Here is a 142,366-nt window from a genome sequence, read left to right as displayed (position 1 = left end):
TGGCGGTGGCGGTGTCTCTCACTAGGTTGGACGGTTGCCTTCTGTCGGGACTTGACTGTTTGGAAACCCAGGAGGTCCCCTTCACTAACGGATTCGGCAAATTCACGGCGACTCCTAGCCTTGCCGGGGTCTGAAAAACCACTGGTGCTGGCTTCTCTTTGTGTACCGGTCCGGTACCGCCGGGCCACCACCCGTCCACGGTCCTTACGGTAGACTCCAATCGGCCACTCCTGCAGACGGTCACCACCGTCTGCCAACCTTGCTGTCTCGCCCGGGCCACACACCCGGACGCTCTTCAGACTGTTTGTTTGCTCTAGTCCCACTTCACTTCCTCAGTCCTCCAACTCCTGAACTAATCTGACTCTTTTCCCGCCTCCAGGGCTGTGAACTCCTCGGTGGGCGGAGCCAACCGCCTGGCTCCACCCCCTGGTGCGGACATCAGCCCCTGGAGGAAGGCAACAAGGGTTTTGTGTCTGACCTTGATGTGCCTGCTGGGAGTGTGGGGTGTGTTGGTGTTCTCTGTGGCCCCTGGCTTGTCCACGGCGCCACAGAATTGCAGCGGATTTTGTCCTATGACCTGCATGCTCAATACTATAAGGAACTTGCTGAGTATTTTATATATTGATTTGGCTATAAAACGCCCCAATAATCTCATCTACATGGAACACATCTAACCGAAAATCCCCAGTAAATCAAGTTTTTAATTGAAATTCATGCAAAGGGTTGAATTTGCAGCAAAACTATCATGTAACATGCAGAATTTACTGCAAGTAAACTATTGCAGTAAATCTACTTGGGAACATATATACGGTAGTATTAAGTGGCTACGTTCCCACTAGGTCAATAATTCATAACATTTTCAGAGCGGATTTGGATGCAGAAAATCCATATCTGAGATCAGAAATCAGTCATGTCAAATTTATGTAACAGACATCAAGGCAGATTTCATCCTTTGCGAGGCAAGGCGTGAAATGTGCATGAGATCCCTGCCTTTCCTGGTAACGAGATCTGTCGTGGTATTCATCACATCTGACTTTGCAGCAGTTTTTATGCTATGGAAATTCCCCAGTGGATGAACCAAGTTGCACATTTTCTGGAGATTTTCTGTGCAGATTTTTTTGTAGAAAATCTGCATCGTAATACAATCAAAGTAGAATCTCTTCTTTATGTTGCTGCAAAGATTTTCTCCCCACAGTATATCTTGTGTCACATTGTGACGCAAAGAATGACATTTAAATTAAGGATGCGCGAGACTGAACTGTAGCGTTAAGGGTTCGTACTTTCACAGAAGTCCATGTTCAAGTGCTGAATAGTTTATTGTAAAGCTGCAGCGGCATGGGGAAGATTTGTGTACGCTGCTATGAACAAAATACATTTTAATATATAAAAATTACTTCGGGTCCCCCCTATGTTTGATAACCAGGGCAGGTAAAGCAGACAACTGCGGGCTGCAGCCCTCAGCTTTCTGCTTTATCTGGGCTGGTTATCCAATATAGAGTTTTTTTTAACTTATTTAAATAATTTAAACAGCGTGGGGTCCCCCTATTTTTGATAGCAAGCCAAGGAAAAGCTTAAAGCTGAAGGTTGCAGCCACCAGCTGTCTGCTTTACCTGCGCTGGTTATCAAAAATAGAGGGCACCCCACATATTTTTTTTTTTAAATTTATTCCCTATCCTCGTTTCTTTGCAGAAGAACTGTCCTGCTCTAAACCCCATTTTGCTTCCTTTTGCAGCCTCCTAGCCCTTACTATAGTCATTTTACTGCACCAAATTTTAGGTCCAAATTGACTTCTATGGGGTTCAGGGTTCGGGTACCGAACTGAACGTTTTAGAGTCCGGAAAAACCCAGTGACCACATACCTCTACAGATGTGCTCATCCCTGCTCATTTTGGGTTGTTCATTTGGGGTTTTGTCTGTGAAATAGCTATGGTATGAACAAGCTCCTATCACACACATACCAACTTATGCAGCATGCGTCCCTCCACTCCAGCGCCATTCCCTGAAGAAGCGAGGCGAAACGACATTGGGGGTGGAGGGATGCTGCTGTAGAGCCCTGGTGACAGCCAACCATATCTACGTATATAACATATTGTTATGGTCAATAATATGCTGTCTATTTTATCACTAGACTGGGTATATTTAGTTGACCACTACTGGTACATTGAGGATTATAAACCGTGAACTATTTGATATAAGTAGCACTTGTTTGTTAATTAATTTCCACTCCACTTTCCACTCGTGGCTCTGCTATATTAATATCCTGTGATCCCTTTTCAGATGTTCCCTGCAATTTGTTAATTCAAATTGATTATTTTATTCTATCTCAATAAAATGACTAATATGATGTATTTGGCATACGTCTGTTTACTCTGAGATTATATCTTACACTTAGTTACTGTTTAAATATATTTAGTTGAAGTTGAATACATTTATTATATCTAGGACTTGTGGATAAATTAATGGATGAAAAATGTATCAATGATTGGGACCAGCTGCTGAGCCTGCACTGATCATGGGAACAGGGGCCCATAGTCCAGTGTATGAATGGAGCGGTACTGTGTGCGACCACCACTCCTATAGACGGTGAATGGAGCGGTACTGAGCATGTGCGACCACCACTCCTCTAGACCGTAAATGGAGCAATACTGAGCGTGTGCAACCACCACTCCTATAGACGGTGAATGGAGCAGTACTGAGCGTGCGTGTGCGACCACCACTCCTATAGACGGTGAATGGAGCAGTACTGAGCGTGTGCGACCACCACTCCTATAGACTGTGAATGGAGCGGTAGTGAGCGTGTGCGACCACCACTCCTATAGATGGTGAATGGAGCGGTAGTGAGTGTGTGCGACCACCACTCCTATAGACGGTGAATGGTGCGGTAGTGAGTGTGTGCGACCACCACTCCTATAGATGGTGAATGGAGCGGTAGTGAGTGTGTGCGACCACCACTCCTATAGATGGTGAATGGAGCGGTACTGAGCATCTATGACCACCACTCCCATAGACTGTGAATGGAGCAGTACTGAGCATCTGCGACCACCACTCCTATAAATGGTGAGTGGAGCAGTACTGAGCGTGTGCGACCACCACTCCTATAGACAGTGAATGGAGCGGTACTGAGTGTGTACATGGCGTACACGTAATAACTATAAAACACGTCTTTTATTGCAGTAAAGCCTTTCCTAATATCCGTGGGGTTTGGCCGCACAGCAGTATAAGTCAGTCACACAGCCGGGCAGGACCAGTATACCGACTGACTGTGAGTAATGGTCTGAATCCTCCCTATGCAACTGGAAATTGTGCCATAAAACGAATGCAGCTGATGAGGCTGTGAAATTCCTCAGGCATCTGACAACAATCTATTAATTGCTGTTATCAGCCATTTCTGCTACAGAGTATAAAGCAGCTCATCCAAATTCTTAGGCTAGAGTTCTAGACTGGCAGGGCAAATTCCATCGATTCATGGGTATAGCCCTAGTCTAAATCATTTCCAAATAGGCTTGTCATGGCCCTTTGTAGCATTGTATATATAGGGGGTAGGTCCACCATAGGACCCCCTGCTATGCTGGTTGGACAGACTGATCCTGTGGACGTTGACATATCCATAAATATCCAATAGGTCGGTTAATGAATGTATCTCAAGAACATGTAAAATTATGTACAGTCAGGAAAGGAGAAGTGGCTGAGCTTTCACGGCTCTCTCCATTGACTAGCATGGGAGTTGTATAAATGTGTTTGCTCATGAATTTTTATAACTCCCATAGCAATGAATTCGGAACATTTTGCATGCACAGGCACCTCTCTATTCCTGGTGGCACTTGTCATGGCTCCATTCCCAAAATAGATGTCCCGTTCTACTGGACATTTTGTAAAAATGCCATAGATATCCTGCAAAATCAGCTTGATATCCAGTGCCAGATATTAGAAGTACCAATCTATAAGTCAATATCAACCCTTTACCCAGTCCTGCCACATCACTTAAGATAAAATGCCAAATCTCTATTTGCAAAAACATGTTTCGGGATGTTGCCCCTTCTCAGTGCAAAGCATGAGATCTGGATTTCCTGTATGAGAGACTGACTGAGGTCTAAAGAGTTAAGTTTCTCTTTGTGGGAAGTGAAATGCCAGTATAAAGAGACTTACAGGCCATGTAATGCTCCTGTGGGAAATTAATGAAAAATGCCTCTTCAGAGGTAGGGGATTTGATCTTTAGTGCCATCCAAATGTAAATCGCATTCCTAAAAGTCAATATCAACCTTTCAACAAGCCATAAATTAGGATATAAAGCCAAAACAGAATCTCTATTTGTAGACACGTGTTTCGGGGTGTTGCTCCCTCCTTAGTGCAAAGCATGAGTTCTTGTATGAGAGTTTGACTGAGGTCTAATAAGTAAAGTTTCTCCTTGGAGAGTGACATGCCAATATAAAGAGATTTATAGGCCATGTAATGCTCTAGTGGGAAATTAATTAATTTATTCATTTATATAGCGCTATTAATTCCACAGCGCTTTACATACATTGGCAATTAATGAAAAATGCCTCTTCACAGAGGTAGAGGACTTGATCTTTAATACCACCCAATGCAAGTAACATTCCTAAAAGTCAATATCAACCCTTTAACGAGCCATAAATTAGGATAAAAAGCCAAACCAGAATCTGTAATTGCAAACACATGTTTCGGGATGTTGCCCCTCCTCAGTGCAAAGCAAAAGATCTGGATTTCCTGTATGAAAGTCTGAGGTCTAAGGAGTAAAGTTTCTCCTTGTGGGAAGTGAAATGCCAGTATAAAGAGACTTACAGGCCATGCAATGCTTATGTGGGAAATGAAATAATGAAAGTCTCTTCACAGAGGTAGAGGACTTGGTCTTTAATGCCACCTATTGGAAATAACATTCCTAAAAGTCAATATCGACCCTTTAACGAGCCATATCTTAGGATAAAAAGACAAATCAGAATCTCTATTTGCAAACACATGTTTCGGGGTGCTTTCCCTTCTCAGTGCAAAGCAAGAGATCTGGATTGGCTGGGTGCGAGGCCTCTAGATCACAAAGCCACTTGCATAATTTTTGGCAATTTGCCTTTTTGAATTCCTTTCTGAATTTTTGCGTGCCCCCCCCCCCCACACCCCACCCCTCCCCCACAAGGTTTTCAATCCGTAATATGTCAGTACTCTTTGCATATTTTTGGTGGAATATCTGCAGGAAGTTTCCATTGGCATGAATAGTAAAATTGGAATCCATAGGAGAATCGCATTAGTACTGTGGTTTTTTGGATTTGAGGGATTTGATGTTCTCTTGCCAATGTCCTGATGAAGGGAGCTGTGTCTCCAGAAACGCGTAGACTTGTGCATGTTATTAAAGAAGCATTAATCTCTTCCTGGATCCATTGAGTCCTTGGCGCGGAATTAAGACCCTTCTTCTATCACTCTCTGTTATCAGCCTACTTTGGGACTGCTGCCTGGACCTGGATCTTATATATGCCTGTATAGTGGTTGTGACTGGCACAACCATTATAGGTGAGTGTGTTTTTATTACATATCTTCCTCCCCTTTTTGGGGTAAGACCCTATTGCGCTTTTCTTTCACAGTTTCTCATCTTATATTAATTGCTGGAGGAAGGTTGAACCAGATGGACCTAGGTCTTTTTTCAACCTACGTAACTAGTATTTTTCTCTATTAGGTTGTTTCCCTTCACAGACAATGCTCGCACTATAACCCAGATAGTGGCATTTCAAGTTAGGTTCCCGGTATACAGAGATCACCTTGCCGTGGTTGCCGGGCTCACATGCATTGGCTGGTACATGCACTGGATATCTTTTTTTCAAATATTCCTATAGCAGTAATGCAATATCAGAGTTCACTTATTCATTGTTAGCATTTTAGTGTGCAGCTGTATGTGTTTTGTAGTTATATTGTGTTTTCAGCTAGCAGCTGTTCACACCTCCACCCTATAACCAGGCTGTCTTCATTCCTCTTTATAGCAGGAGTCTAGCTGCCCAGACATGGAGGTTTTTACCCAGATAGTAGCGTTTCAAGTTAGGTTCTCGATATAAAGAGATCACCTTGCCGCGGTTACCGGGCTCACATGCATTGGCCAATTCAAAAGCTAATTTTTTTTTTTCCCCAAAATATTCCTATAGCAGTAATGCAATACCAGAGTTCCCTTATTCATTGTTAGCATTTCAGTGTGCAGCTGTATGTGTTTTGTAGTTGTGTTTTCAGCTAGCACCTGTTCACACCTGTTGGATGCGCGGGTCAGTCTTTTTGATATATTTATAATGCCCGTGCTATTCGGACATGGCCAGATTATATACAGTAGGGGCCGGCCATTTTAATATGGTGAAATGTTAACACCCAGATATCTATTTATTCACACATTCACAAGAGGAATAACTGAGGAATTGCACAATAAGATTGATGAATAACAATGCTCTAGAATTAACATTTTATAGAGAGAATAGGAAATGACTAAAACAGACCGGTCCGGTGAACAGACGGGTTATCTTTAGGGTTTGAAAAAAGATGTACGGTAGTAAAATGTCTAATCTAGACATTGCTGAGAGTTATAGGATAGATCCTCTCCCTTAATTTCCTTTTAGTAAGTTTGTGTTTACTAAATGTAGTATCCGGCATTGCCTGGGATAGTAACTGTCTCTGTCTCTCTCCCAGTCTCTGATGTCTGTATCAGTCTCTCTCTGCCTCGGTTTCCCCGTCTGCCTCTGTCTGTCTCGGTATCCCCGTCTGCCTCTGTCTGCCTCGGTTTCCCCGTCTGCCTCTGTCTGCCTCGGTTTCCCCGCCTGCCTCTGTCTGCCTCGGTTTCCCCGTCTGCCTCTGTCTGCCTCGGTTTCCCCGTCTGCCTCTGTCTGCCTCGGTTTCCCCGTCTGCCTCTGTCTGCCTCGGTTTCCCCGTCTGCCTCTGTCTGCCTCGGTTTCCCCGTCTGCCTCTGTCTGCCTCGGTTTCCCCGTCTGCCTCTGTCTGCCTCGGTTTCCCCGTCTGCCTCTGTCTGCCTCGGTTTCCCCGTCTGCCTCGATCAGTCTCCCCACCGACATCATATTACCTCACACATAAGCTTCTTATACTATGAACTTCCTTTGTTCCTATAGCAACTAATCACAGCTGCTATTAATAACCTAATAGCTCACAGCTCCATTGACTTTAATGGAGGCAAGTTTTTTGGAGCATAACTGTAAAGCGTGGGGTTAAATTTTCCCATCAAAACAGTCTGACGTTCCCTGGGTCACATGAGGCATCTGTGCAAAATTTCGTGATTGTAAATGCGACGGTGCGGAATCCTTTAGCCGACATAGATACACACACCCATACAAATATATATAAATAATATAAATAAATATATATACATGCACTCAGTTTTATATATTAGATTGTCTGATATATTTATTTCTGTAGTCGATAGTTATGTTTTGTGTATGTTATATATTATCAAATATATCATAGTACAGTGACCAGGGCTGACAGTTAACTTTACTTGCCAACTTTTTGAACTCCTCATTTGGGAGATGACTGAAATTTTTTTAACCTCAGCTATGCCCTTTTTTTGAGGCCGTGTCCCTCCATACAGCTCGCCACCTCTGTAAATTCAGCAAGTTTCCAGAATCGCCCTAATTCGGGAGCCTTCCACTTGTTCCAGGAGAATTGGCAAGAGTACAGCTACCAAGAAAACAATAAAAAGCCCAAAAAAGCAAAAGTTACAACCTCTGATTTGCTTTTATGTTTGCATTCTTTTTTTCCGCTTTTTCTAATGTGTTTTTTGGTGCAGTTTGGTGCAAGTTTAGACTAAGGGTAAGTTCACACAGTGCGTTTTTCATGGCGTTTTTCGGGTACGTTTTTGGCCTCAAAACTGCATGACTTTGCTTCCCCAGCAAAGTCTGAGTTTTCATTTTTGCTGTCCGCACACAACTTTTTTTTTAAGCTGCATTTTTGATCTTAAAAAAAAAATGGACATGTCAATTCTTTTCTGCGTTTTTCTGCGTTTCCCCCCCCATGCAATGCATTGGAAAAATGCATGCGTTTTTTGCCGCAAGTGCGTTTTTGTGCGTTTTTAGCGGGCAAAAACGCACAAAAAGCAGCGTAAAAAAAAACCGCAGCGTGTGCACATAGCCTTATACCAGCAAAGTCAATGACCGTTCTGAAATGCTGTGCGCACGTTGCTTCTTTTTTCCTTGCAGTTTTGGGTGCAGAAAAGTCTGCAGCATGTCAATTGATGTTTTTTTTGTTTTTCATTCCTCGGGGGGGGGGGGCGGGGGTTGCCCTTTCAGCCATTAATTTCACACAAAAAAAAGGGCACAAAAAATGTAAAAAAACAACCACAAGCAATTTTCTTGATGCGCTTTTCTGCCATAAGGTGCGTTTTTTGGTGCAGAAATTTTTTGCAGCAAAAATTCAGCGTGCACACATTCCCTTAGGGGGTATATGTACCGTATATGGAGTCTGCTGAACAGTTTTTGGAGCAGAAACTGGGTGTCAACTTTAAAAACCCTCCCCTGGATTTTGGCGTTCTGCTCCAAAAACTTAGCAATAAGACTTTGCCTATATGACCGTACACCGCTGGAGCTTGTAACAACTGCTCTGTTTTTGTTGTCGAGGGTCTCACATGAAGACCGAGGATATGTGCCAACTCAAGGATGAAAATGGGGATAGTGTCATCCGGTGATGTCTGGTACCGCAGCTCAGGTCTATTGAAGTGAATGGAGTTGTGCTGCAATACCACACACAACCTGAGGATGAGGGTGGCGCTGTTTGAGAAAAATTTTGGATAATCCCTTTAAATTGCATTACTGTGAAATTACAGATCTAGACACAATTTTTATAATCGAATGTGTAAACATTTTCGGTCATTTAACCTTATCATTCAGAGCCGATAACGACATGAGTAAAGTCCATAAGGATTTGCTATTGTCCTCACCGAGGGCCATAAAATCACATTATTGCTTAACGATTCCCGAGGTGAATGGCCAGAGACTGAGATTGTAAATCTGCTGTCTGGAATACGAGAGGAGCCGGACCGGAGAATAGGAATTTAATCACATGCTAAAAGGATTTGTCCAAAGGTTCATGCTGCCCGAACTGGAAATGGAGCAGAGGGGCCTCCACATTTTTCGGAGACTCCACAAAGAGATTTGGTATATAGGACTCTCAAATATTTCGATTTCAAGTGTTTACAGCATGTAAATGTAGAGATTATGTGGATCCCACCAGCCGGACCCTTGTCTATCTCAAGAACGGGGCTGTGTTTTGTGCCGTTTTCAGTAAATAGGAGAATGGAATTCCCATATAAATGAATAGAAATTCCCGCCACCTCTTAAATAACAGTAGCGTTTTCCATTCTCAAAATACACTGAGGAGCAAAAGGGTAACAATGTTCAGAGCTTGTGATTTTCAGGCTCCATATCTCACCATCCTGTACAGTTTTGGGCGTGAAACGGCCTTCATTTTATAGACCATCATCTTGGCGATCTCATACAGAAATGTGACTTGCAGCTATTTAGCATATGATTAGTTATTCAGATTCTTGTGAGGTCACTGCATTGTTACTGTTTTGCTCCTAAAAAAAAATCAAATTTTTGGGTGGAAATGGATGTGGAAGAAACAAGGGAAAAAGAGGCTAACTGATCGAGAAACAGAAGGAACTGTGAAGTTCGGTGGAGGAAGCCTGATGATATAGGGGTGTTTACAGCCAAAGGTGTTGGATACTTGACCAGGATGGATGCCGGTCTCAGTGCTGAGCTATATGTGAGTGTTATACAAGATGAGTTACTTCATACACTCGAGTACTATGGGTATGAGAAGGACAACATAGTGTTCCAGGAGGACAACAACACGAAGCATACGGGGAGATTGGAGAAGAAATGGGTCAATGACAATGAAGTAGAGGAGCTGGATTGTCCCCACAGTCCCCAGACCACAACCCAATCCAACACTTGTGGGAAGAGATGAAGAAAAAAAATTGTATACATCACCAAGAGAGCAGCCAGTTTACACCAACACTCAGACCATGGAGAAGAGACTTGACCAGTATACACCAACACTGGGAACGTGGAGAAGAGACCTGACCAGTATACACCAACACTGGGAACGTGGAGAAGAGACCTGACCAGTATACACCAACACTGGGAACATGGAGAAGAGACCTGACCAGTATACACCAACACTGGGAACGTGGAGAAGAGACCTGACCAGTATACACCAACACTGGAAACGTGGAGAAGAGACCTGACCAGTATACACCAACACTGGAAACGTGGAGAAGAGACCTGACCAGTATACACCAACACTGGAAACGTGGAGAAGAGACCTGACCAGTATACACCAACACTGGGAACGTGGAGAAGAGACCTGACCAGTATACACCAACACTGGAAACGTGGAGAAGAGACCTGACCAGTATACACCAACACTGGGAACGTGGAGAAGAGACCTGACCAGTATACACCAACACTGGGAATGTGGAGAAGAGACCTGACCAGTATACACCAACACTGGGCACTTGGAGGAGAGAGCTGACCAGTATACACCGACACTGGGAACGTGGAGAAGAGACCTGACCAGTATACACCAACACTGGGAACGTGGAGAAGAGACCTGACCAGTATACACCAACACTGGGAACGTGGAGAAGAGACCTAACCAGTATACACCAACACTGGGAACATGGAGAAGAGACCTGACCAGTATACACCAACACTGGAAACGTGAAGAAGAGACCTGACCAGTATACACCAATACTGGGAACATGGAGAAGAGACCTGACCAGTATACACCAACACTGGGAACATGGAGAAGAGACCTGACCAGTATACACCAATACTGGGAACATGGAGAAGAGACCTGACCAGTATACACCAACACTGGGAATGTGGAGAAGAGACCTGACCAGTATACACCAACACTGGGAACATGGAGAAGAGACCTGACCAGTATACACCAACACTGGAAACGTGGAGAAGAGACCTGACCAGTATACACCAACACTGGGAATGTGGAGAAGAGACCTGACCTGTATACACCAACACTGGGAACGTATAAAGGACACCTGACCAGTATACACCAACACTGGGAAGGTGGAGAAGAGACCTGACCAGTATACACCAACACTGGGAACGTGGAGAAGAGACCTGACTAGTATACACCAACACTGGGAACATGGAGAAGAGACCTGGCCAGTATACACCAACACTGGGAACATGGAGAAGAGACCTGACCAGTATATACCAACACTGGGAACATGGAGAAGAGACCTGACCTGTATACACCAACACTGGGAACGTATAAAAGACACCTGACCAGTATACACCAACACTGGGAACATGGAGAAGAGACCTGACCAGTATAGACCAACACTGGGAACGTGGAGAAGAGACCTGACCAGTATACACCAACACTGGGAACATGGAGAAGAGACCTGCCCAGTATACACCAACACTGGGAACATGGAGAAGAGACCTGACCAGTATACACCAACACTGGGAACATGGAGAAGAGACCTGACCAGTATATACCAACACTGGGAACGTGGAGAAGAGACCTGACCAGTATAGACCAACACTGGGAACGTGGAGAAGAGACCTGACCAGTATACACCAACACTGGGAACATGGAGAAGAGACCTGACCAGTATATACCAACACTGGGAACGTGGAGAAGAGACCTGACCAGTATACACCAACACTGGGAACGTGGAGAAGAGACCTGACCAGTATACACCAACACTGGGAACGTGGAGAAGAGACCTGACCAGTATACACCAACACTGGGAACATGGAGAAGAGATCTGACCAGTATACACCAACACTGGGAACATGGAGAAGAGACCTGACCAGTATACACCAACACTGGGAATGTGGAGAAGAGACCTGACCAGTATACACCAACACTGGGAACGTGGAGAAGAGACCTGACCAGTATACACCAACACTGGGAACATGGAGAAGAGACCTGGGATCAGATTTCGGTGGAGACATGCTGGAATCTGATGGAGCGCAGAAGAATTCAGGCAGAAATGAAAACCAAAAGGGTTTACAAAATACTAACAAAATAATAAAAAGTTAAATTTTTAGGATCAAAACAGTAACAATGCAGAGACATGACCAGAATCTGCATACCTAATTATATGGTAAATGGCTGCAAGTCACACTTATGTATGAGATAGTCAAGATGATTGTCTATAAAATCACACTCAAAGCTGTAGAGGACGGTGCGATATGGAGTCTGAAGTGCAAAAGTTCAAAGCATTGCTACAGTTTTCATAAACAGGAAGTGGGGCGTATCTTTGTCTCTTTCCAGGAAGTGGGGTCAAGTCCTTGTCTCTTTACAGGAAGTGGGGTCAAGTCCTTGTCTCTTTCCAGGAAGTGGGGTCAAGTCCTTGTCTCTTTACAGGAAGTGGGGTCAGGTCCTTGTCTCTTTACAGGAAGTGGGGTCAGGTCCTTGTCTCTTTACAGGAAGTGGGGTCAGGTCCTTGTCTCTTTACAGGAAGTGGGGTCAGGTCCTTGTCTCTTTACAGGAAGTGGGGTCAGGTCCTTTTCTCTTTACAGGAAGTGGGGTCAGGTCCTTGTCTCTTTACAGGAAGTGGGGTCAAGTCCTTGTCTCTTTATAGGTAGTGGGTTCAGGGATTTGCCTCCAAAGTAAGTCGGGCCGGGTCTATTACTCTATATGACGGGGGGCGGTGAATTATGGTCTCCATAAGTAGGGCTAGTCCTTTGTGTCTCTGCTTCTGCTTTTCTGTCTGTCAACCTCATACAGGCCTAAGAGAGTCAGGCTTTCAGTTCAGGTCAGTCAGGTCATTGGACAATGGCATGAGCAATGTGAGCTGAGAAGTGGAGGAAATTACCGTAAGTTCTAGTACCTATAGTGTTGGCAAAATGCTAATGTAGAGGAACTACCCACTGAAAGAGTGGACCACAAATAGAGCATGAGAATCAGGACAAGCCACTGGATATTTTGGATTACCAATATTGGATTACCAAGGTTCACGTGAAACAAAGGAGGTCCGGGTCCTGAAGCCACCATAGATGCTAAATTTCAACTATTTAATGGCCACTGAACAAGGTGTAAATGCAGCTGCCTTCTTGTAATAGTTGTGGCTATTCCTGACTACCTTTTTATTTGGTTCGGCTGAGTGTAATTGTGTTTTCAATGGGGAGAGAGGAGCAAGTTACTGCTTATCGCCCTTTAAAACAAAGGATCAGGCATGTTGGAATGCAACATGCCTGATCCTTTGTTCAGCCACACCAAGTTGATCGAACATCTACCAAATATTGTTATACACATCTGGCCTCTTATCAAAACTGGGATAAACTACAACTAGAAACAATCACAGAGCAGAGATTATCTCTTAAAGGGCCCTGGTAATATGCAATCTGCGCTGTGAGGAGCAACAAAGACAATTCTGATAAATCTTCACCATCAATGCTCAGCCAGGGCTGCCGAAACTGGCTGCTGGGTCTGATGTAATTCTATGTGTTTGACAATATTCAGAAAGCTGCACTAACACCCTGAGAATTCGAGCACATTTGTTAATTATTCCCCATGGGCTGGGCCATAACACGAGCCCTTCCCAGAGCAGAGCAGTGATTAAAATTGGATTTGATTTGTGGGACTTTTATAGAGCTTTTAATTAAGACGTTTGTTTTATGTCTCCGGTTCCAGATTCTCGTGTGTGGCGCATCATCTGAGGCCGGTACATTAAATGAATGAGAAATCCAAACCTACAAGGCCCTGTGTGAAAAAGTGTTTACCCCCTAAACTTAATAACTGGTTGGGCCACCTTTGCCGCAACAACTGCAATCAAGTGTTTGCAATAACTGGCAATGAGACTTTACACCGCTCTGGAGGAATTTTGACCACTAATCTTTGCAGAACTGTTGTAATTCAGCCACACTGGGGGTTTCTGAGCATGAACCGCCTTCTTACAGTCCGGCCACAGCATCTCAATCGGATTAAGGTCAGGACTATGACTAGGCCACGCCATAGTCTTGACTTTGTTTTTCTTCAGCCATTTAGAGGTGGACTTGCTGATGTGGTTTGGATCTATGTCCTGCTGCATAACCCAAGTGCGCTTCAGCAATAGATGGCCAGATGTTCTCCTTTTGGTAGATAGAATTCATGGTTCCATTTACCACAGCATGTCTCCCAGGTCCTGAAGCAGCAAAACAGCCCCAGATCATCACACCACCACCACCACGTTTTACTGTGGGTATGATGTTCCCTTCTGAAATGCTGTGTTACTTGTACACCAGATGTAAATGGGACATAAACCTTCCAAAAAGTTGAACTTTTGTCTCAACAATCCAGAGTGTTATCCCAAAAGTCTTGGGAATCATCAAGATGTTTTTTGACAAAACTGAAAAGAGCCTGTATGTTCTTTTGCTCAACAGTAAATTTCATCTTGGAACTCGGCCATTTTTGCCCAGTGTATATCTTATTGTAGAGTCAAGGAAAAAAAAAATGCACGGTTTCGCTGCGCTGCTCAGAAAGGTAGTGATAAGGTTATTTGGGATGTAGATTTATTAATTATTTACATGCCACTATGCGTTTCGGGGGTACAACCTCCCCCTTCCTCAGGTAGCCTTTTTTTTATTATTGTAGAGTCATGAACAGTAACCTTACTGAGGCAAGTGAGGCCTGCAGTTCTTTGGATGTTGTGGGGTCTTTTGTGACCTCTTTTGTTGAGTTGTTGCTGCGTTCTTGGGGTAATTTTGGTCGGCCGGCCACTCCTGGAAGGTTCACCACTGTTGCATGTTTTCACCATTTGTTGATAATGGCTCTCTCTGCCGTTCGCTGGAGCCCCAAAGCTTTAGAAATTGCTTTATAACCTTTTCCAGACTGATATCTCAATTATTTTGTTTCTGATTTGTTCTGGAATTTCTATGGCTGATTTTAAACACACTGCAAAGGTCAGTTTATGCTGTTTAATCAGCAGCAGATTATCATTACAGGACTACTTGGTCTCTGCAGGTAGTCCAGCATATTCATAAGCTCTGTATAACTGCTAGATCTGCACAGAGAAAACAATGATTTTATCAAAATGACAGCAAACAGCTCAGTAAGTGACACATCGCTGGAATCAGGGTCCCTGTCTCTACATTATGCTGCTCTCAGATGGGGGAGCAAAAACCCGGTGACAGATTCCCTTTAAATATATTTGCTTGAAAGCTCAATATTGTGGATTCCTTTTCCCGCACTTTGCGGCTTAGGTTCCTCAAGCCAATGTCTCAGGTATCACATGGCAGAAGCTCCTGCAGAATTCAATTTAGGATTGATGGTGGAATTGATTGGGAAATCTTTGTCGACCGATTACATTTCAGCTGTGAAGACAGGGTTTTTTTTGGCCCAGGTAGACTGGATTTGGCTTTGTTGTTGGGTTGATGAAGGCTTTGGACAAAAAAATGTAAAATAACTTAAAAAAAAAAATATTTATAATTGTATTTTTTTGCATATATTCTGGTGGGTTTTTTTCTTCTTCAATTGACAGTCAGCAAATTAATTTTTTTCACTTTTGTGGTTTGTTTCAAGCAACATATATGTGCAACGTGTCAAATTTTGAAGACGAAGACACACACACACACACACACACACACACTTTCCCCATTAAAATTAGTAGGAAGTTTATTGAAGCAGTTTTTGATGTGGATATCACCAGAATCCTCAGCAAAAAAATCTGTGTGAACATTCCCTGACAGCTGATAATTTAGGATGTGTAGTCAACAGTACAGAAGCCAGATAATTTGCGGTAGTATTGCCCCATCTAGTGTTGGAAAATGTGAACTATTCAAAGAAATTAAAGTAATAATAAAAAAAAAATCTGATTGTGGTTTCAAATAGCAAAGTGGAAATAAACCCTGTAAGAAAAAAAAACAAAAAAAAAAAACACCTTATCTCTAACCATCAAGCGCATGGTCCCACACAGCATTATTATTATAGCGCCATTTATTCCATGGCACTTTGAATGTGGAAAGGGGTATACGTAGACAAGTGCAATAATCAGACAATAAAAGACAGAGGAGGAGAGGAGAGGAGAGAGGACCCTGCCCGCAAGGGCTCACATTCTACAGGAGGAGAGAGAGAGGACCCTGCCCGCGAGGGCTCACATTCTACAGGAGGAGAGAGAGAGGACCCTGCCCGCGAGGGCTCACAGTCTACAGGAGGAGAGAGGACCCTGCCCGCGAGGGCTCACAGTCTACAGGAGGAGAGAGGACCCTGCCCACGAGGGCTCACATTCTACAGGAGGAGAGAGGACCCTGCCCACGAGGGCTTACAGTCTACAGGAGGAGAGAGGACCCTGCCCGCAAGGGCTCACAGTCTACAGGAGGAGAGAGGACTCTGCCCGCGAGGGCTCACAGTCTACAGGAGGAGAGAGGACACTGCCCACGAGGGCTCAGTCTACAGGAGGAGAGAGGACCCTGGCCGCGAGGGCTCACAGTCTACAGGAGGAGAGAGGACCCTGGCCGTGAGGGCTCACAGTCTACAGGAGGAGAGAGGACCCTGCCCGCGAGGGCTCACAGTCTACAGGAGGAGAGAGGACCCTGCCCGCGAGGGCTCACAGTCTACAGGAGGAGAGAGGACCCTGCCCACGAGGGCTCACATTCTACAGGAGGAGAGAGGACTCTGCCCGCGAGGGCTCACAGTCTACAGGAGGAGAGAGGACCCTGGCCGCGAGGGCTCACAGTCTACAGGAGGAGAGAGGACCCTGCCCGCGAGGGCTCACAGTCTACAGGAGGAGAGAGGACCCTGCCCGCGAGGGCTCACAGTCTACAGGAGGAGAGAGGACCCTGCCCACGAGGGCTCACATTCTACAGGAGGAGAGAGGACTCTGCCCGCGAGGGCTCACAGTCTACAGGAGGAGAGAGGACCCTGCCCGCGAGGGCTCACAGTCTACAGGAGGAGAGAGGACCCTACCCACGAGGGCTTACAGTCTACAGGAGGAGAGCGGACACTGCCCGCGAGGGCTCACATTCTACAGGAGGATAAACTAGAAAAGAGAAGCGCTGATAGGGTTTTACCAGATAAAACACACGGTTAGCAAATGGTAAATGCACTCACCGATTGAGGTTGTGAGAGGTCACAACCACCACAGATAGCATGAGATAATGGCAGCTGCAGCGGCCCCACCTCTGTACATGCAGTGTTGATTTACTGGCCCTGAAGAAGAGGTCTTAGACCTTGAAACGCGTAGACCCATGGAATAAAAGATTGTTTAATTTATCAACATCTCCTTCTGGATTACTGGCGGATTGCGCGGGTTTAACCCCTTCTCCCTCTCCACTTTGAATTCTACAGGAGGAGAGAGGACCCTGCCCGTGAGGGCTCACAGTCTACAGGAGGAGAGAGAGAGGACCCTGCCCGCGAGGGCTCACATTCTACAGGAGGAGAGAGAGAGGACCCTGCCCGCGAGGGCTCACATTCTACAGGAGGAGAGAGAGAGGACCCTGCCCGCAAGGGCTCACATTCTACAGGAGGAGAGAGAGAGGACCCTGCCCGCGAGGGCTCACATTCTACAGGAGGAGAGAGAGAGGACCCTGCCCGCGAGGGCTTACATTCTACAGGAGGAGAGAGGACCCTGCCCGCGAGGGCTCACAGTCTACAGGAGGAGAGAGGACCCTGCCCGCGAGGGCTCACATTCTACAGGAGGAGAGAGAGAGGACCCTGCCCGCGAGGGCTTACATTCTACAGGAGGAGAGAGGACCCTGCCCACGAGGGCTCACAGACTACAGGAGGAGAGGAGACCCTGCTCGCGAGGGCTCACAGTCTACACGAGGAGAGGGGACCCTGCCCGCGAGGGCTCACAGTCTACACGAGGAGAGAGGACCCTGCCCGCGAGGGCTCACAGTCTACACGAGGAGAGAGGACCCTGCCCGCGAGGGCTCACAGTCTACACGAGGAGAGAGGACCCTGCCCGCGAGGGCTCACAGTCTACACGAGGAGAGAGGACCCTGCCCGCGAGGGCTCACAGTCTACACGAGGAGAGGGGACCCTGCCCGCGAGGGCTCACAGTCTACACGAGGAGAGAGGACCCTGCCCGTGAGGGTTCACAGTCTACAGGGGATGGGTGAGGATACTGGAAGAGAGAAGATCCTGCCAGCGAGGACTCAGTCTAAAAGGAAGGGTTGAGGATAAAGGAAGGGAGGACCCTGCCTGCGAGGGCTCACAGTCTATGGGGGATAAGTGAGGAAAGAGATGGTCGTGCGGCGCTATAGTGGACTGAGGGTTACTTAATACAGATTGTTGGGTTTTTTTTTCTTTTCCTCTTGATCCATTTTGTGAATTTGGGATTTCTAGGCCCTAATAATGATCAGCGAGTAGATGCTAAAAATATGGCAAAATATTAGAGAATAAAAAAAAAAATTGTATTGAAAGCCTAAATGATCAAAACTGTCAGAAGGAAAAACTGGCATTGTTGCCTGTAGCAACCAATCACAGCGCAGCTTTCATATTCTAAACAGCTGTGGTTCAATGAAAGCTGTGCTGTGATTGGTTGCTATGGGTGACACGGCCAGCAGCTTTGTTTTCAGTTGCCATAAATCTGCCCCACTTACTTGATGGTGATTTTGACTATTCGAGTTGGAATGTTTGTTTTTTTTCTTTGGGAGGACTGAACAGCGAAGTTGATCATGCAATTTAATCTTCCATAGAAAATCATTAGCTCGGCCTATATCGATAGAAACAAAAAACCTGGCGCATGATACACATCAAAGATGGCGCATGTACAAAAAAAAGTGTAGAAACTAAACGTGTCCTCAGTCTTTGACAGCGGTATATAAGAGGCATAGGCACAGTGAGGCGTCAGTATGGGCGTCCATTGCTACTACCCTAGGAAGGCGCTGACTAGTTGCCATGGCAGCAGAGCTCCAGCTTCAGGCCCCCTTGGAGGCCATTTTGGTGTTTTAGGACGACCAGCGCTAGGCCCGGCCTCTCGAGAGATCGGCATATTCTTAACATCTAGTGAATTATTTAATACAAATGATCAATGATTCTAGGATCAACTTCCCTAGGGGAACGAGGAAAATACTTTTTTTTTTAAAAGTTAAAGAAAACAAAACAAAAAAAAACCCAAAACATTTAGTGTTGCCAGGAAGAAAAATAAATAAATATATAATTTAAAAAATAAAAAAAAAAAACACATTAAGTATCACCACAACTGTAAAAGACCTTGAAAATATAAAATTAACCAATGGCAAACCACTTATAAAATAAAAATAAAAAAAAACCAAGAAACAGAATTGCCGTGTTTCAGTGGTAAAAAAACAAAACAAAAAAAAACAAACCTTCAGTGTCCCCCAAAGTGCTGACAATAAAAACATTGGCTGTGCGCAAAAAAAACCCAACACTAGACCCTCGCACGGCTGCATCAAAGGAAAAAAAAAAAGTTACAAAATTTCAGAAACCCGGTGACTTTTTTTTACATTTTTTTTAACAAACATAAAAAAAAAAAAAAAGACCCCACTTTTGGAAGTTGGTATCTACAGACTTCTACTGACCTGAATAATCAAGTTGCCAGTTCACTATTACCGCACAATGGGCGCCATGAAAATAAGTGTCAGTTTGTTTTTCTTCATTATCTTACAGCACTTTTTATTTTTTTTTCCTGTTTTTCTAGGGTATGTGCGCACACTGCAGTTTTGATTCTCCGGCAAAAAACGCATCCTCTGGCCGGAATAAAAAAAAAAAAAAGCCTCCCTCTGGCCGGAAAAAAAACCCCCCGCAATGTCAAAACGCAGAAAGAAGTGACATGCTGCTGCTGTTATCTGCAACCAAAACTGCAAGGAAAAAAGAAGCAACGTGCGCGCAGCCTTTCTGAAATCTCAGACTTTGCTGGGGAAGGAAATGTATGCAGTTTAAGGCTAGGTTCACACAATGCGTTTTTTTTTTATGCTGCGTTTTTTGCGGCAAAAAACGTGGCAAAAAACGCGATTGGGTGTGTTTTTTTTGCTGCGTTTTGCTGCGTTTTTGCTCACTGCGTCTTTATGCGTTTATCAGTGAACAATGCCATTAAAGATTGTTGAAAAAAAAAGGTCTCATGTCATTTCCTTCTTCAATATGTTCTTCATTCTCCACTAGTGTACTAGTGTATGCAATAGAGCAGACAGCTGCAGAACTACAAGGCTCAGCATGCTCCATACAGGACTGTATGCTGGAGGGAGAGGCAGAGGGAGCAGAATTACAAGGCTCAGCATACTCCATCCAATAGTGTATGCAGGAGAGCAGACAGCAGCTGCAGAACTACAAGTCTCAGCATCCTCCATCCAGGACTGAATGCAGGAGTTTTTTGCCCCCCAAAAAAATGACGTGGGCTTCGCCATATTTTTGTATGCTAGCCAGGTACAGCAGGCAGGTACAGGCTGCCCCCAACCCCAGCTGCCTATTTGTACCCGGCTGGGAACCAAAAATATAGGGAAGCCCTTTTTTTATATTTCATGAATTTCATGAAATAATTAAAAAAAAGACGTGAGCTTCGCCTAATTTTTGTGTCCAGCCAGGTACAACTAGGCAACTGGGGATTGGAATCCGCAGTGCAGGGTGCCCATGCTTTCTGGGCACCCCCGCTGTGAATTGCAGTCCGCAGCCACCCCAGAAAATGGCGCTTTCATAGAAGCGCCATCTTCTGGCGCTGTATCCAACTCTTCCAGCTGCCCTGGTGACGGTGGCTTGCTGGGTAATAATGGGGTTAGGGTTAGCTGTATATTATCAGCTGGCCTTAAGCCCGAAATTCATGGTGTCACGCCAATATTAGACATGGCCACCATGAATTTCTAGTAAAGATAAAGAAAACCACAACACACAGAAAAATATTTTTATTAGAAATGAAACAACACAATTAGTGACTCCATCTTTATTGAAAAAGAGCCCCCCTCGCAGTAATCCTGGGTCAAGGGTCCCGCGCTGTCCAATCCGGATCCAATATCATCTGATCGGTTTGCTGGAAGGCAAAGCGATCAGATGATGTGTCAGGTTCCAGGATGTGAATCACATGACACAGCAGCTGGTTGTATAAAAGCCGTTTATACAATCAGCAGATGCATCAGTGCAAAAAAAAAACAAAAAAAAAACAACTCACTTATGTGCTGATTACCGGTAGCTCCTGGAGCGAGTCTGATCCTATCCGATCGCTGCAGGAGCTGCCGGTAATCAGGGAAGAAGTCTCCCGACGGCATCCGCTGACAGGTTAAGCCGGCCGGGCGCTGGCATCACCCCGAGACTTACGATCAGCTGACGCGTGACGTGACTGCATCAGGTGATCAATCGCCAGGTCCTGCATCCATCGCACATACCCGGGAGACTGCACACAGCCGGAGCGGCGGTACCGGGAAGAGGAGCTGGGAGCGGGCATGGCACCGGGACCCTGCAGACAGGTGAGTATGACATTTTTTTTTCTACTGTTCACTTTTGTTTTCGCAGCCGCTTCCACCTCCCGCCCGGCAATGGCGCCGTACGGCAGCATACATGCACAGGACGGGAGGTGGAAGCGGCGGTGACGGTACCGGGAGGATTCACGCTTCTGTATTTACTGACCAGAAGGAATCCTCTTCCTGTACACGTCACTTTACTACCCACCTCCTGCGTTTATAGCTGCGTTTTTGGTCTTAGAAACGCAACAAAACGCAGCTATAATAACAATTTGCGTTTCTCATTGCGTCTTTCAACATCCCATTGAACTCAATGGATGAAAAACGCGGGAATAATTGACATGCTGCGTTTTTGTGGTCACCACAAAAACGCAGCTGAAAAAAAAACGCTGTGTGCAGACAGCAAAAATGAAAACTCAAACTTTGCTGGGGAAGCAAAGTCATGCAGTTTTCTGGGCAAAAACGCACCCGAAAACTGCGCAAAAACGTTGCGAAAAACGCACTGTGTGAACTGCACTAAAACCTGCACCAAAACACTGCAAAAGAAAAAAATCAGCGTGTGCACAGGGCCTAATACAGTAAACTTAATGTCAACATTTAAAACAACTATTCCTGAAAATAAAAAACACCGTTGTACAGATATAATCTATGGAAAAATTAAAATAAAAAAAATGGTTTTAAAAATGAAAAATCCAGAAAATTAACTGATTTAACAATTTAAAAAAACACTCCCCCCACCCCAAAAAATAAATAAATAAACCCCCCCAATAAACTTTCCAATTTTTTATTTTTTTTTAATATCAGATCTATTAAAGCGCTATAATAAATAAAATGATAATTAACATAAATACTATGTTTTGGCTATTGTCAGACTCCACTCTTTGTATGAGGTCATTAGAGTTCATCACCATAACAACCAAGGTATTTTCTGGCCGCCATGTTTGTTTCTGGCAACCCGCACATTCTATGGCAACAGACAGAACAGGGCGTGCACCACCAACGCGTGACGTCACCACTCAGCTGTGCTGGAGCTTATCCTATTCCAAGATGGCCGCCGGAGCCTGGCTGCAGCTGGGAACGACCGAGTGCGTGTAATGGGCGCGGAGAGCCGGGGAGACTGCGCCATGGCTTCACCGTGAGATCCTCGGCCCCAGGTGAGGGGAGGCGGAAGCCGCTATTAAGCTGTTCCTTTTATACCGGTGCTGTAGGCCTTTAGGAGGAGGGGGTGTGGCATGTCCTCAGGTCTCCTCCCATTGGCCTTTACATCTCCTCCCCCTCTCTCTTAATAGGTCACTTGCAGCCGTGCGCTGCACTGTAGTCATACTACAAATCCCATCATCCCTTGTCATTGACGCCGTTCTGAGGCATGCTGGGACTTGTAGTTCTTTTTTTATCTGACGTCTTCCAGTGTCATTAGGACATTTATTTTTCCCCTATAGTCTATTAGTCATCTAATGAGATAAAATAAGAACATTTTTGGGATTAGAGCGGCTAATTTATTTGGTGACTGCGGCATTTTGATAAAAGGCAATTCATTTATGTTTTGGGATTTTCCTTTAACGTGTAGGAGAACTGTCGGCTGCTGATTTGAAGCCTTCTAATTGATTCTGGCACAGGCTTGACAGCGGCATTTAAAAGGTTAAATTGCTGGCTTGTTACTGGAGTGTCGGCTGTATAACACAGCCTGCGCCCGCTCCACCCGCGCCGTGCGTCCTCTCCACCCGCGCCGTGCGTCCTCTCCACCCGCGCCGTACGTCCTCTCCACCCGCGCCGTGCGTCCTCTCCACCCGCGCCGTGCGTCCTCTCCACCCGCGCCGTGCGTCCGCTCCACCCGCGCCGTGCGTCCTCTCCACCCGCGCCGTGCGTCCTCTCCACCCGCGCCGTGCGTCCTCTCCACCCGCGCCGTGCGTCCTCTCCACCCGCGCCGTGCGTCCGTCCGCCATACAGGTATATGGCACTTGGCGCTTAGGGGGTTAACCTGGCACCGGCGCCATGAGTTTGGATCACACTGGGATGACATTGTATATTATTCGCAGTGCCGGATCATCGATATTCTGGATTATCGGACTTTCGTGTAATTTCTCTGTATGCGGCGGAGGATGAGGATCGCTGTCTGCCGGGACGAGTCTCGTTCGCTCAGCGCAGGCTATTTCCAGCTCCCTTTGTTGTTCCTCCGCCCGGCAGCTGTTGAATAATCCGCGCCCCACATTCAGCTGTCACTGCGGGGGGAGATGAGAGCTGGGATTAGACTCGTCTGAGGAGGGGCCGTGCGTCTGTACAGCAGCACGTGGGCCCCTTAAGGCTGCGTTCACATGTACAGTTTTTTAGGGTGCGGATTTGATTTGGATTTCACCCAATACCTTACATAAAGTGAAATCTGTGACGCAATAAACTCTTCCCAACTCCGCTTACACGGCGGCTGCCGGCTGTGACCTGGTGCCCCTTCCGCCGCGACAATAGTCCGGGTCCGAACGATGCCCCCGACTCCTCCACCTTGGTGCTATACACAAAGCCATATAGAAAGTACTGAAGTGCATCAAACAATTGCAGGTTCCAGTCGCCGAGGGACTAAAAAATATGTAAAAAGTTGTTCAAAAAAAAAAAATAAATAAATGAGAAAACCTAAAATCAAGTTTCATTCTGCGCGCGCATGGAGCAGAGGAGCGGACACCCGGCATCACTGATCATTACCAGGGAGTCGGAGCAAAATTTGCTATAACGTTGATGTTTTAAGTCAAATTAATTGCGCACAGAGGGGGCATCCGTACAAGACGGGAGTCAGGACTTGTCCTAAGTAGTGATGAGCGGGCACTACCATGCTCGGGTGCTCAGTACTGGTAACTAGTGATGAGCAGGCACTACCATGCTCAGTACTGGTAACTAGTGATGAGCAGGCACTACCATGCTCAGTACTGGTAACTAGTGATGAGCGGGCACTACCATGCTCAGTACTGGTAACTAGTGATGAGCAGGCACTACCATGCTCGGGTGCTCTGTACTGGTAACTAGTGATAAGCGGGCACTACCATGCTCGGGTGCTCAGTACTGGTAACTAGTGATGAGCGGGCACTACCATGCTCGGGTGCTCAGTACTGGTAACTAGTGATGAGCGGGCACTACCATGCTCGGGTGCTCAGTACTGGTAACTAGTGATGAGTGGGCACTACCATGCTCGGGTGCTCAGTACTGGTAACTAGTGATGAGCGGGCACTACCATGCTCGGGTGCTCAGTACTGGTAACTAGTGATGAGCAGGCACTACCATGCTCGGGTGCTCTGTACTGGTAACTAGTGATAAGCGGGCACTACCATGCTCGGGTGCTCAGTACTGGTAACTAGTGATGAGCGGGCACTACCATGCTCGGGTGCTCAGTACTGGTAACTAGTGATGAGCGGGCACTACCATGCTCGGGTGCTCAGTACTGGTAACTAGTGATGAGTGGGCACTACCATGCTCGGGTGCTCAGTACTGGTAACTAGTGATGAGCGGGCACTACCATGCTCGGGTGCTCAGTACTGGTAACTAGTGATGAGTGAGCACTACCATGCTCGGGTGCTCAGTACTGGTAACTAGTGATGAGTGGGCACTACCATACTCGGGTGCTCAGTACTGGTAACTAGTGATGAGCGGGCACTACCATGCTCGGGTGCTCAGTACTGGTAACTAGTGATGAGTGAGCACTACCATGCTCGGGTGCTCAGTACTGGTAACTAGTGATGAGTGGGCACTACCATGCTCGGGTGGTCAGTACTGGTAACTAGTGATGAGTGGGCACTACCATGCTCGGGTGCTCAGTACTGGTAACTAGTGATGAGCGGGCACTACCATGCTCGGGTGCTCAGTATTGGTAACTAGTGATGAGCGGGCACTACCATGCTCAGGTGCTCAGTACTGGTAACTAGTGATGAGCGGGCACTACCATGCTCGGGTGCTCAGTACTGGTAACTAGTGATGAGCGGGCACTACCATGCTCGGGTGCTCAGTACTGGTAACTAGTGATGAGCGGGCACTACCATGCTCGGGTGCTCAGTACTGGTAACTAGTGATGAGCGGGCACTACCATGCTCGGGTGCTCAGTACTGGTAACTAGTGATGAGCGGGCACTACCATGCTCGGGTGCTCAGTACTGGTAACTAGTGATGAGCGGGCACTACCATGCTCGGGTGCTCAGTACTGGTAACTAGTGATGAGTGGGCACTACCATGCTCTGGTGCTCAGTACTGGTAACTAGTTATGAGCGGGCACTACCATGCTCGGGTGCTCAGTACTGGTAACTAGTGATAAGTGAGCACTACCATGCTCGGGTGGTCAGTACTGGTAACTAGTGATGAGCGGGCACTACCATGCTCGGGTGCTCAGTACTGGTAACTAGTGATGAGCGGGCACTACCATGCTCGGGTGCTCAGTACTGGTAACTAGTGATGAGCGGGCACTACCATGCTCAGGTGCTCAGTACTGGTAACTAGTGATGAGCGGGCACTACCATGCTCAGGTGCTCAGTACTGGTAACTAGTGATGAGCGGGCACTACCATGCTCAGGTGCTCAGTACTGGTAACTAGTGATGAGCGGGCACTACCATGCTCAGGTGCTCAGTACTGGTAACTAGTGATGAGCGGGCACTACCATGCTCAGGTGCTCTGTACTGGTAACTAGTGATGAGCGGGCACTACCATGCTCGGGTGCTCAGTACTGGTAACTAGTGATGAGCGGGCACTACCATGCTCGGGTGCTCAGTACTGGTAACTAGTGATGAGCGGGCACTACCATGCTCGGGTGCTCAGTACTCGTAACTAGTGATGAGCGGGCACTACCATGCTCGGGTGCTCAGTACTCGTAACTAGTGATGAGCGGGCACTACCATGCTCGGGTGCTCAGTACTCGTAACTACTGATGAGCGGGCACTACCATGCTCGGGTGCTCAGTACTGGTAACTAGTGATGAGCGGGCACTACCATGCTCGGGTGCTCAGTACTGGTAACTAGTGATGAGCGGGCACTACCATGCTCGGGTGCTCAGTACTGGTAACTAGTGATGAGCGGGCACTACCATGCTCGGGTGCTCAGTACTGGTAACTAGTGATGAGTGGGCACTACCATGCTCTGGTGCTCAGTACTGGTAACTAGTGATGAGCGGGCACTACCATGCTCGGGTGCTCAGTACTGGTAACTAGTGATGAGCGGGCACTACCATGCTCGGGTGCTCAGTACTGGTAACTAGTGATGAGCGGGCACTACCATGCTCGGGTGCTCAGTACTCGTAACTAGTGATGAGCGGGCACTACCATGCTCGGGTGCTCAGTACTGGTAACTAGTGATGAGCGGGCACTACCATGCTCGGGTGCTCGGTACTCATAACTAGTGATGAGCGGGCACTACCATGCTCGGGTGCTCAGTACTGGTAACTAGTGATGAGCGGGCACTACCATGCTCGGGTGCTCAGTACTGGTAACTAGTGATGAGCGGGCACTACCATGCTCAGGTGCTCAGTACTGGTAACTAGTGATGAGCGGGCACTACCATGCTCGGGTGCTCAGTACTGGTAACTAGTGATGAGTGGGCACTACCATGCTCTGGTGCTCAGTACTGGTAACTAGTTATGAGCGGGCACTACCATGCTCGGGTGCTCAGTACTGGTAACTAGTGATAAGTGAGCACTACCATGCTCGGGTGGTCAGTACTGGTAACTAGTGATGAGCGGGCACTACCATGCTCGGGTGCTCAGTACTGGTAACTAGTGATGAGCGGGCACTACCATGCTCGGGTGGTCAATACTGGTAACTAGTGATGAGCGGGCACTGCCATGCTCAGGTGCTCAGTACTGGTAACTAGTGATGAGCGGGCACTACCATGCTCGGGTGCTCAGTACTGGTAACTAGTGATGAGCGGGCACTACCATGCTCGGGTGCTTGGTACTCATAACTAGTGATGAGCGGGCACTACCATGCTCAGGTGCTCAGTACTGGTAACTAGTGATGAGCGGGCACTACCATGCTCAGGTGCTCAGTACTGGTAACTAGTGATGAGCGGGCACTACCATGCTCAGGTGCTCAGTACTGGTAACTAGTGATGAGCGGGCACTACCATGCTCAGGTGCTCTGTACTCGTAACTAGTGATGAGCGGGCACTACCATGCTCGGGTGCTCAGTACTGGTAACTAGTGATGAGCGGGCACTACCATGCTCGGGTGCTCAGTACTGGTAACTAGTGATGAGCGGGCACTACCATGCTCGGGTGCTCAGTACTGGTAACTAGTGATCAGCGGGCACTACCATGCTCGGGTGCTCAGTACTGGTAACTAGTGATGAGCGGGCACTACCATGCTCGGGTGCTCAGTACTCGTAACTAGTGATGAGCGGGCACTACCATGCTCGGGTGCTCAGTACTCGTAACTACTGATGAGCGGGCACTACCATGCTCGGGTGCTCAGTACTGGTAACTAGTGATGAGCGGGCACTACCATGCTCGGGTGCTCAGTACTGGTAACTAGTGATGAGCGGGCACTACCATGCTCGGGTGCTCAGTACTGGTAACTAGTGATGAGCGGGCACTACCATGCTCGGGTGCTCAGTACTGGTAACTAGTGATGAGCGGGCACTACCATGCTCTGGTGCTCAGTACTGGTAACTAGTGATGAGTGGGCACTACCATGCTCGGGTGCTCAGTACTGGTAACTAGTGATGAGCGGGCACTACCATGCTCGGGTGCTCAGTACTGGTAACTAGTGATGAGCGGGCACTACCATGCTCGGGTGCTCAGTACTGGTAACTAGTGATGAGCGGGCACTACCATGCTCGGGTGCTCAGTACTCGTAACTAGTGATGAGCGGGCACTACCATGCTCGGGTGCTCAGTACTGGTAACTAGTGATGAGCGGGCACTACCATGCTCGGGTGCTCGGTACTCATAACTAGTGATGAGCGGGCACTACCATGCTCGGGTGCTCAGTACTCGTAACTAGTGATGAGCGGGCACTACCATGCTCGGGTGCTCTGTACTGGTAACTAGTGATGAGCGGGCACTACCATGCTCGGGTGCTCTGTACTGGTAACTAGTGATGAGCGGGCACTACCATGCTCAGGTGCTCGGTACTGGTAACTAGTGATAAGCGGGGCACTACCATGCTCAGGTGCTCAGTACTGATAACTAGTGATGAGCAGGCACTACCATGCTCAGGTGCTCAGTACTGGTAACTAGTGATAAGCGGGGCACTACCATGCTCGGGTGCTCAGTACTGGTAACTAGTGATGAGCGGGCACTACCATGCTCGGGTGCTCAGTACTGGTAACTAGTGATGAGCAGGCACTACCATGCTCAGGTGCTCAGTACTGGTAACTAGTGATAAGCGGGGCACTACCATGCTCGGGTGCTCAGTACTGGTAACTAGTGATGAGTGGGCACTACCATGCTCAGGTGCTCGGTACTGGTAACTAGTGATGAGCGGGCACTACCATGCTCAGGTGCTCAGTACTGATAACTAGTGATGAGCAGGCACTACCATGCTCGGGTGCTCAGTACTGGTAACTAGTGATAAGCGGGGCACTACCATGCTCGGGTGCTCAGTACTGGTAACTAGTGATGAGCGGGCACTACCATGCTCGGGTGCTCAGTACTGGTAACTAGTGATGAGCGGGCACTACCATGCTCGGGTGCTCGGTACTCATAACTAGTGATGAGTGGGCACTACCATGCTCGGGTGCTCGGTACTCATAACTAGTGATGAGTGGGCACTACCATGCTCGGGTGCTCGGTACTCATAACTAGTCCTGGCTGCACATCTCGGCAGGAAATACAAGTATAGATGATGATGATGGTGATGATACGTCTTTACACACTTGTACAGGAGTGGAGATATTGGCGTCCTGGAAGTTGCGGTGCGGCTCCGGCAGATGTGATATAACCGGTCTGGTAACTTTCCTGCAGGGATTTTCTGCCACATTCCAGTCTGATCTTCCCGGTGATGGCGGTGATCATGGTGATGGCGGTGATCATGGTGATGGCGGTGATCATGGTGATGGCGGTGATCATGGTGATGGCGGTGAACGTCGGGGCCCTTCTTGTTGTTGATACTTGTGAATGCCTCAGAGCCGAGGTCATTAGGTGCATTTCATCCAAGGTCTCATATTGTGTCTTAATGGACTGTGAAGGTCAAAAAAAGCAAAAAAATAAATTCAGTATTAGGGAGTTAGACGTTACCCGGCACCGCCCAGAGCCGCTCACTTCTGCACGGACAACGGAGCGACCAGGACAGCGGCAGAGACGCCGAGCGCAGAATGTCAGGTCCTAGTCACATCAGCACCAGAAGTGAGCGGCTCTGGACGGATCCGCATCTCCCCCTTTTATAGGGGTTGTACGGGAGTAACAGTCTAATTAGGAGAGGTGCCACCACGGAGACCCCGCAATCATGAGCCTGGTAGCCCACAAAACCTATGGGATTGATGCAGAGTGCAGCAGTCGCATATCCCCATCAGCACCATCAATTAAAATTGGACTCTTGTTCTTGGGATCAGCTTTTGGCAACTGAAGGATCAGACATTGATCACCTGTCCTCATCTATCCTGTACATGGGTGACAAACCGTGCGGCTGTGCTGTGACTACTGGGGACAGGGGCGACTGCTGTGACTACTGGGGACAGGGGCGACTGCTGTGACTACTGGGGAAAGGGGCGACTGCTGTAACTACTGGGGAAAGGGGCGACTGCTGTAACTACTGGGGAAAGGGGCGACTGCTGTAACTACTGGGGAAAGGGGCGACTGCTGTGACTACTGGGGAAAGGGGCGACTGCTGTGACTACTGGGGAAAGGGGCGACTGCTGTGACTACTGGGGAAAGGGGCGACTGCTGTGACTACTGGGGAAAGGGGCGACTGCTGTAACTACTGGGGAAAGGGGCGACTGCTGTGACTACTGGGGAAAGGGGCGGCTGCTGTAACTACTGGGGAAAGGGGCGACTGCTGTGACTACTGGGGAAAGGGGCGGCTGCTGTGACTACTGGGGAAAGGGGCGACTGCTGTGACTACTGGGGAAAGGGGCGACTGCTGTGACTACTGGGGAAAGGGGCGACTGCTGTAACTACTGGGGAAAGGGGCGACTGCTGTGACTACTGGGGAAAGGGGCGACTGCTGTAACTACTGGGGACAGGGGCGACTGCTGTGACTACTGGGGAAAGGGGCGACTGCTGTGACTACTGGGGAAAGGGGCGACTGCTGTGACTACTGGGGAAAGGGGCAGCTGCTGTGACTACTGGGGAGAGGGGCGACTGCTGTAACTACTGGGGAAAGGGGCGACTGCTGTGACTACTGGGGAAAGGGGCGACTGCTGTGACTACTGGGGAAAGGGGCGACTGCTGTGACTACTGGGGAAAGGGGCAGCTGCTGTGACTACTGGGGAAAGGGGCGACTGCTGTAACTACTGGGGAAAGGGGCGACTGCTGTGACTACTGGGGAAAGGGGCAGCTGCTGTGACTACTGGGGAAAGGGGCGACTGCTGTAACTACTGGGGAAAGGGGCGACTGCTGTGACTACTGGGGAAAGGGGCAGCTGCTGTGACTACTGGGGAAAGGGGCGACTGCTGTGACTACTGGGGAAAGGGGCGACTGCTGTGACTACTGGGGACAGGGGCGACTGCTGTAACTACTGGGGAAAGGGGCGACTGCTGTGACTACTGGGGAAAGGGGCGACTGCTGTGACTACTGGGGAAAGGGGCGACTGCTGGGGAAAGGGGCGACTGCTGTGACTACTGGGGAAAGGGGCGACTGCTGTGACTACTGGGGAAAGGGGCGACTGCTGTGACTACTGGGGAAAGGGGCGGCTGCTGTAACTACTGGGGAAAGGGGCGACTGCTGTGACTACTGGGGACAGGGGCGACTGCTGTAACTACTGGGGAAAGGGGCGACTGCTGTAACTACTGGGGAAAGGGGCGACTGCTGTGACTACTGGGGAAAGGGGCGACTGCTGTGACTACTGGGGAAAGGGGCAGCTGCTGTGACTACTGGGGACAGGGGCGACTGCTGTAACTACTGGGGAAAGGGGCGACTGCTGTAACTACTGGGGAAAGGGGCGACTGCTGTGACTACTGGGGAAAGGGGCGACTGCTGTGACTACTGGGGAAAGGGGCGACTGCTGTGACTACTGGGGAAAGGGGCAGCTGCTGTGACTACTGGGGACAGGGGCGACTGCTGTAACTACTGGGGAAAGGGGCGACTGCTGTAACTACTGGGGAAAGGGGCGACTGCTGTAACTACTGGGGAAAGGGGCGACTGCTGTGACTACTGGGGAAAGGGGCAGCTGCTGTGACTACTGGGGACAGGGGCGACTGCTGTGACTACTGGGGAAAGGGGCAGCTGCTGTGACTACTGGGGAAAGGGGCAGCTGCTGTGACTACTGGGGACAGGGGCGACTGCTGTGACTACTGGGGAAAGGGGCGACTGCTGTGACTACTGGGGAAAGGGGCGGCTGCTGTGACTACTGGGGACAGGGGCGACTGCTGTGACTACTGGGGACAGGGGCGACTGCTGTGACTACTGGGGAAAGGGGCGACTGCTGTAACTACTGGGGAAAGGGGCGACTGCTGTGACTACTGGGGAAAGGGGCGACTGCTGTGACTACTGGGGAAAGGGGCGGCTGCTGTGACTACTGGGGACAGGGGCGACTGCTGTGACTACTGGGGACAGGGGCGACTGCTGTGACTACTGGGGACAGGGGCGACTGCTGTGACTACTGGGGACAGGGGCGACTGCTGTGACTACTGGGGAAAGGGGCGACTGCTGTGACTACTGGGGAAAGGGGCAGCTGCTGTGACTACTGGGGACAGGGGCGACTGCTGTGACTACTGGGGACAGGGGCGACTGCTGTGACTACTGGGGAAAGGGGCGACTGCTGTGACTACTGGGGACAGGGGCGACTGCTGTGACTACTGGGGAAAGGGGCGACTGCTGTGACTACTGGGGAAAGGGGCGACTGCGGTGACTACTGGGGACGGGCGACTGCTGTGACTACTGGGGACAGGGGCGACTGCTGTGACTACTGGGGAAAGGGGCGACTGCTGTGACTACTGGGGACAGGGGCGACTGCTGTGACTACTGGGGACAGGGGCGACTGCTGTGACTACTGGGGAAAGGGGCGACTGCTGTGACTACTGGGGACAGGGGCGACTGCTGTGACTACTGGGGACAGGGGCGACTGCTGTGACTACTGAGGAAAGGGGCGACTGCTGTGACTACTGGGGACAGGGGCGACTGCTGTGACTACTGGGGAAAGGGGCGACTGCTGTAACCACTGGGGAAAGGGGCGGCTGCTGTGACTACTGGGGAAAGGGGCAGCTGCTGTGACCACTGGGGAAAGGGGCGACTGCTGTGACTACTGGGGAAAGGGGCGGCTGCTGTGACTACTGGGGAAAGGGGCGACTGCTGTGACTACTGGGGACAGGGGCGACTGCTGTGACCACTGGGGAAAGGGGCGACTGCTGTGACTACTGGGGAAAGGGGCGACTGCTGTGACTACTGGGGACAGGGGCGACTGCTGTGACTACTGAGGAAAGGGGCGACTGCTGTGACTACTGGGGAAAGGGGCGACTGCTGTGACTACTGGGGACAGGGGCGACTGCTGTAACTACTGGGGAAAGGGGCGACTGCTGTGATTACTGGGGAAAGGGGCGACTGCTGTGACCACTGGGGAAAGGGGCGACTGCTGTGACCACTGGGGAAAGGGGCGACTGCTGTGACTACTGGGGTAAGGGGCGACTGCTGTGACTACTGGGGAAAGGGGCGGCTGCTGTGACTACTGGGGAAAGGGGCGACTGCGGTGACTACTGGGGAAAGGGGCGACTGCGGTGATTATTGGGGAGAGGGGCGACTGCTGTGACTACTGGGGAGAGGGGCAGCTGGTTAGACAGAGTAGATAGATGTTGAGATTAGCGCTCCTTCTCTCTTCACATGAACATGTTCTCTAGCGGAGGAGATGTTCTCTAGCGGAGGAGATGTTCTCTAGCGGAGGAGATGTTCTCTAGCGGAGGAGATGTTCTCTAGCGGAGGAGATGTTCTCTAGCGGAGGAGATGTTCTCTAGCGGAGGAGATGTTCTCTAGCGGAGGAGATGTTCTCTAGCGGAGGGGAGTTTCTCTAGCGGAGGGGAGTTTCTCTAGCGGAGGGGAGTTTCTCTAGCGGAGGAGATGTTCTCTAGCGGAGGAGATGTTCTCTAGCGGAGGAGGTGTTCCCTAGCGGAGGGGAGTTTCTCTAGCGGAGGAGATGTTCTCTAGCGGAGGAGATGTTCTCTAACGGAGGAGATGTTCCCTAGCGGAGGAGGTGTTCCCTAGCGGAGGAGATGCTCTCTAGCGGAGGAGATGCTCTCTAGCGGAGGAGATGCTCTCTAGCGGAGGAGATGCTCTCTAGCGGAGGAGGTGTTCCCTAGCGGAGGAGGTGTTCCCTAGCGGAGGAGGTGTTCTCTAGCGGAGGAGGTGTTCCCTAGCGGAGGAGGTGTTCCCTAGCGGAGGAGATGTTCTCTAGCGGAGGAGGTGTTCTCTAGCGGAGGAGGTGTTCTCTAGCGGAGGAGGTGTTCTCTAGCGGAGGAGGTGTTCCCTAGCGGAGGAGGTGTTCCCTAGCGGAGGAACTGCAGCCATACACATCTGACCGCAGATCCCTGGATTGGGGTGATGGAGGTGCAGCAGGGTGATATCTGTTTTGGGGGACGGTCAGGCCACCCCCTACCCATAGACAGACCCTAGCGTTGATACCAAGCTGATAGCTGTGACCTGACGTGCCCTCTGCTTCCTTTCCAGCCGCCCGTCTGACACCATGTGGAACTGGTATTCTGGGGACGATCCCCAGTCGTCGGGCGCGGTAAGTCCTTGAAGTGTATTTTATGTCAAACTTATATGATTTGGGCTTCCGATCTCTAACATTGTGATTCGGTTTTCCCTCCGCAGTCACCGGCAGACCCGCGTGCCGGCACCATGTCGGTGGTAGACCTGACGGAGCAGCTGGCGCACACTCAGCAGCTGGTGGCACAACTGAAGGATCTGATCCGGGAGAAGGACAATGAACTGCGCAAGAAAGATCAGGACCTGAAGGTGCGTGCAGGAGACTATAGACCGGGCGGCACATTGCATATAAAGGTGCAGGAGACTATAGACAGGGCTGCACATTGCATATAAAGGTGCAGGAGACTATAGACAGGGCGGCACATTGCATAGAAAGGTGCAGGAGACTATAGACAGGGCTGCACATTGCATATAAAGGTGCAGGAGACTATAGACAGGGCTGCACATTGCATATAAAGGTGCAGGAGACTATAGACAGGGCTGCACATTGCATATAAAGGTGCAGGAGACTATAGACAGGGTGGCACATTGCATATAAAGGTGCAGGAGACTATAGACAGGGTGGCACATTGCATATAAAGGTGCAGGAGACTATAGACAGGGCAGCACATTGCATATGAAGGTGCAGGAGACTATAGAGTGTGCGGCACATTGCATATAAAGGTGCAGGAGACTATAGACAGGGTGGCACATTGCATAGAAAGGTGCAGGAGACTATAGACAGGGTGGCACATTGCATATAAAGGTGCAGGAGACTATAGACAGGGCGGCACATTGCATATGAAGGTGCAGGAGACTATAGAGCGTGCGGCACATTGCATATAAAGGTGCAGGAGACTATAGATAGGGCAGCACATTGCATATAAAGGTGCAGGAGACTATAGACAGGGCAGCACATTGCATATAAAGGTGCAGGAGACTATAGACAGGGTGGCACATTGCATATAAAGGTGCAGGAGACTATAGACAGGGCGGCACATTGCATATGAAGGTGCAGGAGACTATAGAGCGTGCGGCACATTGCATATAAAGGTGCAGGAGACTATAGACAGGGCGGCACATTGCATATAAAGGTGCAGGAGACTATAGACAGGGCAGCACATTGCATATAAAGGTGCAGGAGACTATAGACAGGGCTGCACATTACATATAAAGGTGCAGGAGACTATAGACAGGGTGGCACATTGCATATAAAGGTGCAGGAGACTATAAACAGGGCAGCACATTGCATATAAAGGTGCAGGAGACTATAGACAGGGCTGCACATTACATATAAAGGTGCAGGAGACTATAGACAGGGCTGCACATTGCATATAAAGGTGCAGGAGACTATAGACAGGGCTGCACATTGCATATAAAGGTGCAGGAGACTATAGACAGGGCTGCACATTGCATATAAAGGTGCAGGAGACTATAGACAGGGCTGCACATTGCATATAAAGGTGCAGGAGACTATAGACAGGGCGGCACATTGCATAGAAAGGTGCAGGAGACTATAGACAGGGCAGCACATTGCATAGAAAGGTGCAGGAGACTATAGACAGGGCGGCACATTGCATAGAAAGGTGCAGGAAACTATAGACAGGGCTGCACATTGCATAGAAAGGTGCAGGAGACTGTAGACAGGGCAGCACATTGCATATAAAGGTGCAGGAGACTATAGACAGGGCAGCACATTGCATAGAAAGGTGCAGGAGACTATAGACAGGGCTGCACATTGCATAGAAAGGTGCAGGAGACTATAGACAGGGCTGCACATTGCATAGAAAGGTGCAGGAGACTATAGACAGGGCTGCACATTGCATAGAAAGGTGCAGGAGACTATAGACAGGGCAGCACATTGCATAGAAAGGTGCAGGAGACTATAGACAGGGCAGCACATTGCATAGAAAGGTGCAGGAGACTATAGACGGGGCTGCACATTGCATAGAAAGGTGCAGGAGACTATAGACGGGGCTGCACATTGCATAGAAAGGTGCAGGAGAGGTGTAGATTCTGTGCCCGTTAGGACACTCAGGGTGGTAGCAACTTTTTTGGTTTCGTGCCGCTGCATGAGCAAATGGTGGAAAGGAAAAGTGGAGCAATCGCACAGCCAGTTGGAAGGATTTTGCTTTTTGCTGATGTCGCTATCTTGGAAAATCCTTGTCCCCAGGCCGCACTTTTATATATAAAGTGCTCTACTCACTCTCCCCAGGTCACGCCTTGAGTCTCTACCGCTGCTCCCGTGGTCTTTTATTGTCTACAGCGCTGCAGCCAATCACTGAGACCTCTTGAGTTGTTCATGCCTTCAGCTTGGGTAAAGCCACTGAGCTTACTGATTGGCTGCAGCTCCTTCGAAGTGACATCAGCGCTGTAGACAGGAGCAGGGGCGGTGACACAGAGCTGGACCTGGGGAGGGTGAGTAAAGCACAGTTTCTTTAAATCAAGCATTAGTCAGGGGGCAATGGTTTTCCAAAACCACGTCTGGAGGACTCACTATGAGGAAGGTCCTCCAACCCGAGCTTGTAAGGGAAGGCTCACTCCGCTGCACAGGTACATGCAGCTTATTTTCCCTATGTGTAAAGCTGTGTCTGCGGAGTGTGAGCGCCGTGTGCACGTCCAGCATTGTGCAGTGACTGCATGCTTGTGCCATCGCAGGAAGAAAAGGAATCTGCGGAATCCAAGGTGTCGAAAGCAAAGCTGCAAAACAAGGCCAAGATCGCATCACTGACGTCTCAGCTGGAGGAGCTGAAGAAGCAGCTGGGGTCATCCGGGGCTCAGCTCAAGAAATCCGAGAGCAGGAAGGTAAAGGTTTGCTCCGGGCTCTTTATGTGCCGCGCGGACTGGAGTTATCCTTCATGCCATGTCATTGTTTCCTGGCGGGAGCACGACTTGCAGACGTGACCGCGTCCAGGTGCAGGTCCATAGCCTTGTCCGTGTTATCGACGGGCACCTGATCGATGGCCTCTTATCACATACAGCCCTAGCGCTGCTCCGTCTGCAAAACCGACAACACCTAGTGCGTGATGCAAGGTTTCTTTCCCATCATTTAGACCATTTCTGTAAAATTGCCCATGTCACCATTCACCGGTCCCAAGGACAAAAGACTGACCCGAATTACAGCCCCTAAGAATCATGCGCTGACGCCTACGGCCATGGCTTTGTTCTAAAGTCGGGGAAGGGGGGGGTCATGTGCGGCCGAGCGACGGCTCAGAATCCACACGCAGCAACACTCAGTGCTGTGGAGAGCAGAGGGGGAGAGGGAAAGAGGGAAGAGATTTTTGGAAAGACACATACCGGATTTTTCGGTGTATGAGACGCACCGGATTATAAAATCTATCGGATTATAAACGCACCAGATTATAAGACGCACCTCAAATTTACAGAAAAGAAAAGGTGGAAAAAAATTGGGGTTCATCTTATAATCTGGTGGGATCTTACCAGGGGGCAGCAGCGGTGGTGGCACGAGGTCACAAGAGGCGGGGGTGGTGGTGGAGCAGGGCAATGCTGCAGGCGGTGCGGCGGGTGTCCCAGATGCTGTCCCAGAAACTGTTGGCAGTGCGGGCTCCAAAGAAATGGCGCCTGGAGTTGGCAGTTGCACAGATTGAAGTATTGGCTCAATGACCAGCCAAGAGCTCCATCTGCACACGCGCCAACTCCAGGCGCCATTATTTTATGCCCTTGCAGCACAGCAGCCTCAGCACAGGCGCCACAACCCCAGCATAGATCCAGCAGCCCCAGCATAGTGGCCGAAACCCCAGCACAGTGGTCTCAGCCCCAGCACAGCCACCGCCGCCCCAGCACAGCCACCGCAGCCCCAGCACCGGCGCCAAGCAAAGCCGCCCCAGCACAGGCGCCAAGCAAAGCCGCCCCAGCACAGCTGCCGCAGCCCCAACACAGGCGCCAAGCAAAGCCGCCAGCACAGCTGCCGCAGCCCCAACACAGGCGCCAAGCAAAGCCACCCCAGCACAGCCGCCGCAGCCCCAGCACAGGCGCCAAGCAAAGCCACCCCAGCACAGCTGCCGCAGCCCCAACACAGGCGCCAAGCAAAGCCGCCCCAGCACAGCCGCCGCAGCCCCAGCACAGGCGCCAAGCAAAGCTGCCGCAGCCCCAGGACAGCCGTCTCAGCCCCAGCACAGTGGTCTCAGTCCCAGCACAGTGGTTTCAGCCCCGCACAGCCACCGCAGCCCCAGCACAGGCACCAAGCATAGCCGCCCCAGCACAGCCGCCGCAGCCCCAGCACAGCCGCCGCAGTCCCAGCACAGCCACTGCTGCCGCAGCCCCAGCACAGCCGCCGCAGCCCCAACACAGGCGCCAAGCAAAGCCACCCCAGCACAGCCGCCGCAGCCCCAGCACAGACGCCAAGCAAAGCCGTCTCAGCCCCAGCACAGTGGTCTCAGCCCCAGCACAGTGGTCTCAGCCCCAGCACAGTGGTCTCAGCCCCGCACAGCCACCGCAACCCCAGCACAGGCACCAAGCATAGCCGCCCCAGCACAGCCGCCGCAGCCCCAGCACAGCCGCAGCAGCCCCAGCACAGCCGCCGCAGTCCCAGCACAGCCACTGCTGCCGCAGCCCCAGCACAGCCGCCGCAGCCCCAGCACAGCCACTGCTGCCGCAGCCCCAGCGCAGCCGCCTCAGCACAGCCACCGCAGGCCGCCTCAGCTCCAGCACAGTGCCTGCAGCATTGCCCCTGCCTCCTGCGACCTCTCACCACCACCTCCCAGTAATCTACATTTGGATTATAAGACGCACCCCTCACTATCCTCCCAAATTTTTGGGAGGAAAAGTGCATCTTATAATCCGAAAAATACAGTATCTCAAAAGTTCATTATTGCCATAGAATAATGATATCTGTGAACACTTAATGACCCTGCTTTATGTCGTTTTAGGGATCGGGGGAGGCCGACCAAGAAAATGCTTCTGCAAACCGAGGCAAAATCCTGGTTCTGCGGAAACGAGTGGAGGAGCTGGAGGCACAGCTGGCTCTGAAGAATGGGGAACTCAAGAGAAAGGTACCGAGAAGCAGTGAGGATGGAGGGCGTCACCGGGGCTGATGACTGCGGGGACCACACATCACACCGCACTGTGCACCCTGGGAGGGTTAATCCCAGGCTCCGCAGACATAAGCGCCCCATTGTCTTGTAAGGAATGTGTCCGCAGATGATCAGAACCTTTCCAGACGTCGGCTCGTTCTCTGGTGCACATTTGCTTTAGTTTAGGTTCATACATGAGCGGGGTTGTGTGTGCACCGCTTGCACGGATATGTACAGACCCCTCTCATATACATGATACAGTCTGCGCAGGCGGTCGCTCCCTGCAGAGGTCATCCGGCTGCTTGTTTTTCCAGGAGGAGCTGCTGGAGGGTCAGCGACTGCGCGGCTCCGAGCTGGACGCCATGCTCGCAGAGAAAGAGGAGAGGCTGGCGAAAAAAGAGGCTTATATTAAAGATCTGCAAATGGCGACCGCATCCAATGCTCCAGTAGAGGCCCCCAGGGCTGACCCGGAGGCGAAGGTATTACTGGGATCTGCTATGTCAGGATAAGAGATCCACAACACAAAGCTATCCAGAGGGTGGTCTCAACACTGTAAGGGGGTGATCCCATACACAACACACGTCTTATCATATCAACAGGGCAGGATAACTGTATGATTTCTGGGGGTCTGACCACTGGGACCCCCACTGATTACAAGACCAGGGGTTCCAAAGGCCATTCACTGTCTATAGAACACACACGCTCAGTACCGTTCCATTCACCGTCTATAGGAGTGGTGGTCGCACACGCTCAGTACCGTTCCATTTACCGTCTATAGGAGTGGTGGTCGCACACGCTCAGTACCATTCCATTCACCGTCTATAGGAGTGGTGGTCACACACACTCACTGCCGCTCCATTCTCTGTCTATAGGAGTGGTGGTCTCACACACTCACTACCGCTCCATTCTCTGTCTATAGGAGTGGTGGTCTCACACACTCAGATCTTCTCCATTCACTGTCTATAGGAGTGGTGGTCGCACACGCTCAGTACTGCTCTATTCACTGTATATAGGAGTGGTGGTCGCACACAATCACTACCGCTCCATTCACCGTCTATAGGAGTGGTGGTCACACACACTCACTGCCGCTCCATTCACCATCTATAGGAGTGGTGGTCACACACGCTCAGTACCGCTCCATTCACCGTCTATAGGAGTGGTGGTCGCACACGCTCAGTACCGTTCCATTCACCGTCTATAGGAGTGGTGGTCACACACACTCACTGCCGCTCCATTCACCATCTATAGGAGTGGTGGTCGCACACGCTCACTACCTCTCCATTCACTGTCTATAGGAGTGGTGGTCGCACACGCTCAGTACCGTTCCATTCACCGTCTATAGGAGTGGTGGTCGCACACGCTCACTGCCGCTCCATTCTCTGTCTATAGCAGTGGTGGTCGCACACAATCACTACCGCTCCATTCACTGTATATAGGAGTGGTGGTCTCACACACTCAGATCTTCTCCGTTCACGGTCTATAGGAGTGGTGGTCGCACACACTAACTGCTTCTCCATTCACCGTCTATAGGAGTGGTGGTCGCACACGCTCAGTACCGTTCCATTCACTGTCTATAGGAGTGGTGGTCTCACACGCTCACTGATGCTCCATTCACTGTCTATAGGAGTGGTGGTTGCACACGCTCACTACCGCTCCATTCACTATCTATGGGAGTGGTGGTCACACACGCTCACTGCCGCTCCATTCTCTGTCTATAGGAGTGGTGGTCGCACACGCTCACTACCGCTCCATTCACTGTCTATAGGAGTGGTGGTCGCACACGCTCACTGCCGCTCCATTCTCTGTCTATAGGAGTGGTGGTTGCACACGCTCACTACCGCTCCATTCACTGTCTATAGGAGTGGTGGTTGCACACGCTCACTACCGCTCCATTCACTGTATATAGGAGTGGTGGTCGCACACGCTCAGTACCGCTCCATTCACTGTATATAGGAGTGGTGGTCGCACACGCTCACTACCGCTCCATTCACTGTATATAGGAGTGGTGGTCGCACACGCTCACTACCGCTCCATTCACTGTATATAGGAGTGGTGGTCGCACATGCTCACTACCGCTCCATTCACTGTATATAGGAGTGGTGGTCGCACACGCTCACTACCGCTCCAATCACTGTATATAGGAGTGGTGGTCGCACACGCTCACTACCGCTCCATTCACTGTATATAGGAGTGGTGGTCGCACACGCTCACTACCGCTCCATTCACTGTATATAGGAGTGGTTGTCGCACATGCTCATTACCGCTCCATTCACTGTATATAGGAGTGGTGGTCGCACATGCTCACTACCGCTCCATTCACACTGGACACTTTAAGTTCCCTTCTCTTGGTATATGGGGGTCTCCACTTGCACACCACTAGGAATCATTCATAGATCTCCCATCCTGGTATTACATTGTGGACAGCGCTCGGCTCTTTCCTGGGGGTCCCGTAGACAATGAATGGAGCAGAGGCCGGGCATGTGCATCTCAGCCCCATACAAGACCTGTGTATTTGTCCCATTCTCAGGTTTCCAGAGCCCCAATCTTGTGCGGGGGTCCCAGCGGTCAGTCCCCCGCCCGTCTGCACAGTATTCCTTTTCCAACTGATAGAAATAACTTGCCCCTTTAAGTTAATGGGACGTTATATTCATGTTGTGGTATATGTGCCTAATAATATGTCTGTTTTTTTAACTCTATAACTTACATTGTCCCAGACGAGCGCCGGTGACTCAGCCCAGGACCTGCAGGTCCTAATCCAGAATCTGACCCGGAAGGTGGAAGAAAGCGAGGAGAAGTGCAGCCTCCTCCACCAGCAGACGGAGAGCCTGAAAGCCTTCCTCAGCAAGGAGAAGAGCAGCTTCCAGGAGAAGGAGGCCATGTACACCGAGAACGTGAGTCATCTGCCCCAGGATCGCGCCGTCATCTGCCGATCCGGACACATCGTCACCTACATATATACATACAAATCACCTACACGCCTCTGCCTTTCTGTGCCAACATTTCTGGGCTGTTTTCTCTTTTTCATAGAGAATCCATGTGAGGCCCCATATCCTGTGGATTGCACCGCATTATCTGATCATAGGGTATCCGTGTGAGGCCCCATATCCTGTGGATTACACCCCATTATCTGATCATAGGGTATCCGTGTGAGGCCCCATATCCTGTGGATTACACCCCATTATCTGATCATAGGGTATCTGTGTGGGGCCCCATATCCTGTGGATTACACCCCATTATCTGATCATAAAGTATCTGTGTGGGGCCCCATATCCTGTGGATTACACCCCATTATCTGATCATAGATTATCCGTGTGTGGCCCCATATCCTGTGGATTACACCCCATTATCTGATCATAGGGTATCCGTGTGGGGCCCCATATCCTGTGGATTACACCCCATTATCTGATCATAGGGTATCTGTGTGGGGCCCCATATCCTGTGGATTGCACCCCATTATCTGATCTTAGGGTATCTCTGTGGGGCCCCATATCCTGTAGATTACACCCCATTATCTGATCATAGATTATCCGTATATGGCCCAATATCCTGTGGATTACACCCCATTATCTGATCATAGGGTATCCGTGTGGGGACCCATATCCTGTGGATTACACCCCATTATCTGATCATAGGGTATCCGTGTGGGGACCCATATCCTGTGGATTACACCCCATTATCTGATCATACCGTATCAGTGTGGGGACCCATATCCTGTAGATTGCACCCCATTATCTGATCATAGATTATCCGTGTGGGGCCCCATATCCTGTAGATTACACCCCATTATCTGATCATAGATTATTCCTGTGTGGTCCCATATCCTGCAGATTACACCCCATTATCTGATCATAGAGTATCCCTGCTGTGGCCCCATATCCTGTGGATTACACCCCATTATCTGATCATAGAGTATCCATGTGGGGCCCCATATCCTGTGGATTACACCCCATTATCTGATCATAGAGTATCCATGTGGGGCCCCATATCCTGTGGATTACACCCCATTATCTGATCATAGAGTATCCGTGTGGGGAGCAATATCCTGTGGATTACACCCCATTATCTGATCATAGGGTATCCGTGTGGGGCCCCATATCCTGTGGATTACACCCCATTATCTGATCATAGGGTATCCGTGTGGGGCCCCATATCCTGTGGATTACACCCCATTATCTGATCATAGGGTATCCGTGTGGGGCCCCATATCCTGTGGATTACACCCCATTATCTGATCATAGGGTATCTGTGTGGGGCCCCATATCCTGTGGATTGCACCCTATTATCTGATCATAGAGTATCCGTGTGGGGAGCAATATCCTGTGGATTACACCCCATTATTTGATCATAGAGTATCCGTGTGGGGCCCCATATCCTGTAGATTACACCCCATTATCTGATCATAGATTATCCGTATATGGCCCAATATCCTGTGGATTACACCCCATTATCTGATCATAGAGTATCCATGTGGGGCCCCATATCCTGTGGATTACACCCCATTATCTGATCATAGAGTATCCGTGTGGGGAGCAATATCCTGTGGATTACACCCCATTATTTGATCATAGAGTATCCGTGTGGGGCCCCATATCCTGTAGATTACACCCCATTATCTGATCATAGATTATCCGTATATGGCCCAATATCCTGTGGATTACACCCCATTATCTGATCATAGGGTATCCGTGTGGGGACCCATATCCTGTGGATTACACCCCATTATCTGATCATACCGTATCAGTGTGGGGACCCATATCCTGTAGATTGCACCCCATTATCTGATCATAGATTATCCGTGTGGGGCCCCATATCCTGTAGATTACACCCCATTATCTGATCATAGATTATTCCTGTGTGGTCCCATATCCTGTAGATTACACCCCATTATCTGATCATAGGGTATCCCTGCTGTGGCCCCATATCCTGTGGATTACACCCCATTATCTGATCATAGAGTATCCATGTGGGGCCCCATATCCTGTGGATTACACCCCATTATCTGATCATAGAGTATCCATGTGGGGCCCCATATCCTGTGGATTACACCCCATTATCTGATCATAGAGTATCCGTGTGGGGAGCAATATCCTGTGGATTACACCCCATTATCTGATCATAGGGTATCCGTGTGGGGCCCCATATCCTGTGGATTACACCCCATTATCTGATCATAGGGTATCCGTGTGGGGCCCCATATCCTGTGGATTACACCCCATTATCTGATCATAGGGTATCCGTGTGGGGCCCCATATCCTGTGGATTACACCCCATTATCTGATCATAGGGTATCTGTGTGGGGCCCCATATCCTGTGGATTGCACCCTATTATCTGATCATAGAGTATCCATGTGGGGCCCCATATCCTGTGGATTACACCCCATTATCTGATCATAGAGTATCCGTGTGGGGAGCAATATCCTGTGGATTACACCCCATTATCTGATCATAGAGTATCCGTGTGGGGCCCCATATCCTGTGAATTACACCCCATTATCTGATCATAGGGTATCTGTGTGGGCCCCATATCCTGTGGATTACACCCCATTATCTGATCATAGAGTATCCGTGTGGGGCCCCATATCCTGTGGATTACACCCCATTATCTGATCATAGGGTATCCGTGTGGGGCCCCATATCCTGTGGATTACACCCCATTATCTGATCATAGGGTATCCGTGTGGGGCCCCATATCCTGTGGATTACACCCCATTATCTGATCATAGGGTATCTGTGTGGGGCCCCATATCCTGTGGATTGCACCCTATTATCTGATCATAGAGTATCCATGTGGGGCCCCATATCCTGTGGATTACACCCCATTATCTGATCATAGAGTATCCGTGTGGGGAGCAATATCTTGTGGATTACACCCCATTATCTGATCATAGGGTATCTGTGTGGGCCCCATATCCTGTGGATTGCACCCCATTATCTGATCATAGGGTATCCGTGTGGGGAGCAATATCTTGTGGATTACACCCCATTATCTGATCATAGAGTATCCGTGTGGGGCCCCATATCCTGTGAATTACACCCCATTATCTGATCATAGGGTATCCGTGTGGGGCCCCATATCTTGTGGATTACACCCCATTATCTGATCATAGGGTATTTATGTGGGGCCCCATATCCTGTGGATTACACCCCATTATCTGATCATACGGTATCCGTGTGGGCGGGGCCCCATATCCTGCGGATTACACCCCATTATCTGATCATACGGTATCCGTGTGGGCGGGGCCCCATATCCTGCGGATTACACTCCATTATAATAATAATATTTATTCATTTATATAGTGCTATTAATTCCATAGCGCTTTACATACTTTGGCAACACTGTCCCCATAGGGACTCTAGATTGTGAGCCCCAATCTGTATGTCTTTGGAGTGTGGGAGAAAACCAGAGAACCCGGGGGAAACCCACGCAAACACGGGGAGAACATACAAACTCCTTGCAGATGGTGTCCTTGATGGGATTTGAACCCAGGACCCCAGCGCTGCAAGACTGCAGTGCTAACCACTGCGCCACCACAAGACTGCAGTGCTAACCACTGAGCCACCACAAGACTGCAGTGCTAACCACTGAGCCACCATGCTGCCCTTGTGTGGCCCCATATTCTGTGGATTACACCCCATTATCTGATCACAAAGTATCCTGCTGCTGATAACCTCAGTGATCACCAGCAATCTGTATCTAAGTGTGTTCAATTCCCCTGCAGCGCCCACCGCAGGAGACATGGAGCATTACATGCTGCCATTTACAATCAATTGGAAGGGTGTAAAGTATAAGGTCTGTGTTGGGTCTTCCAGAATGAGAGGTGCACATTGTAGCGGTCACATTTATAAAATAACTCGGGATGACACTTTTTGCAGATCCGGGTTTTTCAGAACATCATTTTGGAAAAGGACAAAGAGATGAAGTTGCTGTCGGAGAAGCATGACCAGGAGCTGTTTAAGATTGCAGCCAAGTCCGATTCCTCTGCGGAGCTTCACCAGGTATGTCGGAAAGAGCAGAAAGAAAATGTTACCCTTATGTCCAGGGTAATACAAAGCATACAAAACACATGCACTCACTCTGTCACACATTCACTTATTTGTATAGGGATCCTCACACACATATCTATTTGTTTCATCTCAATTAATTTTCAATTATATCCAACACGATATATACTTTTTAGTCTTTTAAATAAAAAGGACTTTTTTTATATGTCTATACACAGTTGCTGATAGTGTAGACATTTTATGTATACACTCTCATTTGCATCTTCACATACTTCACATCCTCACAGTTTCATTTTCTCACTTTTTCATGTTTAGTTTATATGCTTTAAGTACGAAATAAATTTTATTTTCTCCCCTCTGTATTTACTTTTGGGGTTTGATATATATAGATTTTTATACATTCTGTGTAGTGTTCACACTATGTATGCTTTTTGTGTGTATACACCTGTATGCATGTACGCATTGCATTTACATCATGTGTGCTCCATTTTATGTATTCGTTAGTGTATACAGGAACATGTATACATGTGTGTCTTTTGGAATGTGCATGCCGTAAAAAAGGTTCTCTTTAATTCATGGATTATATGTTTTTATCTCTGATTAATGCACATATGCACTTTATCTTTTGTTCTGACCAATATTTGAACATGTTTTCTTGGGAAATAAGCACCGTCTTTAATATACCGTATGTCTTGGTTTATCCGGATTTAGAGCGCATGCGCGGTCTCCGGGCAACACTCACGCTGTGGGCGTATCTGTATCGTCTGGGCTCCGTGCTCGCCCCTCTGACGTCGCTGCTCCACGTGACTGCCTGTCACGTGTGGCGGTGACTCATAGTGGAGCGACTTCGGTTGCCGGGTGACGATGACGCGCCACCGCTGCTTGAGTCCTGCGCCGATCTGCACTGAGCATGCGCCGTATCTTTGATCCGGATTCTGACTGGCTAGATCTGTACATAAATACACCTACCCTGCCGGTATGTCGCCACACCCCCCTCCCTGACGAAGGCTGACGCTGAAACGCGCGTCGGATGGGACTTGGCGCCATTCCAGCTGTGAGTATGTGTGCTTATTGCTAAATTTCTGATTGCCACTTTTTGATGCCTCTTATACTTCTCTTGATTTGGGATTGTGCCTGAATATATTTATGACACTTGCTGGCTTCCCCTTTACTCTTCAGTAAGGCTATTCTGTGGTTTTCATTTTACATTGCACACTCGTCTGCTCCCAGCTGCTCTGGTATGCCACCTTGTGTATCCTCTCTGTTATTGCACCCCCTCTTGTTCTTTTTAAATTCATTGATAAATAAAGATTTTTTCATATTAATCTTGTTATCTGATCTTTTTGTGAGTTGGTTTTGTAATACAAAGCATAGCCTAGTGGAGTAGCAGCGGTTAAGACTTGCTTCACATCAGCGGTATTTTGCGAGAAAGCCGGATCCAGCACAAATTCTTTTCAGCTCCATTCATTTCCTATGGAATCGCAGCAAGATGCAGTCACATGCGGTCACGTGACCGCATCTTGTCATGATTCCATTGTAAAGGAATGGAGCTGAAATGCATTTGTGCCGGATTCGGCTTTCCGGCAAAATACCGCTATTGTGAAGCGAGCCTAAAAAGGGATAAAAACCTTGTATTTAGCCTCTTCTCCGATGGGTCATCATTGCAGCCAGGGACTTATGGCCGAGCTTCAAAGGATTACATCAGTATTGCAGTACATAAAACGATCACTCAACTGATCCCAGATTTAAAGCACCACAACCACCAGGATTTTCCTATATAAACTAAAGCCAGTGCTATACTGGCACTATCCTGCTGATTCTATACATACCTTTAGTTGTAAGATCGGATGTATAGTTTCTGAAATATAGGCAAGTAAAGCTTGTGAAATGCTCTGTTATTTGATGGATAGCAGCTACAGAATATCTAATAGGTGGGTCAAGTTTTGCCAGTTATTCCCACCCCTGTCTGCCTGTCCTTCCTCCCTCCTGTCCTTCCTTCCCCTGTAATAACAGAGAAAGAGGAGGAAGGACAGGCAGACAGGGACTGTAATAACTGGCAAAACCCGACCCACCTATTAGATATTCTGTAGCTGCTGTCAATCATATAACAGTACATTTCACAAGCTTTACTTGCCTGTATTTCAGAAACTATACATCCGATCTCACAACTAAAGGTATGTATAGAATCAGCATGATAGCGCCAGTATAGCACTGGCTTTAGTTTATATAGGAAAATCCTGGTGATTGGTGGGCTTTAAGTCACCTGACCGGACTAAAATATTAAGTAATTTTTTTTTTAAAAATGAATGGAAATCCTTTGTCCCCTTTTTAATAATAAAGTAACAAAAAAAGCCTATTTAAATCACCATCAAACTACCTAAATACTGTATAAAATTAATCCATACTGTATATGCAATAACGAAGAAAAAAAGGCATAAATTGCACTTTTTCACTCGCCGCAGAAATGTTGCGCCAAACCGTCATCTTTACTTTTGCCAGTTGCTGCAGTTCTGCATTTTTTCTCCTAGTATGATGTCCGATCAGATATTACCCTCCTGCTTCTTTCCACCCCTTATCCTATTACACTAAAGCACTGTACGACTTCAGCTGCATCCCCCTCCTCCCCCTTCTCAGCTTCCAGATAGATATTTAAAATGGAAATACACATAGATGTGAGGAATATGGTGGTATTCCCAACTTAATCCCACTCTGTCTGTGTGTTCAGCTGCTCAAGGCCCTGAAGCAGAAACTTCATGAGGATGAAGAGGTTTTATCCGGAAAGAATCAAGTGATCGACGTTTTACAGAAGGAGCTGGATAATAAAGATCGGCAAATTTCTGTAAGTCACTGACTACAAATTACTTTTCCTCTTCTAAGATTTGACCTGAGTGATTGCGGTTTTACATATCCATGACTTTTTGTTGGTGTTTTTTTGTATGTTTTATACATTCTCATTGCAGCCGAAAATGGGAGATTTTTATATTGGAAAGTTACTTTGTTAGTGATTTTTTTTTTTTATTTACAATAGCACCATAAAAAAAGAAATGCAATGGAAATTGTAGATGATTAATGTATCATGGCTGCTAGAACCTGCTCTGATCTGGAGATTTGGGGCCCATAGTTCCCTGCGTGGGACCATGAATCCTGCAGACGGTGAAGGCATCGGTGTCAGCACACCCTGCACTTTAGGCCTCCGATTGTTTAGGATTGGGGTTTGCAGCTGTCAGAGCCTCAGAAATCTCACATTTCTCACCTATTCTGTAGATGTTATTTATGGGACAGCTCCTTTAAAGCGCACCAATCACCAGGATGTGCTGATGTCATACCCATGTGACCAGAAGGGGCGGGGCCTCAGCCAACATAGCTGATACCAGGAAGCAACATTATTTCTCTGCCTTCTGGTCACATGGATATGACATCAGCACAGGTCCTTCTAGTCAGTTAGTAAAACTATGCTATAATAGAATTAGCATAAATAACAGGGGGAGGAACAACAGGCAGGGGGGCGGGAATCACTATAAATACCCACCCCAATATCAGCTGATTGGCAGCTGCTGCCACTCAAAAAGCTGCTCTCATTTTCAAACTTTACTTGCTTGTGTTTCAAAACCTATACATCCTAGCTGACAACTAAAGGTGTGTATAGAATCAGCCTGATAGTGCCAGTATAGCCCTGTATGTATAGAATCAGCATGATAGTGCCAGTATAGCACTGTATGTATAGAATCAGCCTGATAGTGCCAGTATAGCACTGTATGTATAGAATCAGCCTGATAGTGCCAGTATAGCACTGTATGTATAGAATCAGCCTGATAGTGCCAGTATAGCACTGTATGTATAGAATCAGCCTTAGCACTGTATGTATAGAATCAGCCTGATAGTGCCAGTATAGCACTGTATGTATAGAATCAGCCTGATAGTGCCAGTATAGCACTGTATGTATAGAATCAGCCTGATAGTGCCAGTATAGCACTGTATGTATAGAATCAGCCTGATAGTGCCAGTATAGCACTGTATGTAGAGAATCAGCCTGATAGTGCCAGTATAGCACTGTATGTATAGAATCAGCCTGATAGTGCTAGTATAGCACTGTATGTATAGAATCAGCCTGATAGTGCCAGTATAGCACTGTATGTATAGAATCAGCCTGATAGTGCCAGTATAGCACTGTATGTATAGAATCAGCCTGATAGTGCCAGTATAGCACTGTATGTATAGAATCAGCCTGATAGTGCCAGTATAGCACTGTATGTATAGAATCAGTCTGATAGTGCCAGTATAGCACTGTATGTATAGAATCAGCCTGATAGTGCCAGTATAGCACTGTATGTATAGAATCAGTCTGATAGTGCCAGTATAGCTTTAGTTTATATAGGAAAATCCTGTTGATTGGTGCACTTTAGTAGTTTCTGGCTGGACGATATTTAAAGGGGTTGTCCCAACTCATCAAATTATAACTTATCCATAGAGTAGGTCATTGTTTGGGTCCGGATGTCGCACCATTGATTGTTTAGGAGACTAACAGAGATAGGACTGTGTGCCACTTCTTTTATGTTTTTGGTTTTTTTTCCAGGAAATGGCCGAGACGTCCAGGTTTCTCCAGTCTGAAAAGCAGAATTTGCAATCGAAGCTGGATGCGGAGAAGCACGTGATGAGGGCACAACTGAAAGACATGATGGAGAAGCACGAGACCGAGGTGCGAGCGCTCAGCCTGCGGCACAGCACGGCCCTGCAAGAAATTAAAGAGACGCATGATGGCGAAATGCAGGAGAAATCCCAGACTATACAACAATTACAGAACCAGCTCCAAGGCCTGGCGAGCCCCGGAGACCCCCGGGAAGGGACCGGCACCACCGCAAACTCTGCCGTCAGCAAACTACAAGGTAACAGTAAGGGCACTCTGAAATGTGACCGGTAAATGCCCAAGTCCTGACATCCCAGTCAGGCCGGAAAAATTTCCTACACTTGGGTTTAACCCCTTTATATCATGGACAATTTATATTTTTCCGCTTTTGTTTTTCCAAGATCCATATTTTATTTTATTTTTTTTTTGTTATTGGTCCATCAAATTTTTTGACAGTTTTTTCCCCCCCAATATAATATACCGGTATAGAAAGAACTGGCAAAAAAAAATCAGATTTTATTTTTTTTTTCTTAATTGCATGGGTTTATTAATTTTATGGCCAGACATTTATTTATTTTTTTAAATTATTATTCTTATTATTATTATTATTCATAATAATAATAATATTTTTTAATCTGGGTAAAGGGGAGTGTTATGATCTGGTAACCGTGGCCGATCACAAAAAATCCCATTAATCAAGGAAAACAGTAGTTGGAAACTGAGCTAATCTCATCCCCCTATCTATCAGACAACACTAGAAATAGCAGTGGGATGTTCCTAACACACCTAGACACCTCGTCACTGCCGGAGAAACTTGCAACACCTCAAAGATACAATTGAGGAATCCTAACTTGCCTCGGAGCTGTCCCCAAACAACTAGCAAGCCCCCAACATGTAACGACGGTGATGAAAGAAAACACAATACACAGAAAATATAGGTTAGCAAAGGTGAGGCCCGACTTACTAGATACAACAGGACAGATAACTCATTGCGGCCAGCAAAAAATACCAAACTCCTGATATATATAAAAAAAAAAAAACTAAGACCACACGGTCTCTCCCCAACTATATCAGGTACTCTTGTGCCAGACACTTTAAACAGAACTGCAGATATAACGGGAAGGAACAAAATCACAGAACAAATAATATTCTGAATTGCAAATAATCCAAACACGAACCAGGGAGCAAGCTCCCTTTCTTCCTGGGGGAGCTGCCCTGCTCCCAAAAGCAGAGAGACAGATCCACACATACAAGAAACCAAACACAGAACCAAATGGAATAAGCAGAAACAACCTTAAGTGCAATTTCAGCAATTAAGCACAGAAACTAGTAAACTTATCTGGAGTAGATTTAGGCACAGACGAAATGGGAGAAACTGAAGGGAAAACTCCCAGCCATCTTCAGAAGCAGGCAGGAACATCTATCACCGGTGACCACCAGGCAGAAACTACTTACCTAAATACACTAGGCTGATTTGTAATAGGACTTCCTGGATTCCCAATTAACTCCAACACCTGTCTGGGTCACAGATTCAGACTCAGCTTGATTACCATTCCTGGCCACCAGAGGGAGCTCCACACCAGCACCCACTCGGATGACATTCACAACAGGGGAGTAATTCAAACATGGTTAGTTTTTTTTTTTTTTTGGAGCTTGAAACTGCGCACAGAACGAACGCAACCGTTTATATGCTGCTATCAGAAACTGTCAGCAACATTAAATGGGTAAACTGCAATAATCGAAGTCGGCGCCAGTCATGGCTATGTACAAGGGCAATTAGAGGTACCATAATTAAAGATCAATAAAATATTAACTTTTCATTCATAAATTAAATGACTATCATTAAAATGACAGAAGGGGGAAGGACTGTAAGAGTACCAATTCCTATTGTAATACACGGTATCAGCTGGCCGCCGACCAACTGATTATTAAATTCCCATATATGTGTCATCTCCTATCCACATATCTGCTAGTTAAAATTTCCAGCTACTAGCCTGCTCGACATGTTTCGCCATAACTGGCTTCATCAGAGATTTAGGCTAATTCCCTGATGAAGCCAGTTATGGCGAAACATGTCAGGCAGGCTAGTAGCTGGAAATTTTAACTAGCAGATATGGGGATAGCTTTTTATTTTTTATTTTATTTTTTTAGCATATCATTCATTCTTTTTATTTCTTTCAGATGAAGTAAAGTTGAAAACCGAAGAGGCAAGTAGATCCGATGCAAAATTCCTTAAAATGAAGGCATGGTCCAAATCCAGAATCAGGCAGTTGGAAGAAGAACTGAAAATTGTACAAGTACCGCTCTTGTTTGGCCTGTCCTCCATCTTTTCTCTTCTTTCCCACCTGCCTGGTTCTCAGAATCTTCCTAATGACTGTCCTCTAGTTTTCGCGCCTGTCACTGTCCGTTCTCTGCATCTCCCCTTTATTTTCTTTTTTTCTTCCTAATTGTTTTTTTCCATCCTCATCTTTCATAGTCTGAAACAAAGAACCAGGAGCTGTCGGCATTGTCCGTGCGCATCGGCGAACTGGAGGAGGAGAAGAAAGCGCTGGAGGTGAAGCTGGAATCCGCCGCAGATTTGCAGTCTATTAACGGTAAAAGCACAGGACTTGTCATACAATTTTTACTGACGGTTTATAGGTCCCTCGGTCATCAAAACTGAACCCACAACTGAATCGGTCATCAGGTTTCTGCCCCTTAATCTGAGAGCAGCATAGTGTAGGGGCAGAGATCCTTATTCCAGTAATGTGTCACTTACTGAGCTGCTTAGTGTAGTTTTGATAAAATCACAGTTTAATCAGCAGGAGATTATCATTACAGGACTACTTGGCCTCTACAGGTAGTCCAGCATATTCATGAGTCTGTATAACTGCTAGATCTGCAGCAAAGATAACATTGATTTTATAAAAATGACAGCAAATAGCTCAGTGAGTGACACATCACTGGAATCAGGGTCTCTGTCTCTACATTATACCACTCCCAGATGGGGGAACAAAAACCTGGAGAGAGATTCCCTTAAATATTTGATGTGGTTGCTGGTCAATAATTATCTGAAAGAAGCTCAGAAAAGATCAGAAAGTTGCAGACTGTCAGGCTATGTGCACACGCTGCAGATGTGGTGCCCCTTAATCTGAGAGCAGCATAATGTAGGGGCAGAGATCCTGATTCCAGCAATGTGTCACTTACTGAGCTGCTTAGTGTAGTTTTGATAAAATCACAGTTTAATCAGCAGTAGATTATCATTACAGGACTACTTGGCCTCTACAGGTAGTCCAGCATATTCATAAGCTCCATATAACTGGTAGATCTGCAGCAGAGAAAACATTGATTTTACCAAAATGACAGCAAACAGCTCAGTAAGTGACACATCGCTGGAATCAGGGTCTCTGTCTCTATATTATGCTGCTCTCAAATGGGGGAACAAAAACCTTGAGACAGATGGAGGAGCAGAAACCTGGAGACTGATTCCCTTAAAACTTTGATGTGGTCGTTGGTCAAAAAACATCTGAGAGAAGCTCAGAAAAGATCAAAAAGTTTTCAAACTGTCAGGCTATGTGCACACGCTGCAGATTTGGTGCAAAAAGTTTCTGCACCAGATCTGCTCGGTGTGGCAAAAAAATGCGTCAAAACCGGATGCAGTTTTTTGGGCTAGCAAGAAAGTCAATGAATTTAAGTCAATGGGTGCAAAAAATGTTGCTAAACCGGATCAACAATTGACATGCTGCGGATTTTTTTCTGCATCAAAATCTGCACCAAAACCGCACAAGAAAAATGGACCGTGTGCACAGCAAATCTAAAATCCCATAGACTTTGCTGGCTTCAGGAGAGGCATGCAGATTTAAAAAAAAAAAAAAAAACTGCTCTCAAAAACTGCAGCATGTGCACAGGCCCTCAGAATGAGCTCGCCAGTGGTTTCTCAGTTAACTCATTCTGCAGCCAGGGAATAAACACTGTGCAACACAGAAGCTCTAGAAGGCAAGCAGGGCAACAGTTTTAATGAAACCCAATAACAAAAATACATTTTAGCCAGAAGTTAATTTATTTTAAGTAAGAAAAAAAAATGTAAAAGGTGGGTAACCCCTAGGACTGCAGATCAGCGGCATGTAAGCCTTTTATCAAGCTGTCATGTAACGGTCGATGGAGAGGTGACCACAACTCTGCACAAAGAAGGATGTTTAGTGCAATTGTTCTGCATGCATAGAATATTATCGGCAGCGCATGTGCTGTTTGTTATGGTCGATGTGCTACCAAGGATGATGATTGTGAGCCCATCTGACAGCTACGAGTACTGCGGACCGATTACTATAGGTTATGCAGAAGACAAACGTCACATTTTAGTTTTCTGGAAGTCACGGATGCAGCACGACGCTGACATGGAAAGCCACGTTAGAAGAGGAGTTAATAGTGCACGGATTCTGGAAAGGGGGGAATGTGTAAGGTGCACATCTTGACTGTAGGAATGGATAGAAGTCTTCATGTCTTGATGAAATCGTGATGTATTTTTCTCTTTTTTTCTGTAGAACATCTTCTGACCAAGCTCGTGGTGTACGAAGAGCAGCAGCGGATCCTGCAGGCGGATCTGGAGCAGGTGGCAAAAAGAGCGGATTCACAGGTGATCCACTCACACACTCCTCTGGGTGCTGCAGATATTAATGGGGTAATCCGGCTCCGCTCCCTTCATCGGTGGGTTACATGAAGGTGCTGCAATATTAAGGGGGTAATCCGTCTCCGCTTCCTTCATCGGTGGGTTACATGAAGGTGCTGCGAATATTAAAGGGATAATCCGGCTCCGCTCTCTTCACCGGTGGGTTACATGAAGGTGCTGCAATATTAAAGGGATAATCCGGCTCCGCTCTCTTCGCCGGTGGGTTACATGAAGGTGCTGCAATATTAAAGGGGTAATCCGGCTCCGCTCCCTGCATCGGTAGGTTACATGAAGGTGCTGCAAATATTAAAGGGGTAATCCGGTGCCGCTCCCTTCACCGGTGGGTTTCATGAAGGTGCTGCAATATTAAAGGGGTAATCCGGCTCCACTCCCTTCATAAGTGGGTTAGATGAAGGTGCTGCAAATATTAAAGGGATAATCCGGCTCCGCTCTCTTCACCGGTGGGTTACGTGAAGGTGCTGCAAATATTAAAGGGGTAATCCAGCTCCGCTCTCTTCACCGGTGGGTTACGTGAAGGTGCTGCAAATATTAAAGGGATAATCCGGCTCCGCTCTCTTCATCGGTGGGTTACATGAAGGTGCTGCAAATATTAAAGGGGTAATCCAGCTCCGCTCTCTTCACCGGTGGGTTACATGAAGGTGCTGCAAATATTAAAGGGATAATCCGGCTCCGCTCTCTTCACCGGTGGGTTACATGAAGGTGCTGCGAGTATTAAAGGGATAATCCGGCTCCGCTCTCTTCACCGGTGGGTTACATGAAGGTGCTGCAATATTAAAGGGGTAATCCAGCTCCGCTCTCTTCATCAGTGGGTTATGTTGGGTTTCTGCAAATATTAAAGGGGTAATCCGGCTCCACTCCCTGCATCGGTAGGTTACATGAAGGTGCTGCAAATATTAAAGGGGTAATCCGGTGCCGCTCCCTTCATCGGTGGGTTACGTGAAGGTGCTGCAAATATTAAAGGGGTAATCCGGCTCCGCTCCCTTCACCGGTGGGTTACATGAAGGTGCTGCAAATATTAAAGGGGTAATCCAGCTCCACTCCCTTCATCGGTGGGTTACATGAAGGTGCTGCAATATTAAGGGGGTAATCCGGCTCCGCTCCCTTCATAGGTGGGATACATGAAGGTGCTGCAAATATTAAAAGGGTAATCCAGCTCTGCAAATATTAAAGGGGTAATCCAGCTCCGCTCCCTTCATCGGTGGGTTACATTGGGTTTCTGCAAATATTAAAGGGGTAATCCGGCAGCCGGAATAACACGGGCATGTACTAAATCGGCGCCGTCTTTCCCCACACAATAGTCTCCGTCGCCCACCCATTGTGCAGGGAAAGTGCGGCGCATTTACATTGAAGTGAATGGGTCACGCTGCATTTCCCAGGTGGATGAACCGTGGAAGCAGGGACAAAAATGTGAAGGTATCAGGATGCTGCTCCCCTTTTATTTTATGGATCAGTGGGGGTCCGCAAGGTCAGACCCCCACCAATCATTCCGTGCAGTTATATCCTTGCGTTATGCCATCATTGTATCACTCTGAAGTTCCCTCTTTGATCACGCTCGTACCGTCCACGTTGCATGGTAAGTCAATGGATTCAGATTGCAGGGGGCACCCACCCACCCGAATAGCACAGTGTGGCTGTATTGTTATTGTACGGTGCCCGTCGTTCTCTATACGTGACCCTTCCGTGCGATGGTTTCAGACCAGTGAGTCCGGCAGTGTGGACGACATGCAGAATCCCCTCCTGGAATGGAGCGAGATGAGTCCAGAGACCGACATGGCCACGGATCAGGACCGAGAAGACTCGTCCGCTATGGTCTTCAGAATGGCGCAGATCGAGGAGGAGAGAGAAGGTAAATGTCCGTTACCATCACCATCGTCCGCTCAGCGTCCGGCAAAATGGCCGCCCATTCTCTATCATTGGCTCACTGCTGGATATCCAGTTTACTCTTAGTCTTGAGAGGAGTCCACCATCTACAACGTGGCTGATGTGCACGGTCAGTGTCCACCATCTACAACGTGGCTGATATGCACAGTCAGTGTCCACCATCTACAACGTGGCTGAGGTGCACAGTCAGTGTCCATCATCTACAACGTGGCTGATGTGCACAGTCAGTGTCCACCATCTACAACGTGGCTGATGTGCACGGTCAGTGTCCACCATCTACAACGTGGCTGATGTGCACGGTCAGTGTCCACCATCTACAACGTGGCTGATGTGCACAGTCAGTGTCCACCATCTACAACGTGGCTGATGTGCACAGTCAGTGTCCACCATCTACAACGTGGCTGATGTGCACAGTCAGTGTCCATCATCTACAACGTGGCTGATGTGCACGGTCAGTGTCCACCATCTACAACGTGGCTGATGTGCACGGTCAGTGTCCACCATCTACAACGTGGCTGATGTGCACAGTCAGTGTCCACCATCTACAACGTGGCTGATGTGCACGGTCAGTGTCCACCATCTACAACGTGGCTGATGTGCACAGTCAGTGTCCACCATCTACAACGTGGCTGATGTGCACAGTCAGTGTCCATCATCTACAACATGGCTGATGTGCACAGTCAGTGTCCACCATCTACAACGTGGCTGATGTGCACGGTCAGTGTCCATCATCTACAACGTGGCTGATGTGCACGGTCAGTGTCCACCATCTACAACGTGGCTGATGTGCACAGTCAGTGTCCACCATCTACAACGTGGCTGATGTGCACGGTCAGTGTCCACCATCTACAACGTGGCTGATGTGCACAGTCAGTGTCCACCATCTACAACGTGGCTGATGTGCACGGTCAGTGTCCACCATCTACAACGTGGCTGATGTGCACAGTCAGTGTCCACCATCTACAACATGGCTGATGTGCACGGTCAGTGTCCACCATCTACAACGTGGCTGATGTGCACAGTCAGTGTCCACCATCTACAACGTGGCTGATGTGCACAGTCAGTGTCCATCATCTACAACGTGGCTGATGTGCACAGTCAGTGTCCACCATCTACAACGTGGCTGATGTGCACGGTCAGTGTCCACCATCTACAACGTGGCTGATGTGCACGGTCAGTGTCCACCATCTACAACGTGGCTGATGTGCACAGTCAGTGTCCACCATCTACAACGTGGCTGATGTGCACGGTCAGTGTCCACCATCTACAACGTGGCTGATGTGCACAGTCAGTGTCCACCATCTACAACGTGGCTGATGTGCACGGTCAGTGTCCACCATCTACAACGTGGCTGATGTGCACAGTCAGTGTCCACCATCTACAACATGGCTGATGTGCACGGTCAGTGTCCACCATCTACAACGTGGCTGATGTGCACAGTCAGTGTCCACCATCTACAACGTGGCTGATGTGCACAGTCAGTGTCCATCATCTACAACGTGGCTGATGTGCACAGTCAGTGTCCACCATCTACAACGTGGCTGATGTGCACGGTCAGTGTCCACCATCTACAACGTGGCTGATGTGCACAGTCAGTGTCCACCATCTACAACGTGGCTGATGTGCACAGTCAGTGTCCACCATCTACAACGTGGCTGATGTGCACGGTCAGTGTCCACCATCTACAACGTGGCTGATGTGCACAGTCAGTGTCCACCATTGAACACCAGTTTGCATTTTTCTAATCTAAAATGGTCTGCTGATGCGTAGAGGTAAATTATAGCCGGGGGGCGCTCTACCTCACTATATGCACTTTACTGATTGAGTCTAATATTGTCTGCCCCAAGCTCCCCCTAGTGGTGGCTGCAGGCAGCAAAAATGATATCTTTCCTATACTTATTACTGGGTTCCTCTGTGCGCTCCATGTGATTGGGGGCCTTCGGCTACATGCGGCCGATGTGCCCGGAGCTTTACTGGTGCATACACCAGACCTGGTCACAACACACAATGTGAACAGAGCCTTACACAGCTCCAGCTCTAATAAAGAAGGATTATATAACTAATGACCCCTATGGTGGTGAATGGCGGACACTCACAAGTGCTGGCACCCGGTCTCTCTGGCGTCGTTTGTTTCCATCTGTATTGGTTGCATTTGACCAACCAAACTGATGACGATGACTCGGTAGACCGAGCTGCCCACCAGGGCTCATAGCCCACCACAGCATATAGCCCCACCATGGTTTATAGCCCACCACAGCATATAGCCCCACCATGGTTTATAGCCCACCACAGCATATAGCCCCACCATGGTTTATAGCCCACCACAGCATATAGCCCCACCATGGTTTATAGCCCACCACAGCATATAGCCCCACCATGGCTTATAGCCCACCACAGCATATAGCCCCACCATGGCTTATAGCCCACCACAGCATATAGCCCCACCATGGTTTATAGCCCACCACGGCTTACAGCCCACCACAGCATATATCCTGCCACAGCTTATGTCCACATCCTGTGAGGGACCCCCTGTCCGTGTGTCGGGGAGGGGGTCACATTTTGCTTTCGCTCATACCGCTTCCGTGTGATCTGTCGCTGTGTGCCGGTGGCTTTTATCGTCTGGAATCACTTAGACGCACACATGATTATACCTCCTTGGTGGTCGGGACTTCACGTGGTCTAATCGGTGGAAAGGTCTCGCGGTAGCTTCCACTTCGGCGGTCGTTACTCTTTCCTTGGTGATTATCATCCTCCTTGCATGGAAAATAAACTCTGCACCGGTAATAGCAGGAGACACTCAGGAGCCCATTCTCCAAACTGCAGACACAGTGCGAGGATTACGGGGGCTTCCATTGATTTCACAGGTAATGTACAGGATTAGAAACATGGCCGCTGTCTTCGGTGCCACCACCGTCCACGTGATGTGTCTGGTATCACAGCCTAGAGCCACTGACGTGAGTGATACCATACACAACCCGTACACAGGGGTGGCTCTGGCTATAGAGGAAAGCAGCCATGTTTTTCCAGTGCTGTGCAGCCCATTTAATAATTGCTCCCCAAACGATATCATTACAGTAAAATGACACAATTAGACTGTACACACCCTCCCCTGGTCCAGTGCCTGATCGCCAATGTTGTTCCTATCTTTTGGATGCAATGGTGATATGATGCGAACAATTCAAAAAAATACTGCAGCCAATTAGTGAACTCCGAGGCTTGTGCCATCTACATCAGCAGCGCTGATGAGCTCAGTGATTGTCTGCAGTGTTGATGTGCAGATTCAACATGACATCACCACTGCAGCCAGTCAGTGAACTCAGAGGCTCATACCATCTACATCGGCAGTGCTGCTGGTCTCAGTGATTGGCTGCAGTGTTGATGTACAGAATCAACATTGCATCACCAGTGCAGCCAGTCAGTGAACTCAGAGGCTCGTGCCATCTACATTGGCAGTGCTGCTGGTCTCAGTGATTGGCTGCAGTGGTGATGTTCAGAATCGATTGGCTGCACTAGTGATGTCATGTCAGTGAAATCAGAGGGTCATTCCATCTACATCGGCAGCGCTGCTGAGCTCCGTGATTGGCTGCAGCGATGATGTTTGGAATCAATATGAAATCACTGCAGTCAATCAGTGAACTCTGATAGCGAGTCTTGCGCTATCTACATCGGCAGCGCTGCTGAGCTCAGTCATTGGCTGCAGCGGTGATGTGCAGAATCGACATGACATCAGCACTGCAGCGAGGTAGTGAACTCAGAGGCTCATGCCATCTACATCGGCAGTGCTGCTGAGCTCAGTGATTAGCTGCAGTGGTGATGTGTAGAATCAACATTGTACCACTGCAGCCAGTCAGTGATCTCAGAGGCTCATCCATCTACATCGGCAGAGCTGCTGAGCTCGGTGATTGGCTGCAGCGGTGATGTTCACCGCCACAGCCAAACAAAAACTAGGATCCAGTGTTAGACCTGGGGAGGGTGATTACTCTCTGGTTTTGTTATACCGCACACCACTTGGTCTGGTTTTTGGTAGAAATCGGACATGTTTTTCTAATATTATACCGCCTCTTTAATTTTTATCACCTAAATGGCACAAGCTCCTCGCCCCATACTGTATCTGACGAGGACCTTTCCTGTGAGGCTCCTGCCCTCGGAGCGAGCGATGGCGGTGTGTTGCTCCATTGTTGTTTGTGGACCGGGCATGACTCCATTGTGTTTTTTTCTTCCTCTCCCCCCATCGGATGAGCTGCGGCGCTCGGCGCCCCCTTCCTTCACTCCTCCACCTCATTCTGCGATTCGATCAGCCACTAAGAACTCAGTTTCCCATCAGTTTTGTGCATGCAGGTTCCTCCGCGCCGGCCGGGGCCGTACCGCTGCCTCGTTCCTCCCAGAGCCTTATCTAGCGGGGGAAACAGTCAGCGGTACGCCATGGCTGCGTTTAGTTTACAGTACGGTTTCCATTTCTTTTATAACATCATAACCCGCTCTCTGCTGTTTTATGATTTATTTTGCACTAATTCTTCTGATTTAACCAGCTCCGTCTCTTCTGTGCTTCCGCTCAATCTGCAGAAACAATGGAGCCTTTTCACGGACTGGGCAAATATTGGCGATTGTCCCCGATGACCTCACAAGGAACTGATGATGTCACTGTATTTTACAGGGAATCTGTCCACAGATAAAGCCTTTTAAATTTGGGCTAGTGGGTGGTAGTGGGCTGGTGTGGAAGCGTCCTGTAACCCACGGGGCTGAAGCAAACCTGATGGCGCAGCTCCTTGTGCCTATATGGCGGTGTTAACCACGCTGCAGCAAAACCGTGAATAAGGCTACGGGACGACTTGTGTCTTTGCAATATAAGATCGCGATATTTCACTGCTCATATCATTAGTGTGATGTAGACGTGTGACCGATTACGAGAACACAGGTCACGTGTCCCCTCTCTTTCACATTTATAGAGCAGCTGCTGCGCATGCGCTCTGTCACTCCATATCCAGTCCATGGCACTGATGGAGAGAGTCGTCTGCAGCGCTTGGCGTCCTTCATCAGTCCCATAAATAATTGGGCAGCTGTGCATGCGCTCTGTCGTTCTATGGGACTGATGGACATAGTCGTGCGCAGTGCTTGGCATCCTTCATCAGTCCCATAGATAACAGTGCAGCTGTGCGCATGCGCTCTGACGCTCCATGGGATTGATGGAGACAGTCGTGTGCAGTGCTTGACGTCCTTCATCAATCTCATAGATAATAGAGCAGCTGTGTGCATGCGCTCTGTCGCTTCATAGGACTGATGGAAATAGTCATGTTCAGCGCTTGGCATCCTTCATCAGTCCCATAGATAATAGGGCAGCTGCGCGCATGCGCTCTGTCGCTCCATGGCACTGATGGAGATAGTCGTGTGCAGCACTTGGCGTCCTTCATCAGTCCCATAGATAATAGGGTAGCTGTGCGCATGCGCTCTGTTGCTCCATGGCACTGATGGAGATAGTCGTGTGCAGCACTTGGCGTCCTTCATCAGTCCCATAGATAATAGGGTAGCTGTGCGCATGCGCTCTGATGCTCCATGGGACTGACACAGACAGCCATGTGCAGTGCTTGGCGTCCTTCATCAGTCCCATAGATAACATCGCCCCTTTGCGCATGCGCAATCATTGCTCCGGGTGACATGGCACCTCCATTCTGGGAATAATTCTGGGGAAACCAATTCAACTCCATATTATGTGTTATTATGAGAGGTCTACGGCTCATTCATTTATTTGGATGGGCGGCTTGTCCTGCAGTTTTCGGGACCCCCATTCAGGTGGACATTGCATGCGCATGCTCAGCCACCTCTATGGTCTATTATCAGGGCTCAATTCATTTATTGCAGAATTTTGGTCTCGTTGTTTTCTCCCCGATTTAAAGGGCATGTCTGGTATCAGACCCCTGTAACTCGCACCTCCGTGACATCATCCGTTCTTTTTAAATTAACACATTGGGGTTTTTTGTGTAAAATCTACAGACTCGTTATCTGTGCACAGGACACCGCACAATTCATGTCACCACAAGCAGATCATTGCTTTTGTAATGTAATAATAAGTAATTGACGCTCTCAGCCACTAGTGGGCGCTGTAGACCCCGTATATTGTGCGACGGCCTCCAGTCCTGATGAATCGGCCTCCGGGGAAGGAACTGACTGAGGCTTTATACACAAATCGGGCTGCACAATAATGAATCTTCATTCTTTTTGTTTTCTTTTTGAAGCAAAAGTGAAATTTCTGAGTTCAGATTTAAGAAACAGATCACAACCGAGTCGTCTTGAGGTCTCCAATATTACAGAAGATTACCTCCTGTATTATACTTCAGAGCTGCACTCACTATTCTGCTGGTGCAGTCACTGTGTACTTACATTAGATTACTGATCCTGTATTATACTCCAGAGCTGCACTCACTATTCTCCTGGTGCAGTCACTGTGTACATACATTACATTACTGATCCTGAATTACCTCCTGTATTATACTCCAGAGCTGCACTCACTATTCTGCTGGTGCAGTCACTGGGTACATACATTACATTACTGATCCTGAGTTACCTCCTGTATTATACTCCAGAGCTGCACTCGCTATTCTGCTGGTGCAGTCACTATGTACATACATTACATTACTGATCCTATATTATACTTCAGAGCTGCACTCACTATTCTGCTGGTGCAGTCACTGTGTACATACATTACATTACTGATCCTGTATTATACTCCGGAGCTGCACTTGCTATTCTGCTGGTGCAGTCACTGTGTACATACATTACATTACTGATCCTATATTATACTTCAGAGCTGCACTCACTATTCTGCTGGTGCAGTCACTGTGTACATACATTACATTACTGATCCTGTATTATACTCCGGAGCTGCACTCGCTATTTTGCTGGTGCAGTCACTGTGTACATACATTACATTACTGATCCTATATTATACTCCAGAGCTGCACTCACTATTCTGCTGGTGCAGTCACTGTGTACATACATTACATTACTGATCCTGTATTATACTCCGGAGCTGCACTCGCTATTTTGCTGGTGCAGTCACTGTGTACATACATTACATTACTGATCCTATATTATACTTCAGAGCTGCACTCGCTATTCTGCTGGTGCAGTCACTGTGTACATACATTACATTACTGATCCTGTATTATACTCCGGAGCTGCACTCGCTATTTTGCTGGTGCAGTCACTGTGTACATACATTACATTACTGATCCTATATTATATTCCAGAGCTGCACTCACTATTTTGCTGGTGCAGTCACTGTGTACATACATTACATTACTGATCCTATATTATACTTCAGAGCTGCACTCGCTATTCTGCTGGTGCAGTCACTGTGTACATACATTACATTACTGATCCTGTATTATACTCCGGAGCTGCACTCGCTATTCTGCTGGTGCAGTCACTGTGTACATACATTACATTACTGATCCTGTATTATACTCCGGAGCTGCACTCGCTATTTTGCTGGTGCAGTCACTGTGTACATACATTACATTACTGATCCTATATTATACTCCAGAGCTGCACTCACTATTTTGCTGGTGCAGTCACTGTGTACATACATTACATTACTGATCCTATATTATACTTCAGAGCTGCACTCGCTATTTTGCTGGTGCAGTCACTGTGTACATACATTACATTACTGATCCTATATTATACTTCAGAGCTGCACTCGCTATTCTGCTGGTGCAGTCACTGTGTACATACATTACTGATCCTGTATTATACTTCAGAGCTGCACTCGCTATTCTGCTGGTACAGTCACTGTGTACATACATTACTGATCCTGTATTATACTTCAGAGCTGCACTCACTTTTCTGCTGGTGCAGTCATTGTGTACATACATTACATTACTGATCCTGAGTTACCTCCTGTATTATACTCCAGAGCTGCACTCACTATTCTGCTGGTGCAGTCGCTGTGTACATACATTACATTACTGATCCTGTATTATACTCCGGAGCTGCACTCGCTATTCTGCTGGTGCAGTCGCTGTGTACATACATTACAGTTCTGATCCTGTATTATACTCCGGAGCTGCACTCGCCATTCTGCTGGCGCAGTCGCTGTGTACATACAGATATCTGAGCTCCGCTGGTGTCACTTCTGCTTCAGATATAACGCTTCTTTCCTCTTTGCATGGTAATTATTAATCACTGAACATTGCTTCATATAACAAAACCGATGGGAATGTCCTGGTTTCGAGTGCAGGATCCTCGCGCTCTTTCGCCCCCGATCTGTGGCGTTACGTGACCCGTTTATAGATCGGTCACAAAAGAATGAATTTGTCCCTGTGATTCCGGCTCTGAGGCTTGGTTGCTTTGTTGCGTCTGTGACTTCTGTGTTCCGCACTAAACCCCGATGCTTCCGTGTTGTAATCATCCGCATTGATCTGTTCTTTGTCGTCCCTTTAAATTGACCGAGGCCTTTAACTTGCACGTTGTAACACTCCATAACGCAGACCCCAATGTGTCCCTCTCTGGTCGCACTGACTCTTCAGGGGTCCTGGTTTGTTTTTCCTGTAGATTCGGGGGGGGTTGAGGGGCTTATAATCTGATTGTGTAGCTATTGATGTAAACTGATATCCTGTGGCACAAAACTGATTGAGGATGACTGGTTCTTTCCTGGCTGCTCCGATCCAGCCATGGACTCAGGGCAGGTGGACCTGGAGGAAGAGCTGAGCGCAGCTCCGGGGAAGCTGAGGACGGCGCGGAGGAAAGGCAGCCGGGGATCCGCCAAAGCACAGGTGAGTGCCGCGCACTGCACAGGCGGGGGAGGGGGGTATAGAGGATATGGCGACTGGAGACACAAGATCATACAAGGTTATTGCAAAATCTCACAAATGTATCCGTAAGACCCCGGGGTCCGTGTCCGTTATTACCCCATTGTTCCATGTGATCTCCTCCTCTAGTCTCCTCTGTAAGGTCCGGCCATAGCTGGAGATGTCCGTGAGATCGTGGGGGTGGGAGTGGTACTCGCGGTGCTGGGCAGGATGCCGGCCTCCACAGCGGGTCATCTACATAATAGACAAACGCCTTTAAAACCATTTTTTTACTTTATTACTTACCGTATTTTTCGTTTTATACAGTGCTGGCCAAAAGTATTGGCACCCCTGCAATTCTGTCAGAGAATACTCAGTTTCTTCCTGAAAATGATTGCAATCACAAATTCTTTGGTATTATCTTCATTTATTTTGTCTTCAATGAAAAAAAAAAATTGTCATTAAGCCAAATTGGATTAATTCCACACCAAACATAAAAAGGGGGTGGACAAAAGTATTGGCACTGTTTGAAAAATCCTGTGATGCTTCTGTAATTTGTGTAATAACAGCGCCTGTAACTTACCTGTGGCACCTAACAGGTGCTGGCAATAATAAATCACACTTGCAGCCGGTGACATGGAGTAAAGTTGACTCAGCCTCTGTCCTGTGTCCTTGTGTGCACCACATTGAGCATGGAGAAAAGAGAGAAGACCAAAGAACTGTCTGAGGACTTGAGACTCCAAATTGTGAGGAAGCATGAGCAATCTCAAGGCTACAAGTCCATCTCCAAAGACCTGAAAGTTCCTGTGTCTACGGTGCGCAGTGTCATCAAGAAGTGTAAAGCGCATGGCACTGTGGTAACCTCCCTAGATGTGGAAGGAAAAGAAAAACTGACGAGAGATTTCAACGCAAGATTGTGCGGATGGTGGATAAAGAACCTCGACTAACATCCAAACAAGCTCAAGCTGCCCTGCAGTCCGAGGGTACAACAGTGACAACCCGTACTATCCGCCGGTGTCTGAATGAAAAGGGACTGTATGGTAGGATACCCAGGAAGACCCCACTTCTTACCCCGAGACATAAAAAAGCCAGGCTGGAGTTGTAAGAACTTACCGAGAAAGCCTAAAACGTTTTGGAAGAATGTTCTCTGGTCAGATGAGACAAAAGTAGAGCTTTTTGGGAAAAGCCATCAACATAGAGTTTACAGGAAAAAAAAAAGAGGCATTCAAAGAAAAGAACACGGTCCCTACTGTCAAACATGGTGGAGGTTCCCTGATGTTTGGGGTTGCTTTGCTGCCTCTGGCACTGGACTGCTTGACCGTGTGCATGGCATTATGAAGTCTGAAGACTACCAACAAATTTTGCAGCATAATGTAGGGCCCAGTGTGAGAAAGCTGGGTCTCCCTCAGAGGTCATGGGTCTTCCAGCAGGACAATGACCCAAAACACACTTCAAAAAGCACTAGAAAATGGTTTGCGAGAAAGCACTGGAGACTACTAAAGTGGCCAGCAATGAGTCCAGACCTGAACCCCATAGAAGACCTGTGGAGAGATCTCAGAATGGCAGAGAAGGCCCCCTTCACATCTCAGGGACCTGGAGCAGATTGCCAAAGAAGAATGGTCTAAAATTCCAGCAGAACATTGTAAGAAGCTCATTGATGGAACTGGAAGCGGTTGTTCAGTTATTTTGGCTAAAGGTTGTGCAACCAAGTATTAGGCTAAGGGTGCCAATACTTTTGTCTGGGCCATTTTTGGAGTTTTGTGTGAAATGATCAATGATTTGATTTTTGTTTCATTCTCTTTTGTGTTTTTTCATTGCAAGCAAAATAAATGAAGATAATACCAAAGAATTTGTGATTGCAATTATATTCAAGAAGAAACTGAGTATTATCTGACAGAATTGCAGGGGTGCCAATACTTTTGGCCAGCACTGTAAGTCGCACCCCAAATTTAGAGGAAAAAAAGAGAAAAAAAAAATATGGGGTCTGTCTTATAATCCAGTGGTGTCTTATCAGAGGGGGGCGGCAGCGGTGGTGGAGCGGGGTTACATGAGGCAGGGGCGGTGCTGAAGTAGAGCAATGCTGTCGTCAGTGCAGCGGGTGTCCCAGATGCGGCGCCTGCACAGATAAGATCTTAAGCCGAGAGCTCCATCTGACCCCAGCACTCCACAGCAGGGCCCACAACGCACCGCAGCAGAGCCCACAGCTCACCGCAGCAGAGCCCACAGCTCACCGCAGCAGAGCCCACAGCTCACCGCAGCAGAGCCCACAGCTCACCGCAGCAGAGCCCACAGCTCACCGCAGCAGAGCCCACAGCTCACCGCAGCAGAGCCCACAGCTCACCGCAGCAGAGCCCACTGCTCACCGCAGCAGAGCCCACTGCTCACCGCAGCAGAGCCCACTGCTCACCGCAGCAGAGCCCACTGCTCACCGCAGCAGAGCCCACTGCTCACCGCAGCAGAGCCCACTGCGCACCGCAGCAGAGCCCACTGCGCACCGCAGCAGAGCCCACTGCGCACCGCAGCAGAGCCCACTGCGCACCGCAGCAGAGCCCACTGCGCACCGCAGCAGAGCCCACTGCGCACCGCAGCAGAGCCCACAGCGCACCGCAGCAGAGCCCACAGCGCACCGCAGCAGAGCCCACAGCACACCTCAGCGCTCCGCAGCAGAACCCACAACGCAACAGATCCCATAGTGCACCGCAGCAGAGCCCACAGCACACCGCCCTCAGTACAGCCCAGCGCACAGCAGAGCGTGAAACATCGCCCCTGATTTCTGTGACCCCTCTCCACCATGCCCCGGTAAGTGATATACGGCTTATAAGACGCACCCCTCACTTTTTCCTCCGAAATGTGCGTCTTATAATCAGAAAAATATGGCAGTTATATTTAAGGTGTGGACTGTATTTGCAGGGAGGGGTTTGAGCTATAAAATAAATAAATCTTAAGGCTACATGCGCACGCTGCTTCTTTTCTGTGTTCACAAACTGCAGCCAAAACTGCACCTTGTCAGAGAGAGCCTAGAAATTTCACAAAAAATGTAGGTGCGTTTTTGGTGCTTTTTTGGTGCTTTTTTGGCTGCAGTTTTGTCAACAATTGTTTCATGTATTTTTCAGTTCAAACAAACCCATAAAGCTTATTGAATTGAAAAAAAAAAAATAGAAATAAATAAATAATTAAAAAAAACTGGCGTGCGGTCCCCCCCAATTTTAATGCCAGCCAGATAAAGCCATACGGCTGAAGGCTGGTATTCTCAGGATGGGGAGCTCCACGTTATGGGGAGCCCCCCAGCCTAAAACTATCAGTCAGCAGCCGCCCAGAATGGCCGCATACATTAGATGCGACAGTTCTGGGGCTGTACCCGGCTCCTCCCGATTTGCCCTGGTGCGTTGGCAAATCGGGGTAATAAGGAGTTAATGGCAGCAGCCCATAGCTGCCAATAAGTCATAGATTAATCATGTCAGGCGTCTCCCCGAGATACCTTCCATGATTAATCTGTAAATTACAGTCAATAAACACACACACCCGAAAAAATCCTTTATTAGAAATAAAAAACACAAACACATTCCCTCATTACCAATTTATTAACCCCGACAAAGCCCTCCATGTCCGGCGTAATCCACGGACCTCCAGCGTCGCTTCCAGCCCTGCTGCATGGAGGTGACCGGAGAAGCAGCAGACACCGCCGCTCCTGTCAGCTCCACGCAGCTAATGAAGACAGCCGCGCGATCAGCTGAGCTGTCACTGAGGTTACCCGCGGCCACCGCTGAATCCAGCGGTGGCCGCGAGTAACTTCAGTGACAGCTCAGTTGATCGCGCTACTGCGTGGAGCTGACAGGAGCGTGGAGGACGGGACTTTCAGCGGTGGCGGTGGCAGTGAGAGGGGTCCATCATCTTCCCTGTGCGTGCACGCTGGGGACAGCGGTACTTCGGGGAACACGTGGAGGACGGGACTTTCAGCAGCGGCTGCAGCGAGAGGGAAAAATCAATGTTTTCAGCTGCCAATGTCCATCCCCCTCTCGCTGCCACCGCTGCTGATAGTCCCATCCTCCACATCATCTCCCCTGTGCGTGCATGCTGGGGACAGCAGTACTTCGGGGAACACGTGGAGGACGGGACTATCGGCGGCGGCAGCGAGAGGGGGATGGACATTGGCAGCTGAAAACATTAATTTTTCTCTCTCGCTGCCACCGCTGCTGATAGTCCCCGTCCTTCACATCATCTCCCCTGGGGACAGCGGTACTTCAGGGAACACATGGAGGACGGAACAGGAACACGTGGAGGACGGGACGGGACGGGACCACTTGCCTGACCTCACTTCCTGACAAATCACCTGCGTTTTTGGTACCAAAAACGCAGGTAAAAGGCAGGTAAAATGCACCACTTGTGATTAGCATGCATATTTCCTGCGTTTTTGATGCCCTCATTGATTTCAATGGGTGACAAATGTTGACAAAAACGCAGGAAGAATGAACATGCTGCATTTTTTTTGTCACAAACTTTTGACAAAAAAAACGCTGACAAACTGCAATGTGCGCACGACAAATCTGACTTCTCATAGACTTTTCTGGGAAGTCAAATGTCAGAAAGTTCTGCTGACAAAACTGCAGCCAAAAAAGCAGCAAAAAAGCAGCAAAAAAAGCAGCATGCGCATGTAGCCTAATTTTTATATAGCGCTAACATATTCTGCAGCGCTTTACTTATCAGACAGGCCCCTCAATATACAGCTTGTTTTGCACCCTAGGAATGAGCTGCTGACCGCCATGGGGAGCGATGCCGGGGTCTGGCTCTGGTCACGTGCTTGGTGCCTAATCTGCTTTGTGGTATAGGTGTCCATCCACCATAGCTAGGGATTAGCGATCTCTGCTGAATCTCCCATACATCTGCATGCTCGGTTTGGCTGAGCGTGCTTGTGTATTCATTGTGCAGAAGGGAGTAAGACGCTGCCAGACACCAGGGGCAGCAGCTCATTGTCCAAGGAAACCAAAGGATTAGAGGCTGCAGTTGAGCACGGCCGATCATCCTCTCCCCTGATATATTCTGTTGGGAGAAGAATCAGGAGGCGTCAATAAGACAAGACGCTAAAATTTGGGAGGTCCATGATGTAGTTGGGATCGGCATGATCCTCAGGAAAGCGTTTGCAAGGTGCGGATCCGGTCATCCCGATATCGAAGCTGATGATGGTGGTGAGAGCTTCCTCGCTCCGGTCATCCCGATATCGAAGCTGATGATGGTGGTGAGACCTTCCTCGCTCCGGTCATCCCGATATCGAAGCTGATGATGGTGGTGAGACCTGCCTCGCTCCGGTCATCCCGATATCGAAGCTGATGATGGTGGTGAGACCTTCCTCGCTCCGGTCATCCCGATATCGAAGCTGATGATGGTGGTGAGACCTTCCTCGCTCCGGTCATCCCGATATGGAAGCTGATGATGGTGGTGAGACCTTCCTCGCTCCGGTCATCCCGATATCGAAGCTGATGATGGTGGTGAGACCTTCCTCGCTCCGGTCATCCCGATATCGAAGCTGATGATGGTGGTGAGAGCTTCCTCGCTCCGGTCATCCCGATATCGAAGCTGATGATGGTGGTGAGACCTTCCTCGCTCCGGTCATCCCGATATCGAAGCTGATGATGGTGGTGAGAGCTTCCTCGCTCCAGTCATCCCGATATGGAAGCTGATGATGGTGGTGAGACCTTCCTCGCTCCGGTCATCCCGATATCGAAGCTGATGATGGTGGTGAGAGCTTCCTCGCTCCGGTCATCCCGATATGGAAGCTGATGATGGTGGTGAGACCTTCCTCGCTCCGGTCATCCCGATATGGAAGCTGATGATGGTGGTGAGACCTTCCTCGCTCCGGTCATCCCGATATCGAAGCTGATGATGGTGGTGAGAGCTTCCTCGCTCCAGTCATCCCGATATGGAAGCTGATGATGGTGGTGAGACCTTCCTCGCTCCGGTCATCCCGATATCGAAGCTGATGATGGTGGTGAGAGCTTCCTCGCTCCAGTCATCCCGATATGGAAGCTGATGATGGTGGTGAGACCTTCCTCGCTCCGGTCATCCCGATATCGAAGCTGATGATGGTGGTGAGACCTTCCTCGCTCCGGCAAAGTTCCATTTCTTTACATTTCCGTAACCCCAAAGTCTCTGAGTCCCCAAAGTCTCCCCAAAGTTTCTTGACGGATGTGCCGGAGAGCGTCGTCCATCGCCTCGCACCACAGTCGCTTCATCTACACCTTTATGTTTCCATCAGGATGAATTTAGCTTCAGCGACAAAAGTTTCGAAGAACAAAACCTCGCGACGGAGAACAGCGAAATAATCGAGGGCGAGAACATGGGAGGTTGGTGGCCTGAATACGGTTCTTCAGACTCAGGTGTGACCCCACTAGACAGTTTATTGCCCCCGTGTCTGAGCCCCCTGCCGGACACGGGGCGAGCATGCACTGCATCACCTTTTTATCCCCATTTTTTTGTGGCACCATTATTTTATTTTTTGGGCAGCTTTCAGCTCCGTTGTTGGTTCCTAACACGTAAATAGTGTTATTTTTTTTATGTTGTTGTTTTAATAATTTGCTTTTTTGTTTTTGAGGCATGTGCAAGCTGGATGAACTGCCTAGTACGGCTCTTGGGTTTTGTGCACCGTTTTGGTATTATGTCTTTTATTTGTGAAAGCTTTTATGTGTTTTATTTCCTAAATTTTCTTTTAAAGGGGGTTTTCCAGGATGAAAATATTGATGGTCCATTGTGAGGACGGGTCATCACTGTCAGATCCGTGAGTGTTTAAATGGATGATTTGGGTGAGCGCTGCGCCACATCCGCACGTCTGATATTTGCCGGTATGCGTTGCGGCAGATATTGTGCATCTGTATATGTTCCTGAATACAAGGGGTGCACAATACCTGAGCATGCGACCCAGCGGGAACCAGTAGATGGGACCTTTTAGGCTCCTCTTACCTCCCGATGCGCAAACGAGCGGAGCCGTAACACCCATTTAATCTCTGCACGCCATCTAAGGCCTCTTTCACACATCCGTGCACAACACACACGTTTTCCATGGTCCGTGGTGTGGGTGCATATGTGTGTTTTCAGTGTGTGCTGTCAGTGTGCCAGCCATGTGACATCCAGATAGCACATGGACATCATGAACTTCTATACTCACCTGTCTCTGCTGTCTCCGGCGCTGCTGTTACTTCCGGGTCCGTAGTGCAGTGAATATGCATGAGCATAATGAGCGGGCCCGGAAGCAAGTGACAGCAGCGCCGAAGACAGGGGAGTATAGAAAATCATTTTATTTCAAAGACATGTGTTTTCTCCGGTACATGTCACATGGATCACATCAGTGAACCGTCCAAGTGACATCCGTGCTGCCGGAGGAAAACAGACATACCGCCATGTGGAGCACACGGACACACGTTTGCTCCTCACAGACACACATCCTTGTGAAAACACGGAGATGTGTGCAGATCCATTGATTTTAATGGGTCTACGTGTGTCTGTATCTCCGGTATGTATGAAAACAGACGTCACACATACCGGAAACATGGACATGTGAAGGAGGCCTAATCCGTGTGGCGGAGGAGCCATTGAAGTGGATGGAACAATGTTGCAATTCCATGCACCCTATCATTCCGGCATTAATAAGGTGCTGAGCGTCGGACCACCAGACATGTCCTAGACATCAGTATCCCAAACCTGGAAAACCCCTTTAAGGGCTTATCTCCTCTATGTGCACTATTAGGACATCATGGAGGTACTCTTAGTGGCGCAGTGTGGCGTCCCAGCTGCTCATGCACTGACGGTCACGTAGCGCTCACTGAATGACCATCTGGAACTCGCTTTGCTCAGTATTTTTCCTTTCCTTTGAGATTTGCACAGCGGGAATATTGTATGATGGATTGCACCCGTCTGCCCTCGCTGACGTCACGTGCCTCTGCCATCTCCGCTGCTGCAGAAGTCGTCATCGCTGCCTCTATCAGTGGCACAATGTTTGTCCTTTATGCTCCGTCCCACTCGGGAGACACTCGAGTGACAACCATTATTATTCGCCTTTCAGGACTTTCGGAAAGTCACGTCCTCTCTCGAGCCATTAGGCGGACGTAATGGTTGTTCCAAAAATAGAAAATATGAAGCAAAATGTGGGTCTAATCGAAGATCCATGCGCTCTTCAGCATTGCAGACTGGGGCAGGAGCCATTAAACATAGCATTGTCATCCGCAAACTGTCAGCCAATGCACCCCGCGCGCCCACTGAGCAAACAAGACGTCGTCCTTCTATGGGGGCACTCAAGAGACAACAAAGGCTCAAATAGAATTTAGAATTTTTTATTTTTTGATTTGTTGCAAAAAAGGGGCGCACCTCAACCCATGCAAAACGAAGTTTCGGCTTCTAGGAAGCCTTCATCAGGGCTTTGCGTATAAAGCATTGAGGGTTTGGGAGGAAACAATCTGCAATATTGGACGATTCTCAGGGCGTCTGCGGTACGGGGTACAGGGCTCAAGGATGCAGAGACAAGTCCAGTGGCGTAACTAGAGTTTGATGGGCCCCGGTGCAAAGTTCAGACCTGGGCCCCCCCTCCACATACACCGACACTTAGGGTACGGGATAATAACACTGACATTCGGGGTACAGGATAATGATGCTGACACTTGGCTCTTACTCACAGCACCCAGCTTTCCCATAATCTGAAATCCCTCTATCAGCACCCAGCTTTCCTATGTTCTGATATCCATCTTGTCCTCGGCACCCAGCTTCCCCATGCTCTGCTATACATCTTTCCCTCAGCACCCAGCTTTCCCATATCAGAGCATGGGAAAGCTGGGTGCTGAGACATGATGTATAGCAGAGCATGGGAAAGCTGGGTGCTGAGACATGATGTATAGCAGAGCATGGGAAAGCTGGGTGCTGAGAAATGATGTATATCAGAGCATGGGAAAGCTGGGTGCTGAGAAATGATGTATAGCAGAGCATGGGAAAGCTGGGTGCTGAGAAATGATGTATATCAGAGCATGGGAAAGCTGGGTGCTGAGGGAAAAGAGCCTTTTTCCCTCAGCACAAAACGTTCCCATCCCCTGCTTGTATCTTTGTCCCCCCTTGTATATAGTTCTCCAAATACAATAATGGCACCCACATAGCTTTCCATATAGTACAAAGGGTCCCACATAACCCTTCATATATTAGAATACACTTCCATAGGCCTCGATGTATTATAATGCATTTCCCATAGTTCTCCATGTATTATAACCCATAGTACTCAATATATAATACTGCACCCCATAGTCCTCCATATATTATAATGCAGCCCTATAGTCCTCCATATATTATAATGCACCCCCATAATCCTCCATGTATAAAGTAGCCCTTCAATTATTATCATGAATTTCTCATAGTTCTCCATATATTATAATTCACCCCATAGTTCTCCATATATTATACTGCACCACATAGTCCCCAATGTTTTATAATGCACCCCCATAGTCCATGTATAAGGTAGCCTCCATAGTCCTCCATATATTATAATGTAGCCCCCATAGTCCTATATGTATTATAATGCAACCCCATAAAACTTCATATTGCATTATGCAGCCCCATACTCCTCCATGTATAATGCACCCCTATATTCCATGTATAAGGTGTCCTTCATTTTGTATTATGCAGCCCCCCAGACCTCCATATATAATAATGCAGCCAGCCTCTCCAGGCCTCCATGTATAATAATGCACCCAGCCTCCTCAGGCCTCCATGTATAATATAGCAGCCAGCCTCTCCAGGCCTCCATGTATAACAATGCACCCAGCCTCCTCAGGCCTCCATGTATAAAGAAGCCTCTCCAGGCCTCCATGTATAAAGCAGCCTCTCCAGGCCTCCATGTATAATAATGCAGCCTCTCCAGACCTCCATGTATAAAGCAACCTCCTCAGACCTCCATGTATAAAGAAGCCTCTCCAGGCCTCCATATATAATGCAGCCTCCTCAGGCCTCCATGTATAAAGAAGCCTCTCCAGGCCTCCATGTATAAAGCAGCCTCTCCAGGCCTCCATGTATAATAATGCAACCTCTCCAGACCTCCATGTATAAAGCAACCTCCTCAGACCTCCATGTATAAAGCAGCCTCTCCAGGCCTCCATATATAATGCAGCCTCCTCAGACCTCCATGTATAAAGCAGCCTCTCCAGGCCTCCATATATAATGCAGCCTCTCCAGGCCTCCATGTATAAAGCAGCCTATCCAGGCTTCCATGTATAATAATGCAGCTTCCCCAGACCTCCATATATAATGCAGCCTCCTCAGACCTCCATGTATAAAGCAGCCTCTCCAGGCCTCCATATATAATGCAGCTTCCTCAGACCTCCATGTATAAAGCAGCCTCTCCAGGCCTCCATATATAATGCAGCTTCCTCAGACCTCCATGTATAAAGCAGCCTCTCCTGGCCTCCATGTATAATAATGCAGCTTCCCCAGACCTCCATATATAATGCAGCCTCCTCAGACCTCCATGTATAAAGCAGCCTCTCCAGGCCTCCATGTATAATAATGCAGCTTCCCCAGACCTCCATATATAATGCAGCCTCCTCAGACCTCCATGTATAAAGCAGCCTCTCCTGGCCTCCATGTATAATAATGCAGCTTCCCCAGACCTCCATATATAATGCAGCCTCCTCAGACCTCCATGTATAAAGCAGCCTCTCCAGGCCTCCATGTATAAAATGCAGCCTCCTCAGACCTCCATATATAATGCAGCCTCCTCAGACTTCCATGTATAAAGCAGCCTCTCCAGGCCTCCATATATAATGCAGCCTCCCAGACCTCCATGTATAAAGCAGCCTCTCCAGGCCTCCACGTATAATAATGCAGCTTCCCCAGACCTCCATATATAATGCAGCCTCCTCAGACCTCCATGTATAAAGCAGCCTCTCCAGGCCTCCATATATAATGCAGCTTCCTCAGACCTCCATGTATAAAGCAGCCTCTCCAGGCCTCCATATATAATGCAGCTTCCTCAGACCTCCATGTATAAAGCAGCCTCTCCTGGCCTCCATGTATAATAATGCAGCTTCCCCAGACCTCTATATATAATGCAGCCTCCTCAGACCTCCATGTATAAAGCAGCCTCTCCAGGCCTCCATGTATAATAATGCAGCTTCCCCAGACCTCCATATATAATGCAGCCTCCTCAGACCTCCATGTATAAAGCAGCCTCTCCTGGCCTCCATGTATAATAATGCAGCTTCCCCAGACCTCCATATATAATGCAGCCTCCTCAGACCTCCATGTATAAAGCAGCCTCTCCAGGCCTCCATGTATAATAATGCAGCCTCCTCAGACCTCCATATATAATGCAGCCTCCTCAGACTTCCATGTATAAAGCAGCCTCTCCAGGCCTCCATATATAATGCAGCCTCCCAGACCTCCATGTATAAAGCAGCCTCTCCAGGCCTCCACGTATAATAATGCAGCTTCCCCAGACCTCCATATATAATGCAGCCTCCTCAGACCTCCATGTATAAAGCAGCCTCTCCAGGCCTCCATGTATAATAATGCAGCTTTCCCACACCTCCATGTATAAAGCAGCCTCTCCAGGCCTCCATGTATAATAATGCAGCTTCCCCAGACCTCCATATATAATGCAGCCTCCTCAGACCTCCATGTATAAAGCAGCCTCTCCAGGCCTCCATGTATAATAATGCAGCTTTCCCAGACCTCCATGTATAAAGCAGCCTCTCCAGGCCTCCATGTATAATAATGCAGCTTCCCCAGACCTCCATATATAATGCAGCCTCCTCAGACCTCCATGTATAAAGCAGCCTCTCCAGGCCTCCATGTATAATAATGCAGCTTCCCCAGAACTGCCTTCCCAAGCCTCTGGCCACCATTTACTCACTTATATAAAAAAAAAAACAACAAGTACTCACCTTCTCTCTTCCTTCCACCGCTGCTGTCCTCCCCGCTGCTCGTTCTCCCGGTGCTGCGGTCGGCGTCCTGCACTCTGTGCACTCAGCACAGCAGTCGCTCGGGAGTGACGTCACCGCACAGGGGAAGAATGGTGATGCATAGCGCGGCACTGGCCGCGCTATGCTTCATCATTACTGTGCGCGGTGACGGGGGAGACGCCGCAGCCGCTGACACCAGGCAGGGGGCCTCAGTGCCACCGCTGACACCAGGCAGGGGGCCCCGGTGCCGCCGCTGACACCAGGCAGGGGGCCCCGGTGCCGCCGCTGACACCAGGCAGGGGGCCCCGGTGCCGCCGCTGACACCAGGCAGGGGGCCCCGGTGCCGCTGCTGACACCAGGCAGGGGGGCCCGGTGCCGCCGCTAACACCAGGCAGGGGGGCCCGGTGTTGGCAGCAGGTCAAATAGCGGCCGCGTGGTCTGTGACAGATCAGTGCAGCTCCTCTCACACTGACAGGAGCTGGCTGCTGATCTGCCTGGCGGCCGCCGGGCACCTGTCCTCTCGGGCCCGGTCGCGATCGCGGTAGTTACGCCACTGGACAAGTCATATGTCAGGTTAGATTGCAACAAATCAAAAAATTCTATTTGACCCTTTGTTGTCTCTTGAGTGCTGGAGTTACCCTTTATGATTACTGTTTTTTTCCTTCTAGCACCCACTTATATTTTGTTGAGCCTGACCCTATGTTACGTATATGTCATGCCAAGATATGGCATGAGACTGCTGAGAATAGTGATTGGCTGAGAATAGTGATTGGCTGCAGCGTTCACGTTGGAGAGCAACAGAATGCAGCGATGGAGTTCAACCCAATTAAAGGGCATAAATAATCCGTGGTGACATTACACATATTAGAGTCAGTATTACAAGTAGGAAACAATCTGCCGCCCGTCCAAAGATCCTGATAATCCCTGATTTAGGACTTTCTTGCAAGACGTTCCCTTCATCCATAAGTTGATTGCACTTTTCTGCTTCTTCTAAGTCTTCGGCTTCTTTCCTGCCTCCTTCATTCTTGGATTGAAGCTTTCTGTTCTCTCTGCTATAAAGTTTTAGACGTGATTGTAGTTAGGTTTGATCGATATATATATATACATACGCCGGCCTGATCTTCTGCGTCTTCCGCTCTCAGGATTACGGGCCGTGGTGGAGGAGCTGGAGATGGAGAGGAACCAGCTGCAGGAGCAGATCATGACCCTAGAAGAGCGGTGCCAGGAGCTGGGCGACCGGTTACAGCTCCAGCTGCGCATCGAGTCCTTGCAGGTCAGTCTCGGCCACGCACGTGGGACACAATGCCCTGCACATGGATGGGCTGCTTCACATCTACATCACCATGTATTGAGCATTTGTGGAGGGGAATGATGACGTATCACTTGCTTAAGATGTTGCATCTGCTTCCTCATCTTGTAACCGAGCCTTTTAACACAGGTAACATTTGATGTAGATGAAGAGACTCCGTCCTTTCCCCAGGTGTGTGGGGGTCCTGGTTGCGGGTCACTTGCGTGTGAGGTGTGAACCGGGGGTCCTAACACTGCTTCTGTGTGGCTGCTCCCTTACCCTTGTGTTTTGAGGTGCTCCTAACATATATAATACAGTAAAGCGGAGCTTCATCTCTGGTGGATCTGTTATTAAAGTGCTTGACGATGACTGCGCTATTGATGGGTAATCCATATCCGATCAGAGGGGTCCCTGCACCCCCCATTAATCAGTATACAGAGGCAGAACAGCTCCGCTCCGTATACTGTGCGGTGTCCATTCTCAGATACTGCAGCTCATCTTTCGTTGAAGTACTGTATTTTTCAGTTTTTAAGACGCACTGGATTATAAGATGCACCCCAAATTTAGAGAAAAAAAAGGGTGAAAAAATGGTGTCCGGAGGGGGCAGCAGGGGTGGTGGAGCAGGGTCACAAAAGGAAGGGGCAGCTGTGCTGGTCCTGGGGCGGCGGTTGGGGCTGCGGGCAATGAGGGCTTCAATGAAGCCCGGAGTCGGTGCGTGCACAGGTTAAGCTCTAGGCTCAATGAGAAGCTGAGCTCTCATCGGCGCACGCGCCACCTCCAGGTGCCATTTTCCTGAAGTCCACTGCTGGGAGATCAATGGGCTGGAGGCGGCACATGCGCAGATGAGATCTTGAGCCGAGAGCTCCATCTGCACACGCACCAACTCCGGACGCCATTATTTTAAGCCCTCACCGCCCGCAGCTCCAGCCGCTGCAACGCCAGCCCAGCTGTCGCAGCCTCAGCCCCTGCACAGCCTCACCAGCCAACACCCCGCCGCCCCTGCACAGCCGCCTTAGCCCCTGCACAGCCGCCCCAGCCCCTGCACAGCCGCCCCAGCCCCTGCACAGCCGCCCCAGCCCCCTACACAGTCGCCGCAGCCCCCTACACAGCCGCCGCAGCCCCCTGCACAGCCGCCCCAGCCCTCTGCACAGCCGCCCCAGCCCTCTGCACAGCCGCCCCAGCCCTCTGCACAGCCGCCCCAGCCAACACACCGCCGCCCCTGCACAGCCGCCCCAGCCCCTGCACAGCCGCCCCAGCCCCCTGCACAGCCTCCCCAGCCCCCTGCACAGCCTCCCCAGCCCCTGCACAGCCTCCCCAGCCCCTGCACAGCCGCCACAGGCCCTGCACAGCCCCAGCCAACACACCGCCGTCCCTGCACAGCCGCCATAGCATTGCCCCTGCCTTCTGCTACCCCTCTCCACCACCTCCCAGTAAGCTACATTCAGATTATAAGACGCATCCCTCACTTTCCTCCCAAATTTTTGTAAGCAAAATTGCGTCTTATAATCCAAAAAATACGGTAAATATGATCTGAACTGCAATACTGAGAACGTCCACTACACCGTGTACGGCGCTGTGCTGTCCCGGCTATATACACTGTACATCCAACTGCTGTAGGACCTATTCAGTGATGAGTGCGGGGGCCGGGTGTCAGACCCCCATCAGTCTGATTTTCATTACCTGTTCAAAGCATAGATTATTAAATACTAAAATCCTGGACAACCCCTTTAAATGTGACCATGCAAAAGTCCAGGTTTATTCTCATTGCTGCACCTCCTGGTCCATTTAGTTGCAGGTCATGGAGCTTTATGGCATTTACCCCAGCTAAGATAATACAGATGATACATTGCATTCATTTGCCCCCCATAATTCATGGACCCCATTGGATTTATCATCTACACAGTAAAAACACAAGTTGTTTATAGAATTTATACTGCATCCCCAGGAGAAAGCATCGTGGGTATTTTACAACCTACTTATTAAAAGGGTTAACATCTCATAAAGAGAGAAAGGTCCTACCACCACAATGTGTCCTCTCGATCTTGAGTGTGAAGTGGGCGTGGCTTTGTATCATCTTGAACGTTTCCGGTTCACAGCAGCGACCACCGACTGGGCTAGAAATGCGTTCAGTTGTAAGGATTAGTACGATCGGTGCAGGGAAAAACCAGCGGGTGGTATCACTTGTTTATTCTGGTGGATCAGAAAGTGGAAGACTTTCCCAGGCACTTTATTCCAGCCCCAACGCACGTTTTGTACCCTTCTTGCACTAGTCTTAGGAGACCATAGTAAGACCTCTGACAGGCAGCTGCATGTAGCGGCACATTCTAAACTCCTCAATCTCACAGCCGCTCTTTGGTTTTGGTTTCCCGGAGGTGACAGATTACGGGATGATGGGTCACCAGGCTCTTACCCATGGTCATACCCTTCTTGCATTAGTCTTAGCGACCATAGTAAGACCTCTGATAGGCGGCTGCATGTGGCAGCACGTTCTATATTCTTCTCAGTCTCACAGCCGCTCTTTCGTTTTGGTTTACCGGAGGTGACAGATTTACGGGATGATGGGTCACCATATTATCACAGACTCTCGCAATTTTCTGAGCCGTACAAGTCGGCGATGTGTTGATTTCTAAATTGTCTCTTTCTCACAATCCTTCGTTGCAGAGCGAAAACGAGCGCCTCCAGACGCAGTTGGCCCAGATTCGGCAGCAGCAGAGCCAAGAGGCGGAAAAACAACATGACCTCATTTCTACCTTGAATGATCAACTAAAAGGGTATCGTCTCCGAGTATTAAAGTGGTCGTAGATGGGTGTAAAGGGAGCCGGCGATATAGAAAATCTGTAATTTCCTCCAAAGATCCGGTCTCAAAGCGCGTCAGTAATACACAACGCATAAGCAATTATCAGTTTTCAAGGATCGCCATGTCTCAAAAAGACCGGGTTTCTGTGAATATATCTTATTTACAGAATTAACTAAGGATCTCTGGACTCCATGTCTTTAGCTGAAGCCAAACGTAATTTTATAAAAGTAGATATATTGACGACGTTTTACATATTGGCAGGTTATAATAGCATATCACCGTATACTAATGAATCACATGTCCTTACTATATCGTGCACCGACTCTTCTGATTAATATCTCGCAGCTTAACGAATAGGAACGCGTTTCTGGAAAATGCCGTAGTTGAAAAGGAGCAAACGATCCTGGAGGTAACGGAGAAGCTGAAGACGCTGAGCAGGGTCTCCAGAACGCTGCAGGAGAAGGAGGCGGCGAACAAAGAGCTGCAGGAAAGACTGGACCAGTACGAGCATCAGGTCAGAGACACTCACAGTATATTCCCTGGAAATCTGCATTTTTAATACATTTATATAGTTGGCTCAATACCACTGATTACCGTATTTTTCGGTTGACAAGACGCTCCCCAAATTTAGGAGAAAAATAAGGGGACCGTCTTATAATCCGGTGGTGTCTTATCGGTGAGGAGGAAGCGGTGGTGGAGTAGGCGATGTAGCGGGTGTTGCAGATGCTCGCTGCGGGCGCTGTGAGGCAGGCAACATCCACAAACTGTCGGCAGTGCAGGCTTCAAAAAAATGGCGCCTAGAGATGGCACGTGCGCAGATGAGATCTTAAGCCAATAGACTGAGACTCCAGGCGCCATTATTTATTTCAGCGCGTGCAGCCCTCATCAGAGCAACGCACGCAGCCCTCAGCAGAGCAGCGCCCGCAGCCCTCAGCAGAGCAGCGCCCGCAGCCTTCAGCAGAGCATTGCCCACAGCCTTCAGCAGAGCATGGCCCGCAGTCCTCGGCAGAGCAGCGCCCGCAGCCCTCATCAGAGCAACGCGCGCAGCCCTCAGCAGAGCAGCGCCCGCAGCCTTCAGCAGAGCAGCGCCCGCAGCCTTCAGCAGAGCATGGCCCGCGGCCCTCAGCAGAGCATGGCCCGCGGCCCTCAGCAGAGCATGGCCCGCGGCCCTCAGCAGAGCATGGCCCGCGGCCCTCAGCAGAGCATGTCCCGGAGCCCTCAGCAGAGCATGTCCCGGAGCCCTCAGCAGAGCATGTCCCGGAGCCCTCAGCAGAGCATGTCCCGGAGCCCTCAGCAGAGCATGGCCCGGAGCCCTCAGCAGAGCATGTCTCGGAGCCCTCAGCAGAGCATGTCCCGGAGCCCTCAGCAGAGCATGTCCCGGAGCCCTGAGCAGAGCATGGCCCGCAGCCCTGAGGAGAGCATGGCCCGCAGCCCTGAGGAGAGCATGGCCCGCAGCCCTGAGGAGAGCATGGCCCGCAGCCCTGAGGAGAGCATGGCCCGCAGCCCTGAGGAGAGCATGGCCCACAGCCCTGAGGAGAGCATGGCCCGCAGCCCTGAGGAGAGCATGGCCCGCAGCCCTGAGGAGAGCATGGCCCGCAGCCCTGAGGAGAGCATGGCCCGCAGCCCTGAGGAGAGCATGGCCCGCAGCCCTGAGGAGAGCATGGCCCGCAGCCCTGAGGAGAGCATGGCCCGCAGCCCTGAGCAGAGCAGCGCCCGCAGCCCTGAGCAGAGTTGGAGTTTAGATTAAACATCAACCTTTAGGCTGTGTGCACACGCTGCAGATTTGGTGCAGAAATATTCTCCATGAAGTCTGCACCCTCTAGTAGAAAAATGCACCAAAAAAAAAAATGCATTTTTTTGTTTTTTTTTCCATGCATTTTTTTTATGAAGTCAATGGCTGGAAGGGCTAAAAATGCAAGAGAAAAGAAAAACTCACCAACAATTGACATGCTGCAGATATTTTCTGCACCAAAATCTGCAAGGAAAGAAAAAGCATTGTGGGCACAGCACTTCAGAAATCCCATAGACTTTTCTGGGAGGAGGCTAGACATGCAGATTTTGGTGCAGATTTCCCCCAATATTGCGTGTGTACACATAGCCTTATTGTATCCACTTTGCGTTCATTTGCTTCCTAAATGCGAAATTAGGCAGCTTTCTAAATAGCCTTCATTAAAAAAAATTCTAGCATTATACTGCTGACATTCATTTGGAAAACAGATACAAATCCATGAAGGCCCCTGCTCCTAGTTCTGACGGCTCTTTCTCCCCCCACCTCCTCTCCCAGAGTTAGAGATATCTGCAAGGAGAAAATTGTGCATATATTATTTAGAGTGGACAGGGAAAGAAGCATCTACAGTCTCGGGGAGAGCAGAGAATACAGGCTGTAGACATGGGGAAAAACGGATGAATGCAAAATAGAAATTGTCCTGATACATAAGCTAGTGAAGACCGGAGTGTAGAAAGGATCACACACAGACACAACACTAAAGTTCATTGGCATTGTCCTGCTCTGGGAAAACCTCTGGCGACTGCGGGACCAGAAGGTCACAATGCCTTATTTTGCACAAGTCGGCAGCTTATGTTTTAGTAAATCTACTTTCTTTTGATGCTGTAGGGGTTAACAACTCTTTCCTATCTGGCTGTCCTTTGTAGCCTTAATCTCAGGTGCAGCTCTTTGTGATCACTGTTTTTTGCTATAAAACGTCACGTGTCTTACCACCTGATGCCGGTTATAGAATCTTATTCTTATGCTGTCCACCTTGGAAGGAGCCAGTCTCTAGAAGAAGCTGAGGTGTTGTGACTATTGCAGCTGTGGTGTTTTGCTGCATTGAAGAAACTTGGAATGTTTTTCCATTTTGCGTCTTTTTCCGTCTCATTTACCCTGTATTATTGTAGTGGTGAGACTAGTGTTCTTGCCAGCCTTCTCACTAGCCAGGGTGAGTTCAGGGCAAATGAGGGCCCAGGCATGTGACGGCGACGGGGAAAAAGGACCCATATAGGGATGTTAGGGAACTTCCTATTACCAAGGCCTTTTATTATACCATCCCCATTGTTACCCTTGTATTGTGCCACACGCTGAGCGCATGTACGTTCCGGAGTAACAGCCAGCAGTAGCAAGCGTCAGGTGGTGGGATTCAGTTTTTGTATGGCTAGCCGCCATACATTACATTATATGGTTCTCCGACTGATGAAATATGATCGGATCATATAGTATGTGATGCGCTGAGTGGTTTTGTCTTATATTTTTAGCAAAGCTTATAACAGCAGTTGTATAGGTTGTAGCATAAGCTGATATTGATGTTTTTCCTTTCTTTTTCTTTTATTCCAGCTTGATGAAGTCTCAAGGAGACAACAGGCATCGGAATCGGAGAACGCTGCATTAAAAGTGACCAATTCGGAGCTGACGGAGAAGGTGTCTACATTTAAAGACCGGGTGAGTACGACGTCCGGGCAAAGACACTGCGGATTTGTGGTTTATTTCATATGTTTCAATAAATTAAGAGTTAATAATATGGGTCATCATTGGGGAAAAATTGGGGTGACCCCAGTCGTTTCCCCTTACTCATAAAGACGGGATGGATGGTCGATGATACAGACTAGTCGGGCGGCCTATATCATGAACCTAAGGACGGCTAAACGCGGAAGCATCATTTTGTAGGGTTTAAAGCTTTTAAATGGCTGGAAATACCATATTTTCTGTTTTATAAGACGCACCCTAAATTTAGAAGAAAAAAAATATGGGTCCGTCTTCCGGTGGTGTCTTACTGGAGGGGGCGGCAGCGGTGGTGGAGTGGGGTCGGAGGAGGCAGGGGCGGTGCTGGAGTACAGTGATGGTGCAGTGGGTGTCCCAGATGCTCGCTGCAGATGGCGACGCTGAGAAGCTCTGCTGCGCTGTGCTGCGGGCTCTGCTACGCTATGGGCTCTGCTGTGTTGTGGACGGTGAGGCAGGGGCCACCATCCTGAATGTCGGCAGTGCGGACTTCAAAGAAATGGCACCTGGAGTCTGCTCCTGCGCAGATTTAAGCTATCGGCTCAATCACAAACCTAGACCTGATCTGCGCACGCGCCACCTCCAGGCGCCATTTTCCCTAAGTCCGCTTCTGGGAGATCAGTGGGCCGAAGGCGGCGCATGCGTAGATAAGATCTTGAGCCGAGAGCTCCATCTGCGCATGGGCTAACTCGGGGTGCCATTATTTGAAGCCTGCACTACCGACATTCAAGATGGCAACCCCTGCTTCACTGCCCGCAGTGCAGCAGAGCCCTCAGCGCACCGCAGCAGAGCCCTCAGCGCACCGCAGCAGAGCCCTCAGCGCACCGCAGCAGAGCCCTCACGCACTGCAGCAGAGCCCTCACGCACTGCAGCAGAGCCCTCAGCGCACAGCAGCAGAGCTCACAGCGCACCGCAGCAGAGCCCTCACGCACCGCAGCAGAGCCCTCACGCACCGCAGCAGAGCCCTCAGCGCACAGCAGCAGAGCTCACAGCGCACCGCAGCAGAGCCCTCACGCACCGCAGCAGAGCCTTCAGCGCACCGCAGCAGAGCCCACAGTGCACTGCCCGAAGTACAGCACAGCGCACAGCCCGCAGCATTGCCCCTGCCTCCTGTGACCCCTCTCCATCACCCCCGGTCAGTTTATATTCAGCTTATAAGGCCCACCCTTCATTTTCCTCCCACATTTTTAGGAAGAAAAGTGCATCTTATAAAGTTTCTTATGAAGCTTTTGGCCACCACTCTGTCCCTTTCTATAATAGTCTGTATACGTCATGACCTCTAAGGAAGATATTTCCTTATTTAGCGGTGATGACGCCATAACGCAATTATATCCGGAGCCGCTAAAGCATTACAAGGTTACCTGGACGTATCACAGCCTGAGTTACTGGAATTAGGTCTCGAAGATGACCTAAAATATCTGGAGCGGCTCTATAGATACTATAGCGGCTCTATAGATACTATTGCGATTCACTTCTAATTTTAAATAACATTTCCATGACCCTGTAAAGAAAACCTCACGGCCTCATTGTGTCATAGAAGACATATAATGTCAGTGTTTTCCCCGGCTGTGGTGAAACTGGCAACTCCCAACATGCCCTAACAGCCATACTGGGCGTTGTAGTTTAATTTCCAAAAAAAACTTAGTTTCTGCTATTAAGGTTGAAGAAAAGGCTAAATTATTACACCCATAGACTCCAATGGTTTACTGGGGTCTATGTATAGTTTTGGCTTTTGCATTTGTAGAGTCTTTGCCAAATATACACTGTGCCAAATAAACGCAGTGATAATTCACCCTGACGTCTGATCAGATATAGGATGTGCCGCATTTTCCGGATTATAAGAGGCATTTTTGTCCCCCCAAAAACGGGGGTAAAATAGGGGTGCATCTTATAATCTGGATATGGCTTACTGGGGAGGCGGTGGTGCAGCCGGGGTCATAGGAGGCAGGGTCGGCAATACTGAGGGCTTGGAGGAGCAGTGGAGCGGCTCAGTATGGTCACAGGACGGTGTGTATTGGCAGTGGGTGCATTGATCTGACTGTGGACTCCATTGAATTGACTGCGCTTGATGTGATGGGCTTCAAGAAAATGGCCGTAAAGGCGGCGTGTGCACAGATTGGTGTATTGGACTTCAACAAAATGGCCACGGAGTCCTATCTGCACACGCGCCGCCTCCACGGCCATTTTATTGCAGTCCACCTTGTCAACCACAGGCAATTCAACGGAACTGGCAGTCGGATGAATGTAAACCGCCTCTGAGACACCTCATCCTCTGACCCTCCTGAGTCGCCGGACTGCAGTGACACCCCCGCAGCCCGCCAGCAGATCAATGGTGCCGAGCCCGCAGCATCGCTGACCCTCCTGACCCACAACACCCCTTCCTCGGAGCCCGCAGCATCGTTGACCCTGCCTCCTGTGACCTTCCTGAGCCGCTCCCCCATGGTGAGAATTTGGATTAAGACACTCTAGGATTGTAAGACGGACCCCATTTTAACAATTATTTTTTTTCCTATTTTCCGCCTCTAAATTTGGGGTGCATATTATAAACAAAAAATATGGTAATGCATGAAAAAGTGCCATATATATGTCTAGTCCAGGTTATAGGAAGTGTGAAGAGTTTTGCAATCAGTACATTCTGCTCTCTGCATTTATTGCATGTAGAAATAAAGATGGGATAATGTATGCCATTTGCTAGTAACGTGAGCCCGTAGCTGCAATCTTACTTTCTTTATATCTTTATCCCCTGCAGGTATCGGTGCAGGATTCATCTTTGGAAAAGCTCCAAGTTGACCTCGATCAGACAAACGACGAACTGGATCGGCTTAACACGGGTCATCTAGAAAAGCAATCGCAACTTCTTCACGACTTGCAAAGATGCGAGAGGGAAGTAGACGTTCTCAAGGAGCTCTTGCAAGAAAAGGACAGAGAAATGTCCTCTCTCTCGGCGAGCCTGACCGAATATTCTGAGCAGATTACCATCTTTAAGGAGACGATTGAATTTAAAGAGGAGCAGATGAGCGAGATGGCCAACGCTCTCGTAAAAATGGAACGAGAACTTCACCATATGAGGGAAACGCAATCTTTGGACGTCCAGGAAAGCAGCTCCAAGATCTCATCTCTGTCTGAGCAACTGAGCGAAATGGAGTCAGAGTTACATAAAGCAAAGCGTGAAAGTGAGAGTAAAATTAAGGAAACGGAAGAGCTAATTAGACAGATGAACGAGAACGGCGTCATAATCAAGAACCTTCGTCTGGAGATCCAAACACAGGCAGTAACTCACAATAATCACCTTACCGAATGTTCGGCACAGATTGCGTCTCTTAAGGAACAGATGAACGCATCTGTTGGAAAAGTCAATGAAATGGAAAAGACGCACAGAGAAGAAGTTGAGAGCTTAAAATTACAGTTCGAAGAAGATCACTCGGAAAAAGAAAGGCTTTCTGTATTGTTGGAAGAAAAAAACACTCGGGAACAGGGGTACCAAAACGAGCTGAAAACAGGAAAAGAACAATACAACCAATTAGTTTCCGAGTTGGCAAAAAAAGACGAAGAGATAAAGGAGTTATCAAAACGGGTCTCGGAGCGCGAGGAGCGATCCGGTAAACTGGACGAAGAGCTGAGCAGTAAGAAGGAAGAATTATCATCTTTGCAGGAAAGTCTCGCAACGTTGGCGCAAAGTAAGGAGGAGTTGGTGAAAACTCTGCAAAAAAAGGCGGAAGAATTTCAAAAGGAAATGGGGACGAAAACAGAAATGATAAATAAACTGCATTCAGAAACCGAAGCACTTCGTGTGCAAACCAAAGACTTAGAAAGTTCACTTGCCGATAAAGAGACTTCTCTGAAGTCTGTGATGAGCTCCGTTGAAGAGCTTGAAAGAAAAGTTCATACCTTGGAGGATCAAAATAGACAAGTTTCCAATGAAAAGGAAAATTTGCAGGTTCAAGTTGGCCAAAAAGAATCTGAGATATCTGCTATGACCCAATCATTACAAGATATCCAGAAAATGGTGGCGGAGAAAGAACAGGAGCTCTCAAATCTCCAGAACGCAACGTCAAGCCTATCACGAGAAAAGGAGAATCTTCAGAAGGAAATGGAGTTAATTTCTGCTCAAAGTGTCCAGAATACGAATACGACCACCACTCAGTTAGTAGAGAAGGCTAAGGAGTGTCTCAACCTAAAGAATCGAGTGCGCGAAGAGCAAGAAGTCATCCTTACATTACAGACTCGGGTTCAGTCTCTAGAAGAAGAGTTGAAAGAATCCAGGATCGTTGAACAACAGAAAGATGAAGCACTAAAATCCAAGACTTCCGACTACGACACGACGTGTAAAAAGTTGAAACAGAATGAAAAAAAAAATGCGGCTTTGCACAAAAAAGTGGAAGAGTTAAGACGAGCGGTAGAGAGTAACACGCGGGTATTGGAGGAGAAAGAGACCCTCCTTAAGACGCAGTCTATTCAGGTTGAGGATATGAGAAGGAACTTGGATAAGTTACTGGGAGAAGAGCAGGCGCTTAGAGAGGTCAATAAGAAAGTCACCGAGAATGTAGAAAGATTAAATACAGCTCTCGGCAAGCTGCAGGAGGAATTCGATAATAAAGTTGTGGAAAATTCAATAATTAGGGAGGAAGTAGAAGTTGGCAGCAAGGAAGTTAAAAGGTTAACCCTCGAAAGAGAGTCCTTCCTATTGTCGATATCAAATTTAGAAGCTCAGCAGAACGCACTTCAGTCACAAGTCGTGCAAAGTCAATCAGCGGTAGACTCCTTAAATCAGCAATTAAATCTGTTAACAATAGAAAAGGAGAAACTAAATTCTGACCTTGGACAACTTAAAACCACGTTGTCCGATAAGTCAGAAGAAGTCAACGTTCTCAGCTCTCATTCATCACAACAGGGCCATACTATTTTGTCTTTGAAGGATCAGATTGATCTACTGGAAGCAGAAAAACGGGATCTGCTACGTAGCGTTGATGAGAAGGACGCTCTTCTCCTAAGAAAGGAAGAACTCATCCAACAAACAGAAAAGAAATTAGAAGGCGAAGGTCACTATCTGCAGACTATTTCCGCCCTTCAAAACGAACTGCAAAGCTCCGTTTCGGATTGTGCTCAACAGCGGCAAAGACTTGAAGACCAAGAGCAAGAACTGAAGAAGTTGAGTCAACAGATGCAGATCTTAAAAAATAAGAGCGAGGAAGTGGAGTTATTAAAAGCTCAATTGGTAGAACATGTTGAGATCATTTCCGATCTTCACTCTCAAGTCAAAAACTTGAAGGGCAATGTAGAAGAACTGAATGGGTCTTTAGCCAAAAAAGACGAATGTCTGAAGGAGAAGGTTGACGGCTACGCAAATCTGAAGGCCCAGTTGTCGGAACTTCAAGACTCTTTGGAAGAACAGAAGAAAACCAACGAAACATTGTTGCATGATATTGGCCAATATAAGGCTGCAGTATCGGATAAAGATCTGACCGTTAAGAATTCTATTTTGGAAATTGAGGAATTAAAAGGGAAATTGCTAAGTAAAGAAGAGCAGAGCAATATGTTACTAATACAAGTAACTAGTTTAGAGGAAGCTAATATGAAGCAACTCGCCGATATTCGCAAACTGACTGCTTCGTTGGAAGAACAAGAAAGTTCACATTGTGGAAAGGAAGAAGCCCTTAATGCTGAATTGGAGCAACACAGAAAATTTAGTTCCGAGCTTCGGACAACTGTAGATGAACTTGGTCTTAAAGTCAAAACCCTCGAGCAAGCTGTCTCGGAAAAAGAAAACACTGTACAAAATCTCCAGGAGAAGTATGCCTCCCTGTATGAGCAAAAACAGGAGCTGGCGGAGTCTAACAGCCGTAAGGAAGTTGAGATTTCTAAACTTCTAGACTCCGCTAGCGAAAAGGATGCTAAGCTTCAAATGTTGGAAAGCAACCTTCAGGCTTTTGCCAGCGAGGTGAATCTTTTACGCGAAGAACTAGACAAAGGTAGTTCTAATGTCAAAAATATATCTGAGGCATTGAAACTAAAAGATGATATCATTTCTCAACATCAGAGAGCAGAGGAAGACTTAAGAAATGAACTGCAGTCTGTAAAGAGAGAGTACCAAGAGACGTCTACTCAACTGCAGGCACTGACGGGGGAAAAAACAGAGACTGAAGGCCTCGTTCAGACCCTGGAGGAGAGATGTTCTTCACAAGGGCAAAGTATTGAAAATCTGAAGCAAGACCTGGACATCTTAAATGCAAGTTTCTTGCAAGAGCAGCAAACGTCCGCGAATGACAAACGGCAGATAAGCCAACAATTGGAATCTGCAGTCCAACAAAAATTGCAATTGGAAAAGTTTTTGCAATCATTACAGTTAGACAGAGACACCTCCTTAGCCACGGTTCAGAACGAGTTAACCGAGAAAAACACGGTTATAGGAAATCTGCAGCGTCAAGTACAAGAAGCAGAAGAGCGTGTATCCGCCGGCGCAGAAAACCTGAATGCGGTGAAAGCCGAAAATACCGATCTTCAGAAGCAGGTTAGTGCTCAAGCTGAGGAAAACTATGCTTTGAAAGTACACATAGAAAATCTTAGTGAACGGCAGCAACAATCACAAAAAGAGGTTACACAAGTGAAGGAGGAAAATGGGAAACTTAGAGAACAGAATGTGAGCTTAGGCAATGACATTAAAGGAAAGGAGGAGACGCTACAGAGCTTGCTTAAAGACTTGCTTTTTGTCGATAAACAGTTATGTGCTTTGTGCGATGAGAATTTCTCAGATCGCGATGATTTTGACCAAGAGTATGAGTATAGAAGCAAGTTTTCCTCGATGCTTTGCGTTGTGTCAGACTACAAGTCGAAAGTAGCAGACTTAAAGGAAGTCATTCAGGGAAAAGACAGAGAAATTGAGCAGAAGGACCAGGCTGTTCTCTCGTCTGAGAAAAAGAGAGACCTTCTTCTTGAAGAGTTACAGAAGGTTAAAGAACAAAAGGTAGATAATGAATCATTAATGGCAGAACTTAAAACCGCTGAAGCCAACACTTCTAGTGTCCAAAGAGTCTTAAAAGAAAAAGAAAATGTGATTGTAGAGTTGAACGCTCGGGTAGGTGCTCTCCAAGAAGAAATAATGGTATCAAACGAAGAACTGCAAAAATTCCGTATATTGTTGAATGAAGAAAGAACAAAGATTGGACAGGTCATAGAAGATCTTAATACGAAAGATTCCCTTGCCCAAGAACTTAACATACAGCTGAGCCAACAGAAGGAGTTAAAATCCACACTCGGTGATCAAGTGAAGGATAAAGAAGGTGTAATCGTAGAGTTGAACACCCGGGTAGGTGCTCTCCAAGAAGAAATAATGGCATCTAATGAAGAACTTCAAAAAGTCCATATATTGTTGAACGAAGAAAGAACAAAAATTGGGCAACTCATAGAAGAAGTTAATTTGAAAGATTCCCTCATCCAAGAACTTAACGTACATCTGAGCCAAGAGAAGGAGGTAAAATCCACACTCGGCGATCAAGTGATAGAAAAAGAAAATGTAGTCGTAGAGTTGAACACTCGGTTAGGTGCTCTCCAAGAAGAAATAACAGTATCTAACGAAGAACTGGAAAAATTCCGTACATTGGTGAATGAAGAAAGAACAAAGATTGGACATCTCATAGAAGATGTTAATTCGAAAGATTCCCTCATCCAAGAACTTAACGTACAGCTGAGCCAACAGAAGGAGGTAAAATCCACACTCGGCGATCAAGTGATAGAAAAAGAAAATGTAGTCGTAGAGTTGAAGACTCGAGTAGGTGCTCTCCAAGAAGAAATAATGGTTTCTAACGAAGAACTGCAAAAATTCCGTATATTGTTGAATGAAGAAAGAACAAAGATTGGGCAACTCATAGAAGATGTTAATACGAAAGATTCCCTCATCGAAGAACTTAACGTACAGCTGAACCAACAGAAGGAGTTAATATCCACACTCAGTGATCAAGTGAAGGATAAAGATGCTTCTCTGATGCAGGTTATGGAATCGGTGTCAAGCGAAATGGTTAAAGTGTCTGAAGAAAGAAATGGGTTGAGCGTGGAGCTTAAGAGTCTACAGTCTGAGAAAAGTTCTTATCTGTTGCAAATGTCTGAACTATCCGAGAAACTTGAGGCATGCGAGAAAAAATTACAGCTGTCAGAACAGGTACTAGCTGATAAGGAGACCTATTTAAGCAAATTGACCAACGAGAAAGATCTCCAATCGGAAAAATTCAGCAAAGAACGGGAGAACTTAAAGAGAAAACTACAGGCCGCTTTAGTTATACGGAAAGATCTAATGCAAAAAATTGAAAAACTGGAACAAAATAAACAAGACGAATTAAAAGAAGAAGAGGTAAAAGTCTCCGAACTTGGAAGAACTGTGGAAGATTTGAATGGCAAATTACAATCTCTTAGGATGGAGAATGAAGATCTGCAGTCTTACGTACAGCTCGCCAAGCAAGAATTGCTGGAAAAGGATACAAAATTAAGTGAACTCAACAGCGCTTTCTCCGAAAAAGAACAGCACCTGGTTCAGATCCAGAAAAACGTCACCGAACTGCAGCAAAGCCTCACGGAGAAAGACAACCTGTGCCAGGAATACTTAAAAAGCATTCAAGAAAAAGACCAAAATCTACATCAGAGAAAAAATGCTCTGAAGGAAAAATTAAAGAGCGTGGAAGAAGAAAATGTGCACTTGTTGGAAAGTCTTGAAAACCTGAAGACATGTCTCGAAAAAGTACAAGGTCAGACAAGGACTCCAATGTCGTCTGTGGAGGTGTTGACCGTTGATCAAGATTCGACTTTTGCCGAGGCTTCGTTGTCACACGTGGAAAATTCCATTGTTCATAATAATGTCCATGCATCGCTTTTATGCAGCCAAGAAAATTCTGAGAGCAAAGAAAAACACGGCGGCCTTCTACAAAGTCTTAGTAGAAGCATCAAAGAGTTTGAGCTGCTACAGAAAGCACAATCGGACTTGCAGCGTTCCTACGATGCTAAATATGCCGAGTGCGAACAACAAAAAGAACGAGTGCATACTCTGCAACAGCAAGTTCAAGCACAACAGGAGCTGCTTTTCCAAAAAGAATCCGAGCTGAACAATAAGGAGCTTGAAATAGACGACCAGAAAAAGACAATTGAAGATATTTCACACAAGCTTCGCGAATTAAAGGAGCATGAAAAGGCGGCTTCCGAAATGACCAGCAGTATCCGCGACAAGGAAGCAGAGCTGCTGAGACTAAATTCCGAACACGTGCAACTGTTGACTGAAATGCAATTATTAAAAGAAGAAATGCAAAAACTGGCTAGGGATATTCAGCAATATGAAGAGCAAATACGCTCTCTAAATAGCGTAGTGGCTTCTAAGTCGGCAGAGCTAGAACACTGTGAAAATGAGATAAAGTCGCTGCAGAAAGAGATAGAAGTAGCTGGAACGATGATTGAAACTAAGCAAGCCACCATTCAGAAACTAACCAGCGATAGAGAGTCGTACTTAGAAACTCGCCAGGTCAATCAGTCCGAAATTTCCAAACTCAAGCAAAGCCTTGAGCTAAAAGTTCTTGAATTATTAGAGAAAGATAAAGAAATTGCCGCAACTAAAGATTCTCTTAACGTAAACTTAAAAATCCACGACGAAGACGTAGAAAGAATGCGTGGCCAACTGAAAGAATATCAAGAAGAGTCGGAGAAACTGAAGGATGAATATAAGAAGATGAAAGAAAAGCTCGAAGAATCTACGATAAAATTAGAGAAAGCAGAAATTGAGTTATCAGATTTTAGGACAAAGTTAAGAGACTCCAAGAAAGAAGACTTGTTGTCGGTGCAATCGCGTACCAGTCCTGGTGTTAACCAAGTTGTTCCCCAAGATTTTGATAATCTTCAAGATGAAACTTGTGATCATCCACCATTATGTAAAATTTGTTCTAAGAAACAAAGTATAATTGAGGATCTTGAAAAGCAGCTTACGAGCACCAACAAAGTAATTGAGCAGCTCCATGAAGATCGCACGAGAAAAGTTTCAGAAGAAAACGGCTCTAAAGAGCAAATCCAGAGAAAGCTTCAGGCAGCTTTGGTGTCACGTAAAGATTTACTTAAGGAAAACAAAATGCTGAAACAAAACATTGAATCTTTAACTTTGGAAACAGAAGAAATGAAACGTCAACATTCCGAAATTCGGGAAAACCAACTGTCTGAGATTTCATTACTGACCGAGAAGAATAACGATCTCCTGTCTGAGAAAGAACGCCTTTTACTAGTCAATGAAAATCTTTCGGCAGCTTGTGAAAGCCTAAAATCTACAATGGAATCTATTGTCCAAGAAAAAGAAGCGTTTTCTTTCCAGTTGAATTCCTTACAAGATTCCCAGACGGTTGAGTTGACCGGATGGAAAGCTAAACACGGCGAATTAAATAAAGAGTACGAGTCCCTTCTTCAAGCGTATGAAAACATCAGTGATGAAATTGATAAGATGCGACATGTCATAGAAATAACGAAGAAAGAAAAAGGTGACGTTCTAATCAAATATCACGAGCTTCAGACGGAAAATCAAGGCCTGGCAAAGCAAATTGACGATAGCAACGCGGAGATGGACAAACTTCGAGCTGTTCTGGAATCTAAAGAGACGGAGATACAGAAGGTAAAGTTGGAAACCAAGCGACTTATGGATACAGCAGAGAAAGTGTCACTCCTTGATGAAATATCCCAAGAAAACGGGAGGCTTATAGAAGAAAATAAACACTTAAGAGAAGTATGTGAGAATTTAAAGACTTCTCTGGAGAACAAAGAAAAGGAAAATACTAGTATTTCAGTTATTAAAACCACCCTGGATAAGTTGCAGATGGACATGAATATGTACAAGTCTGATATGGAAGTTAAAATCTCTACGCTCAGTTGTGACAATGAGACTCTGTCCAAAACGGTTACGGAGTTGGAAGCGAAGGTCCAAGATACAGAGGACAGTTTGGAAAAGAGTGAAATCAAAAGACTCAATCTCTTAGAGACATTGAACAGCTCCGGCCAATTACTGGAACAGGAAAAGAGCGCCGTTCTGAAATTAGAGAGCGACATAAGCAACATGGAAATAGATAAGATAAACTTGAGCGAAAAAGTGAAAATTTTAGAAGACGACAAGGCCCTCCTTCTCGAGGAGATAGAAAATGTACAGGAGCAGTTTTGCAACGTGAAAAATGAGAGGGAGAATTTGGAGATGGAATTACTGAGGGTTGGCAAGAACAACAGCTTGCTCTCCGACAAATTTAAGTCTCTCCAGGCACAAACCAATACTCTTAGCCAGCAGGTAGAGTTTCTCAGAGCCGAGAAAAACAATATTATGCGGGAAAAAGAAGAACACCAATTAAAGGTTCTACAAGATCTCGAAAAAAGAATTAAATACGCTCAAGACGATAACCGAGGAACCAAAACCAAATCCAAAGAGTTACAAGAACTTCTGAAAGAGAAGCAACAAGAGATCAATCAGCTTCAACGTGATTCCATAAGATTTCAAGAACTCATATTAGATCTTGAGGGAGCTCTGAAGGAAACAAATGGCCAAAACGAAAATCTTCAGAGAGAACTTGAGCACGCATCTTCTCAGCTCAGGGAAACTGCAGACCTAAAGGGTAAGAATCAGGTAAGCAAAAAACACTTGTTGTCCTCAGATAACTTAGTAGATGAAGAATTAACCAATAATTTCTCACAAATAAATGGTAGTTCAAGAAATAAACTTAAATTAATAGAGCCAAGTTATCGACCCAAAGAAGTACTTAGGGATGTAGACTCGGAAAAGGGGTCACTCCAGGAGATCCCTACAGATGTTGAGTTGAGGGCACTAAAGGACATAATAACAGAAAATGAGCAGGAGATCCAACTGCTTAAAGTAGAGAGTGAAAAAGTTAGAATCGATATACAGAAACAGGTCACCATGTCTCGACACATGAAAGAAATCATTGACAATAAAGATAAGGAAATCTCTGTGTTACTCTCCTCCAAAGATGGAGAGATGTCCAACTACCTGGAACAAATCCAAGGTCAGTATCGTAAACAAGTGGAAGACTACGAGCAACGTTTTTCCTCTGTTGAAGCTGAAAAGGCAAAGTCCGATGTGGAATATCGAAGGGTCGAGAGCGACTATCAAAGTCTTAAAGTGAAGTATGATAAAGCAGTAAGTGACAAAGCTATGATCGTTAGTGAAATTGAGGCCTTCAGGAAATCAATGTCTTCACTTCAAACTGATCGAGATCAACTTAGCTCAGAATTACAAATGATCAATCGGAGAAATGAGCGGGTCCTGAGCCAAAAAGACAACATCATCGTCTCTGCCGCCAATGAGAACAGTAGCCTTAAAGAAGAACGTCGGAACGCCTTAAATAAAGTTGACGACCTCAATGCCGAAAATGCCATGTTGGGAGCACAACTCATCCGATATAGGGAAGATCTGAACCAAGTGTTGTCTCTGAAAGACGAACAATTAAAGGAATTACTAAAACAAAAGCTAGAGCTGATTAAAAATCTGGAGCAAGAAAAATGTGATCTTGAGAAGCAGTGTAGAGAAATGCAAAGCGCCAACGAGATCCTCCAAAATTCGGCCACAGCCTTAGAAGCAGAGAATCGGAAATTAATACCTAAAGTTAAAGATCAAGAAGATCTCATTGCTGCCATTAACAAAGAAAAGATGCTCGATGAATCCAGAAAGAACAAGTATAAGGACAATCAGGAAAAATCTGACGAGGACTTGATAGATCTTCTAGAACAAAATAGCCACCAGTTGGCCAGTGAAAAGTTAGAAGAGAACGCTGAAGAAGCCTACTGGGGCCTTTTCCTCGAGAATAAGCAGTTGAAATCTCAAAATGAGTCTTTCGGGAAAGCAATGGCAGCCTTACAGAATAATCGAGATTCATTGATTGATGATTTTAAAGAACTGCAATGGCGTTACGCATCGGAGCTGAAAACTGAGAAGATCCGAGGAGATGATCTTGAAAGTCAACTACGTAGCTTCAAATCCCAGATCTATGGTATCTTCAAAAGCAACAACCTCCTTAGTGAACATCTTCTCTCCATTGATGTCCAGATTACTACTGACCAGCTGATGGCTGTAATAGACTCTTTGTGTAATTCCTTAACAAACAAAGGTTTGGAGGTCACCAGCCTCACGTCTGAGTGCGCCACTTATGCTCAACAGATGGACGCTTTCTCCAAAGCGATGGCAAGCTTACAGCACGATCGAGAGCGATTGCTCCAGATGCTCAAGGAAGGAACAGTAGTGGAAAAGTCTAAGCAAGGTGGCACCTCGATTAAAAAGGTGATCACAGAGCACGAGCTAAACATGAGTTTCTCGCAGCCAGATAAGTTATCACAGGTATGTTTTATCGCTGGCCGTGCTTCTACGTGTTTTATGTACGTATTGCATTTGTAACAGCCTGGATGAAATTTTGCATGTGACGGTCCATAACGAAAGCAGTCCATACAGCTTAGATTAACATTGGCCACCAGCATTCAGATTTTCCGAGCCTCAACAGCTGGCATATTGGGGACGTAGGCTACAAAATGGAGTATATTTCACTTAAAGGGAATCTGTCAGCAGGTTTTTGCTACCTCATCTGAGAGCAGCATGATGTAGGCAAAGACATCCTGAGCTCAAGCATGTATCACATAGATTAGTGGCTGCAGCCGTTCTGACACAGTGAAAGATTTTAGATTTTGCATGGGAGAGCTGTACCTGCCCACACTAGGCTTTCTATAGACTGAAGCTGCTAATCACAGAGGGAGGGCGGAGTCAGACTACAACTCATCCACTGCTGAGATCCACTAACAATAACGATAAGAGGCTTAAGCTAACATTGCAGATAAACAAAAAAAGACTGAGATAAGACAAGCAGGGCTGTCCCCGCCCACACTAGGCTTTCAGTGTACATTTCCATAGACAGTAGCTGCCAATCACAGAGGGGGGGGCGGAGTCAGACTACAATTCATGCCCTGCTGAGACCCACTAACCATAAAGATAAAAGGCTTAAGCTAACATTACATGTAACCAAAAAAATACTGAGATAAGACAAGCAGGGCTGAATGTTCTGTTTTAATTCTTGCCGCATGCTGTCTTCAGATTACTGTGCAGAATCCTGCTGAAAGTGTCACTTTAATGGACTAAAAATCCAGCATAACACAAGACCTTTTTTAACAGGGATTAAGGCGAAGTGAAAAAGTCGAAATTGACAATTTTGGCCGACTTTTATCTAATTTGTGTGGACGGCTGTAAGGTCTTCACACGGAAGTGATACAAATAAGAAACGGATATATCTATGAGTAAAACTGTTTGTTGTCGACCAATCCTAATAATATTCAACCTCCTTAAAGGGGTTTTCAGTTTATAGACAACCTCTATGCCCTGGGTGCAGGTTGGTTTAAAAAAAAAAAAAAAAAAAAGCTGTGCTTTACTCACCCTCCCTGGTTCCAGGTCCGAGTCTCTGTTGCTGCTCCTGGTGTCTGCTATTGTTTGCAGTGCTGACATCACATTGATAGTGCTGCAGACAATCACTGAGCTGAGCGGCTCATGCCGTCTACTTGGGCAGAGCTGCTGAAGTCAGTGATTGTCTGCAGCACTATCAATGTGATGTCAGCACTGCAGACCTTAAAAGATATCAGGAATAATGTCTAAGACTTAATGTGGGACCTGGTGAGGGTGAGTAAAGCACACCTTTTTTTTTGGGGGGGGGGGGGGATTGCATGTTTGGATGGTATTCCAATATGGGCGGAATATCCAGTCTATATTACCCTATATAGGTGGCCGTGGTGTTCTGTCTGGTGGCATGTCAAGTGGTTTGCATACTTTTATCTATTAGGAGCTGGAAGTGACGACTTTCTAACTTTTTATTTACTTATGTGCCCTTTTTTTTGTAGGTGACAGAACTGATCAGCAATTCTGCTTCAGAATCTCTAAAACTTAGGACAAGGATTCAGGATTTGGAGAAACTGCTGCTAGAAGCAAAATCCGTGCAGGAGAAACTGGAGAAAGACATCACAGGCTACGAGAACGAGCTGTCCACGCTGAGGTGCGATAGTGATACACCAGCTAGAGGTAGACATGAGATTAGTGATGAGCGGGCACTACCATGCTCGGAGGTTCAGTACTCGTAACTAGTGATGAGCGGGCACTACCATGCTCAGGTGCTCAGTACTGGTAACTAGTGATGAGCGGGCACTACCATGCTCAGGTGCTCAGTACTGGTAGCTAGTGATGAGCGGGCACTACCATGCTCAGGTGCTCAGTACTGGTAACTAGTGATGAGTGGGCACTACCATGCTCAGGTGCTCAGTACTGGTAACTAGTGATGAGCGGGCACTACCATGCTCAGATGCTCAGTACTGGTAACTAGTGATGAGCGGGCACTACCATGCTCGGGTACTCAGTACTGGTAACTAATGATGAGCGGGCACTACCATGCTCGGATGCTCAGTACTCGTAACTAGTGATGAGCGGGCACTACCATGCTTGTTTATCATTAGTACTGAGCACCTGAGCATGGTAGTGCCCGCTCATCACTAATGAACATACATCACAGTTCCATTAGTATGAAGTATGTGAGGTGCGCCTCTCCGTATCGGGGAATGCTGGATCTGTTTGGTTGGCAGAAGATGGCAATCTTGGGTCATGACGTTAAGAACCTGTGCACTAAATATCAGCATTTTCTGCCGCAACTTTTGTATGTACAGCAGGATCCACAAGATCAATTGTAATGGCTTACTCGGCTCTGTAGGTCTGCAGTGCGGATGGAGCAGGTGTATTTGCGGTGGGGATGGAGCAGGTGTATTTGCGGTGGGGATGGAGCAGGTGTATTTGCGGTGGGGATGGAGCAGGTGTATTTGCGGTGGGGATGGAGCAGGTGTATTTGCGGTGGGGATGGAGCAGGTGTGTTTGCGGTGAGGATGGAGCAGGTGTATTTGCGGTGGGGATGGAGCAGGTGTATTTGCGGTGGGGATGGAGCAGGTGTATTTGCGGTGGGGATGGAGCAGGTGTATTTGCGGTGGGGATGGAGCAGGTGTATTTGCGGTGAGGATGGAGCAGGTGTATTTGCGGTGCGGATGGAGCAGGTGTATTTGCGGTGCGGATGGAGCAGGTGTATTTGCGGTGGGGATGGAGCAGGTGTATTTGCGGTGGGGATGGAGCAGGTGTATTTGCGGTGGGGATGGAGCAGGTGTATTTGCGGTGGGGATGGAGCAGGTGTATTTGCGGTGGGGATGGAGCAGGTGTATTTGCGGTGGGGATGGAGCAGGTGTATTTGCGGTGACGATGGAGCAGGTGTATTTGCGGTGCGTATGGAGCAGGTGTATTTGCGGTGGGGATGGAGCAGGTGTATTTGCGATGCGGATGGAGCAGGTGTATTTGCGATGCGGATGGAGCAGGTGTATTTGCGGTGGGGATGGAGCAGGTGTATTTGCGGTGGGGATGGAGCAGGTGTATTTGCGGTGGGGATGGAGCAGGTGTATTTGCGGTGCGGATGGAGCAGGTGTATTTGCGGTGCGGATGGAGCAGGTGTATTTGCGGTGGGGATGGAGCAGGTGTATTTGCGGTGGGGATGGAGCAGGTGTATTTGCGGTGGGGATGGAGCAGGTGTATTTGCGGTGGGGATGGAGCAGGTGTATTTGCGGTGGGGATGGAGCAGGTGTATTTGCGGTGACGATGGAGCAGGTGTATTTGCGGTGCGTATGGAGCAGGTGTATTTGCGGTGGGGATGGAGCAGGTGTATTTGCGATGCGGATGGAGCAGGTGTATTTGCGGTGGGGATGGAGCAGGTGTATTTGCGGTGAGGATGGAGCAGGTGTATTTGCGGTGGGGATGGAGCAGGTGTATTTGCGGTGGGGATGGAGCAGGTGTATTTGCGGTGGGGATGGAGCAGGTGTATTTGCGATGCGGATGGAGCAGGTGTATTTGCGGTGGGGATGGAGCAGGTGTATTTGCGGTGAGGATGGAGCAGGTGTATTTGCGGTGGGGATGGAGCAGGTGTATTTGCGGTGGGGATGGAGCAGGTGTATTTGCGGTGGGGATGGAGCAGGTGTATTTGCGGTGGGGATGGAGCAGGTGTATTTGGTTTGGTGTATACTTCACCTTTCCTGTGAATCTTGTGGTCACCTGAACTCAACTTGAAAGAAACTGATTCACTTCTTTCAAATTTATTTATTTATTTATTTATTTATTTTATTTCTTGTTTTGTTTTTTCTTTCTACTCCAAGATCCGAAAAAAATGTTCTTGTGGCTGAGTCCGAGGCCGCCCGAGAGCAGCAGCACCGCAGAAGCATCACCACCGAGAGAGAGCGACAGATCGGAGAACGGCAGAAGATCCAGGAAAGTGGAAAACCGAGGGGTACACTGTATACAGAGAAGGTAAGATCCGGGCATATGGATGTAGAAATAGTAATGTACTATACCTCTTACCCTTTTGGTCCGTGTTCTATACCCCTCACCCCTGTTTGGTCCGTGTACTCTACCCCTCACCCCTGTTTGGTCCGTGTACTCTACCCCTCACCCCTGTTTGGTCCGTGTACTATACCCCTCACCCCTGTTTGGTCCGTGTACTATACCCCTCACCCCTGTTTCGTCCGTGTTCTATAACCCTGACCCCTGTTTCGTCCGTGTTCTATAACCCTCACCCCTGTTTTGTCCGTGTTCTATACCCCTCACCCCTATTTCGTCCGTGTTCTATACCCCTTACCCCTGTGTGGTCTGTGTATGTTAGGGTTCGGGGTCCTTCTGAGTCCCGAACCGGTCCAGTCCCGTCATTGACTCCCACATTGGGACCGGTCGACTCCACAGAGCCATCTGTTCATCACTCGAGGTGTCGGGCTGAGGGGGCATCAGGTGGCTAGAGTCTTCAACCGTTCTGAGCCTAAGTGCTCATTTAGCGCTACCGCGCATGCTCAGGTTCCCACAGCCTCTTCAGGCACTAAGTGCGAGATTACCGCTATTGCTCATGCGCGTGATGTCATCGCTGACGCGGCGGCCGCTTATTGGTCGCAGTGACGTGGCGGCCGCAAGATGGCCGCAACCGGTGCCATTACCACATGCCATGTGGATTGGGCCAGGGAGGCCGCTATAAAAGGTCCGTAACCACGCCCATCGGGGCTCGAGCGTCATTCTGCATTGCTGCAGCTCAGTGAGCGGGCTGTGCTGCATGTTTGCCTGGGTTCCAGCGCCATCTTTCCTGCAGTGCTTGTGGCAGGTGCGTGTGTGCGATAGGACAGAGTTAATCAGGCCTAGGCGTCGGTACCAGGTATTCGTATCTTGGTACACTTGTATCTTGGCACTGTGAGGGTCAGTCTGTCCTATCAGTCCTCGGGCGACCAGTAACGCTAGCTGGGTAGCCCACCCGGTCTGACATGCCCCTTACGCACGTGACCAGTAGTCTGCAGTGCCTGTGGCAGACTTGTGTGTATGTGTACCAGCCTTCAGGTGCCCAGTGACGCTAACTGGGTAGCCCACGCAGTCTGACGTTCCCCGTACACACGTGACCGGTATTCTGCAGTGCCTGTGGCAGACCTGTGTACGCTAACCAGGCTATCCTACCCGTCTGTCGTGTTCCCTACGCATGTGACCGGTTCAGTCTCTGTCTCCTCAGTTTCCCAGTGATGCTAACTGGGTTACCTCTCAGTCTGACGTGTCCCTACACACGTGATCGATTCCTGCGTTACCTGTGACGCTAACAGGGACACGCTACACGTTGGGGTGTGCCCTTAAACATCCCCTTCATTTTCATTTGGTTCTCCTTAGTTGCTATATCCGTCCACAAGTTCCGTAGTGACCTTGTCATCCCCCCGGCAGACTTCGGGCGACGATTGGCATCTTATTATTTTATAGCCAATCGTCCCCTCCGTAACAGTATACTATACCCCTTACCCCTGTTTGGTCCGTATACTATACCCTTACCCCTATTTCGTCCGTGCACTATACCCCTTACCCCTGTTTGGTCCGTGTACTATACCCCTTACCCCTGTTTCGTCCGTGCACTATACCCCTTACCCCTGTTTGGTCCGTGTACTATACCCCTTACCCCTGTTTGATCCGTGTACTATACCCCTTACCTCTGTTTGGTCCGTGTACTATACCCCTTACCCCCGTTTGGTCCGTGTACTATAACCCTTACCCCTGTTTGGTCTGTATACTATACCCCTTCCCCCCTGTTTGGTCCGCGTACTGTCCCCCTCACCCCTGTTTGGTTGTGTACTATACCCCTTATCCCTGTTTCGTCCGTGTACTATACCCCTTACTCTTGTTTGGTCCATGTCCTGTACCCCTCACCCCTGTTTGGTCCGTTGTCTATACCCCTTACCCCTGTTTCGTCCATGTACTATACCCCTCACACCTGTTTCGTCCGTGTACTGTACTCCTTACCCCTGTTTGGTCTGTGTATTATACCCCTTAACCCTGTTTCGTCCATGTACTGTACTCCTTACCACTGTTTGGTCCGTGTACTATACCCCTCACCCCTGTTTCGTCCGTGTACTATACCCCTCACCCCTGTATCGTCTGTGTACTGTACCCCTCACCCCTGTATCGTCCGTGTACTATACCCCTCACCCCTGTTTCGTCCGTGTACTATACCCCTTACCCCTGTATCGTCTGTGTACTGTACCCCTCACCCCTGTTTCGTCCGTGTACTATACCCCTCAGCCCTGTTTCGTCCGTGTACTATACCACTTACCCCTGTTTGGTCCGTGTACTGTACCACTCACCCTTGTTTCGTCCGTGTACTATAGACCTTTATATAGTATTAGAATTGCCATCAGGACCTCGGTTCTATGAGTTATAAAAGAATATTTCTTCGGCGCTCCATTGGGAGACCCAGACGATTGGGTGTATAGTACTGCCTCCGGAGGCCACACAAAGCATTACACTAAAAAGTGTAAGGCCCCTCCCCTTCTGGCTATACACCCCCAGTGGGATCACTGGCTCACCAGTTTTCTGCTTTGTGCGAAGGAGGTCAGACATCCACGCATAGCTCCACTGTTTAGTCAGCAGCAGCTGCTGACTATGTCGGATGGAAGAAAAGAGGGCCCATACTAGGGCCCCCAGCATGCTCCCTTCTCACCCCACTTTATGTCGGCGGTGTTTGTTAAGGTTGAGGTACCCATCGTGGGTACGGAGGCTGGAGCCCACATGCTGTTTTCCTTCCCCATCCCCCTGAGGGGCTCTGAGGAAGTGGGATCTTACCGGCCCCCAAGCCCTGAGGCCGGGCTCCATCCACAGACCCATGGAACCTGCTGGATACGGAGCTGGGTACCGTTCAGGGACAAGGCCCTGCGACATTCAGGTACTCTGTGTCCCAAACAGGCCGCGCACATTCCAGACTTGCTGGGTGTGCTAGTGCGCCGGGGACAGTAGCGCTGCGCGCTGGGGTTACAGTCACTACAGTTTTTCTGAGTGACTTTATGTGTTGGGGACTGCCGCGCCGGCCGCCCCTGGAGCGGCGGCGCGGCTGCGACTTGTAGTGCGCCGGGGACTTAGCGCCGACCGTGCTTTTACGACGGCGTCGCTTATAAATTTAGTCCCCGGCTTCTGCGGCCTAGCTCCGCTTCGTTCCCGCCCCCACCCTGTCAATCAGGGCAAGGGAGAGACGCTGTACGATTAATCAGCGCCGAGGGCTGGAGTCTTATTTACATGCTCCAGCCCTCTCACTGAGCACAGGGGGACGCAGGTTTCCCGCTCTTTGTCTGCACACGCCCAGGGCCCGCCCCTCTCCATAGGACGCCGGCAGCCATTCCTACATGCAGTCTGGCTGGAGAACGGACACAGGCTCTGGGAGACCCAGACAAGGGATTCGGGCGACCACACACCCGCGTTTAGCGGGCGGTAAGCAGCACTTTAGTGCTGGCCCCACTAGTGCCACAGTGTTATTTTGGTGTACCTTTTTTCTCTATACCATATATATATGTATATATATATTGCACTGTAAGGTCGCTTCTTGGCTGTATACCCTATCTTACTCTGAGGAGACGACAACATGTCATCCGCAAAACGCAAGGGTGCCAAGACACAGGCTGTAAGCGCTGCTTGTGCCGCTTGTGGGGCTGATCTACCGGCAGGTTACAATGACCCCCATTGTGTGCAATGTTCGGTCCCTGTGCCACTTCGTCAGCCGGAGTCTATGGTGGTAGTGGCCCAGGCAGAGTCACCGGTGAACCCTGTCCCGGTGACGGGGACAGGGTTTGCAGTTTTTGCTGACAAGATGTCTGTCACTATGACAAAGATACTAGAGACCTTGCAGGCCAGGCCAGTTACTCAGACCATGGACACTGCTGCGGCAACGTTCCCCGGTCCCCCTCAGTTGGAGTTAATCCGTGATTCAAGGGGGTCCCAGGCATCTCAGCCTGACGGCTCTGATTCAGATGACAGTCCCAGGAAGCCTAAGCGTGCTCGCTGGGAGAGACCCTCCACGTCATCACGCGGATCAGGGTCTCAGCGAGAAGAGTCTCTACATGATGAGACAGAGGAGGGTGATCAGGAGTCTAATCCTGAAACCGCTCTCAATCTGGATACTCCTGATGGTGACGCCATGGTGAATGACCTTATAGCGGCCATCAATAGTCTATTGGAAATTTCTCCCCCTGCCCCTTCTGCAGAGGAGGCAGCTGCACAGCAGGAGAAGTTCCATTTCAGGTATCCCAAGCGTAAACTGAGTACTTTTCTGGACCACGCTGACTTCAGAGAATCAGTCCAGAAACACTATGCTTACCCAGACAAGCGTTTCTCCAAACGTCTTAAGGATACACGTTATCCCTTTCCCCCTGACGTGGTCAAACGCTGGACCCAGTGTCCAAAGGTGGACCCCCCAATCTCCAGGCTTGCGGCTAGATCCATAGTTGCAGTGGAGGATGGGGCTTCACTTAAAGATGCCAATGACAGACAGATGGACCTTTGGTTAAAGTCTGTCTATGAAGCTATCGGCGCGTCGTTTGCTCCAGCATTCGCGGCCGTGTGGGCACTCCAAGCTATTTCAGCTGGTCTGGCACAGGTGGACTCTATCATACGTCCAGCAGTGCCGCGAGTAGCGTCCCTAACCTGGCAAATGTCTGCGTTTGCGACTTACGCTATCAACGCTGTCCTGGACTCTACGAGCCGTACCTCTATGGCGGCCGCCAACTCTGTTGTCTTGCGCAGAGCCTTGTGGTTAAAGGAATGGAAAGCGGATTCTGCTTCCAAAAAATGTTTAACCAGCTTGCCACTATCTGGAGACAGACTGTTTGGTGAACAATTGGCTGAAATCATTAAACAATCCAAGGGTAAAGACTCCTCCTTACCCCAGCCCAGATCAAGCAAACCTCAACAGAGGAAGTGGCAGTCGAGGTTTCGGTCCTTTCGAGGCTCCGGCAAGACCCAATTCTCCTCGTCCAAAGGGACTCAGAAGGAGCAAAGGAGCTCAGATTCCTGGCGGGCTCACTCACGCCCCAAGAAAGCAACCGGAGGAACCGCTTCCAAGGCGGCTGCCTCATGACTTTCGGCCTCATCCCTCCGCATCCTCGGTCGGTGGCAGGCTCTCCCGCTTTTGCGACATTTGGCTGCCACAGGTCAAAGACCGGTGGGTAGCAGACATTTTGTCTCACGGGTACAGGATAGAATTCAGTTCTCGTCCTCCGCCTCGGTTCTTCAGAACCTCCCCACATCCCGACCGAGCAGATGCCCTGATGCAGGCGGTGTGCTGACTAAAAGCAGAAGGAGTGGTGATCCCTGTTCCTCAGCAGGAACAAGGGCAAGGTTTTTACTCCAATCTCTTTGTGGTTCCAAAAAAGGACGGCTCGTTTCGTCCTGTTCTGGACCTAAAGCTGCTCAACAAGCATGTGAACGCCAGGCGGTTCCGGATGGAATCCCTCCGCTCCGTCATTGCATCAATGTCTCAAGGAGATTTCCTTGCATCAATAGACATCAAAGATGCTTATCTCCACGTGCCGATTGCTACAGAGCACCAACGTTTTCTACGTTTCGTGATAGGAGACGACCATCTCCAGTTCGTAGCTCTGCCATTTGGTCTGGCGACAGCCCCACGGGTTTTCACCAAGGTCATGGCGGCAGTGGTAGCAGTCTTGCATTCTCAGGGACATTCCGTGATCCCTTATTTAGACGATCTACTTGTCAAAGCACCCTCTCAAGAGGCATGCCAACACAGCCTGAATGTTGCGCTGGAGACTCTCCAGACTTTCGGGTGGATCATCAACTTTTCAAAGTCAAACCTGGCACCGACTCAATCACTAACGTATCTTGGCATGGAGTTTCATACTCTCTCAGCAATAGTGAAGCTTCCGCTGGACAAGCAGCGGTCACTACAGACAGGGGTGCAGTCTCTCCTTCAGGGTCAGTCGCACCCCTTAAGGCGCCTCATGCACTTCCTAGGGAAGATGGTGGCAGCAATGGAGGCAGTCCCGTTCGCGCAGTTTCATCTGCGCCCACTTCAATGGGACATTCTCCGCCAATGGGACGGGAAGACAACTTCCCTAGACAGGAAAGTCTCCCTTTCTCAGACGGCCAAGGATTCTCTGCTATGGTGGCTCCTTCCCACCTCATTATCACAGGGAAGATCCTTCCTGCCCCCATCCTGGGCAGTGGTCACGACAGACGCGAGTCTGTCAGGGTGGGGAGCAGTTTTTCTCCACCACAGGGCTCAAGGGACGTGGACTCAGCAGGAGTCCACCCTTCAGATCAATGTTCTGGAAATCAGGGCAGTGTATCTTGCCCTATTAGCCTTCCAGCAGTGGCTGGAAGGAAAGCAGATCCGAATTCAGTCGGACAACTCCACAGCGGTGGCATACATCAACCACCAAGGAGGGACACGCAGTCGGCAAGCCTTCCAGGAAGTCAGGCGGATTCTGATGTGGGTGGAGGAAAGAGCATCCACCATATCAGCAGTTCACATCCCGGGCGTAGAAAACTGGGAAGCAGACTTCCTCAGTCGCCAGGGCATGGACGCAGGGGAATGGTCCCTTCACCCGGACGTGTTTCAGGAAATCTGCCGCCGCTGGGGGGTGCCGGACGTCGACCTAATGGCGTCTCGGCACAACAACAAGGTCCCGACCTTCATAGCGCGGTCTCGCGATCAAAGAGCTCTGGCGGCAGACGCCTTAGTGCAAGATTGGTCGCAGTTCCGGCTCCCTTATGTGTTTCCACCTCTGGCACTCTTGCCCAGAGTGTTACGCAAGATCAGATCCGATTGCGGCCGCGTCATACTCGTCGCCCCAGACTGGCCGAGGAGGTCGTGGTACCCGGATCTGTGGCATCTCACGGTCGGCCAACCGTGGGCACTACCAGACCGTCCAGACTTACTGTCCCAAGGGCCGTTTTTCCATCGGAATTCTGCGGCCCTGAACCTGACTGTGTGGCCATTGAGTCCTGGATCCTAGCGTCTTCAGGATTACCCCAAGGGGTCGTGGCCACCATGAGACAGGCTAGGAAGTCCACTTCTGCTAAGATCTACCACAGAACGTGGAAGATTTTCTTATCCTGGTGCTCTGCACAAGGAGTATCCCCCTGGCCATTCGCGTTACCTGTCGTTCTTTCCTTCCTGCAATCTGGGTTGGAAAAGGGCTTGTCGCTCGGCTCCCTTAAAGGGCAAGTCTCGGCACTATCCGTGTTTTTTTCAGAAGCGTCTAGCACGACTTTCTCAGGTGCGCACGTTCCTGCAGGGGGTTTGTCATATCGTACCTCCGTACAGGCGGCCGTTGGATCCGTGGGATCTAAACAAGGTCCTTGTTGCTCTCCAGAAGCCGCCCTTCGAGCCTCTGAGGGATGTGTCACTTTCTCGACTCTCACAGAAAGTGGCCTTTCTGGTAGCGGTCACGTCTCTTCGGAGAGTGTCTGAACTAGCAGCGCTGTCATCCAAAGCTCCTTTCCTGGTGTTCCACCAGGACAAGGTAGTGCTGCGCCCCATTCAGGAGTTTCTCCCTAAGGTGGTATCCTCTTTTCATCTTAATCAGGATATCTCCTTACCTTCCTTTTATCCGCATGCAGTTCATCGGTATGAAAAGGATTTACATTTGTTGGATCTGGTGAGAGCACTCAGAATCTACATTTCCCCCACGGCGCCCCTGCGCCGCTCGGATGCACTCTTTGTCCTTGTCGCTGGTAAGCACAAAGGGTCGCAGGCTTCCAAAGCCACCCTGGCTCGATGGATCAAAGAACCAATTCCTGAAGCCTACCGTTCTGCTGGGCTTCCGGTTCCATCAGGGCTGAAGGCCCATTCTACCAGAGCCGTGGGTGCGTCCTGGGCATTACGACACCAGGCTACGGCTCAACAGGTGTGCCAGGCAGCTACCTGGTCGAGTCTGCACACTTTCACCAAACATTATCAGGTGCATACCTATGCTTCGGCGGACGCCAGCCTAGGTAGAAGAGTCCTGCAGGCGGCAGTTGCCTCCCCGTAGGGGAGGGCTGTCTTTGCAGCTCTAACATGAGGTATTATTTACCCACCCAGGGACAGCTTTTGGACGTCCCAATCGTCTGGGTCTCCCAATGGAGCGCCGAAGAAGAAGGGAATTTTGTTACTTACCGTAAATTCCTTTTCTTCTAGCTCCTATTGGGAGACCCAGCACCCGCCCTGTTGTCCTTCGGGATTTTTGGTTGTTTTTCGGGTACACATGTTGTTCATGTTGAATGGTTTTCAGTTCTCCGATGTTACTTCGGAGTGAATTTGTTTAAACCAGTTATTGGCTTTCCTCCTTCTTGCTTTTGCACTAAAACTGGTGAGCCAGTGATCCCACTGGGGGTGTATAGCCAGAAGGGGAGGGGCCTTACACTTTTTAGTGTAATTGCTTTGTGTGGCCTCCGGAGGCAGTGCTATACACCCAATCGTCTGGGTCTCCCAATAGGAGCTAGAAGAAAAGGAATTTACGGTAAGTAACAAAATTCCCTTCTTTGTTACTTGCAGGGGGTGGAGAGGATGGCGCTGGTCGGGAGCCCGATAGCCACAGAGAATAGTAATCTGGCCGGTGAAGATAAGGAATGGAGGAATGAAATCCAGCAGAGGGACCTGATAATCCAGCAGCTGAATACGAAGGTGAGCCACACATGGCCTCCTGGTATTTATACCCTGGTAATGGCGTGATTCATTCCCTGTATGTGCTATATGCTGCCCCTCCCCCATAAAGAGCCTAAGGATTCATTAACAGCCGCTAGATAACGGTGCAGAGCTATTGTTCTCTCTTATCAGTAGGTGCCTTCCTTTACAATGCGACCTGCTGCTGGTAAGCGACATCCATTCTCTTTTCCCATTAGGCGATGGAATCTATGGAGATGAATGCGGTCCTGTCCGCTCAGCTGAAGGGCGTATCACAGGGACTGCGAGATACTCAGCTGAGATACACCGACCTGCAGAATCAATATTACAAGCTGCAGCGAGACCTGCAGGTCACAAACCGGGTGAGGTCCTAATGATGGGGTCCGAGCGTCGGCAAAGCTATGTGCACACATGGAAATCTAAAAATGGAAAACCCGCACCTGCTTTACATGCATCTTTTTTGGGGTTCACATCGTCAGAGGTTTCAGAGTGCATTCACTGATGCTAAAGGGAGGCTCATATCCCATAAAGTTGGGACATATCACTAGGATATCCCATCAATTTACCATATTTTCCGTTTTATAAGACGTACCCCAAATTCAGAGCTAAAAAGGGTGAAAAAAAAATGGGGCCCATCTTATAATCTGGTGGTGTCTTACCGAAGGGGGCAGCAGCGGTGGTGGAGCGGGGTCACGGGAGGCAGGGACGGTGTCGCGGGTAGGCAGGGGCGGTGTCGCGGGTAGGCAGGGGCGGTGTCACGGGTAGGCATGGGCGGTGTCGCGGGTAGGCATGGGCGGTGTCGCGGGTAGGCAGGGGCTGTGTCGTGGGTAGGCAGGGGAGGTGTCGCGGGTAGGCATGGGCGGTGTCGCGGGTAGGCATGGGCGGTGTCGCGGGTAGGCAGGGACGGTGTCGCGGGTAGGCAGGGGCGGTGTCGCGGGTAGGCAGGGGCGGTGTCGCGGGTAGGCAGGGGCGGTGTCGCGGGTAGGCAGGGGCGGTGTCGCGGGTAGGCATGGGCGGTGTCGCGGGTAGGCAGGGGCGGTGTCACAGGAGGCAGTGGGTGTCTTAGAAACTGTCGGCTGTGCAGGGGCTTTGGCGGCTGGGGCAGCTGTGCTTGGGTGGAGGCGGCAGTGGCTGGGGCAGCTGTGGTGGGGCTTGGGCTGTGGTGGCTGTGGGCGGTGAGGGCTTCAAAGAAATGGCGCTCGGAGTCAGCACAGATTGCTCTCAGCTCAATGGCAAGCTGAGATATAATCTGCGCCAGCGCCACCTCCGGGTGCCATTTTCTTTACGTCTGCTGCTGGGAGATCAGTGGGTTGGAGGCGGTGCGTGTGCAGATGAGATCTTCAGCTGAGAGCTCCATGTGCGCACGCGCCGACTCTGGATGACATTATTTTCCTGACCGCCCGCTGCGCAGTACCAGCTCAGCCACCGCAGACACCACACAGGCGCCGCAGCACCAGCCCAGCTATCGCAGCCCCTGCACAACCGCTACAGCATTCCCCCGGCCCCCTGCGACCCCTCTCCACCACCCCGGTATGCTACATTCAGATTATAAGACGCACCCTTCACTTTAGTGCGTCTTATAATTCTAAAAATACAATATATTCGGTTGGGATCGGCCTCCCGCACCCTCCACCAATCCTGACCCTGGAATTGCTGTATTTCAGGGCTCAGTAACCCTTTGCACTTAGCTGTTGTGAGACTACAACTCTCAGCATGCTCCTGTGGCTGTCCAGGCCTGCTGGGAGTTGTAGTACGCCTGAAATCTTCCACAATGAGTTCAGTTTGAGTTTCCTTTTCCGCGTCGTTACAGATATTGATTTCCGGCCTCCTCGGCCCTTTCTCTCCCGAATCGCTAACTCCTGCTTGTTTCTGGCAGAACGACGTCCTGACGGAGGTTCCCCCCGGAGCGCCCCAGGAGAGGGCCAACGTTCTGGTGGAAATAGACACTGCTGAACTGGCCGAGCTGAGGAGAAGGTGTGTAAATGTTCCCTCCGGAGACTTATTCTGTTATATAAAGACGTAGCGATCTCTTCGCCCGTCCTTGAGACAAGTGATATTGTCAGAAGCCTCCCGATTGCTGTAGCGCCGTTCAGAAGGAACCGAGGAGTTGGAACAGATCCCCCTCCTCCGCGCGGGAGGTAGATTTTTATTTTTCTCATGCTTTTGGGGGTTTCATGGATGCAGCACATATTGGCCGTGTGCTGCTGGTTGATGCACGATGATGCGTAGGCGATCGTCTGGAGCCCCCCGTAGGATTCCCAAATGACATAGTATGGAATCCCAGGTAACGATGGCCGACGTGTGCACCGCTCCCGTACAGATCACCCCTGATATTCGGACTCTTACCAGCAATTATGGTTCTTTCATTCCCCTTTTCTTTCTCTTAGGCTTGCCGAGTCTGAACTCCGCCATAACGCGACTCAACAAGAGCTGTCGGCGCTGTCTGACCGGCTGACGGAGGAGAAGGCGCAGAGGGAGGCTGCGGAGGAGGCGCTGCATCTCACCGAAAAGCAGAGCCAGAGGTCTGGGGTCTTTACTGATACATTTCGGGTAGCTGACACTCATGCGGCCATGTTTAGTGCTGCAATTATTGTTTTATTGCTCCAGTGCAACTTTCGCACATGGGGGGATTTTCCATTTCTCCAAGCCGGTGTGCAGACAGTTGCAGAGTTTGGGCATTTGCATTAATTCTGCATATTTTTTGCCCTCTTGGTTGAGAGACGTTTATACAAAATGTACGATGAGAGGTCAGTGGTCGCATTGTCTATAATGGAGGACATAGCGGGTGAGATGTACGCTCGATGATAGCTGGCACACATATTGTGTTCTACTGCACAGGTAGCTGTCATACCGAAAGCCACCATATAGTCCCAGCCACTTTTTTGCAAAGCCGATTGATTTAGAGTTTTTGTTGAAGATTCAAAGATGAAAAAAATTTCGGTTTATAAGACACAATAGATTATAAGACGCACCCCAAATTTAGAGAAAAAAAATGGAGTCCGTCAGATAATCTGGTGGTCCCTTCCCAGAGGGAGAGGGGTCACAGGAGGCAGGCCGGTGGTGGAACAGGTCGATGCCTCCGGGCGCCATTAATTGAAGGCCGCACTGCCGACATTTTCAGGATGCCCCTGAACTCACTGCTCGCAGCACAGTAGCCCACAGCACAGCAGCACAGCACCCTGCAGCCCCCAGCACAGCACCCTACAGGCCCCAGCACAGCGCCCCGCAAGCCCCAGCACAGCAGCACAGCACCCTGCAGGCCCCAGCACAGCAGCACAGCACCCTGCAGGCCCCAGCACAGCAGCACAGCACCCTGCAGGCCCCAGCACAGCGCCCCACAGGCCCCAGCACAGCGCCCTGCAAGCCCCAGCACAGCACCCTGCAGCCCCCAGCACAGCACCCTGCAGCCCCCAGCACAGCACCCTACAGGCCCCAGCACAGCGCCCCGCAAGCCCCAGCACAGCAGCACAGCACCCTGCAGGCCCCAGTACAGCGCCCCACAGGCCCCAGCACAGCGCCCTGCAAGCCCCAGCACAGCACCCTGCAGGCCCCAGCACACCAGTACAGCACCCCACAGGCCCCAGCACAGCGCCCTGCAAGCTCCAGCACAGCACCCTGCAGACCCCAGCACAGCGCCCCACAGGCCCCAGGACTGCGCCTGCCTTCTGTGACCCCCTCTCCACCACCTCCCAGTAAGTTGCATTCGTATTATATGATGCACCCCTCATTTTCCTCCCAGATTTTTGGGAGGAAAAGTGAGTTTTATAGTCTGAAAAATACGGTAATGGGTCATATGTAAAGTTAAGCAAAAATATTATCTGGCTCCAGTGGCCACATCAGTAGCCCGTGGCCGTCAGACCAGAACCCTACGACCCTCCTCCTACCTTACCGGCATCACCGGCGCCTCTCCTGATTGCGGGTTTTAATTGTCGCGTGCCTAGTGACATAAATCTATGAGCCACTTTCAGATAATCATAAAATGGTTGCCTAATTAGAGTCGCCGCCTGCATTGCACCATCCCGGTTTGGTGGACCGGTTCCTAAAATCATGGTTACTCCTGCGGTTGCGATCTGTAGGGAAATCTGTGTACAAGTGTTTATTTCTGCAGCAGCGCCTCCACTGGCAAAATGAAGCATTACACGGCGCCGTCCTCATAAATACAAATGACTCCTTTGGCAGAATTTTTCGGTTTGCCGTACAAATCCTCCATCATGATGCAAGTTGGCATTTCTTGTACGGAGCTGAATATTTTGCCCCCTGCGGTGGTCACTTTCATTAGATGGTCCAGTAAAAAGGCCTTCACCGCTCCCGTCTCCTTTTTATGTTTTCTTCCTTGCATTCTGCTCTTTCTGCGTCTCATCGCTGCTCTTGTAATATGTTTGCAAATGCCACCTAATTACCCGAAACTGGCAGCGCATCCTCATTTATAAATGTGTTGTGTCTGTCTGTTTTAGGCTCGAAACAAAGTCGCCTTCCAGAGACTACGAGTTCTCTCTCCAGATGGAGTCAGACGACGAACGGGAAGCCTTAATCATCGATCCCACTCAGAACCTCGCTCTGCAAACAGTAAGTGTCTGCCCGGCGGGGAGCATGGCGGAGATGGGGCGCATTGTGGAGACGGGGCGCATTGTGGAGACGGGGCGCATGGTGGAGGAGCGGGGCGCACGGTGGAGGAGCGCGGCAGATGGTGGAGGAGCGGGGTGCATGGTGGAGGAGCGGGGTGCATGGTGGAGGGCGGGGCGCATGGTGGAGGCGGGGAGCGTCATGTAGACAGGGAGCATGGTGGAGACTGGGCGCATTGTGGAGGCGAGACGCGTCGTGGAGACGGGGATCGTCGTGGAGGCGGGGCGCATCGTGGAGGCGGGGCTCATCGTAGAGGTGGGGCGCAGGCTCCACTTTAGGGTGCCGGGTTTTGTCACTCGTGGCCAAACATTTTTTCCTTTTTATTCCCTTTGAGCCAATTCCTCGTTTGCAGGGAATTAGAAAAATAAATGATGACATCTCACACCGAGCGATAACTCAGTTTTGCACTTTTTTTTTACCAAGAACCATTTTTCCCTTCACGCAGTCATATGAGGTTTGGGGGTTTTTGCAGGATGAGTTGCAGTTTCGAATGACCACATTAATATTGAGCCAGATCAGACACCCCCATACTTTGCACTGACGAGGGGCAAGCACCCCGAAACACCGTGTCTGCAAATTGGGATTCTGATCTGGCTTATATATCCTGAGTCATATTGCAAAGGATTGTTGAAAATCCACTTGTGACTTTTAGGATCGCTACTTCCAATAGGTGGCGCTGTGCTAGAGTTTGTCTCCTTTACTGGAGAGACAATTTGAATATTTCCCAGAGGGGCATTGCAGCTATAAGTCCCCTTACCTGGCAGCCAGACTGGCTTGCAAAGTCTCCTTAAGGAGAATAGTGTTCCCCCGTGGTCCCCACATAGCTTTCTCATGAGCCAGATCAGACACCCACATACTTTGCACTGACGAGGGGCAAGCACCCCGAAACACCGTGTCTGCAAATTGGGATTCTGATCTGGCTTATATATCCTGAGTCATATTGCAAAGGATTGTTGAAAATCCACTTGTGACTTTTAGGATCGCTACTTCCAATAGGTGGCGCTGTGCTAGAGTTTGTCTCCTTTACTGGAGAGACAATTTGAATATTTCCCAGAGGGGCATTGCAGCTATAAGTCCCCTTACCTGGCAGCCAGACTGGCTTGCAAAGTCTCCTTAAGGAGAATAGTGTTCCCCCGTGGTCCCCACATAGCTTTCTCATGAGCCAGATCAGACACCCCCATACTTTGTACTGACGAGGGGCAAGCACCCCGAAACACCGTGTCTGCAAATTGGGATTCTGATCTGGCTTATATATCCTGAGTCATATTGCAAAGGATTGTTGAAAATCCACTTGTGACTTTTAGGATCGCTACTTCCAATAGGTGGCGCTGTGCTAGAGTTTGTCTCCTTTACTGGAGAGACAATTTGAATATTTCCCAGAGGGGCATTGCAGCTATAAGTCCCCTTACCTGGCAGCCAGACTGGCTTGCAAAGTCTCCTTAAGGAGAATAGTGTTCCCCCGTGGTCCCCACATAGCTTTCTCATGAGCCAGATCAGACACCCCCATACTTTGCACTGACGAGGGGCAAGCACCCCGAAACACCGTGTCTGCAAATTGGGATTCTGATCTGGCTTATATATCCTGAGTCATATTGCAAAGGATTGTTGAAAATCCACTTGTGACTTTTAGGATCGCTACTTCCAATAGGTGGCGCTGTGCTAGAGTTTGTCTCCTTTACTGGAGAGACAATTTGAATATTTTCCAGAGGGGCATTGCAGCTATAAGTCCCCTTACCTGGCAGCCAGACTGGCTTGCAAAGTCTCCTTAAGGAGAATAGTGTTCCCCCGTGGTCCCCACATAGCTTTCTCATGAGCCAGATCAGACACCCCCATACTTTGCACTGACGAGGGGCAAGCACCCCGAAACACCGTGTCTGCAAATTGGGATTCTGATCTGGCTTATATATCCTGAGTCATATTGCAAAGGATTGTTGAAAATCCACTTGTGACTTTTAGGATCGCTACTTCCAATAGGTGGCGCTGTGCTAGAGTTTGTCTCCTTTACTGGAGAGACAATTTGAATATTTCCCAGAGGGGCATTGCAGCTATAAGTCCCCTTACCTGGCAGCCAGACTGGCTTGCAAAGTCTCCTTAAGGAGAATAGTGTTCCCCCGTGGTCCCCACATAGCTTTCTCATGAGCCAGATCAGACACCCCCATACTTTGCACTGACGAGGGGCAAGCACCCCGAAACACCGTGTCTGCAAATTGGGATTCTGATCTGGCTTATATATCCTGAGTCATATTGCAAAGGATTGTTGAAAATCCACTTGTGACTTTTAGGATCGCTACTTCCAATAGGTGGCGCTGTGCTAGAGTTTGTCTCCTTTACTGGAGAGACAATTTGAATATTTCCCAGAGGGGCATTGCAGCTATAAGTCCCCTTACCTGGCAGCCAGACTGGCTTGCAAAGTCTCCTTAAGGAAAATAGTGTTCCCCCGTGGTCCCCACATAGCTTTCTCATGAGCCAGATCAGACACCCCCATACTTTGCACTGACGAGGGGCAAGCACCCCGAAACACCGTGTCTGCAAATTGGGATTCTGATCTGGCTTATTGTGAGGCAAATCCCGGGATATGAAGATGAATTATGACTCCAGTCATAATCCCTCATCACTCCCTGGCCGTGCCCCCTCCCTTCTTGTTCTCAGTGTTCCACTTACACCTCCAGGGCCATGTCCTGTGATATGGAGATGAGGTGGTGTGGGAACAATGGACACAGGATGACTCCCTGCCGTCACCCTGTAACAAGAGTTGTATCTCATTAGCAAGGCTATGGAACTAGCCAGACAGAACGACTCCAGTAAAAAATGGTTCATATCTCGCAAGCCATATTTCCGATAAATATGGCAACCATAAAAATGGTGTCTCCGCATGCGGACGATGCTGGCACACCCTTTTTATGGGAGCAGGACATTGGGAAATGCCCCAGGCGTGATATCAGCCAATGGGGAACTGGCAGACAGGTCATGAGTCCCCTCGTTCTGTAGCTAAATTCATAACTGTCACAATGAGAGCATTGGCGTCCGCCTACGACGCTCCCAGGCAAAGTTATGGCCATATTCCATGTTGTGGATTTTGTCCATAACTCCAGCCAGGGGTGGAGCAGTGCTCCCTGTGAGGTCACGAAGGTAGGAGGGGACCTGGATCTGCCCAGGTTGATAACCCTACTTCGGCCATTTTCCAGTGTTCTTTCGCTGGGGGCACGTGTAGGAAACATCTGTGGGAAGGATCCTAGAAACCTGGGTACAGCGCCCCCCTGTGGCCAGACGCAACAAGGTAACTGCTGGAACTGTGTATGCCTGTTTGTAACCCATGCTTTGATTGTAACTGTACTCTGACATATGTATATTCTGTAGATTCCCTATTGTATATATTGTAGTTCTAGTGTGGCTTTAGGCTGATTAAATTATATAATTAATCTTGGGCTGTTCTGTTATCTCGATCTTGAATCCCACGTCTGTGTGTTCGGCTAATAGTTACCGTAAATCGGTTGGTGGCAGCGAATTGTGCCAAGGATTATTGTGGGGAGGCCAGTGAGATTCGGGGAGATTTTATATATTCCGCCCGCGGAGGTCGGGGGAATATATACCCTACTCTCACCGGGGACCCTTCAATAATCGGCATAAGTAGTATAGCGGCCTCCTTGCTTATGGTCGGGCAATTCCATAATTGGCCTGACTATAAGAGGGGCGCTAGAGAGCGCGTCACGTGCTCTGTCTGTCGGTCGGGAGGTATAAAGGAGGGGTGACCCCCACTTGTTACCCCCCGATTGTGACGTACTGGTAGCCAGCGCGGGGGATTTCTGAGTGACCCCCCGGTGGTTTGTGACATATTGGTGGCATAGCGGTGGGATCGAGATAATAGTGTGTGTGAGTGTGAGACCCATACTCCCAGACACTAAAGACTGCCTGCAGCAGCTGTGGCTGCTGGGGTCTTCAGACTAGCTCAACACTAGAGTGTCAGAGTGCAGATACTGTAAGGTGTGTGGAGGCATCAGGTGTCAGTTCTGTGTCAGTGACCAAAAGTCTGCAAGAATGGCTGATGGCACCAGGAGCAGAGCTATGCAACTGGCCAATGCTAAGGCAGGAGCCGAAGAGAGGGAGGACGGTGCTGTGGACAGTAATGAGGAGGTTGCCCACGAGTCCTCCAGGAGCTCGACGCCAGAAAACCGTTCTGCAGAGGACAGCGCACAAGCTGGCAATTATGGACAAGATGAGGAGCAGCTCACCCAAGGGTCCTCAACGAGCCAGATGCCAGCCCTCCGCTCTGCAAGGGACAGTGAATCACCAGGCTCCGCAGCGGGCCGCAGATCACCACGTGCCATTCCACCGAGCCTGGGAGGCTCGGATAGCCTTCTTCAAATGGCTATGGCCCTTCTCCAGGCTGGAGACCAGGAGGGCTACAAGGGACTCCTGGCAGAGCGCAGGGCAGAGCGGCAAGCAGCGCGTGAGGCTGAGGCTGCGGAGCGGCAGGCAGCGCGTGAAGAGCGCCAGGCAGAGCGTGACTACCAGCTGCAGCTAGCTCAGCTCCGGCCCTCATCAGCCACATGTGACCTTCGAGACACCAAACTTCCAAAGGTCCGTGTTGAGGACTTCCCAGTGCTGGAGAAGGATGGAGACTTGGACTCTTTCTTGACTGCTTTTGAACGGACTTGCTTGCAGCACCATCTGAACAAGGACCAGTGGGCCAAATACCTGACCCCCCGTTTAAGGGGTAAGGCCCTGGATATCCTTGGGGACTTGCCTGCTGAGGCAGATCAGGGCTACGACACCATCAAGCGGGCCCTGATCCAACAGTACAACCTCACTCCAGAGTCCTACCGCAAGAAGTTCCGGAGCCTATAGAAGGGACCAAAGGACTCCTGGGCTGACCACCGGCGGGCACTTGCCCGAGCTGCCGACCACTGGACCCAAGGCCTGCAGCTTTCCACCGGACCGGAGATCCTGGACTTGTTCATCACGGAGCAACTCTTGTGGAACTGCCCTGAGGATCTCCGCCAGTTCATCCGAGACCAGAAGCCAAAGGGGTCCACGGCTACAGCTGCCCTTGCCGATGACTACACCAACAACCGGGCCCCTGAGGCCAGGAGAGCGGCCACCAGCAGCACCTGGAGAGGGGGTAAGATGAATTCTGCGACTGCCCCACCTGCCCCTAGACTGCAGGGGGTGTCCCCCTCAACTCCCCTCTCCAGGCCCGTGGCGGAACCAAGACGGTGCCACCAGTGCAACCTACCTGGACACTTCAAGGCCATGTGCCCTCAGCGTCCCAAGGCCCCGGCTCCGTCCCCGTCCCAAGGGCCGCCCAAGGTGTATTGTGTGGGTGGGGGTGGTGGTAGGTCCCTGGACAGCTTCCAACCTGTCACCGTCGGCCGGTCTGTGACCATAGGACTGCGAGACAGCGCCTCGGAGGTGACTCTGGTGCGGCCTGAGATGGTGTCCCCCCAAGACTTGATCCCTGGAAAAACCCTCGCTGTCTCCGGGATTGGAGGCACTGACCCGGCGCTGCCTGTTGCTGACATTTATGTGGACTGGGGCGCAGGGCGGGGGGTGAGGGAGGTGGGGGTAACTGATCGGATCCCTGCAAACGTGCTACTTGGGACAGATTTGGGGCAGATAACCTCCCAGTTTGGGCCCCCCCCAAGGGCTGAACCTTCAGCCCGTACTGACATGACTCCTAACAATGTTAATGTGTTATCTATGAATGATGTAAGGGAGGAGGGAGTGAACTCTGATATTTCTGCTTGCATAGACACCATAGACACACACTCAGCTGCAGCTGTGACAGGGGAGGGGGTCAGAGAAAGGTGTGACAATGCCTCTACAAGTAACCAGCCTGTGAGCTGGGATCTCTTGCCCTCTGCAGGGATAAGCAGAGAGCAGGGTGCTGCAGGGGGAGGACCAGTGTGTGGGGTGGGGGCCACCACAGCAAATGTGGGGTCCCCAGAGATTTCACAGCGGGGTTCTGTTGCTGCAGGAGGGGAACAGGCAGGTGAGATTGGGGCCGGTCCAGGAGCGGAAGTGCTCCCAGGTAAGATCTCGGTGCATGGTTCCCCCACAACCGGGGTGTCAGGAAGCCAGGTAGGTCTGCCTGAACCGGCGACTTGGTCAGGAACGGAGGAGGAGCAGGCACGACCCACGGTCGCAGCGGCTGTGGCCGCTGTCACCCGCAGTGGGAGTGCTGGAAGCCAAGGGGCCTCCCGGAGGTCCGATAGCTCTTCCCCTTCTGACCAAGTGGCAGCCGAGTCAGGTGGAGGCCAGGACACAGGTCCCGGGGTACTGACTGAAGATGTGACAGTCTCGTCGATTCTGGCCACATCTAGTCAGGGGTTTCAGGCAGCGTTAGAAGCTGACGACAGCCTGAAAGCTCTTAAGGAGCAGGCGGCACAGCCTCCCTCGGACTCGGACCCGGAGCGAGTGGTCTGGGACCAAGGACGGCTGTACCGGGCCACGGTCCAGCAGGGTTCACCGGAGGCGTGGCCCAGGGACCGACAGTTGGTGGTACCCTATCCGTTCCGGACGGAGTTGTTGCGGATCGCACATGAGATTCCGATGGCCGGACACCTAGGGATCGCTAAGACCAAGGCCAGGTTAAACCAGCATTTCTACTGGCCAAAGATGGGGGCCGATGTGGCTGCCTACTGCCGTTCGTGTGAAACCTGTCAGAGAGTGGGGAAGGCGGGGCCACGCCCCAAAGCCCCACTGGTATCTCTGCCAATCATCGATGAGCCTTTCAGGAGGGTGGCTGTGGATCTGGTCGGCCCGCTGGCCATCCCCAGCAGCTCCGGGAAACGCTTCATACTGACGGTAGTGGACAATGCCACCCGGTACCCAGAAGCAGTGGCCTTGTCGTCCATTCGGGCTGACAAGGTGGCCACCGCATTGCTGGAGATTTTCTCCCGAGTGGGTTTTCCCCAGGAAATGCTCACTGACCGGGGGACCCAATTCATGTCCCAGCTGATGGAGGCCCTCTGTAAGCAAGTCCAGGTGCGACATCTGGTGGCCAGCCCGTACCATCCACAGACTAATGGCCTGTGCGAGCGGTTCAATGGCACCTTAAAGCAGATGCTTAAGATGTTGGTCGACTCCCATGGGCGTGACTGGGAGCGGTATCTCCCACACCTGTTATTTGCTTACCGGGAGGTTCCACAGGCCTCAACAGGATTCTCACCGTTTGAGCTCCTGTACGGGCGACGTGTGCGGGGCCCCCTGGCTCTGGTGAAAGAGGCTTGGGAAGGGGATTTGGCCACCCCTGGAGTGTCGGTTATCGAGTATGTCATGCGCTTCCGGGACAAAATGCAGGCCTTGACGCAACTGGTACACGACAATATGGCTCAAGCCCAGGCCGATCAGAAGCGTTGGTACGACCAGAACGCTTGTGAGAGGACCTACCAAGTGGGTCAAAAGGTGTGGGTACTGGTCCCCGTACCACAGGACAAGCTTCAGGCAGCCTGGGAAGGCCCATACCTCGTGTACCAGCAGCTCAACCCTGTAACGTACCTGGTCACCCTGGACCCTGCCCGTGGAAGGCGGAAGCCCTTCCATGTGAACATGATGAAGGCACATCATGAGCGGGAGGCATGTGCGCTCCCCGTGTGCAACCTGCCCGAGGAGGGAGAAGCGGAAACCCTCTTGGATATGCTAGCCCAGGTTAGGGCAGGCGGATCCATTGAGGATGTGGAGGTTGGCCACCAGCTCTTGGAAGACCAACGGTCCCAGCTGTGGGCCACCCTCCTCCCCTTCCGGGGGTTGTTTACCAACCAGCCCGGAAGGACTGACTTGGCTGTCCATCACGTGGACACTGGGGATCATCCCCCGATCCGGCGTTCAGCATATCGGGTCTCCCTGGAGGTGCAGCAACACATGCGCCAGGAGATTGACGAGATGCTGAAGCTGGGGGTGATCCAGGCATCCAACAGCGCTTGGGCCTCGCCTGTAGTCCTCGTCCCTAAGAAGGACCGAACCACTCGGTTCTGCGTGGACTACAGGGGGCTCAATGCGGTCACGGTCGCCGATGCGTACCCAATGCCACGCATCGATGACCTGCTCGATCAGTTGGCCGGGGCTCAGTACCTGACCATCATGGATCTGAGCCGGGGATATTGGCAGATCCCCCTGACTCGCAAGGCCAGGGAACGCTCTGCCTTTATTACCCCATTTGGACTGTACGAGTCCACGGTGATGCCATTCGGGATGAGGAATGCCCCTGCCACTTTCCAGCGGATGGTCAACACCCTGCTCAAGGGACTTGAAGGGTACGCGGCCGCGTACCTGGATGACATTGCCGTCTTCAGTCCCACCTGGGAGGACCACCTAGAGCATCTAGCACAGGTGCTCAGGCGGATCCACCGGGCAGGTTTGACCATCAAGCCGGGAAAGTGTCAGCTGGCCATGAGCGAGGTCCAGTACCTCGGTCACCGGGTAGGTGGGAGAACACTGAAGCCCGAGCCTGAGAAAGTGGAAGCCATCGCATCCTGGCCCACCCCCAGGACCAAGAAGCAGGTGATGTCCTTCTTGGGGACCGCTGGGTACTATAGGAGGTTTGTTCCATGCTATAGTAGCCTGGCAAAGCCCTTGACGGACCTCACCAAGAAGAAGCTGCCCTCTGCAGTTGATTGGACAATGGACTGCGAGACAGCCTTCCAGGCCCTAAAGGACGCCCTGTCCAGCCCGCCCGTGCTACAGGCAGCCGACTTCACGCGGCCGTTTGTAGTACAGACCGACGCCAGTGACTTCGGCCTCGGTGCGGTGCTCAGCCAGGTGGACTCTGCGAGCCAAGAGCACCCAGTCTTGTACCTGAGCAGGAAGCTGTTACCAAGGGAAGTGGCCTATTCCACGATGGAGAAGGAGTGCCTGGCCATAGTGTGGGCCCTGCAGCGTCTGCAACCCTATCTATACGGGCGCCACTTCATCGTGGAGACGGACCACAATCCCCTCAGCTGGTTGCACACCGTCTCTGGGACGAATGGGCGATTGTTGCGATGGAGCCTTGCGCTCCAGCAATACAACTTCACCATTCGCCACAAAAGGGGCCGTGACCACGGTAACGCAGACGGGCTGTCCCGACAAGGAGAGGTCGCGGACGGGCGCACGGGGGAACACCGGAGTGTGCTGCCCCCTAGCGCCCTCAAAAGGGGGGAGGTGTGAGGCAAATCCCGGGATATGAAGATGAATTATGACTCCAGTCATAATCCCTCATCACTCCCTGGCCGTGCCCCCTCCCTTCTTGTTCTCAGTGTTCCACTTACACCTCCAGGGCCATGTCCTGTGATATGGAGATGAGGTGGTGTGGGAACAATGGACACAGGATGACTCCCTGCCGTCACCCTGTAACAAGAGTTGTATCTCATTAGCAAGGCTATGTAACTAGCCAGACAGAACGACTCCAGTAAAAAATGGTTCATATCTCGCAAGCCATATTTCCGATAAATATGGCAACCATAAAAATGGTGTCTCTGCATGCGGACGATGCCGGCACACCCTTTTTATGGGAGCAGGACATTGGGAAATGCCCCAGGCGTGATATCAGCCAATGGGGAACTGGCAGACAGGTCATGAGTCCCCTCGTTCTGTAGCTAAATTCATAACTGTCACAATGAGAGCATTGGCGTCCGCCTACGACGCTCCCAGGCAAAGTTATGGCCATATTCCATGTTGTGGATTTTGTCCATAACTCCAGCCAGGGGTGGAGCAGTGCTCCCTGTGAGGTCACGAAGGTAGGAGGGGACCTGGATTTGGCCAGGTTGATAACCCTACTTCGGCCATTTTCCAGTGTTCTTTCGCTGGGGGCACGTGTAGGAAACATCTGTGGGAAGGATCCTAGAAACCTGGGTACAGCGCCCCCCTGTGGCCAGACGCAACAAGGTAACTGCTGGAACTGTGTATGCCTGTTTGTAACCCATGCTTTGATTGTAACTGTACTCTGACATATGTATATTCTGTAGATTCCCTATTGTATATATTGTAGTTCTAGTGTGGCTTTAGGCTGATTAAATTATATAATTAATCTTGGGCTGTTCTGTTATCTCGATCTTGAATCCCACGTCTGTGTGTTCGGCTAATAGTTACCGTAAATCGGTTGGTGGCAGCGAATTGTGCCAAGGATTATTGTGGGGAGGCCAGTGAGATTCGGGGAGATTTTATATATTCCGCCCGCGGAGGTCGGGGGAATATATACCTTACTCTCACCGGGGACCCTTCAATAATCGGCATAAGTAGTATAGCGGCCTCCTTGCTTATGGTCGGGCAATTCCATAATTGGCCTGACTATAAGAGGGGCGCTAGAGAGCGCGTCACGTGCTCTGTCTGTCGGTCGGGAGGTATAAAGGAGGGGTGACCCCCACTTGTTACCCCCCGATTGTGACGTACTGGTAGCCAGCGCGGGGGATTTCTGAGTGACCCCCCGGTGGTTTGTGACACTTATATATCCTGAGTCATATTGCAAAGGATTGTTGAAAATCCACTTGTGACTTTTAGGATCGCTACTTCCAATAGGTGGCGCTGTGCTAGAGTTTGTCTCCTTTACTGGAGAGACAATTTGAATATTTCCCAGAGGGGCATTGCAGCTATAAGTCCCCTTACCTGGCAGCCAGACTGGCTTGCAAAGTCTCCTTAAGGAGAATAGTGTTCCCCCGTGGTCCCCACATAGCTTTCTCATGAGCCAGATCAGACACCCCCATACTTTGCACTGACGAGGGGCAAGCACCCCGAAACACCGTGTCTGCAAATTGGGATTCTGATCTGGCTTATATATCCTGAGTCATATTGCAAAGGATTGTTGAAAATCCACTTGTGACTTTTAGGATCGCTACTTCCAATAGGTGGCGCTGTGCTAGAGTTTGTCTCCTTTACTGGAGAGACAATTTGCACATTAATATTACCATACAACAAACTGAAAAACAGGGAGGAAAAAAGCAACACAATTCCACAATTGTGGGGAGGTTGTTTTTAGGCCGTCCATTGTGACATACCGTATTTTTCGTTTTATAAGACGCATCGGATTATAAGACACACCCCAAATTTAGAGATAAAAAAAAAAGGTAAAAAAAAAATATGGGGTCCATTTTATAGTCCGGTGGTGTCTTACCGGGGAGGTGAGGCGGCAGCGGTGGTGGAGCGGGGTCACAGGAGGCAGGGATGGTGCTGGAGTACGGCAATGCTGTGGGCAGTGTACAGGGGGCACAGATGCTCGCTGCGGCGCTGTGCTGGGGCGGCCGGGGTCTGCTCTGTGCTGGGGCGGCCGGGGTCTGCTCTGTGCTGGGGCGGCTGGGGTCTGCTCTGTGCTGGGGCGGCTGGGGTCTGCTCTGTGCTGGGGCGGCCGGTGTCTGCTCTGTGCTGGGGCGGCCGGGGTCTGCTCTGTGCTGGGGCGGCCGGTGTCTGCTCTGTGCTGGGGCGGCCGGGGTCTGCTCTGTGCTGAGGCGGCCGGGGTCTGCTCTGTGCTGGGGCGGCCGGGATCAGCTCTGTGCTGGGGCGGCCGGGGTCTGCTCTGTGCTGGGGCGGCTGGGGTCTGCTCTGTGCTGGGGCGGCCGGTGTCTGCTCTGTGCTGGGGCGGCTGGGGTCTGCTCTGTGCTGGGGCGGCCGGTGTCTGCTCTGTGCTGGGGCGGCCGGGGTCTGCTCTGTGCTGGGGCGGCCGGGGTCTGCTCTGTGCTGGGGCGGCCGGTGTCTGCTCTGTGCTGGGGCGGCCGGTGTCTGCTCTGTGCTGGGGCGGCCGGGGTCTGCTCTGTGCTGGGGCGGCCGGGGTCTGCTCTGTGCTGGGGCGGCCGGGGTCTGCTCTGTGCTGGGGCGGCCGGGGTCTGCTCTGTGCTGGGGCGGCCGGGGTCTGCTCTGTGCTGGGGCGGCCGGGGTCTGCTCTGTGCTGGGGCGGCCGGGGTCTGCTCTGTGCTGGGGCGGCCGGGGTCTGCTCTGTGCTGGGGCGGCCGGGGTCTGCTCTGTGCTGGGGCGGCCGGGGTCTGCTCTGTGCTGGGGCGGCCGGGGTCTGCTCTGTGCTGGGGCGGCCGGGGTCTGCTCTGTGCTGGGGCGGCCGGTGCTGCTCTGTGCTGGGGCGGCCGGGGTCTGCTCTGTGCCTGGGCGGCCGGTGCTGTCTGTGCTGGGTTATAGGTTTCATTTGTATCGTTTTGGGGTATATGTGACCTTTTTGATTGCTTGGTATTACTTTTTCAGGCCATTTTGACTATTCAATAGTTTTTTTGACGTTTAATGCATAGGTAAATTAATTTTTATGTCTGGGCCATGTTTTTATTTTTTCTAATAGATTTTTAGATACTTTTTAGTCCCTGTAGATGACTTGCCCCTGTGCTTTATACTGCAGCTGTTCTCAGATTTCCCGTGACGTCCAGCCTCTGGTGCTGGTGGTGGCCCGGATGTGTACATGGCACCGTCCGATCGTGCATTCATCCTGGCGGGCATCGTCTGACGCACCAGCTGTAAACAATCGCTTTCTCTCTCTTTTCCCGCAGATGAAGAGCTGTAATGTGTCCGTCCGGCGATGGCTCCGCGGCCGCAGCCTTTACTGCTCCAAGCTGCTGACCTCCAGATCCAAGTCCCGCTACGTGTTCCTCACTTACCTTATAGGCCTCCACGTCCTTGTCGTCATGTGCCTGACGGGGGCGCTATAGCACAGGAAGCGACGCAGAGAAATGGACTTTTCGGTTAACCCTTGTTTGAGTTTTTTTTTTCCCCATGGGGCATTAAACAAAAAAAAAAAAAACAGGAGGTCGACATCACGAGGAGAGCCGCCATGTTTGCATATCCTCTCCTGAAAATGGCTGGAACCTGAGGGTGGCGAAAAACAAATGGACGGTGGAGAAAAGTAGATCTGTACGATTTTTGTGCAGCAGTCATAAAGCGAGGTCCAAACGAACCGTGCAAGCCATAGAAGTACCGGTGCCCGGACCAGTCCACCGGGGATGACGTTTATCCGATGCCTCCTGTACACATAGACTTGTGCGCGATTTACCGTCACTTACTACTGATATGTAACACTGGGAAAGCTGAGAGCAAAATATGGGACTACACAGGAGCGGTCCCAGCATCCTCTCCACCGGGAGTAACCCATAGATTATATTACACTAAAAATAATAATCTGACCCTACGATGAGTTGGACTGAGATCGAGGACTCCTTATTACGGCCTGACTGCTTCATATGTAACGGTTCATGGGGGCTGTATGAGATCTGCTTCCTTTTTTTTATCCCAGAAATAGCGCCTCTCTTGTTAAATGGCTGTGTCTGGTATTGCATCCCACTTGAATTGGGCTTAGCTGAAATACCACATGCAATGTCGCTCAGAGCGGTTCTATGTATAAAGATTAAAGGGATTGTCCATTACTCTAATATTGATGGCCTGCCCTTAGGATAGGTCATCAATGTCTGATCGGCCGTGGTCCGACACCGCGCACCACCGCCGACCAGCTGTTCCCGGTCCTGGAGGCAGTAGGCTCAGTTCTGGAGCTGATAGTGTCCGCAGCCGGGTACTGCACATCCGCCTCCTATTGATTTATGAGACGCAGATGTGCAGTACCCGGTCACGACCGCTATCAGAGGACAGAGCAGCGCCAAAACTGAGGATTTCACTCTTCCTGCTGCCACCGGGACCGAGAACAGCTGATCTATGGTGGTGCCGGGTGTCGGACCCCGGCCGATCAGACATTGATGACCTATCCTAAGGACAGGCCACCAATGTTAAATTAGTGGCTAACCCCTTTAAAAAAAATAATACCCCTTTTTATTTAATAATTTTATACAATTACCTTGATTGCGGATCGTCCACCTTTGCTGACAATTTTATTCACTTGTATTTTGAACTAAAAATCATTTTTGCAACTGGGTTTCACTAAAAACTTTGCTCCATTTGCCTTTTATAACCTCTGAGCTGCGCTGCGTATGGCTGGCTGCAGAATGAGCTAGCGGAGAATCAGTCAGTGAGTGAGTGAGCTAGCGGAGAATCAGTCAGTGAGTGAGTGAGCTAGCGGAGAATCAGTCAGTGAGTTAGTGAGCTAGCGGAGAATCAGTCAGTGAGTGAGTGAGCTAGCGGAGAATCAGTCAGTGAGTGAGTGAGCTAGCGGAGAATCAGTCAGTGAGTGAGCTAGCGGAGAATCAGTCAGTGAGTGAGCTAGCGGAGAATCAGTCAGTGAGTGAGTGAGCTAGCGGAGAATCAGTCAGTGAGTGAGTGAGCTAGCGGAGAATCAGTCAGTGAGTGAGTGAGCTAGCGGAGAATCAGTCAGTGAGTGAGTGAGCTAGCGGAGAATCAGTCAGTGAGTTAGTGAGTTAGCGGAGAATCAGTCAGTGAGTGAGCTAGCGGAGGATCAGTCAGTGAGTGAGTGAGCTAGCGGAGAATCAGTCAGTGAGTGAGCTAGCGGAGAATCAGTCAGTGAGTGAGTGAGCTAGCGGAGAATCAGTCAGTGAGTGAGCTAGCGGAGGATCAGTCAGTGAGTGAGTGAGCTAGCGGAGAATCAGTCAGTGAGTGAGTGAGCTAGCGGAGAATCAGTCAATGAGTGAGTGAGCTAGCGGAGAATCAGTCAGTGAGTGAGTGAGCTAGCGGAGGATCAGTCAGTGAGTGAGTGAGCTAGCGGAGGATCAGTCAGTGAGTGAGTGAGCTAGCGGAGAATCAGTCAGTGAGTGAGTGAGCTAGCGGAGAATCAGTCAGTGAGTGAGTGAGCTAGCGGAGAATCAGTCAGTGAGTGAGTGAGCTAGCGGAGGATCAGTGAGTGAGTGAGCTAGCGGAGAATCAGTCAGTGAGTGAGTGAGCTAGCGGAGAATCAGTCAGTGAGTGAGTGAGCTAGCGGAGAATCAGTCAGTGAGTGAGCTAGCGGAGAATCAGTGAGTGAGTGAGCTAGCGGAGAATCAGTCAGTGAGTGAGCTAGCGGAGAATCAGTCAGTGAGTGAGTGAGCTAGCGGAGGATCAGTCAGTGAGTGAGCTAGCGGAGAATCAGTCAGTGAGTGAGTGAGCTAGCGGAGAATCAGTCAGTGAGTGAGTGAGCTAGCGGAGGATCAGTCAGTGAGTGAGTGAGCTAGCGGAGGATCAGTAAGTGAGTGAGTGAGCTAGCGGAGGATCAGTCAGTGAGTGAGTGAGCTAGCGGAGAATCAGTCAGTGAGTGAGCTAGCGGAGGGTCAGTCAGTGAGTGAGCTAGCGGAGAATCAGTCAGTGGGTGAGTGAGCTAGCGGAGAATCAGTCAGTGAGTGAGTGAGCTAGCGGAGGATCAGTCAGTGAGTGAGCTAGCGGAGAATCAGTCAGTGAGTGAGTGAGCTAGCGGAGAATCAGTCAGTGAGTGAGTGAGCTAGCGGAGAATCAGTCAGTGAGTGAGTGAGCTAGCGGAGGATCAGTCAGTGAGTGAGTGAGCTAGCGGAGGATCAGTAAGTGAGTGAGTGAGCTAGCGGAGGATCAGTCAGTGAGTGAGTGAGCTAGCGGAGAATCAGTCAGTGAGTGAGCTAGCGGAGGGTCAGTTAGTGAGTGAGCTAGCGGAGAATCAGTCAGTGGGTGAGTGAGCTAGCGGAGAATCAGTCAGTGAGTGAGTGAGCTTACTGACTGACTCTCAGTTTACTCATTCTGCAGCCAGCAATACAGAGTGCAGCTCAGAGGTTATAAAAGGCAAATGGTGCAAACTTTTTGATGAAACCCAATTGCACTTTTTTTTTTTTGTCTCCAAAAGTGGACAATCTGCTTCAAGGTTATGCTCCGCTCTACGTTTTATGGCGAGATGGAAAAACGGCTTTTAGGTCCCGGTCACCAGTGGAGGGGGCTTCTAAAGGAGCGGAGCTCGGCTGCGCTGTTTGCAAAAATCACATAGAAGTGAATGGGAGTCATGTAAAAAGTCCTTTATCGCAGCCCCTCTCCTCTGGTGGCCGGGACTTAGAAGCAGTTTTTCTCATTTTGGCCATAAATGGGATGGATATAGATGGGAATAACCCTTTAAAGTAACACTCCGACTAGAGTGAGCTCACTGTGATCTATGCACCACTGCGGGGCATGCGCTCGGCAGGACACGGCGTCTCCGTTTTGCCCGCAGTGTTCTATAGGAAACTTCCCGCACAGGAGGACACTGCGGAGCCGCACACACTACGGACTGCTCTGTACAGGGTAAGGTGGGCCTGACAGGGGTTACCCCGTACTCTCCTGTGCTCCCCCCTATTATATTGCTGCTGAATCTGCACTGGCCACTTGTGTACATATCTACAGACCTGTCACTGCTGTGTGGAGCCTAGAATGTATATTTTGGTTGTCCTGTAAAATAAGTATATAAGATATATTTGCTACAAGAAGAAGTATTTACTGTACATAATGCGCTGCTCCCAGATGATCTATTCAGACTCAAGACTTGAATTGCTGTAAATTGGGGTTTCTTTTCTATGGAGATGTTATTTTATCATTTTAGGTTATTTGGATTTGTTCTCTGCTTCTTGGTGTGTGGAAGGGAAGCTATAAGTGCAATAAATGAATGCAATACAGGACTGGTGCGTCTTCTTGTGCCGAGCCACGGGGGCGTCTGCTCGTGCCGAGCCACGGGGGCGTCTTCTCGTGCCGAGCCACGGGGCGTCTGCTCGTGCCGAGCCACGGGGCGTCTGCTCGTGCCGAGCCACGGGGCGTCTGCTCGTGCCGAGCCACGGGGCGTCTGCTCGTGCCGAGCCACGGGGCGTCTGCTCGTGCCGATCCACGGGGCGTCTGCTCGTGCCGATCCACGGGGCGACTTCTCGTGCAGAGCCACGGGGCGACTTCTCGTGCCGAACCAAGGGGCGTCTTCTCGTGCCGAGCCATGGGGCGACTTCTCGTGCCAAACCAAGGGGCGTCTTCTCATGCCGAGCCATGGGGCGACTTCTTGTGCCAAACCAAGGGGCGTCTTCTCATGCCGAGCCATGGGGCGACTTCTTGTGCCAAACCAAGGGGCGTCTTCTTGTGCCGAGCCGTGATACGTCTTGTCATGCCGAACCAAAGGGCGTCTTCTCGTACCGAGCCATGGAGCGTCTTTCTTTTTCGCTCCTAATTGGGAGACCCAGACAATTGGGTGTATAGCTATTGCCTCCGGAGGCCACACAAAGTATTACACTTAAAAGTGTAAGGCCCCTCCCCTTCTGGCTATACACCCCCAGTGGGATCACTGGCTCACCAGTTTTGTGCTTTGTGCGAAGGAGGCAACACATCCACGCATAGCTCCACTGTTTAGTCAGCAGCAGCTGCTGACTATGTCGGATGGAAGAAAAGAGGGCCCATACAGGGCTCCCAGCATGCTCCCTTCTCACCCCACTTCATGTCGGAGGTGTTTGTTAAGGTTGAGGTACCCATTGCGGGTACGGAGGCTGGAGCCCACATGCTGCTTCCTTCCCCATCCCTTTTTACAGGGCTCTGGGTGAAGTGGGATTCTATCGGTCTCCAGGCACTGAGACCGTGCTCCATCCACAGCCCCTGGTATCTGCTGGACATGGAGCGGAGTATCTTCAGGGACATGGCCCTGCTACATGGAGGTACTCTGTGTCCCTGTGGGGACCGCGCAGACACACGGCAGCACTGCTGGGTGTGTTAGTGCGCCAGGGACAGCGGCGCTGTCCGCACTAGTGCCATCGCACACCACAGCGTTGCTGGGTGTGTTAGTGTATTGGGTGACTACTGCGCTAACCGCCGCTGCCATTTTTATTTAAGGCGTCGCTGGGATTTGTGGTGCGCCGGGGACTTCCGCGCCGGCCAGCACTGATATGCCGGCCACGCTTATTAACTCGAGTCCCCGGCTTCTGGGCCTAGTCTCCCTTCGTTACCGCCCACAGGCCTGACAGTCAGGGTAGGGGCGTGACGCTGCATAGCACAGCAGCGCTGAGAGCTGGAGTATGTTTTGCATACTCCACCCCTCTCACTGTGTGCACTGTGAAACCGGATTCCCGCACTTTCTCAGGCACGCCCACGGCTTCCTTCTTTACACAGGACGCCGGCAGCCATTAGTGTCAGTTTCTGTACGATACAGAGACAAGTGTGGAAGACCCTGACATTCTGATAGTCACACAATCGCTGCAACAGGCGTTAAGCAGCACCTGTGGTGCTAACCCCACTAGTGCAGAAGTGCACTTATAGATATGCTTCTACTATATACATTGCACTGTTTGGTCGCACGTTGTATATACCCTCCTGGATTGTGCGGAGGAGTTATCAGCATATTCTCTGTGTAAAACAAAGGTGCAGAACCACATGTTTTTCTATGCAGCCGGTACAGCATGTACGGCTATACGGCCGGCAGGTTACATAGACCCCCATTATGTCTAACTCAGCCGGAGTCTCTGCTAATGGCCAGAGGATGAGGACGGTGTCTGCAGTATTTACTGACAGATTTTCTGAGACTATGGCTATGATACTAGAAGCCTAGCAGTCCGGACATGTCTCTCACAACATGGGCACTGTTGAATCATTGATCCATGGCCCCCCTCAGTGTGAACAACTAACAGCTCCGGGAATGTCACACGCATCCCAGAGTCACGGCTCTGCACAGACGTCAGTCCCAGACAGCCTAAGCGGGCTCACTATGAGCGGCCCTCGGTTTCATCAGGGTCCTAGCAGAAGGACTCTCTGTGTAATGAGGCGGAAGTAGCGGCTCAGGATTCTGATCCTGAGACCGCTCTCAATCTGGATACACCTGATTGTGACGCCATAGTAAATAATCTTATAGCGTCCATCTATAGAATGTGGGTTATTTCTCACAGCTCCTCCAGTGGAGGAGTCAGCTTCACGTATTTTTCTGGACCACTCTGCCTTCAGAGAGGCAGTCCAGGAACACCACGCTTATCCAGATATGCGCTTCTCCAAACGGCTTAGGATACACGTTATCCCTGTCCCCTGACTTGGTCAAGGACTGGACCCAATGTCCCGAGCGGCATCCTCCAATCTCCAGGCTTGTAGCTAGATCCATAGTTGCAGTGGGAGATGGAGCTGCACTTAAAGATGCCACTGACAGACAGATGGATCTCTGGTCGAAAGCCATCTATGAGGCTGTCGGCGCACCGTTGGCTCCAGCATTCTCACCCTTGGGGCACTCCAAGCTATTTCAGCTTGTCTTACACAGATTGACACGGTTACACGTACATCTGTGCCGCAGGTGGCATCCTTAACCTCTCAAATGTCTGCATTTGTTTCTTACGCGATTCAGGTTGCCCTAGACTCTGCGAACCGTACGGCAGTAGCCTCCGCTGCTCCGTGTTTTTAAGCAGAGCCTGGTCTGCTCGTTAAGTGAATGGAAGGCAGATTCTGCTTCCAAAAAAGGGTGCTTAACCAGTTGCCTTTTTCTGCTGACCGACTGTTTGGTGAGCGTTTGGATGTAACCATTAAACAGTCCAGGGGTAAGGATTCATCCTTTCCTCAGCCCGGACACAACAAACCCCAACAGAGCAGGAGGCAGTCGTGGTTTCGGTCTTTTCGAGGCTCGGGCAGGTCCCATTTTTCCTCGTCCAATGTGGACTCAAAAGGATCAGAGGAGCTCAGATTCTTGGCGGGCTCAGTCACGCCCAAAAAAGAGACAGTCTGAAAACCCGCTTCCAAGGCGGCTTCCTCATGACTTGCGGCCTCCTCTCTCCGCATCCTCGGTCGGTAGCAGGCTCACCCGCCTTGGCGATATTTAGCTGCCATAGGTCAATGACCGTTGGGTGTGAGACATTCTGTCTCACGGGTACAGGATAGAGCTCACTTCTCGTCCTCCAACTCGATTCTTCAGAACTTCTCCACCTCCCGGCCGAGCCGCTGCTCTTCTGCAAACAGGGTGCACTCTATAGGCAGAAAGAGTGATGACCCCCGTTCCTCTTCAGGAACAAGGTCACGGTTTTTACCCCAAATTATTTGCGGTGCCGATAAGAACGGGCCGTTCCGTCCCGTTCTGGATCTAAAACTACTCAGCAAGCTCGTGGACACCAGGCGGTTCCGGATGGAATCCCTCCGCCATGTCATCGCCTCAATGTCCCAAGGAGATTTCCTAGCATCATTAGGCATCAAGGATGCTTATCCACACGTGCCGATTGATCCAGAGCACTAGCGTTTCTACGCTTCGTTATAGGAGACGAACACCTTCTGTTCGTAGCTCTACCTTCCGGCTAGCGACAGTCCCACTGGTCTTCGCCAAGGTCAGGGCAGCAGTAGTCACAGTCCTGCACTCTCAGGGTCACTCTGTGATCCCATATTTAGACGATCTACTTGTCAAGGCACTCTCTTAGGAAACATGCCGACACTGCCCGAACGTTGCGCTGGAGACTCTCTAGAGTTTTGGGTGGATCATCAACTTTTTGAAGTCAGATCCGACCCCGACCCTATCGCTAACATATCTAGGCATGGAGTTTCATACTCTCTCAGCGATAGTGAAGCTTCCGCTAGACAAACAGCATTCACTACGGGCTGCAATCTCTTCTTTAAGAACCAGTCGCACACATTGAGACGCCTCATGCACTTCCTACGTAAGATGGTAGCAATGGAGGCAGTTCTTTTCGCGCAGTTTCATCTGCGTCCACTACAATGTGACATTCTCCGCCAATGGGACGGGGAGTCGACCTCCCTCAACAGAGTCGTCTTTCTTTCTCAGGCGGCCAAGGAATCTCTACGGTGGTGGCTTCTTCCCACCTCATGGTCAAAAAGAAGGTCCTTCCTATCCCCATCCTGGGCGATAGTTACGACAGACGCGAGTCTATCAGGGTGGGGAGCAGTTTTTCTCCACCACAGCGCTCAGGGTACGTGGACTCAGCAAGAGTCCACCCTTCAGATCAATGTTCTTGAACACAGAGCAGTGTATCTTGCCCTACAAACCTTCCAACAGCAGCTGGAAAGCAAGCAAATCCGACTTCAGTCGGACAACTCCACAGCGGTGGCATACATCAACCACCAAGGAAGAACGCGCAACCGGCAAGCCTTCCAGGAAGTCCGGCAGGTTCTGATGTGGGTGGAAGACACGGCATCCACCATATCCACAGTTCACATCCCAGGCGTGGAAAACTAGGAAGCTGACTTCCTAAGTCGCCGGGGTGTGGCCGAAAGGGTATGGTCTCTTCACCCGGACGGGTTTCAGGAGATCTGGCGCCGCTGACAGAGGCCGGACGTCGATCTAATGGCGTCACGGCACAACAACAATGTGCCAGCTTCATGGCACGGTTTCACAATCATCGAGCTCTGGCGGCAGACGCCTTAGTTCAGCATTGGTCGCAGTTCCAGCTACCTTATGTGCCACCTCTGGCATTGTTGCCCAGAGTGCTGCGCTAGATCAGGACCGACTGCGGCCGCGCCATCCTCGTCGCTACAGATTGGCCGAGGATGTTGTGGTTCCCGGTTCTGTGGTGCCTCACGGTAGGCTAACCGGGGGCACTACCAGACCAATCAGACTGGCTGTCTCAAGGGCCATTCTTCCATTTGAATTCTACGGCCCTCAACCTGATGGTGTGGCATTGAGTCCTGGAACCTAGTGTCGTCAGGATTACCTCAGGACGTGGTTGCCACCATGAGACAGGCTAGCATACCAACGTCCGCCAAGATTGACCACAGGACGTGGAAGATATTCTTATCTCGGTGCTCGGCGCAGGGTGTTTCTCCCTGTCCGGTTGCATCGTCTATGTTTCCTTCCTTCCTGCAATCTAGGTTGGAAAAAGGGTTGTCGCTCAGTTCCCTTTAGGGACAAGTCTCAGCGCTATCTGTATTTTTTCAGAAACGACTTCCTCAGGTACGCACGTTCCTACGGGGAGTTTGTCGTCTCAGCACTCCGTACAAGCGGCCGTTAGAGCCCTGGGATCTGAACAAGGTTCTAATTGCTCTCCAGATGCCGCCTTTCGAGCCTTTGAAAGAGGTCTCCCTTCCCGCTTTTCTCGGGAAGTGGCCTTCTAGTAACGGTCTCGTCTCTTAGGAGAGTTTCCGAGCTAGCAACGCTCTCATACAAATCTCCCTTCCTGGTCCTTCACCAGGACAGGGTAGTTCTGCGTCCGATTCCGGAATTTCTCCCTAAGGTGGTATCCCACTTTCATATCAATCAGGATATCACCTCACCTTCTTTGTGTCCTCGTCCAGTCCATCAATTTCAGAAGGATTTGCATCTGTTGGTTCTGGTGAGAGCACTCAGGTTCTACTTCCCGCATGGCGCTCCTGCGCCACCCGGATGCACTCTTTGTCCTTGTCGCTGGTCGGCGTAAACAGTCGCAAGCTTCTGAATCCACCCTGGCTCGGGGGATCGAGGAACCAATTCTTGAAACCTACAGTTCTACTGGGCTTCTGGTTCTCTCAAGGCTGAAGGCCCATTCTACCAGAGCCGTGGGTGCATCCTGGGCATTACGGCACCAGGCTACGGCTCAGCAGGTGTGTCAGGCACCTACCTGATTGAGTCTGCATACTTTTACCAAGCATTTTCAGGTGCATACCTACGCTTCGGCAGACGCCAGCCTAGGTAGATAAGTCCTTCAGGCGGCGATTGCCCACCTGTAGGAAAGGGCTGTTTGACGGCCCTATCACGAGGTATTCTTTTACCCACCCAGGGACTGCTTTTGGACGTCCCAATTGTCTGGGTCTCCCAATTAGGAGCGAAAAAGAAGAAGGGAATTTTGTTTACTTACCGTAAATTCCTTTTCTTCTAGCTCCAATTGGGAGACCCAGCACCCGCCCTGTTTTCTCGGGGTTTTTCTGTTTTTTTCGGGTACACATGTTGTTCATGTGGTATGGTTCAGTTCTCCGATGTTTCCTCGGATTGAATTGGTCTTTAAACCAGTTATTGGCTTTCCTCCTTCTTGCTTTGGCACTAAAACTGGTGAGCCAGTGATCCCACTGGGGGTGTATAGCCAGAAGGGGAGGGGCCTTACACTTTTAAGTGTAATACTTTGTGTGGCCTCCGGAGGCAATAGCTATACACCCAATTGTCTGGGTCTCCCAATTGGAGCTAGAAGAAAAGGAATTTACGGTAAGTAAACAAAATTCCCTTCTTTCGTACCGGAGCCATGGTGCGTCTTCCCGTGCCGAGTCATGGTGCATCTTCTTGTGCCTAGCCATGGTGCGTCTTCTCGTGCCGAGCCATGGTGTATCTTCTCGTGCCGAGCCATGGTGCGTCTTCTCGTGCCGAGCCATGGTGCGTCTTCTCGTGCCGAGCCATGGTGAGTCTTCTCGTGCCGAGCCACGGTGCGTCATCTCATGCCGAGCCACGGTGCGTCATCTCATGCTGAGCCATGGTGAGTCTTCTCGTGCCGAGCCAAGGAGCGTCTTAGCCATCGTGTGTCATCTTTTGCCGAGCATTGGTGCGTCTTCTCGTACTGAGCCATGGTGCATCTTCTCGTGCCGAGCCATGGTACGTCTTCTCGTGCTGAGCCATGGAGTATTGTCTTGTGTTGAGCCATGGTGCGTCTTCTCCTGCCGAGCTTTGGTGCGTCTTCTAGTGCTGAGCATGGAGCGTCTTCTCGTGCCGATCCATAATGCATCTACACGGCACTATGATACGGCGTTCAGTGGAGAGTGCCATGTCTCTGCCGACATGTGAAATCTGGAGAATAATGAGTTACAGCAGCAAGAAAGATCTCCACCGATGTCAAGAACTCTGTAGCTGTCAGTGTATGCAGGTTTACATTTAGGTGATCAGCAGCGCAGCGCTCCCCTGTCTCCCGATTTTTTTGCTTGACTGAGGCGGGAAGACTGCGCTCCTGAAGATTGATACTCCAGATCTGAGTCATGTTGGCATCTCTGTCCTGACCTGTGTGCAGTTTTGCCTCTGGAGCACTGAGCTTACGCTCCTTGCCTAGGAAGCCAGCCACCTCTGAAAGACTTCTGCGGTGGTTGGTGGTCTTTAAAATATGGTTGTCTTCTGCTGGAAGACTAAAAACACAGGAGCTTCATGACTGTTGTATCCAGAAAAGCTGCTGTGCCGCAGTAGAAGACACCACTAATACCAATGGCCTATGGTAAGATTGGACCCAAGTTGACAGCACTGGGAGCTTTCTCTGGTATTCTGGTAGCACAATTCCAGGCCACCTGCAGACTGTGGCGTGCAACATTAGATTACTCCTTTTCTCCCAAAAGATAATGTGAGATACACCCATTTTGGAGTAATGGGGGGCATAGAGGCACAAAGAGGGGGGGTCCAGGTTAACCTAAACGTGTCCTTGGAAAACAAGACCAAATAATGCAGCACGTGTAGCTTTCTTCATATCCTCAGAAAAACACCATATTGCCAATAATGTGTAAAATGTCCAACGCGTTTGGGGCTTAGAGGAACTTGTTTATGGGATATCTGAAAAAAAACCTAATATATTTATAACCAACGAGAGCCAATCAGATCCAAGACAGCAAACCTAACTCATCATAGTGAAAGCCGGTGAGGAACAAGGTGACTACGTGCATGCAACAGAAAAAGCAAAGCATCTTGTGCATTGGTTTTCTTTTGCTCCAGTTTTCTTGTGCATCGGTTTTCTTGTGCACAGTTTTTTTTCGTGCACCGGTTTTCTTGTGCACCGGTTTTCTTGTGCATCGGTTTTCTTGTGCATCGGTTTTCTTGTGCACCGGTTTTCTTGTGCACCGGTTTTCTTGTGCACCGGTTTTCTTGTGCACCGGTTTTCTTGTGCATCGGTTTTCTTGTGCACCGGTTTTCTTGTGCACCGGTTTTCTTGTGCACCGGTTTTCTTGTGCATCGGTTTTTCTTGTGCATCGGTTTTTCTTGTGCATCGGTTTTTCTTGTGCATCGGTTTTTCTTGTGCATCGGTTTTTCTTGTGCATCGGTTTTTCTTGTGCATCGGTTTTTCTTGTGCATCGGTTTTTCTTGTGCACCGGCTTTGCAGTGCACATTTTCCATGGCCACAATCATGATGCGCTGCATTACACAGCGCCGCCATATTCACTGCCGTCTCCAGTCCATTACATAACACATCTCTATAAAGCATCTGCTTCGCTTCAGGAGGAAATTTTCATTCATTTATTCTGGTTTCCGAATCATTTCTGTATCCCGGTATTAATATGTATGATCTGTATTTACATGTAAAATGTGTGACAGCCGAGATCTAAGGGAGCCCCATTTATCAAAACTGCCTCTAGGAAAATCTGCTCTTGTTCCTCAAAAGCAACCAATCAGAGCTCAGCTCTTATTTCCTATATAAAAAAAATAATTGAAAGCAGAGCTGTGATTAGTGATAACGTTTTGTTTGCCTGCAGCCACCACTAGGGGGAGCTCTCTGCAGACATGGTTGATTATTGGGAGATGTATGCACTGGACTCCCCTTTGTGGCCTTGTAAAATGCATATTTGCATCTACAGACAGAAAGCCTGTCCTGACCATGCACTGCTGAGGGTTTGTCACAGTGTCTCCAATTGCCACCTGTTTATTTTGAATTTTAAGGGTATATTCACACAATATGTATGTGCAGCTGATTTTCCAGACTACATGATAAAATTGCAGAATTGTGAAACACATTTGGCAAAATTTCAATGATTTGTGGATTTGCAAATTTTGACAATGCAGACTCGCTGAGACGTTTCTCATGCACAGTGCTGCCCAGAAAACGAGCTGCAGATCTGCCTGGGGTGCAGATTCCTTCTCTCCGATCATGGTAATAGAATGCAATGCATCAGTGTAGGAAATCAATATCAGCCGGGAGAGAAAAGTAAGGTGTGGTGCTTAGTGCACAGATTACTAACACTGATACATGGGAATAAACTATATGAAGTATGAAACTGCACTGAGCATGTGCAACTACTAAGTAAATGGAGCAGTGGCTGCACATGCTCAGTGCAGCTTCATTCACACGTGGAACGTTTGGCCCATTGTTACTGGGATTAGTGGGGTCCCAGCGGTCGGATCATACATCTATCATTCCTGATTAAGCGTTATATTTCTTGGTAATAAAGTATCCGGAGCTTTTTTTATCACGTCCCATCGCAGGAGCATCATTGATATGCACGAGGCGGAGGACGCGGCCGCGCTGCGACCTATTCATTTGTCGGCCTTTCAAATTTCCACTGACATGAAACCAATTGTTTAAATGCAGAATATCAGATTCTCCAATTGGAAAATGTCAAACGGTGACACAACGAAGAAGAAACAGTTTGTGCCGGGTCACAGGCCAGGAATTAAAGGTGGAAATGTCCAGCGGATAAGAGGCAGCAGCTATCGCACAGAAAGACAGAGAACACCAGCGCTG

The 142,366-nt window shown here is 49.5% G+C and overlaps 1 protein-coding gene across 5 annotated transcripts; it reads left to right on the top strand.

Annotated features, from left to right (window-relative positions):
• Positions 1–22,386: 22,386 nt before the first annotated feature.
• Positions 22,387–132,712, top strand: LOC142255331 (uncharacterized). Of its 5 annotated transcripts, none has more exons than XM_075326883.1 (29): positions 22,387–22,510; positions 34,124–34,184; positions 34,271–34,414; positions 36,803–36,949; positions 39,034–39,156; positions 39,492–39,656; positions 41,892–42,068; positions 46,051–46,173; positions 48,905–49,018; positions 50,753–51,062; positions 52,985–53,010; positions 53,280–53,397; positions 55,324–55,415; positions 57,165–57,315; positions 66,018–66,121; positions 72,387–72,474; positions 79,203–79,333; positions 82,010–82,119; positions 82,491–82,659; positions 85,474–85,578; positions 88,385–98,977; positions 100,516–100,667; positions 102,847–102,997; positions 111,522–111,650; positions 111,869–112,012; positions 113,527–113,624; positions 114,038–114,172; positions 116,105–116,216; positions 128,726–132,712. In XM_075326883.1, the coding sequence occupies exons 2-29, from the start codon at positions 34,140–34,142 to the stop codon at positions 128,882–128,884; spliced, it is 14,115 nt and encodes a 4,704-aa protein (XP_075182998.1). In that variant the 5' UTR covers positions 22,387–22,510; positions 34,124–34,139; the 3' UTR covers positions 128,885–132,712. The 5 variants fall into 5 exon arrangements, with proteins under 5 accessions (XP_075182998.1, XP_075182997.1, XP_075182996.1 ...); XM_075326882.1 differs by having other exon boundaries at positions 72,387–72,507; XM_075326881.1 differs by having other exon boundaries at positions 52,985–53,094.
• The last annotated feature ends 9,654 nt before the right edge of the window (positions 132,713–142,366 follow it).

The sequence above is a fragment of the Anomaloglossus baeobatrachus genome, chromosome 10 (genome assembly GCF_048569485.1).
Source record: "Anomaloglossus baeobatrachus isolate aAnoBae1 chromosome 10, aAnoBae1.hap1, whole genome shotgun sequence".
In the NCBI taxonomy this organism is placed as follows: Eukaryota; Metazoa; Chordata; class Amphibia; order Anura; family Aromobatidae; genus Anomaloglossus; species Anomaloglossus baeobatrachus.
Note: the sequence above shows the minus strand (reverse complement) of the source record. Positions and strands in the feature narration are given on the sequence as shown.

Bases quoted from the DNA above. Each gene is read 5' to 3' on its own strand.
- LOC142255331 (XM_075326880.1), top strand. From the start codon at position 34,140: ATGTGGAACTGGTATTCTGGGGACGATCCCCAGTCGTCGGGCGCG. The intron at 46,174-48,904 runs GTATGTCGGAAA...CTGTGTGTTCAG, and splicing joins CCTCTGCGGAGCTTCACCAG to CTGCTCAAGGCCCTGAAGCA. The intron at 53,398-55,323 runs GTAAAAGCACAG...TTTTTTCTGTAG, and splicing joins AGATTTGCAGTCTATTAACG to AACATCTTCTGACCAAGCTC.